Source organism: Typha latifolia, chromosome 6 (genome assembly GCF_019914945.1).
Source record: "Typha latifolia isolate L0001 chromosome 6, TyphaL0001v2, whole genome shotgun sequence".
NCBI classification, from domain to species: Eukaryota; Viridiplantae; Streptophyta; class Magnoliopsida; order Poales; family Typhaceae; genus Typha; species Typha latifolia.
The window spans coordinates 7,232,211-7,376,389 of NC_133091.1; the positions used below are offsets into that span (position 1 = coordinate 7,232,211).

Here is a 144,179-nt window from a genome sequence, read left to right on the forward strand (position 1 = left end):
CTTCAAATCAGGTGAAGGTTCTTTGAATAACGCCTTCACTGACGTCAGGCTTATCACCGGTGGTTGCTGGTGGTGGTCCTATATAATCCGCCTGCAATCAGCGATCCTTTGGTGCCTTCCTACTCCCACGAGCAATGCAAGTTCGAATATGGTCTCCGATTCACGATCCAACCTCCGTTTGGAAGTTACGTCTGCCGCAAACCTTCAAGGTTAAGACGGTCCTTGAGATTCAATAGTTGTATCAACATGATATTTTGGGGTTTGATAGATCTGGGGTGGAGAATTGAATATACTGAAATGGATTAGCGGAAGGTGGCCGATTGGTGGTGGTGGTGGTGGTAGAGCTTGGCTAGGGTTGGTGAAGGTGGGTTAATGGATGTGTGAGGTAGGTTAGGGTGCTACACAAGGTAGAGAAGATAGGGAGAAGCTCGACGAATAATGGTGGTCGGCTAGGTTGAGGGAGGTTAACGGAGAAGATAGATGAAAGATAGACAAGCTAGGGTTTTATAATCCAATCATGCCCAACTCAAGTGCACACCACAACATTAATAGGTGGCTCTTTGTGTAATGTCCCTACCCGGCACGGGCACGTGCACGCCCACGCGCCCACATGACACGCGCAATGCATGAGACAGGACGGGCGGGGCCCGTCACGCACAGATACACCTATACTCAACATAATCCATCTCAGAGATTAATCATACTAGACAGCTACATAATCTGGTAGGGCCCACACAAGCCACGACAAAATATCAAGATTCAACTAAAATTACTAATATATGAGTACACTATAATCCGACCTGTATTATATAAATCATCATCTATATAATGGAGTACAAATACCAAATAATGGTTCAACTCAATACCTAGATAAACTATTTTTATAGCATCTCACGTCTATAGCTTGCCTTATCTTTACTCTAAAATATCTCCTCAGGATATCTCAATTCGCTATCACGTACCATAATATCTGAGGGGTTAGAAAAAAAAAAGAGTTATGAGCAAAATGCTCAATGAATAGACCTTACCCCGAATCAGTGATGCCAAATAGAGTATAAATCATGTACTAGATAATATAAATCAGAAAGAGCATCATGTTATGAATGAGTATATGACTGTGTCCTCAATAATCTCAAATTTATAGTAGATGTCATGTTATAACTGATCAAGAATACAACCTCTTGACAATATATAAATAAACCTCCATGTCATACTATTATCATAACTCTCTCTCAAATATGATACATATGATGCATGCCGACCATGACCATGTTATGATACCAAATGCACTCACATATGATGCATAATGACCACTTAAAAATTATGTATATTAGATGATAATGAAATCATATGTATTTCTCAACATCACTATCATCACTGACATCTCAGTATAATATCATCATACTAGACCACTCTGCATAATCAACGTCCGGTACCCGGTCCCAACATTATGCTCGTAGGCTAAAAGCATACCTTGCCATACGCTAAGGGTATCTTAGTCATAATCATACCCTAGCATATGGTAAGGGTATATCAAAATTCATCAAGATCGGGTACCCCATCAGTTAATAGAAATTACATGAGGGTAACTCGCCACACACATGCCCTAGCGAACGACAGACGTTCGATTGTCTGTGCACATAGACTCAATTGACCTCGGACGTGGGCTATGAGATATCGCATATCAGTAACCATAATCATCACTCTAGGCACCTTTAACCTTGACACCTACTCGGATACCCATATGCTTTTTCTATTAACTTTTCTATCAATGAGATTTATGCATTTCCTTCTATATGATAGATCATGTGCATATATCCAGTACTATAATAAGTCATGCATATCAAGAATTTAGGTGATAAGGAAGTCAAGAGGAAGCATGTATCTAACACATATGTATAACACATGCATATCCCTACTAGTCTATCACATACATACTCATGCTAGGGATCATCTCGACATAAAGTCATAACAGTAAAATCATCTCCAATCATCTCTATATGTCCTCAGCATATTTATATCACAGATTAGTATAACCAAATGCATGATAAAATATGCTCGACTGAAATCATCTCTATATAATCATGCTGAAGGCCAAAATATGCATATACATAATTATATAATATATCCTAATTTGAGAAAGGCGTCTAGGGGATAAGACTACTCATATATGATTAGAAGACATAAATCACGTATTCACCACATTCATCAACAGAGTGTCAACTCATCGCTATCAAAGTCCACAGGTCGTCTTGAAAATGTTTAAATAGTATGAAGTTAGTCGTTTATCCCATTTAGAATTCATTAGTGTAAAATATAATAATTTATTAGATTTTGTTACATAACTGGGTTTATATTATATATATATATATAATTATCACAACCTTATTCTAATTATATATTATGCATATAATAATTAATCTCTTTTGATATAAAACTATAAAAGAATCAGATATAAAATAATATAATTAAAATACATTTATATAAAATAAATAAGTATAATTGAATTATTTGGCAATTACTACTTTTGCTTAACTAGTTACTAATTATACATATAATAATCATTATCCATTAATATAAAAATAATTATCCGAGTTCAGCATTTTATTGTATAGAAAATAATATATAATAATAATAAGGTGCTAGAAACACATTATATTTATATATATATATATATCAAATATATGCATGTATAAATATACATAAACATTAATAGAAACTTAAATAATTTAATTATTTTTAATAAAACTAAATATATATAAAATATAAGATCGTTATCAATATGATTACATGTATTAATCTAATAAACAATGGCTAAATTATAAATAAATTCATATGCAAGTATTTGTAATTATAATTAATAAATTATTATATTAAAAATACTTAGCTAATACTTATACTAGTGAGACAATTGTGCGTGGCATGCCATGCAACCGAGCAACATCTCTAACAAAAATTTTAGCCACTATCTTGGCAGAAAATGGATGTGATAATGTAGAAAAGTGTGTATACTTGCTCAATCTATCAATCACCACAAAAATAACGGAATAACTACATACCAGCGGAAGACCTTCTATGAAATCCATAGAAATGTCTTTTCAAACACGGTCCAGTATCGATAAAGGCTAAAGTAATTTGGCCGATTTTAATATGGTTGCCTTAGCCATTTGACAGACTTCGCAAGCACGGACAAAATTCGTCATATCCTGCCTTAGTCCTGGCCATGTGCAACTCTATGATATCCTCCAATAAGTCCTCAGGACACCCTAATGACCAGCCTCTGGAGTTTGGTGAAAGTGCTCCAACAATTTCTGTCGCAATCCATCAATTGCGAGCACCTAAATGCACCCGCGGTCTAGCAGCAAACCGTCTCAGTTCTCCAACTCTAGATGGCACTCCGGATCATCCAGTATCTCATGCAACAATCTCATAACATCTGGGTCAGATGTACATGCATACCTTAGCTCATCAAGGAAGGGAAAAATAGGAGAAGAAAAGGCTGCGAGCTTGGCGGTATCGAGTTGTCATGATAGTGCATTCGCCACTCTATTTTCCGTTCCCTTCTTATATTGAATTTCATAGTCATACCCCAGCAATTTTCTGACCCATCCCTGCTATGCCGAAGTGTGAATACGCTATCCCATAAAATATGGAAGACTCCTTTGATCGGTTCGGATAATGAATCGCCTACCGACCAAATAAGGCCTCCACTTTATCACTGCATGCAGAATTGCCAATATCTCAGCTACCATCTTGGAGATAACTTCTTTTTACACATATGGATACCGATATGGTCTCACGTTCGCCGGTCCAGCCCCGAGAACAATCTCTGCGATGGTCCATCATTCGCCTTATTGGCAACTCCTTTGGCTCCTCAAACAATCTAGCAAATTTATCTAATAAATTAGACAAAGCAATTGTAGTACCTTAACTCATTAGAGGCTCATCTCTTGCTAATCCTAACTGAAGAAGATAGGCCAAATCACTTGCACAAGGCAGCCCCACCATCGGCTGCATCGCTAGAATTGGCGGAGACCAAATGCCATCAAGTCGCACATCTTTGTTTCCTTGCTTAAATTTCATCCACGTGCTCCGGAAATCAAATGTGATGGGTCCCAAGCTCTACAACTACTGAGTACCAAGGACAATGTCTGCTCCTCACTACGCCAATGGATACAAGTCCATAATGATGTCGTGTCCTTGCACCCATATACCGACCCGGCAACACAAGCTTTCTGCTCGAAGCTTCGTGCCGTCTACAATAACAACGTCAAACCCCACGGTCGGTTCAACGTCCAAGCCCAATCTCCTCACTAACCTCTCATCTTGTGTGTACTCCTGGAATTGATGAGGATGTGCACACAATGCTTTCTAACGAGTCCGTCCACCTGCAATGTCCTCGGCGCGGAAGTACCTGAATATGCATGCATCGATATTTTCACTTAGATATCTTCCTCCGTGCCCTCCTCCATGGCCTCCTCATGGACCTCCTCTGGATACTCTCCATCACCAACAACCTCATCGTCCCCCTCGAGACTGTCGATGACATCACCCTCCTGATCAGTTTGGAACACCGATGATCGAGGGTGAAACATTTATCGCACCGAAAGGAAAGGCCCTTCGCTCTTTGCTCATCTACCTAAACAGGTGTGAGAGTTCGAACGGGGGGGGTCTTGTGCCTCCTCTAACATCAGAAGAGGGTCTCAAGGGTGGTCATGCTCAAGTACTAGCTGTTGCTACCTTTGAACCCGCAGAATTTCCAGCCGACATTCTAGGTGCAAATTGCTCATCTCGGTTGCCCCAATTTGCTTTCGCTGCCATCTTGAGAGTCTTGTGCTTTTGCTCCATCCTCATGGCCTTCTCAAAGGCCTCCTCAAGGGTGGTAGGACAGAGAGCATGAATATCTGCTTGGATCTCCTCCCGTAGCCCTAAAATAAATATCCTCATTAATGTCAGTTCGGGCCAAGGTAGCTTGCAACGACTATTAACCCTTTCAAATTCTACTTGCTACTCCAACATGGTTGTCCTCTGAATCATCTTGCTTAATGTGGCAGCAAAATCTTCATACGCCGCTATCCTAAATCTGCGTGAAATCCACCTACAAAAGTTTGCCCAGCCGATAAATCCTCCACCACGAATAGCCGATCGATACTAATGCAATGTCGTTCCTTGGAGGTGAAAGCTTGCCATCTGTACCTTTGTGTCCTCCGCTGTCCCTTGACAATCAAATTATTGGTCTAGTTGAAACACCCAATCCGTCGGATCACCGCCTTGGAATTTTGGGAAGTCCAAGCGTGCAGTTCTCCCCCGAATAGCATTGTCGAGTTCGCGAAAGATCCTTAGTTCAGATCTGAACATTTTTGCTTGTTGATCTCCTTCTCTGAATCCTCGAGCATGCCCATCACCATCTCCGAAGGGATTAACTTCATTCTCTAAGTGTCAATCCTCTTCATCGACGAAAGCACACCAGTGCCGCACGCCTCTCAGGTTCCACCACCGTTGGTCTTGGGTTGTGTATCGGAGGTGGGTGATGATGTCTAGGAATAGGTAAAAGAGGATCATTGACATTAACATGTGGTACTTGGACCTATGGGGTATCAGTTCAATGTGGTCCCACCGCTGGTCCTTCTTGAGGCACCGATCTTTGTGGAGGAGATAACGAAGTCGATCGGTTCATGACATATTCCTTTAAAGCATTATGATCATTCTGCATTGCGTCCACCCTATGCAGCAATGTTTGGAATATGCCCCTAAGTTCATCTGCTAAGCCCATGTTCATACCCATGGATGTTGGTTGACTTGGTCCTACCGTGGCCGCCCAAAGGAATCAGCCTCTCGGTTAGGGTTATCGTGGATTAAGTCTTCTCTTGTCGGTGTGCTCTCCATTGATCTTCTTGTTGATGTCATCTTCTTTATTTTCACCATTAATAGAGGTCTGAGGTTCACTGAGCTCTAATACCAATGATAGGGCTTACGATGCTCTGATACCAATGATAGGCTACAGAACAATTTCTTCAAGATCTGGATTGATTGTAGAAAGCAGTCCATGCAATCAAAAGAAAATATTCACTAAATATTCTTCCGTAGTCAGAAAATTACAAAACGAAGTTGGATCGATCCGTAACTTTTAATCTACAATTTTTGTATTTACACCCTTTGCAGATTCGAACAGAAACTGGGACAAAAACACGATAGAGTGGGGGTGAAGGTGGTGGTGATAGGTGGAGTGGAATAGGGTTATGGATGATAATGGAGATGAGAGTGGATGGTTGATGTAGTTTAAGGGATAAAGATGAAGGGGAATAAGTGGTTGAGATTGCAAAGAGGAGGGGGCCACGTGCCGGGTTAGGCTGGGCGCGCCCCAGCCCGAGGCCTGCATGCCGGGCTGGGCTGGCTACAGCCCAACTTGGGCTCTGGAGTGTTGTTGGGCTGCATGTAGCCCAGCCCATATTTGGGGTGGGTTGGCTATAGCCCAACCCATGTGTTTTTTTTTTTCTAATTTATGGTAGGCTTTGGGCCAATTCTTGGTGGGTTTATTTTGGTTTTGTGTCAACTAAATAGAGTATTTACCTGCTGATGATCTCTTTAAATTATTGTCATTATTTAATTATTTTTAATGCTGGCAACTGTGAGCAACAATGAATCAATATTTTAGTTGATAGTAATGTTCACTGCATTAATTATTTTTATAAATTAATCTTACTGAGCTAGACCATTGCTTGAAATTGTCGTTACAAATAACACATATCAGGAACTAGCTCCAATTGGATATTAACTTTTGCTGATTATAATTTTTGGACTAATTCAATTTTATCAAAGGGGTCGGTGGTCCGGGTCGGAGCAATTAATACAGATAAATGTAGGAAAAATGATATTAAGCAAGTTGCATTTTCTTTTGACGAAGATTATTAATTAAATATTGTCTATGCTGTCTCCCATAATTTTGATAATAGTGATTTGGGCGATAGTTTGAGAAGAATATTTTTATTACGCTTAATAACACATCAGACATTGGTACAGCTATGTCAGCTCTACCTGATTATTAAAGGTAGAAATTATGAGATGGACCTACCTAAGCCTGTAGTGAACGTCAGTAAGATTATTTAACTAATTAGTGATAAGAAGATTGTGCTCATGCTTTTTATTTACTTTTCTTATTGAGGTGGACTCCATACCCTATGAGGATGATCTCGTGGCGTAGTTGCAGCTAGTATCAGGAAAGCGGTTTAGGCAAGTAAAACTTCTATAATCTAGAGTAGTGCAAAGAATGAAAGATTGTACTTTATGAAATCATCACATCCATATCATGCATGTGCGTATGTTTTCTTACTATTAATATTGCACATCATGCATGGTAATTATATTTTGTGGTTCGGTAAGATTTCACATATTATGATGTCTTCGCATACTTATTGGGCATGATCATGTGTTTAGCATGCAAAACATGATAATGATAGTATGATGATGTGGAGTCGAGGGCTCAGATGATAGAATCAATGTGTGATACTGACCTTTGTGATGGACTTACGACTGAGATCCTTAGTAGACAATGGATTATGCTGTTCGATGGGTGATGGGCTGGCGATTCTACCGCTAGGGTCTACCCTCTCTTGGGGTATGTGTGTGGTTGGGTGTGAGGATTGATGTGGCCTTCGGGCGTAGCTTTGCATGAGCCTATATTGCAGACTTGGTAGTCTGAGATGATGCATATTATGTGGTGTGGTGTTAGCATGGCCTATGGGCGAAGCTCAGTGTGAGCTTGAGTTTGAGGACTTGATAGTCCGGATCGATTGTATGGTAAGTTATTGATTGCTGATGCATTGATTTAATCATGATGCACATATGCATATTTACTTATTGTTGCATTATTCATCGCACTGCTTTTAGACTATAGAAGTAGAAACTTGCTGAGCTTTATTCTCAACACCTTCTGGTGGAAATATTTTTAGATTAGTAGATGAGCCGGAGTTCATGGCGGATCTCGCGAAGACCGACTTGAGTTTTCTTTTTCTAATTCTTATTCTTATTCTTATTCTTAGTTTATTTATGTAAATTAAGCTAAATGGTTTGTAGCTCCTGCGTGGGCTTTATCATATTTTTGGTTATGGATATGTATTTTAGGCTTGTTGTGGCCTTGGTGTCATAGGCTTCTTGTCTATATTATTTGTAGAAATGTGGACTTTTCACTTATATATTGTGTTGAGACATTGACCAGCAAGTCACATAGTAATCACGTGGGATCTACCCACGTGAGGGGCACGTGTTTGGTGGCGGGTGTTACAATAGCACTCCATTCATAATATCAATCAATATCCAATGACATCAACATAGTATTAGGTAACTAATATAGTTTCAAGTATTTATTAATCCATCATACTCAATCTTTGAGAATACATAGATACAATTTAAATAAATTCACAAAGGTACTATCTATGAACTAATAAGCTACTGAGATCCATCTCCCGAGTTATTCATGCTATTATGATCTAATCTACCAAATAAAGCAACTGAAATTAATTTATTCATATGGATAACAAAACGCCCAAGAATAATAATTATCAACCTCAGTAACATATATTTTCTCTTTTATTTTAAATCAACTCACATCCTCAATTTTATAATTCATTAAAAATCAAAATTTCACAAACTATAATAGAATTATCAATTTTATAATCATCATCTCCCAATCGGATATCTTTATCTTAAAACTCATATATGCAAACTTGTAAGTCATTATAATTATTAAAATCAATCTCATCATTCCAAAAAGCTCGTTCAATAACTTTTGATAATAATTTATCACGTAAGTCAAAGGTTATAGAAATGCTAATATAATCATTTTTTATATATCACTATCTATTTATCATCTAGCAATATAATAAACATCCATTAATAGATTGAATATAATATATCCTATGAAGCAATTAGTCCAACTTCCAAATCGATCATAGTCATATCTATCATATACTCTATATATAATTCTATCTACATACCTCTCTAGTTGTATCATCAAGACAATATCATAATACCCATATTAATATCCATGTCAAAAAAATTCATCATATCTCATTTTTAATAAACAATCACCTAAACCTGGTAAGTCGTCAAAAGTTTTAATTTAATATTCTATTACATCCTCCGAACAAAGTCCACCACACATATTGAATAATTTAATCTTCTAACATTGTTCAAAATTATTCTAAAACATCATTAGTACCACATAATAATCGTAAATCAATATAAGTGTACATACTTTCGACTCAAATCAAACATCATCGAAAACACACAAACTACATGCTAAAATATTCTTATCTTCTAAATCTATGTCAAAACTAAACTGATAATGTATTTTTCCACTGTCATACAAGGTATATCAAGTGCTACCATATTAGTAATTTACTGTCACCATATATAGTTCATCTCATTATCATTCTTCCACTTAATCATATCCACATAATTAGCAGTTTCTAAACTAAAATCATTCATAATCCGTGATTTTAGTTCATGTCATATTTCCTATCTTTATTATCGACTTTGTAATGATCAAGTTAATAATGTAACAGAGACGTTAAACATCTATTTGCTAGTATAATCAGAATTCTTATAACTACTAACACAAGCATCTTGCAAAGACAATCTATCATATCAATCATTCTAAAATTTTACAATCCCTAATCATATCATATCATCTAAATATTTTCACAGTATAAGATTATCCAACTACAATCAATAATTAAAATCCACATAAATATTTAAAATGATCTTCCTGCACCTATACATTTTTACATCATCTCCTAATCCCAAGTGTATCCATAAAATAATCAAAATCCAAAATTTGCAATATCTGTTCAAAATAATCTCAAATCTACTCATAATAATCCTTCTGCACAAAATACAAATCTCCACATGTTTACAAATTTTTACACTTTATCACATCATATGAACATATCTATATCTTTAATATTATGCTCCATAGACTATAACACCTCAACATCAATAACATCAATACATGATTTAGTAACATTTCTTCCTATTCATTAGTAGCTTAGATAAATTCTCAATAAACTAATATCTAAAATTATTTCCATCAATATCGTTAAGCATCAAACTTAATAACCTCAACATTATAACTTAGGCATCTATCTCAATCAATTAATATCAAACTCATCGAGATCGACTACTAGCGCAACCCTAAACAAAATAGACAACTAGTGTACTTGATAGTTTGCCAAATCATCCTAAAACCTAGGCTCTGATACCACCTGAATTGTAACGCCCCTGCCTCGCACGGGCACGGGCACGTGCATGCCCGCGCGCCCACACGACACATGCAGTGCACGAGACAGGACGGGCAAGGCCCGTCAGACATAGATACACTTGTACTCAACATAATCCATCTTAGAGATCAATCATACTAGATAGCTATATAATTTAGTAGGGTCTACAAAGGTCACAACAAACCATCAAGATACAAATAAAATCACTAATGCATGAGTACACTATAATCTGACATGTATTATATAAATTATTGTCTATACAATGGAGTATAAATATCAAATAATGATACAACTCAATATCTAGATAAACTATTTTTTTATACCATCTCATGTCTATAGCTCACCTCATCTTTGCTCTAAAATATCTCCTTAGGATATCTCAAGTCGCTATCACGTACCATAATATCTAAGGGGTTAGAAAAGAAATAAAGAAAGTCATGAGCAAAAGGCTTAGTGAATAGACCTTATCCCGAATCAGTGATGCCAAATAGAGAGTAAATTATGTATTGGATAATATAAATAAAAAAGAGCATTATGTCATGAATGAGTATATGAATGTGTCCTCAATAATCTCAGATTTATAGTAGATGTCATGTTATAACTAATCAAGAACACAACCTCTTGACAATATATAAATAAACCTTCATGTCATCATACTAGACCATAGTGCACAATCAACACTTGGTACCTAGTCTCAACATAATGCATGTAGGCTCAAAGCATACATTGCCATATGCTAAGGGTATCTTAATCATAATCATACGCTGCCACATGCTAAGGGTATATTAGAATCCATTCAGATCGAGTACCCCATTAGTTAATATAAATCATATGAGGGTAACTCGCCATACACATGCTCTAGCGAATGGCGTGTGTCGATTGTCTATGCCAGAGAGACTCAATTGACCTCGGACATTGGCCACGAGATATCACATATCAGCGACCATAATCTTCACTCCAGGCACCCTTAACCCTAGCGTCTACTCAAGTACCCACATACTTTTTCTATTAACTTTCCTATCAATGAGATTTATACATTTCCTTCTATATGATAGATCATGTGCATATCTCCAATACTATAACAAGTCATGCATATCATGAATTTAGGTGGTAAGAAAGTCAAGACGAAAATAATGTAATGCAGTCTCCAACCATATATCTAACACATGCATATCCCTACTTGTCTATCACATGCATACTCATGCTAGGGATTATCTCGACATAAAGTCATAATAATAAAATCATCTCCAATCATCTCTATATGTCATCAGTATAATCAAATGCATGATAAAATATGGTCGACTGAAATCATCTCTAAATAAGATCATATAATCATGCTATAGGCCAAAACATATATATATATATATAATTATATAATATATCCTAATTTAATAAAGGCGTTTAGGGGATAAGACTACTCACATATGATTAGAAGACATAAACCATGTATCCACCACATCTGTCAACAAAGTGTCAACTCATCGCTAGCAAAGTCCACGGGGTCTCAAATAAAGGGGTTCAGAGTTTTGAAAATCTTTTTGCAGTATAAAGTTAGTTGTTTATCCCATTTAGAATTCATTAGTATAAAATATAATAATTTATTAGATTTTGTTACACAACTGTTTATATTATATATATATACTTATGACAACCTTATTCTAATTATATATTAGGTATATAATAATTAATCTCTTTTGATATAAAATTATAAAAGTATCATATATGCAATAATATAATTAAAATACATGTATATAAAATAACTAAGTATCATTCAATTATTTGGCAATTACTACTTTTACTTAACTAGTTACAAATAATACATATGATAATCATTATCCATTAATATAAAAATAATTATCTGAGTTCAGTATTTTATTGTATAGAAAATAATATATAATAATAATAAGGTGCTAGAAATACATTATATATTTATATATATATTAAATATATGCATGTATAAATATACATAAACATTAATAGAAACTTAAATAATTTAATTATTTTTAATAAAACGAAATATGTAAAATATAAGATTGTTATCAATATGATTACATGTATTAAATCTAATAAACAATAGCTAAACTAAAAATAAATTCATACGCAAGTATTTATAATTATAATTAATAAATTATTATACTAAAAATATTAAGCTAATACTTATACTAGTGAGCATAAATTATCAAAATAATCTACCATCTAAATAAACTAATTTACCTAAATTTTAGAAAATGAATCTTATAATTAATGTAAAAAAATTAAAACGAAGTAACCCCATGCTACAGTGCTGGGTCAAGCCCAACACTATTGTAGAAGGGGGAAAAGCTGAGGAAGAAGAAGAAGAAGAAGAAGAAGAAGAAGAAGAAAAAAGAGGACGAAGAAAGAAAGAAAAGAAGAAGAAGAAGAGAAGAGAAGAGAAGAGAAGAGAAGAAGGAGAAGGGAGGAGGGTGCGGACCCGGGCTGGTGGGGAGGGGCTCGGCCACTGTTGGCCAGCCAGCAGCTGGCCTCTCACTAGCGGCTCGGCTGTGGCGAGCCCAAGCTCAAGGCAAGAAAGAGAGAGGGAGAGAGAGGAAGAAAGGGAAAAAGAGAGGGAGTGAGGGATCTCACCGGCGGTGGTGGTTCCAAGGGAGGTGGCGGCGATGGGTTCCGACGAGGAGGACACTGGCCGACGGGGTGCGGACCCGGGCCGGCGGGGAGGGCACTGGCCGTTGTTGGCCAACTAGTGACCGGCCTCTCGCTGGCGGCATGGCTCAAGCGAGCCCGAGCCCATGGGCAAGAAAAAGAAGGGGGAGAGAGAGACAAAGAAAGGGAAGAGAGGAGAGAAGAGAGAGGAAGCTCACCGGCGCTTGGTGGAGGTGGCGGTGATGGGTTCCAGCGACAGCACATCCATGAGAGAGAGAGAGAGAAAGGGAGAGAGAGAATGAAAGAGAGAAAGATTAAGAGAGAGAGAGGGAGAGATTTAGAAAGAGAGAAGGTGGTGGGGGGGTTGGTGGCGGAGGGGCCTGTCGCGCCTGCTTGCCAAGCCGACGGCTGGGGGCACGTGTGGCGCCCACAGCGCACACCCGCAACCTGCATGGCACGAGCTTGTGCCATGCAACACAAATTTCTTTTAATTTAATTTATATATTATTATTATTATTATTATTTTTAAATCTGGGTTATTACACCTTGACTCGACTTGGTCAACCTAGCTAACTTTGGCTTAAGTCCAACTGACTCAAATCAGCTCTAATGCATCAATCAAAGATTATGCTCTAGGCCTAACCGATTATAACTCTGTTGTGTGACAATATTTGCGACAACCTATGATAGTGTTTTTGGTTGTTGAAATACCTTTTGTGATGTCTTTTTCTATTTTTTTGCAGCATTAATGAAATATCATATAATTTTAATATGATCTTATATGTATAAATGTGTGTGCGCGCGCACTCTATGTTATTATTATATTGAGTAACCGTTACCTTTATTTATGTCTTCCACACTTATGTGTATGTGGTATAGAACTTGAGATATTTCAAGTGTTGTAGATAAACATTTTACGGCTTAAGTCGCTCAACTTTTGAGCGTTCTACTGACACATTAAACACTGATCTTGCCAGCATTTTATATGTGGCGGAACATTTACTAGGTAAGTCAGTTTCGTTTATAGATAAAATGTTGAGAAGATAGGCATTTTAAAAGGAAAGACGCTAAATTATTCACCTTTTACAAATTAGTACACAATAAACAGCTAATAACAACCTTTTATTTCATTAACAAAAATATAATTAGAAGAACTGGGATCCTGCTGATAAAATGATGACAATTTTGGTGTTTTAGTCTAAGATGTAAATGTGAACTTATTGACATTTTACTTCTAAAAATAAAACACTTAAAATTTAATCATTTTACAAGTGGCTATATAGAAATTGACCCATTTTGTTATTTAGTTTAAGATATAGTCTATTTTGGTAAATAAAGTTTGGGATACAACAGACTTTGGCCAAAAACTCTAGTCAACCCTACAAACTATAATAAAGTTATATATATAAGAAAAGAGAGACATACAAGTAGCTAAAAGACAAAAACTTACTCACATAAAGTAAACCCTCACTTGATTTAGCCCAAACTTTGTCTAATTATATGCCCCTAATGATTCTCACATGGATCATTGTACTTGATCCACATCATTGAGCTCAACCTTTTTTGCATACTATTTGAAGTCTTTCTAGACAACAAGCCAAATTGTGTGCTTATATACCATACCCCAAACTAAATACCAAAAGGAGTCTATATCATTATTGTAATGTCTCTGCTATGCACGAGCACATGCATGCCTGCACATCCACATGGCACATGTGCCAAGACGAATAGAGCCATCACACATAGATAAACTTGTACTCACATAATTCATCTCAAAAATAATCCACAATAATAATGCTAGACCACTATATAATGTAGCAAAACTAATACAGGTAACATATTTATATAATCACTATAAAATTCTACTCTATCTCTATATATATCACTACAAATGATGTGATTCGAGCCCAATCTGATCACCTTACAAGGGACATTGGCTTGGTTACTACGTTATCATTGAGATTTTCTTTTAAACAATAGCATTTTTAGGCTATGACATTTGGAATGGTAGCAACCTGACATTCAAATGCCACAGACCCATTGAAGAATAAGTGCTCTTGGGTTTTGGCGTTCTAATGACTATCACCCAATTTTTTAACACTACAACCCATCGAAGAATAAGTGCTCTCGGATTTTGGTATTCAAATAGCGGTAGCCCGACATTCAAACGCCAAAACATATTGACTGCTCTCTAATTTTGGTGTTCGAAGTGCTGTTGCCCATCATTGAACCAAAGAGTGTAGTCTGTCCAATGGCGTCCAAATGCCAATCCAACGACGTTCCAATGCTCGACGTCGAGATCATTGTGTTAAGAGTTAATTTAAATTATTTTAAATTTTGGTTAGCCTCTAAATATGTATAAAGTAGCCATTTGGGATTATGGAAAAATATTGACATTTCTATCTTTTCTTACCTCATCTCCCTCAATCTTCTCCCTTGATCCAAGGCCAATGTAGTCAGGTCGACACCATTCCCTTCCTTCTCGACTGCCGATCCCCTTAGTCTAATAGAGCCGGCCATCTTCTCCCTCCTCCCTCAAGCCCTAGCCGTCGGCTTGCTCCTCCTTTCTCATCTGCCAATCTCCCTTCTATTATAGGGCTGATCATCTTCTCTCCCCTTCTTCCTTTCTAAATTATAGATATACCTCATGTCATCATCATCATCTCCATTATCCCTTCTGCTCTTATCCTATAGGTCTCACGATCTTTCGCTTAATTTCACAACCAAATCATCCCCACCATCACATCAAATAACCCATCATAGCCTGGTTCACAATAACAAAATTCTACTCTATCTCTTAAGATCTTTTCTACTCATTTTTCTCAACCTCTAATTTTGCTGGAGGTAATAAGCTAATCTGACAAGTTGTGCCGTCGCTAGATAAAAAGAATCGGACCTAGGTTGAACCATGGAGGTATACCACGGCAAAAGTACATGTATATGAGGACACTTATTGCCTTTAAGAGAGTGACCGCCATGCCTCATAGGCCATATTCTTAATTTCCTTTAATTCCATATTGCTATTAATATTGCTAGATTAATAATTATTCGTGCTACTACATTGATTGTTATTTCATTATTAATTTTAATTCATAGTTTATTTTGCATCATTCATATTAATCAAAGCGGCTATACAATAGCCTACATTTTAAATTATTCATCATAATCAAAATTTTCTATAATAGGATTAATTGTTTTCCTAACATATATCCATATTTGATTTGTTAAAATGATAATTAATATAATATGGCTATAGTTTATAGCAGCTTAGCTTTAGTAACTATTGAAGAAGAGTAGATAAGAAGTTCATGTTAAAGTAGAACAAACATCACCTTTTATTTTCTTATTTCTCTATGGTAAGAAAGATCAGTTCACATAGATTTTTTGGTATCGAAGTGTCTCTGTAAGTCATTATTGTAAATTACTGCATTTTTTTGTTAGTGATTGATTTTGATATTCGGGTTTGGATTTATAGTTTTCTTTTACCCGGCTTAGGGCTTTTCCCATAAAAATCTCACTCTACAATTACTTTGTTCTTTGTTATTCTACAATATTATTATAATAAGCAAGAGCTTGCAGAATCGTTCCTAGGAATTATATATTTTTCAATTGGCATGAAAACAGGATTGTATTGATACAGAGAGATCACTTAAGAGATATAATTTTTGAGTGAGGAAATCTATTAATAGATCTCCCATGTTAACTCGGTTTAGAGTTTTTCCATAAAAAAGTTTGTGTCTACAATTTCTTATTTGTTGTTTATTATTCCAGAATTTTTATAATAAGCAAGGGCTTGGCAAGTTGTGTCTAAGGTTTATATTTTCTTCAATTGGTATTAGAGAAAAACTCTCATAACTTAGGGAGAGACCATTTAAGAGGTGGACTTTTTTGTGAGAAAGTTGTAATGCCCTCTCCGGCTTGGCACGAGAAGTGTTTGCCCAAGAGCCAACACAATAGACGTGCGGCGCACATGACAAGGTAGACAGAGTTGTCACAATGGGAGATATGCCTGTGTTCACATAATCTATCTCAAAGATAAATCAAGCTATAATCTAAATAAGCATATCAACATACAAAAATATAAATCCACAACTATACTAAACTACTACATAATCTAGCAGGACACTTGGCCACAATAAGCTTTTAAAATACAACTAATACAACAAATACAATATTGTCTAACCTGTATAATATTTTCTATTTTATAAAATATAGTCTAATATAGTGGAATATAAAAATATATAATATTGGTACAACTTAAGTTTTACATAAGCTATCTTCTATACCATATCACGTCTAAGTCACCTCATTTTCGTTCTAAAATATCTCTTCAAAATATCTCAAGTCATTATCAGGTAGTACATATCTAGCGGGTTAGAAGAAATAAAGAGAGTCATGAGCTAAAGGCTTAATCTAGCTTGAAGGCTTAGAGCATACCCTACCAACCGTTAAGGGTATTGTAATTATAATACGATTCTGTCAATTATTGAGGGTGTCATCATCATCCAGACCTAGGTACCCAACTAACTCATAGAAATCATACGAGGATAACTAGCTAGATATGCCCTTGCAAATAGTATGTGTCGGAATATCTACTGCGCACATAGACTACTGTCCTCAGACGTAAGGCCATTAGACTGCGAATATATCAAGCGATCAATTAACTCTAGGAACGCTCTAACATTTATGCCACTCCGATATCCTCATGCTTTTTATTAATTATCCTATCAATCAGATTTCATATTTTCTTTCTAAATGGTAGATCATATACATTTATCCAATACTATAAAAGATCATGCAACTCAAAAATTTAGGTGATAATGAATGAAGAGAAATATGATGTAATATAGTCTACAATCATATACCTATCACATTCATACTCATGCTAGAGTTCAAATCGACATAAAATGTAGATAATATATTCATCTCGTATCTTCTCTATATATCTTCAACATATTCATATCTAAGATTAGTCTAATTAAATGAATGATAAAGCATGCTCCACTGAAATCATCTTTATATAAGATCATATAATCATACTGAAGGGCAAACATGCATATACATAATATATAATATAACATAATATGAGAAAGCTCTCTAAAAGGTAAGACTACTTATAATCTGATCAGAAGACATAAACTACGTATCCTTCACGTCTATCAATCAAGCATGAACTCGTCGCTAGTAGGGTCCATAGGATCTAAAAATAATATAAAGTTAGTCATTTATCCACTTAGAATTTAGTAGTATAAAATATAATGATTTATTAATTTTTATAAAATAATTGGGTCTATATTATATATATAATTATGATAATCTTAGTACGTTGTTACTATAAATTTATTTATTTATTAAAGACTCTAATTTTCTAATTATATATTAGGAATAAAATAATTAATCTCCTTTGATATAAGCTTAAAAGTAGCAAATATAAAATAATCTAATTAAAAATAAAAGTGCATACCATATCTAATTATAGTTCAATTATTTTATAGTTACTTCTCTTAACTAACTAAAATCACTTATTATACATTAGTATCATTATCCGATAATATAAATAATTATCAAAGCTTAGTATTTTATTTTATACAAAATAGTATATAACAGTAAGGTGATAAAAATACATTATATATATATATATATATATACATATAGGCATACATGAACATTAATAGAAATATATATAATTTAATTATTTTTAATAAAAATAGATATATCAATCTAGTAGTAATAAATAAGCTACAGATACCAAAATCTTATAATTACAAATAATTATAATTGTACTACTTATGTTTAGCTAATAATTATATTAGAGTAAACATTGTTGAACAATTTAACTACCCATTTGACTATAATTTACATTAATAAAATAAAACAAATAAAAGAAATTGAAAGGAATAAACCCCCACTACAACATGTTCGGCTCGACCCAACACTATCTGCTACAATGCTAGGCCGAGCCCAATACTGATGTAGTAGTGGGAAGAAAAACGAAAAAGAAGAATAGGAGGAGAATAAAAGGAAGAATAAGAAAAAGATGATGAGAAGAGGGAGAAGGGAAGGGAGGGGGAAGGGGAAGGGCGGATCCGGGCTAGCGGGGAGGGCACCAGCCACTGCTAGCCAGTCGGTGGCATGGCTGCGGCGAGCCCAAGCCCAAGGGAGAGAAAGAGAGAGGGAGAAAGAGAGAGAAGAGACAGGAGAAGAAGGGAGGGGAAATGGAGGAAGCTCACCCACACTAGGTGGAGGTGGCGTAGTGGGTTCCAAGGACGGCTGTGGCAAATCCGTGCATGCGAGAGAGAAAGAATGAGAGAGAGTGAGACCAAAAGAGAGGGATTTAGATATATATAGAGAGAGAGAGAGAGAGGTGGTGGGTATGGCAGCTATGAGGCCCACCTCAGCTAGTTGGCCAGGCTGGTTGTTGATGCGTGTGGCACACTCAAAGGTTGCCATGACAGGTGAGAAAAATTTTAAACTTGCTGGGCTTGGCTTTGGCACGAGGCCATCCACAACGTGGCTAGTTGCATCGTGCCCCATCAACTCACAATCATTATCATTGTCCTCGTTGGATTCTAAAAAAGTATGCATCCTATTTATCCAAGATAAACATCTATCTAACTCTGGAGTCTATTAGTAGACTGACTATTTTGTGCACAATGATTAAGAAATCATTTTATATTAGTCAATCATAGGAAATTTAGCCATGAACCACGCCCATAATCTACTTGTTGATAATAAAGTTCCTTTCATTATGAAAATTCCCTTCGTTACAGAAGTTGAAACACCCACTTCTAAAAATCACATGTTCCTCACGTGGATAAATTCCACGTGATTCTCACATGACCTGTCAGTGAAATAATCTCACAAAGTATCTAGATAAGTCTAGAAATACCATAATAATTCAACAAATAATTCAAAGTTATAATATCACAGGCCTCAACAAGCCTCGAGGAATACAAGTCCAACACAAGTTATAAAACATAAATACCCTCGTAGGGGCCAAGTCCAACTAGAAATAATAGAATAAACAAATACTAAAATAGATGAATAAATCTGCTACTCCTCGATATCCGCATCCTCCATAATCAGCTCTGAAATATTTCCACCAAAATAGCGATGAGCACGGGGCCCAGAAGTAAAATCTAATAGTAATATAAGAATATTACATGATAAATAGAAATGCAAACCCATGACATGTCAGGGAAAGTGTACATTATGACTTTTAATAAATTTTATCATTATAGCTCAATTTACATAGAAATCCACACAGAAACCGAGTCACAATAACATATCTCACAAAGCACCATAAAATCAAGGGGGACTAGTCATCTAGTGGTATTATCACCCATATATGCCTAGCGACGCTGCATATGACCGTCTGTGGCCATCAGACTAAGGACCCCAGTCGTAGGCCCATCAACACCGCTCTAGTAATCATCGCTCAGAGTGGAATCATCACATACGATGATTAAGAGCACACAGCTCGATAGATGCCCTGATCCTGCGTCCTCGGGTATCGCTAGAACTACAATCCCTACCTCTCAATCATCTTTTCTAATATCATACTAGACTAGTCTCCAACTAGGGTAGTGTAATCACTTGAATGCTCCAATAGCTACCGACCTCAGGTGTAGACTGCTAATATAATACTATATAATACACTCTACCCTTAACCCCGAGTTGAGTGGGTGAAAGGGGCATTGCCTAGTTGGGACTTGAGTAACAATGATATGTGCACGTGGTGCCATGATCTCTATTATTTATTTAACATAATCATCAAAATAACAGGTATTAAATACAAGCATAGAGTCTATCATACATGTGCATTAAGTGATAAATAATGCAAGTAAGAATTGACATGTAATTAAATGCAAGTATGAAATATCATGTAATTTTCACAAGTAAGAAATGATATTTAATTAATACAAGTAAGAAATGACATAAGTATGCATTTTCGTAGATTATTATAGAATTCTACTGGCCTAGGATATTTCTGGAATTCGTCTTACTCTCCTAATCAGTCGGCTCTTCTTGAATTTCAAAATCCTTCCTGCACAATAATGGATCTAATAATTTATAAATAAAATAAACATAAGATTAATGAACTTAAAGGACTACTACCTTGTGTAAAAAAAATTAAGTTTTGATTTTCTAGGTCCAAATATATTATATTGTCTTAATTTAAAAAAATGGACATTTAGAGTCATTCACATTTGTAAGTGTCGAAGATAATTAAAAAGAATAAATAATTCAAATACCTATTTTAATTATGTATTAATCCTAATTTTATTAATAACATAGTTGAGAAAAATAAAATAATTACAATTTATGTAGCTAATAGAATTAAGAAAATAAAAGATTAATAATAAATCAATCTATGGTCTAAAGGTTGGGTTGGGCTCAAGGTCCAGCAAGTTTAGGTGAGAGAGAGTGGGCTGCAGACCTACCTACAGCCCACTAGACTTGAGGCAGTGGACTGGGCTCAAGAGCCCAGTCCAATAGAGTGAGGAGGTGGGTTGCGGCGGGCCTACCGCAGCCCACCTGGTTCTAAGGCGCACTAGATTAGGCTCAAGGGCCCAGTCTAGTAAGTTGAGATAGTGGGCTAGGCTCCAGAGCCCAGCCCATCAAGGTGAGAAGGTGGGCTGCGGGCTTACCACAGCCCACCAGACCCTAAGATGGTGGACTAGGCTCCAGAGCCCAGCCCATCAAGGTGAGGAGGTGGGCTGCGGGCTTACCACAGCCCACCAGAAACTAAGGTGGTGGACTGGGCTCCAAAGCCTAGACCACCGAGGCCTTAGAAAAGGCCCGAGGGCTTGGGATGCGCCCCACACCACAGCCCAGAGAGAGAGCGGTGGGGGTTGGCCCAACCCCCACCCCTTCTCCTCGTCTCCTTGCTAGCGAAGAAAACAAAGGAGAAAAGTGGTGTTGCTGCCGGTGATCCTCGTCGTCGGCAGCCTAGCACCATCGGCTCCCGAAGTCGATGAGGTCGACTTGGATTATAGGTGAGCTTGAACCATCAGCCAGTGTGGCCGATGGTGAGAGTTTGAGAAACTCAATGGCCAGCAGTCATGGAGCTTCCAAGTATAGTGAAAAAAGGGCTCGAAGCCCTCATCTCGAGTACCCACCTCTTCCACGTGAAGAGGTGAGTCAGTCGAGGCTGTTGAGTAGGGCCACCACCACCAGTGGTGGCTGCCTGAGTCCAAATAACCCGGCGGTGGAAGGCGATATGGCAAGGGGCTAAAATAGGGAAACTCCCAGGACAGGTGGGTAGTCGATCTGAGGTCGCCGGCCGACAAATTTCTCTGGTGAAGGCAGACATAATTAAATTTCTAATTAAACATGATTAACTAGGTTATTTTCAAATTAAACTAAAGAGGGGATGGAGGCTAACCTGAGGATCGAGGTGAGGGGTTTTGGTTGGCTGCTGGTGCTCCGGTGACTCGTTGCCTGCGACGAAAGCTTCGGCGGCTCGGGAGAGAAAAGAGAGGAAGGAAGAACAAGAGAGAGAGGAATTTCAAAGAGTGAAAACAAAACCTAGAAGGTGAGGGGGACGGGAATTAGCTCCACTCCGACGCACTTCTCTCCCACCTCTCATAACTGACTGCGAGAGGTGGGGGAGGAGGAAGAAGGAGTCATGCACTGATTTTTTTTTTTTATACACGGGTGTTACAGAAGTTGTTGCCAACATGACTACATGGAAAGGTTTTCTTTCTTTTTTATTTTTGTTCTTTATTTTATTTTATATTGACTTTGTCAAAATTTGAATTTCAAATCCAGTAATCCCCCCCACAAAAGAGGTAAAAAACAACCAAATATAATAATTAATAAAAACTTTTAATAATTATTTTGACTTTTAGTAATGCATTGCTATAGCTACCTTTTGGGGTGTGAAACTACCCTTAGTTATGATTGCATTAGGTCAAGGATCCATGGGAGATTAGGCCTTAAATGATGTCTTTATCGATCTTCTATAATCACACACATAATATGAGGAGCACATTTAGTTTTCTCTATGGGTTAGCACTTTCTTGTCGTTCACTTGTCTTGATTCTCACGAGAGTTTTAAGGGCTCACCCATGCCCTATAGTTGCGGCTTTATGATTACTCTCAATTAGGTGAATCCTCAAAAGTTGTCTGTGGCGGTACACACCTTTCAAAAATTATCTATATTGAACACATTAAGAGATATACATATCATCAACCTGCCTGTCCTAATAAAGGATATATCCCAGCCTAAGGGTGGCCAAGGATCACCAATGAATCAACCTAGAGTAGCCAAATGAGGTGCTCTTGGAAGCCTGATAGTGGTGTGTGTTACGATTACCCTCAAGGTGGTTGTGATCACAATAAGACCTAGCTCTGATCAAATTTGGAACTAGAATTTTGAAGGGCAATGCTAACTAATCTAACAGTCCAAAAGGCTTGACATTCTAAGAGATTGTTTATCCAGAAGTCAGGAGTCCAACACAACCAGAATCACAACGATCAGAGTGTATAAGGTGGAAGATATCTAAGACATACTGACCAAAGGTCAACGGGTGGCAAGATGGATGTGGAAGGTGGAAGGTGGAATAATGACTAGGGTTAGGGTTATGGAAGATGGATATAGTAGCGGTAGTGGGGATAAAGTAAAAAAGCTGGATGAGAAGGGAGAAGGGTACCATACTCTCAGGGATGAGAAGGGACGATCTGACATAAGGGAAGGACGGCAACGACATTAACCACGACCGAGGATGAAGGTCGGTGAGAGAGAGAGAGAGGTCGCATGAGAGGGAGAGCAGGGGAGGAGTCTTGCGACAAAGCCAACGGCCACGGTACAATCCAGTTCAATTAACCCAACCGCATGAACTCAAATTAACTAAATCTGAAAGCAAATTAACCTAATAGAATGACTAAATTGCAAAAGCAAATGAATCCAATTAAACTAAGGGTTTTAGGTCCTTATCAGGTTAGCTCAAGATGATTGGGTTGAACTAAGTCGTATCATTTCTCCACGCTTCCGTCACCTTGAACTCAAGATGTAAAATTTAGGAGGCGATCCATAATCTCTGCTCCAATTCCCATGTTGACTCATCCGTCAGTTTGCCTAGCCATTCAACTAATACTTCTATCTCCAATTTGATCTCATGAAGTCATTGACATTTAGCCAATACCTAGACTAGCTCGTGTAGTGGTGGCGATGGCTGACTTAGTTACTCAACCCTTAAGGATCGAGACATGAAAAATTAGGTGAACCCGAGTTCCTTCTAGCTACTACATTCGTAACCTACTGGCCCAATTTGCTCCATGATCTGATACAGCTCAAAGAACCTAACATTTAACTTTTGATTTTGAACTGGCTACAAGGTGACCTGTCAGTAGGGTTGAGCTCGCACATAAACCATTCACTTCAAATTCCTTCTCATGCTAGCCTTTGTTGTATCTTTGCTTCATTCGGTTCTAGGCTACCGCTATATGGGTCTTCAACCTCATCATTACATCATCCCTATCTGCTAGTTCCAAGTCAACTTCTGTTTGATCCTAAGTCGCGGGTCGATCATATGCACGTAACACCAAAGGAGTGCGCCCATATACTGCTTCAAATTGGGTCATCTCGATACTTAAATAGTGTGCTAATATTGTAAAGTGCACATACTTGCTCAACCGATCCACCACCACTAAGATCATGGACTGTCCCTTGACTTCCGGCAGCCCTGCAATGAAGTCCCTGGATATATCTTCCCAAATTTTCTCAGGTATAGGGAGTTGCTACAGCAGCCCTACTGGTTTGGTTGTTTTGACCTTGACTCGTTGACAAGTCACGTACTCGTGTACTTATTTCTTCACATATTGCCTTCATGGATGTCCAGCAGTTGGTGCATCACGAAAGTGGGATATTAAGGTCCATCGAAGCTCTAGGTCAGTAGGTACTCAAATCAACCCGAGCTTGAGCAAGAGTCTGTCGCGGATCTCATGTTCCGAATGGCTCAACGGGTCCTTGGCTAGCTCTTCTACCAAATGTGATATCTTAGGGTCTTCCTTTGTGGCCTTCCTCGAGTTTGCAAAGAATGGAAGTGATGAAACTGAGAAGGCCTCAAGTTCACCTGGGTCTCATAGGCATAGTAGGTTTCTATATGCCGTATGATTTTGTCATCATGTTGGAGTGTGAGGCTGAAGTCTACAAATTAGAAGTTGATAGCTCCGAGGCTCTATAAACCAATAAATGCCCAACACCAAGTTCTCTCCCTTCAACACCAAAGGGTATAGTTCAAGGATGTAGTTGAAACCTTGCACCTTAGTGGCACCCCGTGGCAAACACCATCGATCGAAGAGCTGTGCCATCTCTGATCATCACATCGAACCCCACCATTTGCTCTATCTACAATCCTATCTTCCTTAGAAACCTCTTGTCTAGGAAGTTATGAATTCTTCCTGTATCCACCAAGATCTAGACCATGGCTCGTTTGATCTCACCCTTCTTCCGTAGTGATTGCGGTGCCACTTCACCTGTGTATGCATGCAATGAGATTTCTACCACCATCACTTCTTGACCTCCTCCTCTTCCACCAATAGCTCCTCCATTGACTCTCCACCACGACCGTGTCCTCATATTCAACCTTGGACCATCCAGAAATAGGATGGTGCCCCTAATACGATCTCCCCTTTAGGCTAAGGTCCGATCTCTCCCAATTCTCCGATCTAGACTAGATCTGGTACGGAACTTTATAAATAGATCCTGAAAGAGGCTGCCATCGGATTGACCTGAGATTTTGATATATTGTAGCATCAGAAAAGAGATTTCCAATGAATCTAGTTTCAGGTGAATCAGATGTAAGGATCTCGAGATATCATACGATTAGTGGACAAACGTCAGGGGTCTAATTAGGATCCGTAGATAGAGGCACGAGATCCTAGATGATAGTAGTTGGGGGTGGACCGACGTTAATGGGGTGGCACCGGCGAAAAGTGAGATTATTAAATACTAGACTACTGTACCCATATATTAAATATATATCAACTAGAATTGGACCAATTAAAGGGAGATTATATTAAATTAGGATTTAAAAGAAAATTCGTTTATAAAACTATTCATTAAGATTTAAAATAGAAATCCTTTTATGACATCGTACTTTAAACACGAGAAATTAAAAACGTACTACTTGTTGCCTCCGGATTGTGAGAAAAAGTAAATAAATCCTATTCAGATTGTATTAATTACGACGAATAATTTAAAATGTAAGCCATTGTATAGCGGCTGTGATTGATATAAATGAAAGAAAATAATATATTACCTATAATTATTAATTAAATAACAATCGATCTAATAGCTCTAATAAATATTTAATCTAGTAATATTAAATAGCAATATAAATTAAATAAAATTAACAATCTGACCTATGAGACATCTATTTTATTTTTTGATTGATAGCGATACAGCTCCATAGATCAGTTTATTATTACGTACTCTAATCAAATTGGATAGGCAAATACTTCAATGCCTCTCTAAAATTTTATAATTATAATCTATGACTATAATAGTCAGTTTTCATATTGGTAGCTGTCTCCTAATATTGATTCCAAAATAAGGGCATATTAGTCAAAAAGATTAGATTACCAAGGCCTAATTTTTTTGGTTATATATTCTTTTTTTTCTGTTATGGTAGATATGATTAGAAGTTAATTATAGAAGATATTATTTAAATTTGATTACTTACTATATGTAAATAACAAAACAATAAAGGAAGAGACAGAATTTAGTTAAACTTTGGTCAAGTTAATTATGAAAAGATATCAATACTCTTATTGTGATATATATATATATATATATATATATATATATATATATATATATATCTTTTATTTAATAAATTATTAAGATAAAATAATTGTCAAAAAAAAAAAACTTTTAGCGTAATACTTTTTAATATTTTTGCATTCCTATTATATCTTTACTGCCGGATCACTAAAAGCTCATTGGATAATGAGAAAAAGATAAAAACATCTTAAGAGATAAAGTGAAATCTTATAGTAATTATATTATATATATATTAGTTATTTAGGGAATTTAAAGATCATGATCCGGTAACCAGGTTTCTTTGGTTACAAAAGTTGTTAACAAAGTCTACGTCGGTGAGGAGGTTTTCTCTTCTTCTTTTTTCGTTTTTTTCAAATTCAACAATATATTCTTTATCGTAATCGCTTATTAATTGGTTACCTTTATTTACTATCCTTCTATGGTAAGCCTAGTTAATTAAGCCCAGGCTTGTGGAATTCTTTTGAGATTAAATTAAGTGTTCTTATGGAACTTTAGACACCTGATTCCGGTCGAGAAAAGTACCCGTACTACCACCTTACCAAAACTTATATATCACAATCCTATACGTATCAAGGCTGGCTATATATACATATACATATATATATATATATATATATATATATATATATATATATATATATATATATATATATACACGCACTTGAGGAGGAATTACTACAACCCTAAATAACAAGAAAGCCGCATGGCGTCCAGCGCTTCTTCCTCCTCTGTTACTCCGCCTGGAGACGTCGAGCCCATCCATGTTCCAGTGGGATTTCGATTCAACCCCAACGACAAAGAGGCAGTCGAGCACTATCTCATTAAGAAAGTTTTGGGTCATCCTTTTCCGGCCAATATAATCAAAGAGATCGATGTTTATAAATATGACCCTGATGATCTCCCTCGTTAGTTCTCACACAATTCTTTTCAAGTACTTAATTTACTTGTTTTTCCGGATTTCGAGTAAATATATACATATTCTATGGGCCAGTAATTATATTTACAGATATAATTGTCAACATATTTATGACAATAATGTTATGTGAAATGTTTTCAGCAGCAATTAATTACGTAATAGTCCATATTCTATTGTTTCTTTCTTTTTTCCAAAAAAATAGAAAATTTCATCCATTAGTTGTTTCATTGTCTGGTTTGGCATGCTCATGTTGCAATGCTATCGACTGATCAGTTGATATCACTAAAGACTTGGAGAGCTGGGCATACTTCTTTGTCATGAAAGAAGAAGAAGAAGACGGCCATAATATTTTCAGCACTCCGCGTGGGTATTGGAAGGTGGAAGCCTCTGAGATTACAACTATTAACGATGGAGAAGTCATTGTTGCCTTCAAGAAGTCGATGGTCTATTTAAGAGGAAAATCACCTGATGGCTTCACAACTTGTTGGACGATGACGGAGTACCGCCTCAACCAAGCGTTAACTCGACTTAAGAATCCCACTGATTCCAATGTGAGTAATAAATCCTTCATCTTAATCTTCATCTTCATCTTGATAGTATGCACGCAGCTTAATTACTTAACTACTTGTTCTCATTCCATATCATGTATACAAGTGCCGGTGCCGAACGACATTAAAAAGTTGGGATAATTATACCTAGAAACCTTGAACTACTGCTAATATTATATAGAACCTCTTATTTATATCTAATGGCAAATAACTATCTTAACTATGTAGAGTACGTCCGAAAGACCGTTCTTTTAGTTGTCTCTTTGATGTTTCCGTCAAAAAAAAAATATCATACGACTATTATGTGATCAATTTTAGGTGTTCTTGTACCATCCTTTGCATTTTCTTATATGCGCTTATGGAAGAAAATTAAACATTCCAAAGATGCATAGTATTATTATAGATTACATTCATGTTATAGCCTTTTGTCAAGAATATCTCTGTTATATTAATAATTAAATTTCTGGCTAAATGTTATCCGACTGCAAAATGTTAGAGACAAGGGATAAAAGAAGCAAAATATTTAGAAGATCTTTAGGAAAAGCAGAAAATGCTGCCAAAGACTTGATTTCATAGATCTTATTATCCACCATATTTATAGATACATATATGACTCTTAGAGTTTCTAGTGACTCTTGAGATTTATAACTCTTTCAATTTTTACATAACTTCATGCATGACCTTTAGGTTTACAAGATCTTTTGTTTACTTAATTCTTGGACTTACAAGAACAAAAATTAGTTACAAATTAACTTCATAGCCCCTTAATTTGTAAAGTTTACCAACTTTTTGAACTTTTCAAATTTCTCGGTGGTTACAACCTTTGTGAGAAAATCTACTGGTTGATCATTTGTGTTAATAAACCTTCAATACAATTTCTCCTTTATTCACCAAATCTTGAATAAAATGATGTCCAAGTTCTATATGCTTTGTTCTAGCATGATATGCTGGATTTTTTGTCAAGCAATCACAAACATATTGTGACAATGAATTATAGTTGGCTGCTATTGTAGTTCCTTTAATTTCAAAAGTATTCTTCTTAGCTAAATAGTTTCACTTGCTGTCTATTGCTGAAGATAAGGCGACAGCCTTTTGCTTCTTTGAGCTCCAAGATATTACCTTTGTGCCAAGAAAAAACAAATAGTTTGATGTGCTTTTTCGATTATCTAACGAACTAGCCCAATCCCTATCTGTAAATTCAAATAGCTTGTTATCATTTTCTTTCAAATATAAGATTCCTTGCTTTTTCGTTCCTTGAAGATATTTCAACACTCGTTTAGTTATTGTATCATAGAGCTTGCTTGGCTCATTCATAAATCTAGAAATAAGACTAACCGATTGTGTAATATTAGGTCAACTGTTAGTAAGATATATTAATGAATCAACAAGGCTCCTAAAAACCTTTGCATCTGCCTTTTTTACACTGTTATTTTGTTGCAACTTTTTATTTAAGACCATTGGAGTTGCCACTAGTTTGCACTTTTATATATGAAATTTCTACAATAAATCTTCAATATATTTTTCTTGAGAGATGAAAATCTCCCCTTTTGCTTGTTTCACTTGGATTTCGAGAAAATATTTCATAAACCTAAGTCAGTCATCTCAAATTCCATCATCATTTTCTTTTTAAAATCTTCAATCAATTTCATATTAGTGCCCAATTATATTAACTCATCAACATATAAACATATTATGAGAGGATCTTTTATACCTATCTCCTCCACATATAATGATGGTTCACTTGGGCTTCTTTGGAATCCATTTTGATAGAAGTATCGGTCAATCGTGCTATTCCATGCTCTTGGTGCTTATTTCAAGTCGTAAAGAGCCTTTCGAGGTCGGTATACTTGATCTTTCACCTTATAGCTTTGTGGTTGCTCAATGTATACTTCTTCAAGTTCTCCATTGAGAAATATAGATTTTACATCAAGTTGGTAAACATTCAACTCCCGTTGAGTTACTAAGGCAAGAACTGTGCAAATTTTTTCCATTCGCGCAACTGGGGCAAAAGTTTCAATGAAATCTACTCTAGGCTGTTAAGAATAACCCTTTGCTACCAACCTTGCCTTATATTTTTTAATAGATCCATCGTCTTTGAACTTTGTCTTGTATATCCACTTTAGCCCGATCACTTCTTTTCCTTTTGGCAAGTCTAAGTCTACAAGTCCTATATCTTATTCTTTTCAATTGTTATTATTTCTTCATTAAAATTCTCTGATTCACCAGAAAAGAAAGCAACATCACAAGATTCATAAATATCTATTAAAGAACGCACCTTTCTTAGTGGTGTTTCAGAATCTTCTTGATTTGAATAACTTAATGTTTGCAATCTTCCTAGAGTAGAGCTTGGACTTGCAATTACAATTTCTTGATGTTCTTCTTGACTAGCTAAGTTCAACTTATAAGCAACTTGTGCTTGAGAGGAGTTATCTTTCCAATTCCAAGCTATTTTTTTTATCAAATATAACATCTCTTTAAATTACAAGCTTGTTAGTTTTAGGATCATATAATCGATATCCTTTTGACTCATCACTATAGCCAAGTAACGCATCCAAGGTTTAGGATCATCTTTATTTTGATTTTTTTTATATTTTGCATCTGAAGTAGCAATCTTTTGTTTCATGATTGGACTTTCTGTTAGAGGATAAAAGAAAGAAAATATTTATAAGATCTTTAGAAAAAGTAGAAAATGCTACCATAGACTTGATTTCATATATCTCATAATCCACTCTATTTATAGATACATAGATGACTCTTAGAGTTCCTAGTGACTCTTGAGATTCATAACTCTTTCACTTTTTGCATGACTTCATGCATGACCCTTGAGCTTACAAGAACTTTTGTTTACTTGACTCTTGGACTTATAGGAATAAAAATTAATTACAAATTAACTTCAATACAATATTCAACCCCTTTTTTTTTGCTGTCTCCACATCAATTACTTTTGTTATGGTGAATCTATCTAGAGAACTTCTAACATATAGCTGAAAAATAAAACTGGACCAAATTAACATTTGCTTTTTTTGAAATATTAATCCTCTCTTTGGTTACTCAACAGTGAATAGTTTATACATGATGTAGGTAACACTATATACAAGAGATTAATCATTGTTCTTTTAAATTAACTATTTTACTTTTTGTCTTTATTTTCTTATCCAAGTATAAGTAGCTATTGAAATTGTCATATAGTTTGTGTAATGGAAAAGCATGATAACAAGTTAGCAAATAACAAGTTTATCTTTGCGGTATTTGTTATCAAAAACTTATGTTTCGCTATATACTCTAGTTCTCTTTCATCTACAAATGCATAATTTAAGAGAGAGTTGCTGGAGACAAGGGATATATATAAAAAGAGAAATAGTCCGTAGACTTTTTAGAAAGGTAGAAGATGTTACAAGGGACTTAATCCAATAAATTTCATAGTCCACCCTATTTAAGGATAAGTTGAGACTAAGTCTAGTGACAATTGAGATACAAAACTATTTTAGTTGTTTCTTGCATGACTTCAGTTTTTACATGACTTTTATGATACTTCATGCATCACCCATGGCTTTACATGACCCTTTTTTTATTTGACTCAGGCTTCTAGGAATAATAGTTAATTACAAATTAACTTCAACACCACTTTTTAATTTGTAAGTTTCAGCAACTTCTTGAACTTCTCAAATTTCTCAGTAGCCTCAGCCTTTGTGAGAAAATATGCTTGTTGGTCAATTATGTTGATGAACTTCAATACAATTTCTCCTTCATTCACCAAACCTCTAATGAAATATTGTTGAAGCTTTATTTTTGTCAAAGCAATTGCGGACATGTTGTCATAATAAATTATTCGTCCAAATATGAAAGTATTCTTCTTAGCCAAATAGCTTTATATGTTGCTTCTATTGTAGAAATATACTCTGCTCTTGCTAAAGATAAAGTAAAAATATTTTGCTTCTTTGAACTCTAAGATATTACTTTTGTACCAAGACAAAATAAAATAGCATGATGTGCTTTTTTGATTATCAAACAAACAATCCTAATCACTATCTATACATTTAAATACCTCGTTATCATTTTTCTTCAAGCATAAGATTCCATACTTTTTTGTTCCTTGAATATATCAAAGTGCTCATTTAGCTGCTATACAATGGAGCTTGCTTGACTCATTCATAAATCTAGAAATAAGACTAATAGATTGCATAATATCAGGCCAAGTATTAGTAAGATAGATTAGTGAACCAACAAGACTCCTAAAAACCTTTACATCAGTTTTTTTGCACTTGTCATTTTGTTGCAATTTTTTATTTAAGACCACTGGAGTTGTCTGGTTTGCATTTGCACATTTGAAACTTCTTCAATAAATCTTTGAGATATTTTTCTTGAGAGGTAAAAATCTCCCTTTTTGCTCATTTCACTTGGATTGCAAGAAAATATTTCATGAAATCTACGTCACTCATATGAAACTCCATCACCATTTTCTTTTTTAGATCTTCAACCATATTCATGTTAGTGCCCAAATATATTAAATCATCAACATATAAACATACCATGAGAAGATCTTTCATACATATCTTGTTTACATATAGTGATGATTTGCTTGTGCTTCTTTGGAATCCATTTTGATAGAAACATCTATTAATTTTGCTATTCTATGCTCTTAGTGCTTGTTTCAAGTCATAAAGAGCTTTCGAATTCGATATACTAACTCTTCTTGATCTTTCGCTTGGTAGCCTTGTGGTTGCTCAACATATACTTCTTCTTCAAGTTCTCCATTGAGAAATGTTGCTTTTACATTAAGTTGTCTCCATTTGCACAGCTGGGGCAAAATATTCGGTGAAGTTTACTCGAGTTGCTGAGAATAATTCTTTGCTACCGGCTGATGCTCTATATTTTGAATAGATCCATCTTCTTTGAACTTTTTTGTTTATTGACACTAACCTAATCACTTCTTTTCCTTTTGACAAGTCTACAAGCTCCTATGTTATGTTCTTTTCTATTATCATTCATTATATTTCTCCATAATTCTTTTTTTGCAGCTTCACTGAAATTCTCTAATTCATCAAAAAAGAGAAGCAACATCATAAGATTCACTAATATCTATTAAAGAATGCACCTTTCTTGGTGGTGTTTCATAATCTTTTTGGTTTAAAGAACTTGATTTTTGTAATCATGTTGGAATAGAGTTTGAACTTGCAATTGTAATTTCTGGATGTTCTTCTTGAGTAGCTAGGTTAAAGAACTCATAAGCAATTGGTGCTTGAGAGGAGTTATCTTCCCAATTCTTAGTTGTTTTTTTAGCTAATATAAGTTCTCTTGAAATTACAAGTTTGTTAGTTTTAGGATCATATAGTCGGTATCCTTTTAACTCATCACTATAACTAAGAAAGATATACTTTTCACTTTTTTTATCATATTTATCTTTGTTTGAAGAAGAATTTAAAGCATAAGCAATGCATCCAAAAATCTTTAAGTGATCAACTACTAGCTTTCTTTGCTTTTATCATTCAAATAATGTCATGTCGAGTATTGCTTTGGTAGGAGAACGATTAAGTATATATTATTATATTAACAGCTTCTGTCCAAAATATATTAGGCAAACTTTTACCTTTTTATATGCTCCAACCATCTCAGCGATTTTAATATTTTGTTACACCATTTTTTTGCAGACTTCTTTAAATAGTAGGTTGCTTTTCACTTCCATTTTCCTTGCAATACTCTATGAATGGAGTGTAGATGAATTCTCTTCTAAAATTTTGATTTTGTAGTCACTTAGTTTGAATTGAGGAAAAGCTTAAAATGCCATAGGACTTTTTTCAAGATAAAAATATCCACAACATTCTAGTATAGTCATCAATAAAAAGAATGAAATATCTTTTGCTATTAAAAGAGGGAGTCCTTGTAGGACCACAAACATGTACTAGCTCCAATGGAGACTTAGCTCTCCAAGAGGTTTTAGGAAATGAAAGCTATGCATCTTCCCATATGTACAACCTTGACAAACTTATCTTCCCTTTCAAGTGAAGGAAGCCCGATCACCATATTCTCTTGCTTTAGCAAACATAACCCGTTGTATGTTAAATGCTATAAATTTGTTCTATCAAAACTTTTCAGTAGTGAATGCAACATTTTCAATTAATGCATTGTTTTAAGATCTTCCTTCTTTTTTCCCTTGCTTAGATTTTTGTTGTCCCTTGATCTATTATGGAAATTGTTTATTGAAAAACTTGCTCAGTTGGCTAAATAGATGACTTTTTAATTCTTATTCATGTGTTTGGAGAGAACTTATTAGTTCACGCATAATATATAATGAAAAATCTTTTGATTCTTCGTTATATATACAATTGCAACAACATGATCAAATTTATGAGGAAGATTATGAAGTACCTTTTGCATATTTGTAATTGTATCTCCATCTCTTTGGATTTGGTTGATAATTTTTGCTATTTTTGGTAAGAACTCTTAAATGCTTTTGCTATTCTTCATTGAGAGATTATCAAAATTTCTCAAGAGGGATTGTAGCTTTACATGGATATTATCTTTTCATCTCCTTGGAATTCATTTCGCAAAATATCTCAAGTTTGCTTTGCTTTATTGGCACCAAATATCTGAGGATATATAGATTTACTTATCCGTTGTTGTCGTCGTGCCAATTTAAATAATTTCTTTCCTGAGGTGGCCCAGGATATGTGCTCTTAACCACCTTCCAAAAAAATCCTGGGAAATAAAGATGGTTCTAATTTTATTACTCAAATAGTCATGATGCTCTCCTTTTAAAATAAGAATCTGAGTTGTGGAATATGCGAACATTATTGACACGGGATATATGCTTGAAAAATATACAAATTTGTTGGAGACAAGGGATATTAGAAGAAATTTTTTTTAATAGATCTTTAAAAAAGTAGAAGATGTTACAAGGGACTTAATCTAAGATCTCATAGTCCATTATATTTATAGATATACAGATGACTCTAAGAATTTCTAGTGATTCTTGAGATGCATAACTCTTTCAGTTCTTTTTTTAATTTTTTTAATTTTTAATTTTTTATATATGACTTGCATGATACTTACTTCATGCATAACCCTTGGGTTCACACAAACTCTTCGTGTACTTGAATAATAATTATTTACAAATTAACTTCAACGAGAGCAACATTTTGTATTGCATCCTTATTTATTAAATTATCCATGACGACTTTGTTGTCTTTCCATACTGTCAAGTGACATAAGTTTTGAGCACTAACCTTCATTTTATTTGTTCTTTTGTTTAGATGAATCACTGTGTCCTATGCAAAGTGCACAAAAGAAGTCCTAATATAGATCAAGTTGTTGAAATGAAAAATATTCTCAAGAAGTACAGAAGAGGCAAAAATTTTGTCCAGAAGATAGCGAAAAGCACTGGAGCCGAGTGAAGAAACTAAAGATCCCACAGAGAATATCTCCTCTTATCTTTGTGCAGTAATATTAATAATTTAGAGTTATATTTAATTACTAATATAGTCCTGTGACGATGTACGTTTCATCCAGTATATGTCAATGTGCAGTTTTTATTGAAATTAATTAAGAGGTGGGTACGAAAAAATTAACCATTTCCTAGAGTATGTTTCTGATAGTAGGATTTTTGGTCAATTACATCTTAAATTAGCTACATTTACAGGATGAGAAAATGATTTCTAAGAGGGTAAATGTCATAGCTCGAAATCGGAATTATGACTGGCTTTGACATACACGAAGCTTTACTAATACATCCTAAGTGTACAACAACAAGAACAAATAAATGAAGATGATTTGCTTTATTAAATTTAAACTAATTGCAATAAAAATAAAACAATATCATTGTTACTATGTCTCTAAACGAAATTAAATTTAACAATTAATCTAAAACATAAGACTACGACCATGCACCTCAATATGCTTAAGATACACAAAGCCTTACTAATACTTCTTAAGTGTACAATGGCAAAACAAAATTAAATAAATAATTAATCTAAAATATAAGACTAAAAGAGCGGAAAGGTAAATAAGTAGCTCCTAAATGGAGGTAGAGTCCCGATGCATTTCGCGTGATAATAAAAGAGAGAAAAAGAAATCCATAAGCCAACAACTATAGCTTAGTGAGTGGAATTTACTCAAAAACCAAATAAATTATAAAATTTTATAGTGTTAAGTAAAACCCAAGTTTAACAATATAAATAACAATTTTTCAATAGTCATGCTCTTAAAATAATGACAATGATAATAATAGAGAGTCATAACTTATAGTCTTGCTCAGTTTCAACATATTAATATATTTCCAATGCTTATAATATCATTTGTCTCGATGAATCTACATCAACTAGAAGTCACCTCGAGATGACGCCTTTTTCACTAATCGTTGAGAGGGGTTAGTCACGTTAGAAAGTTTCTGATCCATCCTAGGACTATTCCCTAACCCCACCATAGTCACCTAAGAAAGTCACCATAGTAATTCTGATATAGAATTTTCTTCTCGACTTATAGATAGACTTGAGTCACCACGAAAAGCCACAAGCGAACTATACCGGACTGTTTCTCTAAGTCATACCAATACTAGTTTTATTTTTTCCACTAAAATTTATAATTTGCACAAGATATAGCGATGCACTGAGTATAATAATTAATTGCACATAGAAAAAATAATAAATAGATTTGCACACAATAATTTACATGTAACGTCCCCGCCCGGCATGGGCACGTGCATGCCCACACGGCATGCATGGCGCACGCGACAGGTTAGATAGGGCCCGTCACGTACATATACACGCCTATGCCCATATAATCATGACATCATCCAATAAAATCTGCTAATATATCCATGCTCACATAATCCATCACCAAATAAATTATACTATTAACAAAATAAACCTATTAATATATGAATATTCAAATCCACAATAATATACACTAGACCACTACATAATCTAGCAGGGCCCACACAGGCTATGACAAACTATCAAGATATAACTAAATACACTATAATCTGACATGTATTATACAAATCATCGTTTGATATAATAAAGTACAAATATAACAAATAGTGATACAACTCAATTTCTATATTAAATATTATCTATACCGTCTCGCACCTATAGCTCACCTCATCATTCTAAAATATCTTCTTAGGATATCTCAAGTCGCTATCATGTACCACATATCTGAGGGGGTTCGAAAAGAAATAAAGAGTCAGGAGCAAAATGCTCAGTGAAATAGACCTTACCCCAAGTTAGTGATGTCAAACAAAGAGTAAATTATATTCTGGATAATATGAATCACATGAGTATCATGACATGAATGAGTATATGATTGTATTCTTAATAATAAATAAATAAAATTTAGATATCATGTCATACCTATTAAAATATATATAATTCTCGACAATGTATAAATAAATCTCCATGTCATACCATCATTATAACTCTCTCTCAAATATGACACATATGATGCATGCCGACCATGCTATGATATCAAATACAACCACATATGATATATATTGACCACTCGATAATCAAGTATATCAGATGATAATGAAATTATATGTATTTCTCAATATCTCAATCATATAGCACACCCATTTTCCTATGCTGCATGTCTATTCTTGAGTATTTGTAACATCCACCTCCAAATACACATGCTCCTCATGTGGAGTAGAACCCACGTGATCTCCACATGACCTGATAGTTAATGTTTGTACATAATATATAGGAGAAATCTAATATTTTCACAAATAAAAATAAAATAAATAAACTTTAAATCTCCACAGGCCGCAACAAGCCCCAAAATTCGTATCTATACACCTCATCAAGACAATGCCCACATAGGGGTTATAGTTCATATAACTTATTTTGTAATACTAAAACAAATAAAGAAAAGTATAATTAAATCTTCACTAGCTCCTTCACAGACTCGGGGTCATCTATTGATTTGAAAAATATTTCCACCAAAAGGTGGTGAGCATGAAATCCAGCAAGTATACATCTTTACAGCCTAAAAATAGGATAACGAAGGATGTCACATAATACATATATGTGCCAACATGATTATAGTAATGCATCGATTCAATATATTCATAGCAATAGCTCACATGTTTTAAATAAATAACACATGATATGTATCATTTAAACTATCAAATCATTTATATCAACCTCACAAATTATTTATACCAATCTCACACTGAGCCATAGCCATAATTATTATAATATGCTCAAAGAGCTATCCAGTACATAATAAATATAGGCTCACACATCATCTCAAACATCGAGGAGGTATAGACAACTAGCGGTAATGCCGCCTATACATGCTTGGCGACGTTGCATATGACTAGTGTCGGTGGCTACCAAACAAAGAACTCCAGTCGTAAGCCCATCATCATTAACATCATCATCTCTCTAGTAAATTATCGCGCAGAACAGAATCATTACTTGTAGCTGAATCATCTCATAGAGCAGAATCATCGTATATAGTAGAAAAGAGCTCACAGCTCAATAGACGCCCTAACATTGCATCATCGGGTACTACTAAGTCTACGACCCTTATTTCTCAATTATTATTTCAGATCACCTAGTATCTAGTCTCAGTACTCGACAATGTTACGCTTAGTCAAACCGGCGAACGTGGTGCTTGATAGTCGCCTCTTGACATCACGACCCCAAGCATTAGCCGATATAAATATAGGTAATAAATATACACTCTGCCTCCTAACCATGGGCTGAGCGGGTAAACAGGCACTACCAAAATCAAACTTAACTATAGGGTGATACGTGTGGGTGGTGCAGTGATTAACATAATCAATCATAAGACATGCACATCGAAGATATCATAATAAAATATGGCTCCAATAATCCATGAATAACTATGAAGTAGTAAATTAAATATAATTATGCTGAATAGTGAATAAATATCTACCTATGTATGAAATGAATGCGATATACTCATAGAGTAAAACATCATTTTAATATTACACTATTTCTAGACTATAGAGAATTCACTTGCCTGACATCGTGACTTTGTTAAATGATTTCTCTTCTCTCTCGAGATTGTCATTACACAGCAGCGGATCTACCAATGAGATGATATAATTGCAAAATGAGTAGCAACCTACTTTAGAGCTTAGGAAATAAATTAAATTGCATGCCAATACTAAAGTTTTCAGGTTAGTTTATCTATTGTAATTGTCATGCTTCTTCGATAAGACAGAAAGTTGGTCCAAACCCCTTAATAGGAAGACATTAATTTATAGTTTCATAAAAAGAAGAAAACTAAGAAATAAATGATCCACATTAAGCAAATAAATTTAAAAGAAAATAAAATTAACATTAATAAAGAAAACCTTTAGCATATTCTAGCGTTACATATTTATGTGATTTAAAATACTAATAATAATACTGAAATATTAGTAATTCTGATTAATGGCCCCAAGTCAATATCTGAACACAATTTCTCTATAATTATTTAAAATAAGAAAAACTAAGGGTAGTAGTAACACCAACCAAGGAATTATCTGACAAAAGAATTTATTCAAAACAATTACAATAGCTATTTAGTGAGAATTCAAAATAACTAACAAAATTAATGATGTAAGGTTTAACAAATGAAAACTCCTTTACCTAACCAGTTTACTTTTGAAAAAAAAAGAAGTAAGATTACCATTAATGTAATATTCATGATTAATAATAGTACCAATGGTATAAATGAAATAATTAAGATAACCTAGACTACCTAAAAGGAAAGATAACCTGACTTAATGCTACTTAGTTCTTTGTATTAATTATAACAATCAATAGTTAGATAAGAACTACTAAGTCAACTCCATACTGATATAATAGTAATCGCATATTAAAACCTACTAACACAAGTAAATAGGCTGCAATAGAACTAGAACCTACATGGGTTGATGGGCCAAAGATGGTGAAACTCATTATCATTACCAAAAAAAAGGAATAAATAGTTACAATGGGTGAAGAAGAATTTAAAGGAGAGAGAAAAGACGAATTCATCTGCTAAAGGAGGTGCTCATCGCAGGTCCCACGTGGGATGTTGCTCCACAGGGTAGACAGAGAGGTGGCGAGGGAGAGAAGGTGGTGGCGACACAATGTGGTCGATGATAATGCTCGATGATGAAGCCAACAATCCGATGCTTCGGCAAAGTATAGTTGTTGACGAAATGTTTCGTACCAGGAGGGGGGAGCATATGGAGAAACTATAAAAACAAAAAAGGGATTTGTGTTGCTAGAACGAGGGAGATGAGAGAAAATCTAGAAATTAGAAATTAAGGAGAGAGAAAACAAGAGAGGGAGGGGGAAAACGTGGGGGGGAGGGAGAGAATGTGGGGAGAGTGGGGAAATGGGGCATGTGCCCCTCACTGTGAACATGCAAATTTTCTTTTTATTATTATTATTATTATTATTATTATTATTTTATTTTGGTACGGAATATTATAATACTACCACCAAAAAAAAAAATTTCGTTCTTGAAATTAGAAGATAAACCTCTACTGCAGTAAAAGTCATGGAGAAAAGAAAATTTAAGAATAAAATCTTTCATGCTAATATCCGGAACTACAACTCTAATCAGCTCATAAAAATTAACACACCGATTAGGGAAAATAAACTTCTATGACAAAGATTAGTTGCACCACGAATTTAACTTTTATTGTAATACAGATGACTACACAGATACCAAAAAAACACTCCTCGAAATACAATCCAAAACTGAATTCTACTCAACCACTCATTCTAATAGGCGCCCTAGCTTGAGATACTACCCAACAAAACATTAAACAAAACTTTAGTTATAAGGTTCAACTCGACTCTGCTAACATACATTATCACGCAAGGAAAGACAGGAAAGGATCAAAAGGATCGAGAGCCGACTAGTCGCGACAAAGAACTGCAATCACTCATTACTATCCGAAACTAATAGTTATACATCTAGCTATATATTTCTATCATAGTTCCAGGTGATCCAATGATTTGCAAACCTCAATTTCCACTTTTCTAACTTGCTTCTATAGGTCTGTCTACCAATAACATCAATTTACTAATTGCATATCCTCAATCATTTAAATCTCCTAAATAATGGTCTACTAAATTTTCTACAAAAGGAAGATTCATATTAATTACCAATGAATTAAGGGAAGACGGCACACACTAGCATTAAAATGATGACTTTATAGTAAAATCAACCAAGAAATTATCTGACGAAAGAATTTATTCATAACAATTACAGTAGTATTTGGTACGAGATATTACAGTACTAATGTTCATGTAAGGTTTATTTATATATTTACATAGCAATATAATTACTTTATATAAACTATTTTAATTTACAATATATTTCATCTTGTTATGTCTTAATACTTTATAGTCCATTTTTATATTCTTATAGAGAGTTGTGAAGATGCACAATGATAGCCTAAAATATTTTGTCATGCCTATCAAAAGATTTTTGGATGATCCCTCTTAATATAGACTTACATTGGCACCTACTTGTCGTCGACTTGAATGCGGCACAAATAATACATTACACATCGCTGGTAGGGGTTGCTTACACAAGGGAAGCGAATGATATAGTTAGTTACCAAATGAGATAGGATATCATAATAATATGACATTAACAATTCTTTCTTTCTTCTAGGCTACATGGGCAAAAGATTAATTATCTACACGGCACAAGCATATATATAATCGTGATGACACAAATGGCAAGTGGGACATAATCTCAGCAAATAGCATACCACTGCAATGAGGGGTGTGTAAGATATCTATACAAATTTATTATATATTATATCAGTTACACTAATTATAATTTTTCTATTTTTGTAGGCTTGATTATGGTGTGTTTCTATTACCGTATGAAGATTGCATACAACGAAAATCTTCATTTGATTTTGGACAACGAGATATATAAAGAATTAGAGCAAAGATTGTAGCAGAAATTACTTTAGATGGTCTAGTATGACATTGTTATACCATGAATGATGTACCTAATGTTAAATAGTAAATTGAAACTTGATATAAGTATTATAAATATTGGAACTCTTCCACAAACTCTGTGGAAAATACTATTTTGTGCTTAATGAGGAATATGAAAAGGTGTTGTTATTATTTTCATACTATTATGTTCATTAGTACTATAAAGTTGATCATTTGTACACATTTACTATTGTAGTAATATAGTTATTGTGATCATTGAGTCATTAAGGCAGTGTTGTATTTTTGTGTATATATTTGTGATAGTTAGTACTATTATGTTGTATATATTTGTGATAATTAGTACTGTCAAGTTGTATATACTTGTAATAATTGGTACTGTTAGGTTATATAAAATTGTGATAATTGGTACTGTCAAGTTAACCCTTGGTACACATATTCATAAAATTGATGTGCATTTTTTAAATAGACAATGCACGTAAATTGAATAAATGATGCACACTAAAATAGTTTTTTAATAGTGAATTAACTAACATTTTGTTTAAACGATGCACATATTCCAAAATTATATATTTTCGATAGATAATGCATACGAATTGAATAAATGATGCATATTAAAACTAGTACTTTAAAAAAGAATTTAGTAAAAATTTTCACTCGATGCATATATTTTAAAATCTAATGCACACATTTGCAACATATGATGCACATATATGAAACAAGAGATGCACAATAAAACTAATATTTTGGTTAAAATTTTTTAAGTCGATGCACATATTCAAAAAATCGATGTACACATTTTGAATAGACAATGCACATAATCACATAAACGATGCACACTAAAATGAGTACTTTAACAAAGAATTGACTGACAGTTTTTAAGTCGATGCACATATCATATTTTGAAAACAGATGCACACATTTCAAACATATAATGCACAAAAATTAGACAAACTATACACACTAAAATTAGTATTTAACAAAGAATTGACTAATAGAGAATATATTATATTTGCAACATATGATCATATTAAATAAGAGATGCACACTGTAAATAATATTTTAATTGATATTTTTCAAGTCGATACACATATTTTAAAAACTGATGCACACATTTAAACGGATAATGCACACAAATTACATAAACGATAAACACTAAAATTAATATTTGACAGAGAATCGACTAATAGAGAATTTTTAATAAATGCATATATTCTGAAAAATGATGCACATATTTGCAACATATAATGAACATGTATTAAATAAGCGATGCACACTGAAAATAATATTTTGACGGACATTTTTCAAGTCGTTACACATATTTTAGAAATTGAAGCACACATTTTAAACAAATAATGCACACAAATTGCACAAACGATGCACACTAAAACTAGTACTTTAATAGAGTATCAAGTAGCATATCTTTTCTATCGATGCATATATTTTAGAAACTAATGCACACATTTGCAACATACGGTGCACATATATGAAATACTAGATGCACATTAAAACTAATAATTTAATTTAAAATTTTTAAGTCGATGTATATATTTAAAAGAACGATGCACACATTTTAAACATATAATGCACACAAATTGCACAAACGATGTACACTAAAATTAGTACTTTAACGTAGAATTAAATAACATATTTCTCAATCGACGCATATATTTTAGAAACTGATACACCTACTTGTAACATACGACGCACATATATGAAATACTAGATGCATACTAAAACTAATATTTTAATTTAAAATTCTTACTCTATATGTGCGAACGCGATGCAAGCATTCGAACGCGGTGTTCGAACTTGCCCGACTGCATTCGAACACGCATTACGTATTCTCTGTATTTGCGAACCTAATGTAGTCGTTCACAAGGGCGTTCAAACGCGACCCCTCCTACGTTCGAATGCGACCTACAGGAATTTTATTTTAATGAAAATAAATAACTAATGCAGTAAGAAATAATCCTAACTAAATGTATCAATAAATGATTAACTTAATGCTACTTAAATATTTTCAAATCTCGAACCTCTTATTTGAGACTCCGTAGACCCTGCTAGCGATGAGTTGACTCTCGGTTGACGGATGTGAGGGATATATAGTTCATGTCTTCTAATTAGATGTGAGTAGTCTTATTCCCTGGACGTCTTTATCAAATTATAATATATTATATTATTATGTATATGCATGTTTTGACTTCTAGCATTATTATATGATCTTATCTAGAGATAATTTTAGTCGAGTATATTTTATCATTCATGTGAGTAGACTGATCTTGAATATGCGTATGTTGATGATATATAGAGATGATTAAAGATGACTATACTATTATGACTTTATGTCGAGATGATCTCTAGTATGAGTATGCATGTGATAGACTAGTATGAGTACGCATGTGATGCATGTACCATTGGAGATTTAATCACATTTTCTTTTGACTCCTCTTCCACTTAAATTCTTGATATATATGACTTGTTATAGTACTGGATAAAATGCATATGACTTGTTATTTAGAAGGAAAGCATGAAATTTGATTGATAGAATAGTTGATAGAAAGCGTAAGGATACTCGAGTGGGCGCGAGGGTTAGGACGTGCTTGGTGGATGATTGATCGCTCAACGTAATCGCGATCCTATGGCTTTACATTCAAGGTTGTTAGTCTGTGTGCGTAGTAGACATTCAAACACATGCCATTCGCTAGGGCATATGTTGTGAGTTATCATCACGTATTTCTATCAGCTAGAAGGGTGCCTAATCTGGATAGATGTTGATACCCTTAGCGGATGGTAGGGTATGATTATGATTGAGATATCCTTTGCAGATGACAGAGTATGCTTTGAGCCTTCTAGCATGTTGATGAGACCGAGTACTAGGTGTTGACTATGCATAGTGGTCTAGTATGATGATGACATTCAGGAATGACATTGATGATTAAAATGTTAAGAAATGCATATAATTTCATTATCATCTGATATACTTGATTATCAAGTGGTCATAATGCATCATATGTGTTGCATTTGATATCATAACATAGTCATGATCGACATGCATCATATGTGTTATATTTAAGAGAGTTATGATGATGGTATAATATGGAGAATTATATACTTTGATTAGTTATGATATGATATCTACCTTTTATTTATATAGTATTGAGGATACATTTATATACTCATTCATGATATAATGCTCCTATGTGATTTATATTATCTAGTACATGATTTACTCTTTATTTGGTATCACTAATTTGGGATATAGTATATTCACTGAGCCTTTTGCTCATGACTCTCTTTATTTTTTTTCTAACCTCCTCAGATTTGTGGTACGTAATAGCGACTTGAGATATTTAGAGAAGATATTTTAGATTGATGGGGTGAGCTATAGGTGTGAGACGGTATAGATGATAATTTGTATTGAGTTGTATCATTCTTTGTTATATTTGTACTTTATTATATCAGACGATGATTTATATAATACATGTTAGATTATATTGTACTCATGTATTAGTTATTTTAATTGCATCTTGTTGGTTTGTCCTGGCCTGTATGGGTCTTGCTAGATTATGTAGCTATCTAGTATGGTTATTGTGGATTTAGATATAGATATATTAACATGTTTATTTTGGTGATGTCATGATTTATTTTATGATGGATTGTGTGAGCACGGAGTATATCTGTGCTTGACGGGCCTTGCTCGACTTGTTACATGCGTCGCGCATGCCATGTGGGCGTGCACGTGCCCGTGCTGGGTGGAGGCATTACAATATGCTTTCCAATATGATATAGTGATGCCAAACTTCTTTTGAATGAAAATTTGAATAGATTTTTGTCCAAAATTTTCATTTGCAATAACTTGTTCGTGTATTTCTTGTAGAATGAAATCGCTTTTCACTTGTTTATGGCCATGTCCAATTATTGGTTTGTTACATGTATATTGATCAACAAATTTTTTAATCTAGTAAGTAGAAACTCCTCTAAATTTTCTTACTTTTATTATCCAAGAGCATTCAGGAGTGCTGCAGTGAGCTACTACCTTGTTGGGCTTACATGTCATAGGTTGATACTCAAAATGTCGCATGACTGCATATATTCTGAGTGCACATTTGAACTCATACTGCCCATGAAACCGTTGTCCAACATATAAATTTGATGTAGGCTAATCTCAATTTTTTGCTTCAGGAGTGTTAAAGTTGGCAATAAGTTTATCATTGAAGTTTTCAAAAGTTTCCTCAAAGAGTGCTTCAGATGCATCTGCAGAAGTGCCTTTATATAAGCCCATGCTGAACTCTTTTTGATCTATATGTGCATTTAGTAAATCCGAAGGTACAAAGTCTGGGACTGATGCTTGACAAACAATGTCCTCTATCATGCCACAATCATTAACAATATTTTCCCTAGGAAAAACACCAATGGACTGTGTACATTCTAACAATTGAGGACAAATATTTTGAGCAACAACATCTCTCTTACCCTGCAATCTTTATTCGGAAATATCAATTCTGAGAAAAAAAATAAGTTGTAAAGTAAAGGTGTGCATTACCAAAAAGACATAAATATGCATTATCAAATTAAATTATGCATTTGTTTAACAGTGTGCATTACTTACTAAATTTTTTTATATAGAATGATGAAAACATGCATTATTATTGTGAAATGTGTATCCTTGTAATAAAACATGTGCATCTACCTCTCATAAATGTGTATCACAAAAAAAAAAACATAGAAAGATGATTGATTACCTTAAAGACGACTTGAGGATTCTCTTTACAAATATGCGTAGCACAGGAATTGAAAGATGGCATAGAGAAAACATGATTTCCAAGTCTCTATTATCTTGAACATCAACAAATGAGTTTGAATATATTAATTGGGTAGAGATATCTCATTTTGAGATCAAAGTCATTAGGATTGCCCTGCATCAAAAGATATACCTATGCTTTAAATTGCTCACATCTTATTTCCTTAGCAATTTGCAACACTTTACAATTGCCCCCATTATATACAATTTTTCCATCTTGAGATGATACATTTCCATCATAATGGATGATGATATTCATCAAAGCCATTGATTGAGAAAGATTTACATAATAATTGAGAAGAGAAAAGAGTTTATAAAAGATTAGATGGGGTAGATTTTAGATAATTGAGATTATACTTGCTTAGGATAAGGGTTAGAGTTGATGAGAGGAATAAGGCGGGAAAGAAATGCTGTTTTGGCAGGATGATATGGGTTAGTCGGTGAGAGGAAAGATAAATGTCATTAGGGGTAAAATTGTAAAAGGAGCTCATTGTTGCCAATGCAATAACTTTCAATCCAAAGTTGCAAATAGGTAAAAAAAAGAAGTGCAATTAAATTGCAAATAAACCGAAGCTCCCATATCCCAATCAAATTGACTTCCTTTGCGTGTTGGATATGATGGATTAATATTATATGTTCAGATTGTATGCCAATGCGGATATAGCATTTACCTTACCAGCGGATTAGGTGACAATGTGTTGGCAAGATGACGATGTGCCATGCTCCTCTACCTTCAATGTTGGGCTGGTCTAGATTCAGTTGGCTAACATCTTGCCGGAGTAATGGAAACTAGAAGCCCTTATTCTAGTGTTGAATTGTGGAAACTTATAGTATGCTTAGTTTGAGAAGAATAGTCAACAGATATTCATACAACGTTCAACAAATATAAAACTAAATGGATTAGATCGGTAATATCGTAATCTATACTTTTTGTATCCATATTTTTTTCAAATTTGTACTGAAATGGTGCTATAATTTGAGGGACAGATGGAGGCTAGATAGATAGGATTAATTCTTAGTTTATTTTAATTATTTTAGGAATCTTACTTTATCTTTCTATAAGGGCGTATTTAGTTACTAAAAAGTAGAGTTTCAATGAATTGTCTCTCTTATTTTAAGAAAAGAAATAAAAAAAATAAAATGAAAGCATTTTTAGTAGGTAAGAAAATCACTTTCTTTCATTTATTTTTTGCAACCAAACATTAAAGGTAAAGAAGTTCCTAAAAGCAAATAATTTTTTTTCCGTTTAGCACCAAAAATCTCTTAAATAGGGTCTTATTGCATCTTAGATATGCATGAATGATGAATTGAGTTGGATTAATCTTCTCTTATTTCTATCGTCTTTAAGTCTCCTCCCTCCTCATCCCTCTAACTCTAACTCTAGTCATCTCTACTTCCTGCATGGTTTTCTTCCTTTCTCTAGTTTCGTTGACCTATCTCAATCGCAGGTCATCTACTACAGGGCCAACCTCTTGCCGGAGGTACAGGGCCAACCTCTTGACGGTGGGCTATCATCTAGCTATGGGTTACGCTTTTGTGAGCAATTGTGATTCCTATTAAATGCAAATGACATTTCAAATCGGTGGAAAATATTTTTCCTTGGTAAATGACTTCCATTCTTTAGCAAGAATTATAGTTGCCACTAAATACGTTTATGAGCAAATTTATTTGCTACTTTTTTCTGCACTGATTATAATTGCAGCGAATTGTATCCCAATACTAACAATTATATTAGTTATTTAATGTGCAATAACAATGATAGGATTCGACTACGAGAGTCGAGTCAATTAAGTTAAGTCTAATTAGTTATTTTTTCTTATGATTTTTAAATTTGAATTAAAATGAACAATCCACATATGTCTGCCGAGCAGATTGAGTTGGATCTAACCCTCTATATCTATATTCTTATAAATAGAAGTGGTCATTGTTCATGAAATCATAAAATGAATATTGATTTAGCTATTTTATTTTCTCGTATTTACTCTTTCAATGATAATCATTTATTTTCCAAAGAGTATATCTAATATAGACACCATTATTCTACCTTCAAATCTTAGCATCATCTACCTCTACGAACCACCCAACTCTAGAAGGGTATATATGTATATAAGAGATTTTTTTAAATAGTATAGATGTAAATATCGACTTTAGAAAGGTATATATGTAAATAAAAAAAGATATTTTCGAAGGGTATAGATGTAAAAAAAGACTTTTTGTCTGAAGTGAAATTATAATTTAGAAGTAAAGTATTCACTTATTGGACTCATTATAGCACTTAATTTTTAGTATTTTTTTATACCCTTATTAAGTAAATCAATCATTGGATCCCCCTCTTTAGCTAAAATAATAGATATGTATAAAAGTTAGGAAAGAAGAGTTCTACTTATAATCTCTCAAGTAGGCATTGCATGGCTTATTGAAATTAAGCTCTGTTCCTTAGAGTACATATTTTATTTTTCTTTTGCTTTATTATTTCCTTTTCCTTGTGGATGATGTGGTTGCCATCTCGAGATCATGTTGGATACATAGTTTGGAGTTTTGTTCGGTTCTTTACCTTAGTTTTTTATTTTACAAGTTCACATCCAAGTTTCACCTTGAAATACTACTATGTTTTACGAAGATTTTTTTATTTTTTATTTTTTATATTTTTTGCGTATATGAAGATGTAATATATTTATTTTCGAACATTGTGTTTCATGCTACATAGTTTCTCATAGATGAAGGCTCAATAATTGTCCATCATAATTGTGTGTGTGTGTAAGAGAGAGAGATAGAGAATTTAAGTCTTATTGAATTCTCCCGAGGGCATGATAAGAAAAGTACGTAATCGTCCAAAGCTGGCCATGCAAATAAAAGAGTCAGTTCAAATTGGAAGCTGCTTTCCCTCAAGGAAATTTTGTGCAAGTACGAGAGCTCGAAGTGGTTGGTAACTCGGAACCTCATGTCCGGCTCCTCTAATTGTGGCAAATGTAAGATTATCATCATATAGGATACTATATCCACCAACCTGTTCAACAATTAGAGGATAATTATCATAGAGTATCTTATAGTAGCCAATTATTATTGGTGCTTATGAAACATAAGTCATAATATTGATTGGAATAACACGATGGTTAAATTCTAACTGTGGTTAAGTTGCTAAGGATACGAAAGGATGAATAAGATTTATTTCGTACTTTCTCTAATGAGGTGTATATAAGCTTAAATTTTTTAATAGAACAGTTAATTATATTAAAGCTTAGTCACCCGGAATAGAAGTAGCTCCATTGGGTGAGAGAGCTTGAAAAGGGCCCCACCCAAGTACAGTCAAAGCCTTGATTTCTACCTAAGTGAGCAAGCAAGCCTAGCAAAAAGTGTGAGAAATTTACAATTAAGTATACTTCTTCTCAATGCATCAATGGTTTTAGTTCCCTACTTGATTGTAATCTTAATAAGGTCTATTTATTCAATAGAAGGAATAATTTTTTTTTAAGACTTTAAGATTCGAGACTCTGAATTTGTTAAGGCTTTCTTCTGAAAAAGTTAATTATGTAGTAAAGTGCACCGAAATTCACGATTTGGTATGAAGTATTTTCAACATATAAACTACGATACTCTACTTAATAGGTATGAAAAGAAACAATCTTCTTTTTTAAGCTTTCTCTAATCATACTCTTGATCCTCCTTTCTTCATACAAAAGTATCAATTTTTAACTTTCTTCTTAATCTTTGGGTTGGTGATTGGTCCATAAGTTTCTTGGAATTATAGTCCTTGAAAACTTGATTGTGAAGATATTATATCCTACAGATAGAATTTTCAAGAGTCCATCTGTATCTTGGTAGGGAAATTACTATCTTAGAAGAAGCTTCTAGTATGTTGCCTTATAAACTCAAATTTCTATTTTGATTACACCCTACTAAGATAGCAATTATTCTCATTATGGAGTCTCAAGACTACCATACAAGAAGTAGAGAGGTTTGATCGCTTTGATGGAATCAACTACAAGAGATGGAGATTAAATATCATCAACCAATTCACCATATTGAAAGTGGCTTATGTGATCTCAACACTTTTCCCACTAAAAGGAACACCTGAAGGAAAATTCAGCGACAAACAATAGAAATGGATTGATGATGACTACATTTGCTACTTTGCCATTCTCAACTTAGTGACAAATCTGCTGTTTGATGAATTTTTCAAGTACACAACAATAATACTTTTATACAAAGTACTCGAATAGAGGTATGTTATTGAAGATACTGGATCTTGTTCTTTTTTTTATTAATAAGTATGTTGATTTTAAGATGAATAATGCTAAACCAGTCCTTGAGCAAGTAAATAAACTTCAAAATCTTGCTGGTGAGATTGGAGAAAGTGAGGAGCCTATCACAAAGAATTTTTAAGTTTCAAATATCACTAGTAAACTTCCTCCTTGGAAAGATTACCGACGTATTTTGAAGCATAAAAAGAAGGCTCTAATTCTTAATGAGTTAGTAACGCATATCCAAATTAAAAGTAAAGCTCATTCTAAAGACATATATGAAAAAGAAGTAGAAGGGTTCTTGCTATGTGTGTGGTGAAGTTGGGCAATTTGTAAGGACGAACAACCAAAGGAGAAAGAGGAGGCCAACATCATCACGATGACATGATGGTTAATGTAGATGAAGGTTGGTGGCTTGACTCCAATGCCACTTGTCATGTGATTCCTTCAAGGAGTGTCTTCAAAACCTACGAGACTATGGAAGATGAAAAGACGGTGTTCATGGGTAACTCTTCTATAAGTGTTATTGCCGGCAAGCAAATCGTTCATCTTCCTCTATCTTCAAGCAAACTCCTTCAACTTTATGATATCTACCATATTCCTAGACTTAGAAAAAAAATCTTATTTCTGTTGTGAAACTAGATGATCATGGCTTCCGTATAATATTTGATTCTCATAAAGTTATTATTAGTAAAAATGGATCCTTTATGGGAATAAGCTATGCTAAAGAAAATATGTACTTACTTTCTATGAATAATAAAGTTTCTATTAACTCTTATATTTTTTTCTTTGAATGATTATGATGTTTGACATTATAAATTAGAACATGTACGGAAGAAAATTATGCATGGGATGATAGATCATGATTTAGTTCATAAATATAACTCTTCTTTTCATTTTAAATGTGAATGTTACGTGCAAGCCAAATTATGTAAGAAACCTTTTAAGAGTGTTGTTAGATCTACTATTTTATTAGAATTGATTTATACTAATGTTTGTGATAATAAGGATCATCTCACTAGAGGTGGAAAGCATTATTTTATAACTTTTATAGATGATTTTTAAAATTTACATATGTGTATTTGCTTAAACTAAAGATGAGGCTTTCGAAAATTCTAAGATTTTTAAGCCTGAAGTTGAAAATCAACTTGGTTTGAAAACTAAAAGAGTAAGATTGGATAGAGGTGGTGAATTTCGATATATTTTTGTGAATCTCATGATATTATTAGAGAATTAACCGTTCCTTATTGTCCACCTTGAACTGGGGTTGCGGAAAGGAAAAATATAATCTTATTAGAAATGGTTAGTGTAGTGCTTTGTTATCAAATTCTCATTTACCTAAAGTTTTTTTGGGTGAAACTTGTTTATGGCATGTTATATAGGTAATATAATTTTCTAGAAGAATTATGACAAGACACCTTTTGAGTTATGGTTTAATAGAAAACCAAATCTAAACTATTTCAAGTTTTGGGATTGTATAGCTTATGTCGTAGATCGTTCACAAAAGAGACCTAAGTTAAAAAGTAAAGCTATAATATCTATATTCTTAGGGTATGCTAAGAATAGTAAAGCTTGTAGATTTCTTAATCATAATCCTAATAGTGTTTTTGTAGCTATTCATACAAACTTTTTTGAGCATTTGACTATTAAAGATCTAGCTAGTTCTTTAAAATTAGAGGACTTGGATAATGATTTGAGACAATTGGAAGGAAATAGTTCAAATAATAATGCTAGTGATAAGAATGATATCATTCATTTAGAACCTGAGTTAAGAAGTAAAAGATTTAAAATTAGAAAAGATTTTGGATTCAATATTATTACATATTCAATTGATTCTAAAATTGCTAAAAATGGTGAATCTAAAACTGAAAAAGAAATTGAAGCCTTCTACTTGAAGATAATCCTAAAGATTATTATGAGGCTATGTCTTTCCTTTCTCGATTCATATCTTTGGAAGAAAGCAACGGAAGATGAAATTGAATCTATAGGAATAATGAGACTTGAATGTTAGCAAGTTTACCTTCTAATACTAAACCTATAAAATGTAAATGTGTATTTACTAAGAAATTTAAATCCAATGGAAGTATAGAAAAATATAAGGCTAAATTAGTAGCCAAGGATTATAGTCAAAGAGAAGGACTTGATTATTTTGAGACTTTTTCATTGGTAACAAGGATTTTCTATCAGAGTTACGTTTGCTATTGCTTCTATGCTAATTTAGAAGTTCATTAAATTGATGTTAAAACAACATTTTTAAATGTTGAATTAGAAGAAAAGATTTATATTGAGCAATCGAAAGGTTGTGTGATAAATAGCTTAGAAGAACAAATGTAAATCTCTTTATAATTTAAAACAAGCACCTAGACAATGGTATAAAAAATTTATTTTTCAAAAGTAATTAAGTAGAGAGTTGTGTTTTTTTATTAAAATAATCATTACATATAAGGTTATCATTACTCGGTATGTTGACGATTTACTTATTTTTTGATACTAACAAGATTAGTATAAATGAAACTAGAGAATTTCTTATTAAATCATTTGAGATAAAAGACCTTAGTCAAGTAGATGTTATTTTAGGCATCAAAGTGATTAAACAAAATATTTTGACACAGTCACATTGTATTGAGATAATATTAAGAAAATTTGATTTTTTTTAATTGTAAACTAAGTGCAATATAAATTAGTAATAATAAGTTGAAATCTAATAAAGGTAAGGAAATTAGACAAAAAGAGTAAGCAAACATTATTGGTAGTTTGATGCATATTATGAATTATAGTAGACCGAATATTGCTTATTCTTTTGGTAAGTTATGTAGATTTAGTAATCAACATTAGATAGAACTTACTCGAGTTATGAGATATCTCAAACATACAATGCATTAGGGTTTACCTTATAGATATAATAATTTTGTTCTTGAATGTTATAGTGATGCTAATTGGGCTTCCAATAAGACTGGTTCTAAATCTGTTAGTGGTTTTATATTTATTTTGGATGGAGGCTTAATTACATGATCTTCTAAGAAATAATCATTTATTGCTTTATCTTTTATGGAGGCTGAATATATTGTAATGTCACAAGCTAGTAAAGAACTAATTTGGTTGAGACAATTTTATGTGGTATTCTTTTATGAAATGCCTAACTTTCCAATTACTCTACTAGGAGTAAGCATATAGCAACGAGATATAATTACATAAGAAAAATTGTGAAGAAGGGTAAAATCACTTTAAAGATCCATTTACCAAATCAAATACTTGCATATCCACTCAACAAATCACTTAGTAGTGAGAGATTGAATAAAATTTAGAGAGATAATGGAACTACAACCACTTCAAAAATAGTTGATGAAAAGATTAAAAGTCTACTCTTTAGAGTTCGAAGGACTTAATACACCTTAATTCACAACGTAAGGATGACTATTTAGTCCTTACCAGTACTCATAGCATTGGTAGAGTGATAAAAAGCGGTTGTGGACACATTTGATGAGACTGCATTTGTAGATATGAAAGTTAGGGCTCCCTTCTATGGGTAATCTATAAAATCCAAGTGTACTCGCTAAGCCAGGATAAATGCAAGGCCTATATAGTGTGGACATTAATTTATTTGACTTTAATAATTTGATATCAATGTTTCATTCTCTCATCCACTTAAAGTATTTGAATTGTGTTCAAACCATAGGTTCAAGGGATATCCACCTACGATATTTTATTTATTTCTATTTTTGATGTTTTTATTTTACTATTATTTTGAAGATAAGTGAGAAATTATAGGGTATTTTTGTAAATAATATAAAACAAAATATGCATAAATTGAGTTGAAAATAGTGTTGCAGGAAAAATTGTTGGAAACCTGTTGGAACAAGATTGAATCGTTCGAACGAGATTGATCTGTTCAAACAAATTTTTTTTCAGAGAGCAAATTCAATCCAATGTTCGAAACCAGTTAGAATGACTTTTAGAAAATAATTATTTTTAGTTGAAAAAATGGCTCTATTTGGTCCAAAAGATGCCATACCAAATGGGATTTCTCTTACTATGAAGAGATGCCTATTTCATCATAAAAACTCTTCCAATAAAGAGGAGAAAGAACTATATAGAGAAGAAAAAATAATCATACTCTTGATCCTCATTTCTTCATACAATATCATCAATTTTCAAATTTCTTCTTGATATTTGGATTGGTAATTGGCCCCCAAGTTACTTGGAAGTGCAATTCTTGAAAACTTGATTGTGAAAGCATTATATCCTAGAGATAGAATTTTGCAGAGTCCATATGTATCTTGGTGGGGAAATTACTATTTTAAAGGAACCTTCTAGCATCTTATCTTATAAACCTAAATTTTTGTTTTGATTCCACCCTACTTTTCAAATTTCCTCAATAGAAACATGGGTACTTAATATTGTAATATTGAAGGAGATAGTGAGCTATTCTTCCTTTTGCTAAAGTATTTGATTTCAATTAAAAAAAAGCAAGGATACAATACAAAATGAAATCCCTCTCGCTCTCCCTTTTCTTTCTATTGCCCTTTATTTTGTTCTTTCTCTTTCAGGCGTTCCCCTTTTCATCCAACGTATTCTTACTAGTATTTTTTTTTTGTTTTTCGATGAGAGGTTAATATTAAATTTTGTCCAGTTTCTTCTTCTTTTACTACTCTTTGTTTCTTGGTGATGAAACTTCTCCATCTCTGTATATGGAAAGCATTTCCATCTAAAATATCCTAATGGCAATCTCATTAGAAAATATACAACAGAACTTCATTGAAAACATAAATTCTGGCGATCTGAGTCATCAGAGATATTCACATGCAAATCAGGATTGTTGTGGAAGCTCAAGGTGTGTTTGTCTAGAGATCTCTGAATAGAAATGTTACCTTACCGGCGGATTCATTAACTGTACTATTTCTCAGGGAGTTTTAGCTCCCATTGGGGAGAACTCTATGGTCGCCACGGAGTTCGCGAGAATTCTCGTTGATGAGTGCATGAATATAATATATTTTATACTCAATAGTACATTTATTACTCCTTTGTATTAGTTAATTATATTTTATTAGTGAGATTTTGGATTAAGAATAATTTAGTGAAAAGTTTGCAACAAAATGAAATAATTAGAGTTTTTTAATTTAGTTTTCTTTGGACTAATTAGATAAGTTGTGTGCAGGTGCACCCAGTCTCCTAGCTATTTAACCATTTATTTTCATCATTGTACTTAGTTATTAGAGTGCCTTAACCGTTTAGACTTTATAAGAGCTTTAATTGCTTTCAAGTCTTTTGCTTATGAGTATTAGTCAATTGGTTATGTGGATTAGCCAGACTCTCTCTCTCTCTCTCTCTCTCTCTCTCTCTCTCTCTTCCCCTTCCCTTTCCCTTTGTCCAAGCCGCCAGCCACCACCGAGGCTTCTTTTCCCCTATCATCCATTTAAACCCCTCTGTTCCTAAGGAACATACCACTTTCTCCCTTCTCTCCTCTTGTACAAAAATCAATCACCATCATTACCCTAACCGCACCATCACCATCACCCTGTCCAAGCCACCACCACCACCAACGCTGCCATCACCGAGCTTATTCACAACCCTCATTCTGATCAGAACCATAACAAGCTCAACTTAAACTCAAACCAAGTGCTCAGGGAAGCAACAACTTAAGGTGCATATTCTCCTTTATAGCCTCGTTGAGCTCAAGAGGAAGGAGGGAGAGAGAATGGAAATTAACTTTTCCATTACCCAACTAATCTTGCAACTATAGATGAGATATGTATACAGCTCTGAGAGTTTGTTACAACTAACTTGAGTCTGATCTCTAACTAACTAGATTAACTGACAGTGATTAGATGCAATATGAATGGCAGACGAGATTAGATGCAATATGAATGGCAGACGAGATTAGATGCAATATGAATGGCAGCCTAATTATCACAAAATTAAAGAGATGGTGAGGAGACTTCTACTTGAAAATCTTTAACTAGCTGTTGAAGCCAAATAATTTCACTAGTAGTGGAAGATAAGGTTCTATTTTCAGCTTTAGCTTAAGAGCAAGATATTGTTGTTTGCTTTAGGGCATTCTAGGATACCAAGGAATCTCCAATGAATATACAAAAACTAGTGACATATCTTCGAGTATCAAGATAGGAGCCACATACAGCATCAGAAAAATGCTCGAAGTTGTAATAAAGAAGAAGAGGAAAAGAAAAGCCCATGACTAGGATTGTTCTTCACATATCGAAAGAGATGATGAACTACTTGAAGATGAGGTATTATAGGCTTAGATAAGAAATGAGTTAACTTGTGAACAACAAAAGTTATATGTTACGGTCGCCTTTGGTGAAGATGATTTTCTATTTGATTTGATAATTTGGACAGAACTTAGAATGGAACTTGCAAAGGCAATTTGGATTGATCCAATTGTTGGAACGGTCTGAGATTTAGATATGTTATTCCTTTGGAATTTAGGAATCCAACACAACTAGAATCTTGTCGATCGCATTAGTAGATCGAAAGTTATATAGGAAATAATGACTGAAGGTTAGGAGGTGGCGAGATGGACGGTGGATTATTTGCTTAGGATTATGGGAGATGATGATGGGTATGGTGGATGGTTTAGTGCTTTGGACAAGATAAGTTGGGAGAAGAGAGCATCTAGGTATTGCTAGTCGCCGGAGAGAGGACGGAGAAGCAACAGATAATTAACCTCGACTGTAGACGAGAGCTCGAGTTGGATTCCGAGAGAGATGAAGGAGAAGGGAGAAGTTGGCTCAAGGTTAGATGCAAAAGAAGCTGCTTTTTCACATATTTGGAGCCTAGCCAATCATCCAAAAATTTTAAACAAATCCTATTATGACCCAACTTACTCGTTGCACATTCGAACACACCCCGATCGCGTTTGAACGCCCCAAAACATGTCTTTGGATGTGCGAACGTGAAATTAGGCGTTCGAACGCCGCGTGCCATCCATTTGAGTTTGAATGCACTTGCTAGAAATCATCTTATTTTCCTAAAATATAAATAGAAATTGATACAATTTGAAGGAGTTTTAATCATATCCACTATGCACCTAATTCAAGAACCGTAATAATCCACCACGCTTCCCTCACCTTGTCCTCAAGGTGTAAACTGAGGAAAATGATACATCAAGTCATGCTTCATCTCCCATATCAGCTCGTCGATGATCCTCCCAAGCCACTCCACTAGAACATCCTTCTTCACGTTTTGGTCGTAATTCCTTTGGCTCCTCCTCAGTCTCTCCCTCAATTAGCATCAACATACTAGTCAACCTTGTACAATGGTCCCAGGGTGAACTTCTCGTCACAATTGAAGCACACTCACTTAGCTCTTTGCTCCTCTACCTGGGTAGGTGTTAGAGTTTGCATAGGGGTCCTAGGGGCTATTTTCACATTATTAGAAATGCGAAAGGTGGCTGCTATCCCGTTGCATGCAAGTAATCTAAGCCATCAAGTGCATGCATCGGCTTTGATTGTAGCTTGCTACTCTATAGTTGCCTCAAATGTCCTCTAAGTGCTCGATATTTATTCTCCATGAGCAAGGTGTCCTCCACTGCTTGCCCTAGCTTCATGGGTCGCAAGGCACATACATTGGCTTGAATTTCTTCCCTCAATCCAGCAATAAAGGTGGCTTTGAGTTGCTAGTCCATCCAAGGTGGTACACAACAACTAGACACCCACTCGAACTCTTCTTGGTATGCCCTCACTATTTCTGGACTGTCTTCGTCAACAGAGCATCAAAATTCTCGTACCCTAATGATCCAAACCGTTTATAGATCAAACGGTAGAACTATGCCCAAGTTCCTATTCCTTTATGTATCGTTGTGGAGCGATACCACCACAATGTAGCATCCTCCAAATAAAAAGACGCAAGGAGCACCTTTTGAACTTCTTTAGTGCCATGGAAGTTGAAAGCTCGACATGGTAAAGCCAATCAAGTAGGTCACCTCCTTTAAATTTGGGGAATTCTAACCGCACCGTTCGCCCGTGGATACTGGTATCATGGTTTGGATTGAAGTGAGCTCCAGCCCTAATCGGGGGAGGATGTTCCTCAGGTCATTCCCTCTCTCTATGGCATCCTCTTGCTACAGTCATGATGTTATCTTCTTCTTCTTCCCTCTTAATCCAAAGATCATCATCTTCTTCATCGACAAACCACACTTATCGACGAGGCTCATCTTTCCTCAGTTCGGACATGGTCTCCCTCCCTAGTCCTTGGTTGACTGGTGGAACCATCATGGGGGTTTAAGAGTTGGAAGTCTTGGGTGCCTATGGTCCTTAACTTGGCCTTTCTCAGATCACCTGCAACAACCCAACTTTTTGTTGCATGATAGTTCGACTCAAGGTCCCGATGGTTTGGGCAAGGATAGTGGAGAAGGTCTGTCCCAAAGCTTCAATGAACCTTGATAGCATCTCCATGTTCGGATCTGTGAAGGAGGATGGAGGAGGTAGCGTTGCATGTGCTTGGTCCTCTTGCCTTTGGGTGCCCGTGCATGGAGGTGTAGAGTTCCTCTCTTCCGCACGCATGGATGTCTGCCCTTCTTCTCTTCTTTGAGCCACCATGGATCTAGTGGTTGACTTCATTGGAATGCATGCCAAGGAAGGCTGGCTCTGATACCAACTTGTTACGATCATCTTTGGTGAAGATGATTTTCTATCTGATTTTATAATTTGGATTAAACTTAGTATGAAACTTGCGAAGGCACCATTGGAACAATCTGAGAATCTAATAGGTTGTTCTTTTGGTAGTAGGAATCTAATGCAAATGGAATCCCGTCGATCATATAAGTAGATGAAAAGTTATGTTGGAAACAATGACTAAAGGTCAGGGGGTGGCGAGATGGACATAGATTATTTGATTAGGGTTATGGGAGATGATGGTGGATATGGTAGATGGTTTAGTGCTTTGGACGATATGAGGTGGGAGAAGAGAGCTACCAGGTATGGCCGGTCATTGGAGGGAGGAATGAGAAGCGATAGAGGATTTAACCTCCACCATAGACGAGAGCTCGGGTTGAATTCCGAGGGGGAGAAAGAAGGGAGAAGTTGGCTTAAGCCTAGATGCAAAACAATTTCCAATAATCAATAATCCAAAGAGGCTGCTTTTCCATATATTTGGAGGCTAGCCAATCATCCGAAAATCCTAAACAAATCCTTTACAACTCAACTTGCCCGTTGTGCATTCGAATGTACCCCAATCGTGTTCGAACGCCCCAAAATAGGTATCTGGATGTGCGAACGTGAAATTAGGCATTCGAATGTTGCGTTTGAACACCATCTGTTTACGTTCGAATGCACTGATAGGCTCTGATACTAATTGTTAAGCTTTGATACCAAATTGATAGGCTCTGATACCACTTTGATAGGTTCTTATACCAACAAATCGGCTATGGAACGATTCCTTCAAGATCTAAATGTATTATGGGAATCAGTCCATGCAATAGTGGGAAAATATTTGTCAGATATTCTCATGTAGTCAGCAAATTATGAAACCAATTGAGTTAGATCCATAACTTCCTGATTTACGACTTGTGTATTTATGTTCTTCGCAGATTCAAACTGTAGCAGGGTCGAAAATACGGAATAACGTGGGTGATCATGGTGGTGATGGGTGGAGTGAATGTTAGGGTCATGGGTAGATATGGAGGTGAAGGTGGATGGTGGATGTGATTAAGGGAAGTAGACGAAGAGAACGAAGTGATCAAGATCCCAAAGAAAATGGGTGGCTCGATAGTTGAGGGAGATTAAAAGTTAGGCGAAACCTTACCAATTGAAGAGATGGAAGTATCGTGAAGAGAGAGGAGGGAGAAGTCTAGAGAGAAGATATGAGGCAAGAAATCAATAATCCAATTCTATAATGAAGTTGGCTGCCATCCACATATTTATAGAGGCTAATGGGGAGGACCGGCGTTAATGGGGTGGCACCGGTGAAAAAGTGGTGATGGATGGGTTATGGTTGATGGAAAGGTTAGGGCAAGTGCTGGATAGATTGGACAAAGGGGGAGAAGAGGGCCACCTCTAAGGGACTAGGGTGATTAGCCGGACGAGGGAGGTTAGAAGCGGCGTCGCCGGGGATTGAGAGAACGGGAGCGCAGAAGACGAAGGAGGCAAGGCAAAACTCAATCTCAATAATCAATAATCAATTTGGTTGCCTACCACATCCTTTTATAGGCTAACCAACAACTCCAATTTTCATCGACCGCGTTCGAACTCGCCCGACCGCGTTCGAACGCACCGAGTTCGCTCTTCTAGATTTGCGAACGCGATGCAGGCGTTCGAACGCGCGATCGAACGCGCTTGTCGGTATTTGCAAACGCGATGCAGGCGTTCACAGTGCGTTCGAACGCACAGTACATTCTCTTCACCACGTTCAAAACCCCGTTCACAAACCGCGTTCGAACTCACTCCACCCGCGTTCGAACGCGACTTACAGAAAACTTATTTTAATGAAAATTAAACACTAAAACTTGAAACAAAAACGCTCCTAAAGTGAATCCATGCTCAAGAAGACGTCGGTGAAGTCTGAATCGTATCACCAACTCTTATGTAGCCTCATCAGATGGCTTGCCAAGCCACTCAACTAGAATCTCCATCTCCAATCTGGTACCATGTCATCGCCAGCGTCTAAAAAGTATTCGAACTAGCTCTACGATCTCTATCTCCTCCAATGGCTTCGGTAGAACTAATACAACAATTCATGATCTCCAATGCGCTCCCTTAACAATGAAACATGAAAGATAGGATGCACTCTCGACCCCTCCGGCAGCTCCAAACAATATGTAACCGGACCAATACGCTCCAACACCCAAAATGGACCAAAGTAGTGATGTGCTAAAAAGTTTCGCATCGGACATAAGGTCACCTATCGATACGGTTGCACCCTCACAAACACCCAACTGCCAATGTCAAACTCCTACTCCCTATGGCTACGATCATAAACTTGTTTCATGCGATTTTGAGCAAGTTTAAGATGAGCATCCAACCTCCTCAATGTGGCATCTCTATCCATCAATGCTAAGTCCACCTACGTTCGATCTGCTGATGTCACTGGATCATAAGCACGTAACGTCGGAGACGTGCGTCTATACACCGCCTCAAATGGAGTCATGCCAATGTTGCTATAGTAGGCGGTGTTATAAGACCACTCCGCCTATGATAAGAACTCCAACAAAGCACCTCAAGTACTGCTCAATGCCTTGATTGACCACCTCGGTTTGGCCATCCATTTGTGGATGGTAAGCCGAACAGAAGTTTAATCGAGTCCCCTACAGTCTGAAAAACTCAGTCCAAAAGTCACTCATAAATACACTATCACGATCCGAGACAATCGTGCGTGGCATGCTATGTAACCGAGCAACATCTCTAACAAAAATTTCAGCCATCGATTTGGCTGAAAACGGATGTGACAATGCCGAAAAGTGCATAATTGCTCAATCTATCAACCACCACAAAGATAACAGAATAACCATGTACCAGAGAAAGACCCTCTATGAAATCCATAAAATGTCTTCCCAAACACAGTTTGGTATAGCTAAAGGATGTAGTAATATGGCCGATTTCAATGTAGTTGCCTTATCCCTTTGACAAACTTCGCAAGTATGGATAAAACTCCTCACATCCCGTCTCATTCCTGGCCACTTGCAACTCTGAGATATCCTCCTATAAGTCCTTAATAAACCCTCATGACCAACCTCTAGAGTTTGGTGGAAGTGCTCCAATAATTTTTGCCGCAATCCTTCATTTGCGGGCAGTCAAATGCATCCGTGGTCCAGCAGCAAACCGCCTCGATTTTCCAACTCTGGATGGCACTCCGGATCATCCATCACCTCCTGCAATAATCTCAAAATATCTGGGTCAGATGTACATGCATACCTTAGTTCGTCAAGGAAGGGAAATGAAGGAGATGAATAGGCTGCAAACTCGGTGGTATCGGGTTGGCGCGATCGGGCGCTCTATTTTCCATTCCTTTCTTGTATTGAATTTCATAATCATATCCCAGCAATTTTGTGACCCATCGCTGCTGTGCCAGAGTGTGTATACGCTGTCCCATAAAGTATGGAATGCTCCTTTGATCAGTTCAGATAATGAATCGTCTATTGATCAAATAAGGCCTCAACTTTATCACCGCATGCAGAATTACCAACATCTCTCTCTCTCATAAGTCGATAATTGCTGAGATTTTTGTGACAAAGCCTTACTAAGAAAGGCTATGGGACGTCCTCCTTGCATAAGTACAACTCCTATGCCAATACCCAATGCATCATATTCCACAATGAACTCTTTGGTGAAGTCCGGTAGCACTAGAACGGGTGATGTCATCATTGCTGTTTTCAATTTTTCAAAGGCTAAAGTGGCTTCATCCATCCATCTAAAAGAGTCCTTCTTCAACAAAGAAGTGAGAGGAGCAGCGATGTTGCCATATCCGGCGATGAAGCGTCGATAATATCCGGTCAGCCCCAAAAATCCTCTCAATCCAGTGGTAGTAGTACGAATAGGCCAAGCGGTCATACATACAACCTTTTGAGGATCCGCCGCTACACCATCCGCTAAAATGATGTGGCCTAAATACTCCACTTGTGGTACTCCCTATAGGCACTTTAACTTTTTGATCTTTAATTGATTTTGCTTTAACAAATTCAGCACATCCTCCAAATGCCGCCAATGCTCCAATTCAGTCTTTCTATACACTAAAATGTCGTCAAAAAATATCAAGACATACTTTCGCAAGAGAGACCAAAATATATCCCTGGAACATTGGTGAGACCAAAAGGCATCAACCAGAACTTGTAATGCCTATCCGGAGGTTCGAAATGCGTTTTGTGCACATCCGCTGGGTGAACTCTAATTTGATGAAACCCGGCCCTCAAGTCAAGCTTACTAAATATAGTTGTTCCCACAAGCTCGTCCAGCAACTCTTTGATAACCGGAATGGGATACCGATCCTTGACGGTAATAGCGTTTAGTGCCCAATAGTCGACACAAAAATGCCATGTCCCGTCCTTTTTTTTTGCACCAATAGCACGGGGGATGAGTATGAGCTATGACTTGGTTGAATGAGACCTCGCTCCAACATCTCGGCTATCATCTTTGAGATAACTTCTTTTTCCACATGTGGATACCAATATGGCCTAACGTTTGCCGGTGCAGCCCCAAGTACAATTTCTATGCGATGGTTCGCCGCTCTCCTTGATGGCAACTCCTGCGGCCCCTCAAACAGTATAGAAAAGTTATCTAATAAATTAGACAATTCAATGGTAGTACCTGAACTCGTTTGAGGCTCAATTCCTGCTAGGACTAACTAAAGAAGATAGGCCAAATTGTACGCACAAGGCAGCCCCACCATAGGCCGCATCGCAGGAATCGGCGAAGACCAAACACCATCAAGCTGCACATCTTTGTTTCCTTGTTTAAATTTCATCCACATGCTTTGGAAATCAAATGTGACGGGTCCCAAACTCTATAACCACTGAGCACGAAGGAAAATGTCCGCTCCTTGCAGCGCCAACGGATAGAAGTCCACAATGATATCGTGTCATTGCACCTGTATACTGACCCGGCGACAAAAGCTCTCCGCTCTAAGCTTCATGCCGTCTCCAATAGCAACGTCAAATCCCGTGGTCGGCTCGGCATCCAAACCCAATCTCCTCACTAACCTCTCGTCTAGAAAGTTGTGTGTACTCCCCGAATCGATGAGGATGTTCACACAATCCTTTCTAATGAGTCCGTCTACTCGTAACGTCCTCGGCGCGAAAGTACCCGAATATGAATGTAGCGATAGTTCACCTTGGATATCTTCTCCACGCCCTCCTCAACGGTCTCGTTATGGACCTCCTATGGACTCATCAACAATGTCATCATCCTCCTCAAGACCGTCGATAAGCATCACACTCCCAATCGGTTTAGAACACCAATGACTGGGGGTGAAACGCTCATCACATCGAAAGCAAAGGCCCTTCGCTCTTTGCTCCTCCACCTAAGTAGGTGTGAGAGTTCGAACGGAGGGTCTTGTGCCTCCTCTAACATTGGAAGAAGGTCTCAAAGGTGGTCGTCGCCTGGTACTCGCAGCCGCTATTTTTGAAACCACAAAATTTCCAATCGGTGTTCTAGGTGCAACCGCCCGTCTTAGTTGCCCCAATTGGTTTTCGCTGCCATCTTTAGAGCCCTATACTTTTGTTCCATCCTCACGGCCTTCCCAAAGGCCTCCTCAAGAGTGGTAGGACATAGAGCATGAACATCCACTTGTATTTCATCCCACAGCCCTGAAATAAATGTACTCATCAATGTCCGTTCGGGCCACGGTGGCTCACAACGACTACTACTCTTTCAAACTCAGCTTCGTATTCCAATACAATCCTCTGAACCATCTTGCTTAATGTGGCAGCAAAATCTTCATATGTCGCTGTCCCAAATCTGCGTGTAATCCTCCTACAAAAATCAGCCCATCCGGTAAATCCACCACCACAAATAACCGATCTATACTAATGCAATGCCACCATTCCTTGGAGGTGAAAGCTTGCCATCTGGACTTTTGTATCTTCCTCTGTACCTTGACAATCAAAATATTGTTCAACTTGAAACACCCAATCCGTTGGATCACTGCCTTGGAATTTTGGAAAGTCCAAGCGTGCGGTTCTCCCTCGAATAGAATTGTCAGGTTCACAAAACATCCTTGGTTCAGGTATAAACCTTTGTGCAGGTTGATCACCCTCTCTAAATCCTCAAGCACATCCATCACCATCTCCATAGGGATCAACCTCATCCACATAGTGCTAATCCTCCTCATCAACGAAGCGCACCGGTGCCGCATGCCTCTCGAGTTCCACCACCACCGGTCTTGAGTTTTGCAACGAAGGTGCGGAATGATGTGTAGGCATAGATAAGAGGGGATCATTGACACTTGCATGACGCACTTGGACCTGTGGGGTATTAGTTCGATAAGGTCCCACCGTTGGTCCTTCTTGAAACTCAGATCGCCGTCTAGGAGATGATGAATCAAATCGGTTCATGACATATTCCTTGAAATCATTGTGATCCATTTGAATTGAGTCAACTCTACGCATAATGTATGGAACATGCCCCTAAGTTCATCCATATTCGCACTCATGGATGTTGGTTGACTCGGTCTTGTCGTGGTCGCTCCAAAGGAATCGATCTCATAATTAGGGTCATCATGGATTGAGTCTTTTCTAGTCGGTGTGCTCTCCATAGGTCTCCTTGTTGATGTAATCTTCCTTGTTGCTACCATTAACGGAGGTCTGAGGTTCGCTTGCTCTAATACCAAATTGATAGGCTCTGATACCAATTGTTAAGCTCTGATACCAAATTGATAGGCTTTGATATCACTTTGATAGACTTTGATACCAATTGTTAAATTCTGATACCAAATTGATAGGCTCTAATACCACTTTGATTCGTTCTTGTACCAAAAGATCGGCTATGGAACGATTCCTTCAAGATATGGATGTATTACAGGAATCAGTCCGTGCAATAGTGGGAAAATATTTGTCAGATATTCTTTGGTAGTCAGCAAATTACGAAACCAATTGAGTTAGATCCGTAACTTCCTGATTTACAACTTGCGTATTTACGTCCTTCACAAATTCGAATTGTAGCAGGGTTGAAAATACAGAATAACGTGGGTAATGATGGTGGTGACGGGTGGAGTGAATGTTAGGGTTATGGATGGATATGGAGGTGAAGGTGGATGGTGGATGTGATTAAGGGAAGTAGACGAAGGGAACAAAGTGATCGAGATCCCAAAGAAGAAGGGTGGCTCGACAGTCGAGGGAGATTAGAAGTTAGGAGAAACCTTACCAACTGAAGAGGTGGAAGGACCGTGAAGAGGGAGGAGGGAGAAGTCTAGAGAGAAGATACGAGGTAAGAAATTAATAATCCAATTCTATAATGAAGTTGGCTGCCATCCACATATTTATAAAGGCTAGCCAACAAGTCATAAAACAATATGAAACCCTAATTCTAGAGGATTCCCGTTGATCGCATTCGAACGTGCCTAATCGCATTCGAACGCACCAAAAGACGTTCACTGTATGTGCGAACACGATGCAGACGTTCGAATGCGGGCGTTCGAACTCGCCCGACTGCATTCAAACACACAATATGCATTCTCTGTATTTGCGAACTTGATGTAGGCATTCGCAAGAGCGTTCGAACGCGTTCCCTTCTACGTTCGAACGCAACCTACATGAAATTTAGTTTAATGAAAATAAACTCCTAATGGAATAAGAAAAGATCGAAACTAGGGGTATCATGCACCTACGAGAAATCATCTTATTTTCCAAAAATATAAACAAAAATTGATACAATTTGAAGCGGTTTATTCATATCCACTATGCACCTAATTTAAGAACTGCAACATTATATCTAGTCTGGACAAGGTCAAATAAAGAAGATGAACAATTAGTCTTTTGTAGTGAGATATGTCAGTGAGTGGATCACCATTTGTGGCACTAAGATGCACTTTGGGATCCATTAGAACAACAGTAGGTTTACAAACTAAGTATTTAGTATCCTCAAGTAATTGCAAAGTATAGTGGCACTGAGATAGCACAAGACCTTGTTGAGATGTTGTAATTTCAAGGCCTAAGTCCTTTAACTTGAACTTAGTGTGAAGAAATTGCCTTAGGGTAGAAATATGATACATCTTATTAGAGTATTTTCTTATTGCATTAGTTCTTTGTTTTCATTCAAATAAATTTTATGTAGGTCGCGTTCGAACACGGTTAGGGGTGCGTTCGAATGCCTGCAAACGCCTACATCAGGTTCAGAAGAACAGAGAACACAAAATGCGCGTTTGAATGTGGTCGGGGGCGTTCGAATGTCTGCATCAGGTTCACATCGACAGAGAACACTTTTTGTGCGTTCGAACGCGATCGGGTGCGTTTGAACACGATCGGCGGGAGTTCACTAGAATTAGGGTTAATAATTGTTATTTTGGCTTGTTGGCTAGCCTCTACAAAGGGGTGGATGGCAGCCAAAATCATTATGCTATTGGAATATTAGTTTCTTGCCTCTCTATCTTCTCTCTAGTCTCTCTACCCTAATCTCCCTCCTCCCTCTTCGCCAACCTACCACCTCTACTGTTGGCAAGGTCTCTCCTAACTTCTAATCTCCCTCGTCTATCGAGTCCTCCCCCTTCTTTGGGATCTCCACCTCATCTCCATTATCATCCATAACCTTAACATCCACTCCACCCGTCACCACCACCATCATCCACACTATATCATATTTTCATCCCAGTTATAATTTGAATATGCAAAGGGCAAATAAACAAATGTAGATCAGGAAGTTATAGATTGATTCCACTTCGTTTCGTAATTTTCTGACTACGTGAGAATATTTGATGAATATTTTCCCTCGGTTGCGCGAACTTAAATGAATCGTTTTGTGACCTATCAAAATAGCATAAGAATTAGGATTAGTGATGATTATATCATCCACATGTACAAGTAGAGCAATAAATGAAGAACTAATCCCTTTGGTGAAAGAGAACAGTCTGACTTGGATTGCACAAAATCAAAAGGTAGCAAAGTTTGAGAAAATTTAGAGTGCCATTGTCTTGAAGGTTGTTTAAGACCATAATTTGATTTATGAAGCTTGCAAACTAGCTTCTTTCCATATTTATAATGCTCCCTCTGACTGGTATAACAAAGAGGAAGAATCATATAAACTTCCTCAAAGAGATCACCAATGAGAAAAGCATTGTTGATATCGAGCTGAGCAAGTTGCCATTTTTGAGAACTAGCAGGAGTAAGTAAAACTTTAATAGTTACTAGTTTCGCAAGAGAAGAAAAAGTCTAATCCTCTTGTTGTGTATAGCCTTTGGCCATTAACTGAGTCTTATGTCTTTCAAGTGAACCATCAGATCTGTATTTTAGTTTATAATATCGTAACAACCTATCCTTAAAAAAAGTAAACATTTTGCATGGCATGACATGGCCGGCCTCGTGCCATGTTGGGGGTGGCGCGGGCTGGGGTGCCACACACCCCTAGTCGCCGGCCCGACCAACTAGGCTAGGCCATCTAGCTTTGGTGGGCCCGTCGGCGTCGTAGCCGCAGTGCCGATGTCCCTATCGCCTCTCTCTCTCTCTCTCATCTCTCTCTCTCTCTCTCTCTCTCTCTCTCTCTCTCTCTCTCTCTCTCTCTCTCTCTCTCTCTCTCTCTCCCTCCCTCCCTCCCTCTCTCTTTCTTGCCCTTGGGGTTGGGCTCGTTGGAGCTGAGCCGCTGGCGAGAGGCTGGCCATTGGATGGCCATCAGCGGCCAGTGCCCTCCCCGCTGGCCCGGGTCCGCAACTCCCCTCCTTCACCTCCTCTCTTTCTTCTCTTTCTCTTCTCTTCTTCTTCTTCTTCCTTCTTTCTTCCTTCTTCCTTTCTTCTTCTTCTTCCTTAGCTTCTTCGCCTTCTCTTTCTGCAAAGTGCTGGGCTTGGCCCAGCACTGTAGCAAGTAGTGCTGGGCCAAGCCTAGCACTAGTGGCAGTGTTATTTATTTATTTATTTTTAATTTATTTATGCTTTTTATTTTGGTATTTTTCTCAATTAATGCAAATAGATTATTTAGATATTAATTATTTTAATAATAATATATATTCTTCAATATGATTATTATTAATTATAATTAGTATAATTAATAGTTAATTAGGTTATAAACTATTACTCATAGATATAGGTAATACTTCTATTTATTTATTTATATCTCTATTAAATTAATAGATAGATTTGTAGATTATAATTATTAGATTTATGTACTATTCTTATGATACACTTTTTAAGTAATTCTAATAATTTATTATATACTATTATTTTGTAATAAATGAAATACTAGGCTTATTTATTTATTTATTATTTTATAAAGTAAATACTACATAGTCCCTAATTACTCAAGATAGAGTGAGAACCACAACTTAATTATAATTAACTTTTTATCTATATTTATATTTATATTTTTATTTATAATTATAAATCTAACTAGTTAGAAAGATAAGTAGAAATTCTAAAACCCAATAAATCGTCATAGTTTACTCGAATGGATTACAATCAGATAAACGACTAACTATATGTTACCTAAACATTTTCAGATCTCGAACCCTTTATATAAGACCCCATGGACCTTGTTACCTAAGTGATGAGTTGCCACTCAGTTGCTGGATCTAAGGGATACGTGGTTTGCGTCTTCTAATCTGATGTGAGTAGTTTTATCTCTTAGACGCATTTCTAAAATTATGATATATTATATAATTATATATATGCATGTTTTGGCCTCCAGCATAATTATATAACTTTATCTAGAGATAATTTCAATCAAGCATATTTTATCATGCATTTGATTTGGCTGATCTGCGATAGAGATAGTTGTAGATGATTACATTGTTATGACATTATCTCGAGATGATCTTTAGCATGAATGTGCATGTGATAGATGTATAATTCGAGATTGGATTATATTATTTTCCTCTTGACTTCCTTACCACCTAAATTCCTAATATGTATGACTTGTTATAGTACTGGATATATACACATGATCTATTGTATAGAAGGAAATGCATAAATCTCGTTACTAGGAAAGTTAATAGAAAAAGTATATGGGTACCCGAGTAGGCGCTAGGGTTAAGGGTACCTAGATTGATGATTATAGTCACTGATATGCAATATCTCATGGCCCACATCTGAGGTCAGTTGAGTATGTGCGCATAGATAATCGGACACCTGCCGTTCGCTAGGGCATATGTCTGGCGAGTTACCCTCATATGATTTCTATTAACTGGTTGGGTATCCGATCTGGATAGATTTTGATACACCCTTACCGTATGGCGAGGTATGATTATGACTGAGATACCCTTAGCGTATGGCAGGATATGCTTTGAGCCTAACGGGCAGGATGTTGAGATCGGGTACCGGGTGTTGATTATGCATAGTGGTCTAGTATGATGATGATTTTCAAAGATGATATTGATGACTGAGATGTTGAGAAATGCATATGATTTCATTATCATCTAATATACCTGATTATCGAGTGATCAATAAACATCATATGTGGTTGCATGTGATATCATAGCATAGTCATGGTCGGCATGCATCATATATGTCATATTTGAAAGAGAGTTATGATATGGTATGACATTGAGATTATTTACACATTATTGAGAATTTTATACTTTGATCAGTTATGACATGATATTTACATCTCATTTATATATTATTATTAATAATACATTCATATACTCATTCATGACATAATGCTCTTATGTGATTCATATTATCCAGTACATAATTTACTTTTTGTTTGGCATCACTGATTCGGGGTAAGGTCTATTCATTCAGCCTTTTGATCATGACTCCTTTTATTTCTTTTCTAACCCCTCAGATATGTGATACGTGATAGTGATTTGAGATATCCTGAGAAGATATTTTAGGATGATAAGGTGAGCTATAGGTGCGAGATGTCATAAATGATAATTTGTATAGAAATTGAGTTGTATTGTGGTTTATTGTATTCATACTTTATTGTATCAGAGGATGATTTATATAATATATGTCAGATTATAATGTACTTATGTATCAATTATTTTAGTTGCATCTTGATGGTTTATCGTGGCCTACGTGGGCCCTGCCAGATTATGTAGTGGTCTAGTGTATATTATTGTAGACTTAGATGTTCATATGTTAATAAGTTTATTTAGGTAATGGTATGATTTATTTGGTGATGAATTATGTGCACATGAATATGTTAGCATGTCTTATTTGATGATGTCATACTTATATGGGCACAGGAGTGTATCTCTGCATGACGGGCCCCACCCGACCTGTCGCGTGCACTACACGTGCCATGTGGGTGCATGAGCCGTGCACCGACTGTACCAAGCGGAGGCGTTACAAGTATGTTTCCTAATAGGTAAAGAAAGCTCGATCCAAGTCTTATTGGCCTCCATAGCATCCAATTCAGCCTTTATAGCAAATCTCCATTAAGGATATTTTATTACTTGATAATAAACTGTGGTTTGAATTGAGATGAAATATTCAGAACCAGATTTCGACGAGAGTTAGAAAGACCATCATATGAAACATAGTTGGAGATTGGATATTTGATACCAGAGGTAAAAGTTGCTGAGCAAGTAAGAAGATTACAATGGTAATAAAACGGTTGCTTGGTAACTCTTGTAGATTTTCGAACAAGAAATTATGGATCGATTGGCTATTTGATACCAGAAGTAAAAGTTGCTAAGCTAATAAGAAGATTACATTGGTAATCTCTTAGACAAAAAGGTGGTTTGGCAACTTTAGTAGATTTTCGAACAAGAAATTTTGGATCAATGAGATTTTGATGTTGATCATTCATAGAAGGGTCATCAATTGGAGAAGGATCTGAAAAATTAGAAGTATGTATAGTAGGAGAATCATTATTTTGAAGCACTACAAATTTTTTTAGAAGAGCCAGATTCCTAGGCTGATGTAGTACCATTAGAATTTAGAGAGAAATGCGGCAACAATAAATCTAGAAACAGATCAATAAGTTGATCTAAAGCTGGCACTATGTGAAAGGGAAAAACTTATTCATAAAAGATAACATCATGAGAGACAAATACTTATTTAGATATCCAATGAATACACAGACCTTGGCTCGAGGTTGGAATTTAGTTCTGTGTGCATTTAAGGTAGAGGCAATGGCTAGACATCCAAAAACTTGAACATGGAATAATTTGGAGAGGTATTGTATAAAAGATTGTATAGAGTATTGTTCTTGAGCAAAGGAGAAAGATTTCTATTTATCAGGTAAGTAGTTGTGAAAATGCAAACTATCCATAATTGAAATATAAGGATCTAGCCACATTGAGTAAGTGTTGATGTTTTCTTTCCACAATTGAATTTTGTTGAAGCCTTTCAACACAAGAAAGATGATGTAAAACTCCTCTTTCATTGAAGAACTCAGTGAACAATAGTTCAGGAGCATTATCAGACCTGAAGACTTTGATCTTTGCATTAAGTTGGGCGAAAATCATATTGAAAAACTTGGGTATTATAGAAGCAACATCAGACATTGTTCAAATTATTTCTCAATCTACTATATCTTTTGTCTGCTTAGTAAATTTTTCTTAGAAAGCAATTCTTACTCAATTAGTCACTATACTGTTATCCTACAAAACTATCAAAGAAATCGATTAATTCGTAACTCACTTTTCCAAACAACAATTTGTATGTAATAGTTTCTTGCTTCGGGGCGGCAAACTCGAGCACAACCATAGACGCACACACTCTCTCTCTCAATGTAAGTGATCACCTTCACTATTGGAAATTAGTTTGTTTTGTAAATTGTTATGTATAGTTGTAACTATTTTAGTTGGACTAAACCAATTGTGGTTTAGTCAGCCTGTTATCTAGCCAAGTTGTTGAGAGTTGTTAGGATATTATTTCTAACAACTCTATATGTAAGGGATCAAATTACAGATAATATATAGATATATTTTTCCACTTCTCTATTTTATTCATGGTATTAGAGTAGGAAACGAAATCCACATTCAAATTCTTGTGCATTCCTTATGGCCGACAATGATCTTCCCCTCTCATCCGGTACTTCTCAAGTCTTAGACTCTCGTAAGAATGACCTATTGAATCCCTATTTCTTACACCATTCCGATTACTCGGGATAGGTTCTTGTCTCCAAATTCCTCAATGAAGACAACTATTTCGGTTGGATGAAATTGATGATACGAGCTCTAAACACCAGAAATAAAATTGGATTCATCAATGGTTCCATCTCAGCTCCATCAGAAATAGATGATCCTAAGGGCTATGCGACTTGGTCGCGGTGCAATGATATAATCCACTCCTGGATTCTCAATACACGTTGCGCAGAAATCGCCGACAGCTTCAATTACTATTCTACTGACCGTGAGGTAATCCTACCAGTGTTTATGAAATACAGACGAATATTGCCTTCTCATCCTACTACACAAAATTGAAGACCCTATGGGATAAGTTAGGCGCTCTTTGTGATGCACCACAAACCAAAGAACAGAAGCTAATGTAGTTCTTGATGGGGTTGAATGAGACTTACATTGTTGTTCGCGAGCGAATGTTGTTGATGAAGCCTCCACCGTCAGTTCGAGAGGCATATTCCTCGATCACCCAAGAGGAGAAAAAGCGTCTCAATGGGTCGGCAAGCCTCCCCACTGATGCATCAGCTACTACCATGGTCGTCGTCCGCAGCAAGAACAACTCGCCTAGGCCAAAGTAGAAAAGCAACTCGCTGTCCATCCGAGATCCGCAGTAAGGATCCCCAAATCGGGATTCTTCTAATCCTGGCCGAGACCTAGGGCAGAAACCCAATTTTAATTTGGGTCACACCGCTTTAGGTAGATGATACATGTAGTTAGGATCTTTTCTTACTATATTAGCTGTTTATTTTCATTAAAAAAATTCTTGTAAGTCGCGTTCGAACGCAGGTGGGGTCACATTCAACTGCCCTTGCGAATGCCTGCATCAAGTTCGCAAATACAGAGAACACATATTATGTGTTCGAACGCAGTCGGGCAAGTTCGAACACCCACGTTTGAATGCCTGCATCGCGTTCACACATACAGATAACGTTTTTTGTGTGTTCAAACACAATTGGGTGCGTTAGAACGCGATCGGCAGGAATCTTCTAGAATTAGGGTTACTTATTGTTTTAGGAGTTGTTGGCTAACCTCCATATATATGTGGATGGCAGCCAAATTCATTAAGCTATTGGAATATTAATTTCTTGCCTCTCTATCATCTATCTACCTAAATCTCCCTCCTCTCTCTTCACCATACTTCCATCTCTACCATTGGCAAAGTTTCTCCTAACTTCTAATCTTCCTCGACTGTCAAGTCACTCCTCATCTTTGGGATCTCGACCACTTTCTTCCCTTCGTCTATATCCCTTAATCATATCCACCATCCACCTTCATCTCCATACCTATCCATAACCCTAATATCCACTCCACCTGTCACCACCACCATCACCCATATTATTCTGTGTTTTCGTCCTAGTTTCAATTTGAATCTGTGAGGGCTACGAAAATTGTAGATTAGGAAGTTATGAATTGAATCCACTTAGTTTCATAATTTTCTGATTACCGCAGAATATTTGACGAATATTTTTCCACGGTTGCGTGGACTGATTCCTCTAATATATCCAGATCTTGAAGGAATCGTTGCGTAGCCTATCTTTGGTTCGAGAACTTATTAAATTGATATCATTGCTTATCATTAGTACTAGAGCTTATCAGTAGACTGTGCCCATACTGCACCCATTGTAATGTAATTAGACATTGGGTCCAAGAGTGCTTTAAATTACATGGTTACCCCTCAAATCATGCAAAGGCAAGGTCTAATTCGGCCCCTAATTGACCCAACTACTCAGCTGCGCATGCTGCATACCTGGGAGCTCAGACAATGGTGGGCCCAATATTACATTAACAGAAGCCCAATTGCAACAGCTAATGGACCTTCTCAAAAACCAGATTGAAAGTAGCTCTAATCTGAAAGCCAACTCTAGAGCATCTCCAATGCTTGCTCCATATTTGTAGCCCAAAGGCTCCAAATATGGAGCCAAAAGTGGAGCAAGAGCCCGGTGCATTCCAATGCACCGGGCTCCATATATATTATAAAATAATATAATATATATTATTATATTAGCTATTTTAAATTGCTTAATAGATCATCTTAGCATTATTATTTTTTATTAAAAAATATATGGTTAGAAAACTCTCATCGAGATCTTTAAAATAAGATTAATATTCAATAGTTTTAGAAGTAATTTTAAATTACTAATTTTTTAATTAAACGCATCGAAATTACATTACACGAAATAAACATCGAAATAAGCATTACATGTCATTAACTAAAAATATCAAAATTACATTACCTAAAATAAGCGGAAATTAACCAAACATAATAAAAGCAATAGATGTTAAATATTCTGGTCATTGAAGAGCTTGAAGCCAATGATGATGAACGATTTCAACGATTCCTTGCGCGACATAGGAAGATCCAAGATAGAGAGGCTCATTTTGAGCTTCAAAATGCACTAATTGAACACTTATGGAAGAGGCACGGGAATGAAAGAATATAAATTTTAATGTAATTTTTATTTGATGTATTTCATTTTTAATGTATTTCATGTTTGATGTATTTCATATCTAATGTATTTTAATTTTTAATATTTACATTGGGGATAATTTTGAGTAATTATATTTTAGGATACATAATTTATTAGACTCATTTTTATAAATAATAAAAAAAATTAAATTTAAATTAACTTAAAAATAATTTAATATTAGACTCATTTTTATAAATAAAAAAAAATTAAAATTAAAATTAACTCAAAAGTAATTTAATATTAGACTCATTTTAAAGGTCTCGATGAGACCTTTCCAATGATATTTTTTTTGTTAAAAATCGATTAGTAAAACTAATTATATACTTAGCTTAACTAACTAAATTATTTAACAAAGGATAGAAATGGAATTAAAATTATTGAATATAACACTTATTGGGCAATTTTGGCATTTTCAAAAAGTTGATGTGACAAATGGAGCTCGGCTCCATTTTCATGGTGGGGCTCTAAATTTGGAGCCCCACTATTCATGGCTCCAAATTTGGAGCACCATATAGAACCCGATTGGAGCTCCACCGGGCTCCAAATTTAGAGATTTGGAGCCCAGTTGGAGATACTTTTTATAAAGCCAGGTTTGTCTAAATCAACTTTCTGCAAGTGGGTTATTGATAGTGGAGCCACAGATCACATCATCTCTTCTTCCAAAAATATAAGAATAAGCAAGACAGATTTATTATCCCCTATATTATTAACCAGTGGAGAAAAGGCAAAAATTATTGCTAAAGGATCTGTACTGCTAACTTCTACATATACTTTACATAATGTCCTATCAATTCCTTCAATCAAAGTGGATCTACTCTCTATTAGTTGGTTGATAAGGAATTTAAATTGTTCAGTGACTTTTTTTTTCCTCATTGGTGTATTTTGCAAGATTTGGATACGAGGAGGACGATTGGTTTGGGTAAGATGCGCAACAGACTCTACTATTTGGCAACTCTGGCGAAGAAATTATCCACCATTTCACCCTCTACCTCTAACAATCAACCCACCTGCAATCTTACCATATCCTCCATCAACCTCTAGCACAATCGCTTACGTTATGTATCTCCCTCTCGTCTAAACTTTATTGCCCAGAATTTTTAAAAATTTTCAGCTCATGCAAATAACGAAAGTTGCAATGTTTATCCATTGGTTAAGCAAAGTCGCATTCCTTTTGGCATTAGTACAATTTCTTCTATCAAACCATTTGATATTATCCACTGTGATATTTGAGATTGTTATCGACACTCTTCTTTCTCAGGATCTCACTATTTTCTTACCATTGTCAACGATCATTCACATTTTACATGGGTGTTCTTAATGAGACATAAAGATGAAGCACAATCTGCATTAAAATGCTTCTTTAGCTATGTCTCAACCCAAATTGAAACTCGCATCAAAACCATCTGAAGTGACAATAGGGAGAATTTAATTCACTTTGTTCCTTTTTTTTCCCGACAATGGTGTTATTTTCCAAATTTCTTACACCTACATCCTTCAACAAAACGCAGTTGTAGAATGCAAGAATTGCCATAGTTTGCAAGTAGCGAGGGCCCTAAAATTTCAAGCCCACATCCCTACTCAATTTTGGGGAGAGTGTGTCCTAATCTCTGTCCACATTATCAACGGGTTGCCCTCACCACTACTTTCATTCAAAACCCCATTTGAATTACTTTATTCTAAATCTCCATCTTTCTCTCACCTTCATATTTTTCATTGCTTAGCCTATGTGATAAACATGCACACTTGTCATAAATTTGATCATCGAGCTATCCCTTCCATATTCATTGGCTAGGCTTTGAGTTGTTCAACTTATCTACCAAAAAAATGTTTATTAGCCGAGATGTAAAATTCCATGAAAAACCTTTCTCTATGCCTTATCACCATTTGATCCAAGTTGTTCGGCCCAAACTAAATTCGGCCCATCAACACCTCACCCATCTTTTGATTCATCTAACCCAAACCCAACCGCTCTAATAACTCAACCCCTACTGGACTTGGATCAAACGCCTACAGATCCACTAACTCGAACTCCACTCGACCTGCTCCAACAAAATCCCTCCACTACCATCTCATCTTCCCCAAATCTCACACAATCCTCCTCTCCACTCACCATCTTAGGCGATTCCCCCACCACATCGCCATCTCCTCCTTCGATCCACCACACCTATCATCATCGGGCGAAAACTCATCCACTGCCTCCGCCCATTGTACCTGATGCGGCTTCCCCTTAGCTGACGCCCCATTCTTCGAGTGCTAGCATTGACTTATCAACATCCTCGTCGAGCTCCACCACTAATACCACCACGCCATCACCCTATGCTACTCCACGTGAGCCATCGATCCTCCACCTCTCCATCACTCTAGTCGTCAGATCGTTCTGCCCGTCAAACTCCAAAATTATCTATGCTTGACAATCAAGCCGTCTTCCTCCAAACTATCATCTTCCTCCTCTATAGGTCCAAGCACGGGCACCAAGTACCCACTGTCCAATTTTATTTCTTATCATCGATATAGATCAGACAAAAAATATTTACTTCACACCTTGATCGCCTCTGTGAACCATGTTCTTACTCTAAGGCCATCCTTCACTCGGCTTGGCGTGCAGCAATGCAATCTTAGTTAGCTGCTTTTGAACCAAATGGCACTTGGACCCTCACTCTTCTTCCAGCCGGCAAGAATTCTATTGATTGCCGCTGGGTTTATAAAATCAAGTATAACTCAGACAAATCAGTCAACCAATACAAAGCTCTCTTAGTTTCTAAAGGGTTCACACAACTAACCATTAGGGCACTTTCTCACCCACTACCAAAATAATAATTGTTCAATGCCTTCTTACCCTAGCTGCTGCACAAGGGTGATCCCTTCACTAGCTCAATGTCAATAATGCCTTTCTCCATGGTGATTTAAAGGACGAAATATACATCTCCCCACCACCAGGGCTTAGGAGACAGGAGGAGAACCTTGTATGTCGATTATACAAATCACTCTATGGCTTAAAGCAAGAGCTTCACGACAATGGTTTTCCAAATTCTCCTCTGTTATTTACTCTGCTGGTTTCACACAATCCAAGGCAGACTATTCTCTTTTCACCAAAAAGCAAGGCAAGTCTTTTACAACACTTTAATATATGTAAATGACATGTTGGTTACTAGAAATGACTTGAGTAGTATCATAGCTATTAAAGATTTCCTTCACAGTAATTTTAATCTTAAGGATCTTGAAAAAATAAAATATTTCCTTGGAATTGAGATAGATGTCTCTAGAAATGGGATCTTTATGTCACAACGCAAATATGCGCTAGAAAGGGCTAAAACTTTTAAATAAAAGAGAATTGCTTAAAGATCCGGGTAACTATAGGAGACTAGTTGGTCACTTGATATATTTAACCATTTCAAGGCCAGATATTTCATATTTAGTTCATGTATTAAGTTGATTCATGCACCAACCAAGGAAGCAGCATATGAAAGCGGCTCTTCGAGTGGTTCGATACCTTAAGGGTGCATCAAGCTAAGGACTATTCTTTTCTTGTCACAATGACTTAAAATTACGTGCTTATTGTGACTCGGATTGGGTAGGGTATCCACTTACTAGACACTCCACTACCGGGTATTTCATCTTTCTTGGAACCTCTTTGACATCATGGAGATCAAAGCAATAGAAAATGGTGTCTTTATCATTAGATGAAGCAGAATATTGAGCCATGATCGGAGCTTGCTGTGAACTAACATGGCTGCGATGTTTGTTGAAGGACTTGGGCCTTTTACACCCTGAACTTGCTTTCTTATATTGTGATAACAAAGCAGGTTTGCATATTTCAGCTAATCCATTTTTCCATGAGCGTACCAAGCATATTGAGATGGATTGTCACTTCATTCAGAACAAAATTCAAGATGGCTCAATAGGCTAGACATATTGGTTCAACAGATCAAATAGTTAGGAGCAATTTCAAGCAAGTGACTTCTCTATAATCTAAGAATATTATAAACATGATGTGATGATGCTAGTATTTTGATTCTATAGTAACATTATGACATCCATGTTCATGTGCTATTTATTCACATTTATGTATTATTATTTCATGAGCACTGTATACGTGTTTTACATATTGTATGTGCTTTAGCTATGATAATCATGCTACGTGTATTAGATATTGCACCACATACACGTATCGCCAAATAGTTAGATTCTATCTTGGTAGTACCCTCGTACTCACTCAGTTAGGGTTAGGGGCAGAGTGTATATTATATATATATATATTGTATATATTGGTTTGTGCCTAAGATCATTAGTCCTAGGAGGACAATCATGTTAACTATACGTTGAGTTTGAGCCGTCGTGAATACTGCCGATTATGAAGGTCAGACACTTGTTGATCTTCAAAATGATGATTGTGAGGGAGGGTTTATAACTCTAGCGGTACCCGATGATGCATGGTTAGAGTATCTTTCCAAGCCGAAGGCTCGTGATTTCCCCACGAGGTGCGGTGATAAGTGTGAGGATAGGCTTAGGCATGTATGAGCGATATTAGCGCTAGATGTCTATTCCTCCTCATTAATTGAGGCTCTAAGAGAGCTTGTAATGTTATTATTTATTATGATATAGAGGCTTTGGGACAGCATATGATATTGGTAATGCCATGAACTTATGACTCTCTGAGAATATATTGCCATGAGTAATGATCTTGTTTTATCGATGAATCTTCATTATTAAATTTATGAGCTTAATACATTTTTATTTAAGAATGATTTATATTATTACATTTTGTATTATACTATTATTATATTATATAGGCGCTAGGCTCTATGCTCACCACCCTTTGGTGGAATATTTTAAAAGATTAATAAATGTAATCGAGGTCGTGGAGAAGCAGGCAAGGAATAGCTAAATTTGTTACTTAACTTTTTGTATTAGTTATGTTGCCCTTGCGTGGGTATTTATTTTCAATCAGATATATTATGGACATGTATTTTAGAGGCTCGTTGCAGCTTGTGATAAATTTGAATTCTTGTTGGATTAATTTTAGTATATTTTGGTTTACTATTTTGGATATCTTGTTGAAATGTTTGACTAACGGATCACGTGAGTACTATCTTGGTTCTATCCACGTGAGAAATGTGTGTTCGGTGGTGGGTATTTCAGTTTGAGACTGAAATGAGAACTTTCATATTTTATAATCCGATATAAATGTTTCATATTCTAATTGAAAGTGTTTTATATACAAAATAATATATTATTTAATTATACGTATATCTCTGTTCAAGAGAGTGGTTTAGATTAAATTAGTATCTCGGAAGGCAATTCCTATAAATCACTTTCGAGGAGAGTGATTTAGTTATTGCATTCCCTGATAGTTTGCTAACATATTGTGATGCAAACCAGGTCGGATAGGATCACATCAATTGGACATTGGACTCGATTGATCGAGTCGATTTGTCTTATCTACTTATATAATTTAGTTAGAGTTTTAGTAGGTTAGAATTTATTTAATTAACTAAATTCAACTTGTATAGTTTTGAAAAAAATATTTATAAGATATTTATCTAATGTGCAAATGTTATAAAACCAATTGGATAAGGTTGATGACGTCATGTTCTAGAACTTTCATATTTAACGTTCTCTAGATTCGTACTCTATCTGTGGTGGAACGAAGAAATAATCTGAGAAAGATAAATAAGACTGGTTTAGCTAAATTTATTAGTTTGTTTAGGACTTTTTTGTTTTACTTTCTACAAATAGAGCCTTATGGCTTGCATCTTAGGCATGCATGAAGGATTAATTGGCTTTTGCCTTGCTGCTCCCTAGTATCTCCCTTCTCAACTTAGCCACTGACCTCAATCTCTCTCCCCTATCTTTGTCAACTGGCACCACCTCTCTGTAGAGCCGATCAACTTCTCTCCACTTTTCACCTCTAAAGTATCAATCTTCCTATTCATTATCATCATCATCAACATTCACGCTATCTCCATCACTATCTACAAGCCGACCACACTTGCCACAAACTCCACCATCGGCTTTCCATCCAGATCATATCCAGATCTTGTCTGAATCTGACAAGGGTGTGAGTATGAAAGACATAGATTAGAAAGCTACGAAGTTATTCCAACCAATTTTATAATTTTTAGTATTAGAAGAAGATTTAGCGAATATTCTTATCTGACTGCATAGATTTCGCTCAACAATTCATATCATATTGGTGTACTGATAAATTGAGTAAGAATCACTATTTGGGACAGCTATTCGTTGAGCCGGCAAAAGTTGTGGTATACTTGGAAATAATTTGGACAGTCTAGGAAAAGTATTTTTTTCCTGTAGCATTACTTTGGTCAAACACTCACAATACGAGTGCTTTATTGATGAGTTGGTTTATGGAAAAACAAACCCAATCATTGATGAGTCACCGAGAATGTCATTAGGGCATTTTGTTCCTAATGTCGGCTCTATCATTTTTTCATTTTTTTTCGAGTTTATAATTATGTTCTAACCACATGTACTTTAGTTGTTTCAGATGTCTTTCCCTTGTTTTGAAAACTCTTTTATGGAGTAGCCTTGGGATCCCAAAGAGTTTGTCGTCGCAACTCGAATCTAGGGATTACCCATGCTTTGAATGAGTCATGCTTGTACAACCTTGGGCTAGTGCAAATTTATGTAATGGCAAGCTCGCAGGCAGAAATCAATTTAAAATATGATGTAAAATCTAGATTTAATGCTGGGTTAAATATATTTTATTACTCTGTAGTTATTCTCAAAATTATTTTACCTTTCTATATTTTAAAAAGTCTCAGTCAGTCCGTTAGAAGTTTGTTAATTAAGTTTGTATTGTTGTAACAATTTTGGTTGGACAAAACTAATTGTAGTTTAGCTTTCCTACACTTTAGGAGGTTGTTTAGGAGATTGTTAAAGGTTGTTGAGATAATTATCCTATATATGTATATGGTGATGTATCAATAAAAATTGCATCAATCCATTTTTGCTTTTCTATTTTTTTACATGGTATCAGAGCTAGAAACAAAATCCACCTTCTAAGATCTATTCCTAGCCTCTTCTTATGGCCGGAAATAATCTTCTTCTCTCATCCGGCACGCCCTCTTCTCAAGTCTTAGATTCTCCTAAGAATAATATATCAAACCCTATTTCCTACACCATTCCAATCACTCGGGATTGGTTCTTGTCTCCAAATCTCTCAATGGAGACAACAATTTCGGTTGGAGGAAATTGATGATACAAGCTCTAAACACCAGAAACAAACTCGGATTCATTGATGTTTCCATCTCAGCCCCATCACAAATCAATGATATAATTCACTCCTGGATCCTCAATACAATACATGTAGCCCAGAAATCACAGAGTATCAAGTACTATTCCACTGCCCGTGAAGTCTGGGAAGATCTACACGATAGATTGTTGCAAGGCAATCCTACCCGTGTCTTTGAAATGCAGGAGGATATTTCTCTTCTTAAACAGGAACAACTAGCTATCTCTTCTTACTACACCAAATTGAAGACATTGTGGGATGAGTTAGGCACTCACTATGGCACCCCCCAAATCGGACAATAGAAGCTAATGCAGTTCTTGATGGGGTTGAACGAGACTTATAGAGTTGTTCATGGAGAAATCCTGTTGATGAAGACTTCATCGTCGGTCTGAGAGGCATACTCCTCGATTGCCCAAGAAGAGAAGCAATGTCTCATCGGGTCATTATTGGTTCCCAGTGATGCATCTGCCCACCGCGATGGCGTAGTTTGCAGCAAGAACAACTCACCAGCACCGAAGAAGAAGACAAACTTGTTGGTCGTCCGAGATTCGCAGCAGGAATCCCCAATTCGGGATTCTTTTAATTTGGGCCGAGACCTAGGATAGAAACTCAATTCCAACTCGGGTCACACCGCTTTAGGCAGACCACGCCCAATTGCACCTATTGTGATTAGGTGGGACACTATAACACCCATGAAAAAAAAAATTTAGCACGCGCCATGCGCGTGCACTCTAACCGTAGCACACGCGCTTGGCGCGTGCGCTAACTTGTTCTTCTTCTTCCCCCACCTCTCGTAGTTAGTTGCGAGAGGTAGGAGAGAAGTGCGCCAGAGTGGAGTTGAACTCCACTCCGCTCCCCTCTTCACCTCGTCCCTATTTAAATCCCTCCTCCTCTGGCTTTTCTATGCTTTGCAATCTCTCTCTCACTCTTCCACCCCCTTTTCTCGCTTTTCTCCTCCGAGCCGCCGAAGCCTTCGTCGCGGATAGCGAGTCATTGAAACGTCGGCGGCCAACCAAAACCCCCTCACCTCAATCCTCACGTTAGCCTTCATCTCCCCTTTAATTTAATTTGAATATTGCTTAGTAAATCATGATTAATTATAGTTTATCCATTACTACCTTCGTCGGAGAAATTCACCGACCGACGACTTCGGGTCGACTACCCACTAGTCTGGGTAGTTTCCCTACATCAGCCCCTTGTCGTGGGTACGCAATTTGGGTACCCACGGGGTGCGTGGGAGGCGATGCCATGTCACCTCCCACCACCGAGTTACTTGGACACTAGCGGCCACGATTGGCGGTGGTGGCCTCACTCGTTAGCCTCGATTGACTCACCCCTTCACATGAAAGAGGAGGGTACTCGAGATAAGGGCTTCGAGCCCATCTTTCACTGAATTAGGAAGCTTCATGGCCGTCGGCCATGGAGTTCCTCATTCCTCACCATCGGCCACGTTGGCTGATAGTTTAAACTGACCTGCAACCCAAGTCGACCTTGTCGACTTTGGGAAGCCGGTGGAGCTTGGCTGCCGGTGACGGGATCGCCGACAGCAGCAGTAGCAGCAGCTCCATCTCTTTATCCCTTAGAGAAGAAGATTAGCCAACTTGTGTTGGCTATGGGAGTGGGCTGTAGCCCACGCCCGTAGCCATTGGTGGACTGGGCTCATGAGCTCAGTCCACCCAACCCTGTGGACTACTGGGTTGGCCTATTTAGCATTGTTTATTCTTTTATTCCTAGTTGGACTTAGCCCCTACGAGGATTTTTATGTTTAAAATTTGTGTATGGACTTGTATTCCTAGAGGCTTGTTGAGGCCTGTGATAATTGTAACTTTAAATTATTTATTGGATTATTATGGTATTTCTAGACTTATCCAGATAATTTGTGAGATTATTTTACTAACAGGTCACGTGAGAATCATGTGGAACTCTCCATATGAGGAACACGTAATTTTTGAAAGTTAGTGTTTTAGACACTGGATTCAAAAATGCTTCAAATTACATGGCTACCCATCAAATAATGCAAAGGAAAAATTTAATTCGAGCCCTAATCAGCCCAACTCCTCCACTACCCATGCTTCAAACTTGGCAGGCTCAGGCAATGGTGGTACACCTTGTTAGAGTCTTTTCTTATTTTACTAGTTGTTTATTTCCGAAAAAAATAAGATTTCTATATGTCGCGTTCGAATACAGAAGGGGGAGCATTTGAATGCCCTTGCGAATGCCTGCCAGCATTCACATGGACAAATAATGCAAATTGTGTGTCTAAACGCATTCGGCCATGTTCGAACGCCCGCGTGCAAACACCTACATATGTTCGCATCGAAAAGAATGCAATTTGTGCGTTCAAACACAGTCAACCCCATTCGAATGCGATTATCGAGAATCCACTATTTCTAGGGTTAATAGTTGTCATTTTTTGTTTGTTTGGTTAGCCTCTTAAGGTGTGGATGACAACCAATTATATTATGATGAATGAATTTTGATTTCTATCTCATTCTATCCTCTCTACCCTAATCTCCCTTCCCCTTCTTTCAAGTCCTACCCACGCACCATCTCGACATCGATGTTCTCTAACCGCCCTTGTCTGTTGAGTCCTCCCTCCTCCTTGGGATCTCGATCACTTCTCCCGCTTCATCCTTATCCCCTAAACTCCACAAACTATCCACCCTCATCTCCATTATCATCCCTAACCTTATTATCACCTCCACCCGTCACCACCACCATCACCCCCAGTATTGTGTATTTTTATCACAAAAACATAGATCAGGAAGTTACGGATCGACCACCCATGGTTTCATAATTTTCTAGCTACGGTAGAATATTTGGTAAATATTTTTCCTTGGCTGCATGGGCTGAATTCCTACAATCAATCTAGATATTGAAGAGGACGTTACGTTCTTATCACTGGTATTAGAGCCCAATGGACCTCGGACCTCCATTAATGGTGGAGACAAGGAAGATGACATCATCAAGGAGATGAATGGAGGGCTCACCGATAGTGAAAGACTCGACTCACGAAAGTCCTAACCGAGATGCCGATTCCCTTGGTGTGGCCGCAGTAGGACCGAGTCAACCGACGCCTGTGGGTGTGAGCATGGGCTTGGCGGATGAACTTAGGGGCATGTTCCAAACGTTGCTGCAGCGGGTGGATGCAATGTAGAATGATCATAATGCCTTGAAGGAATACGTGATGAACCGGTCAGCTTCATCATCTCCTCGATGAAGATCGGTGCCGCAAGAAGGACCAGCGGTGGAAACACACCGAACCAACACCCCACAGGTCCAGGTATGATATGTTAATGTCAATGAGCCGCTTTCACCTATTCCTACACAACATCCCCCACCTTCGATACACCAACCGAGGCTAGCGGTGCACTTCATCGATGAAAAAGATTGGAACTTTCATGAATATGTCAATCCTTTTGGAGATGGTGTGGGACGTGTTCGAGGATTCCAAGAAGGAGAGCAACAACCACAGTAGTTCAGACCTGAACCAAGGATCTTTTGCAAGCCCAACAATGCTATCCGGGGGATCTGACATATTGGTTGTTTCAAGTGGAGTAATATTTTGATAGTCAAAAAATAGCGGAGGATGCAAAGGTGATGATGGCAAGCTTTCACCTCCAAGGAATGACTTTGCATTGATACCGATCGGCCATTCAAGGTGGAGGATTTACTAGTTGGGCAAAATTTTATATGAGGATTACATGCATATTTGGGATAGTGGTGTATGAAGATTTTGCTACCACATTAAGCAAAATGGTTCAGAGGACAACCCTGTTGGAGTACCAAATAGAATTTGAAAGAGTTAGTAGTCGGTACGAGCCACCTTAGCCCGAACCTACATTGCAGAGCACTTTTATTTTAGGGTTGCAGGAGGAGATCCAGGCGAATGTTCGTTCTCTCTATCCTACCACTCTTGAGGAGGCCTTTGAGAAGGCCGTGAGGATGGAACAAAAGCACAAGACTCTGAAAATGGCAGCGAAGGCAAGTTGGGGCAGCCGAGAAACCCAGTTGGAAATTCTGCGGGTTCAAAGGTAGCGATTGCTAGTACAGGGGCATGACCACCCTTGAGACCATCTTCCGATGTTAGAGGAAGCACAAGACCCCCGTTCGAACTCTCACACTTGCCCAAGTGGAGGAGCGAAGAGCGAAAGGGGCTTTCGATGAGATGAACGTTTCACCCCTGATCATCGGTGTTCCAAACCAATCGGGAGTGTGATGCTCATCGACAATCTCAAGGGGGACGATGAGATTGTTGGTGATGGAGAGTATGCAAAGGAGGTCCATGGAGAGGATGTGGAAGAGGGCGTGGAGGAAGATATCCAAGCTGAGATATTGATGCATGCATATTTTGGTACCTTCGCGCCGAGGACATTGCGGATGGATGAACTCGTTAGCAAGTATTGTGTGCACATCCTTATCGATTCTGGAATTACACAACTTTATAGACGAGAGGTTGGTGAGGAAGATGGGCTTGGACACTGAACCGACCGCGGGGTTTGAGGTTGCTATTGGAGACGACACGAAGCTTCGAGCGGAGAGCTTGTGCCGCCGGGTCGGTATACGGGTGCAAGGACACAACATCATTGTGGACTTGTATCCGTTGGCACTATGAGGAGCGAACATTGTCCTTGGCACTCAGTGGTTATAGAGCTTCGGACTTGTCACATTTGATTTTCGGAGTATATGGATAAAATTTTAGCAAGGAAAGAAAGAAGTGAAGCTTGATGGTGTTCGGTCCCTGCCGATTCCAGCAATGCAGCCGATGGTGGGGCTGCCTTGTGCGAGTGATCAAGCCTATCTTCTTCAGTTAGGACCAACAGGAGATGAGCCTCAAATGAGTCTAGGTACTACAATTTATTTGTCTAATTTATTGGATAAATTTGTTGGACTATTTCAGGAACCAAAGGAGTTGCCGCCGACGCGAACGACAGACCATCGCATAGAGATTTTGCCCGGGGCTGCATCGACGAACATGAGACCATATTGGTATCCACGTGCAGAAGGAGGTTATTTCCAAAATGGTAGTCGAGATGTTGGAGCAATGTCTCATACAACCAAGTCATAGCTCTTACTCATCACCCATGTTATTGGTGCAGAAGAAGGACGGCTCAGGGCATTTTTGTGTCGACTATCGGGCACTAAACGCTATTACCGTCAAGGACCAGTATCCCATTCCGGTCATAGAGGAACTGCTAAATGAGCTTGCAGGGGCGACCATATTTAGCAAACTTGGCTTGAGGACCCAGTATCATCAAATTAGAGTTCATCCAGCAGATATGTACAAAATTGCATTTGGGACTCCAGATGGTCACTATGAGTTTTGGGTGATGCTGCTCGGCCTCACCAATGCTCCAGCAACTTTCCAAAGCCTCATGAATGATATTTTTGTCCTCTTGCTGCGATGGTATGTCTTAGTATTCTTTGACGATATTTTGGTGTACAGCAGGATTGAAATGGAGCATTTGCGGCATTTAGAGGATGTGCTGAATTTGTTGAAGCAAAACCAGCTGAAGGTTAAAAAGTCTAAGTGCCTATTGATACGATTCAGACTTCACCGACGTCGTCTCGAGCATGGGTTCACTTTAGGAGTATTTTTTATTTAATGTTTTAGTGTTTAATTTCCATTAAAATAAGTTTTCTGTAAGTTGCGTTCGAACGCAGGTGGAGTGAGTTCGAACGCGGTTTGTGAACGGGGTTGTGAACGTGGTGAAGAGAATGTACTGTGCGTTCGAACGCGGTGCGTTCGAACGCACTGTGAACGCCTGCATCGCGTTCGCAAATACCGACAGGTGCGTTCGATCACGCGTTCGAAAGTCCAGAAGAGCTAATTCGGTGCGTTCGAACGCGGTCGGGCGAGTTCGAACGCGATCGGCGAAAATTGTGTTTTAGGGTTAATGTGAGTTGTTGGTTAGCCTATAAAAGGATGTGTAGGGCAACCAAAATTATCATTGATTATTGAGATTGAGTTTTGCTTTCCCTCCTTCGTCTTCTTCGCCCCGTTCTCTCAATCCCCGGCGACGCCGCTTCTAACCTCCCTCGTCCGGCTAATCACCCTAGTCCCTTAGGGGTGGCCCTCTTCTCCCCCTTCGTCCAATCTATCCCACACTTGCCCTAATCCTTCCATCAACCACAACCCTTCCACCATCACTTTTCACCGGTGCCACCATATTAACGCCAGTCCAACACCATCCACCATTACCTAGGATCTCGTGCCTCCATCCACGAATCCAAAATAGACCATCCTGATGTTCGGTCACTAAACGAACGATATCTCGAGATCCCCAACTCCGATTCGCCTGTAACTAGATTTGTTGGAAAGCTGTTTTACGAGGCTACAACATATCAAAATATCACGTCGATCCGACGACAGAATATTTTGGGATCTAATTTCAAAGTTCCGTGCCAGATCGTATCAAGCTGGTATCAGAGCCTTAGCCCCAAAGAGAAGATCGTATCAAGCTGGTATCAGAGCCACCTTTCCTCGGACAAGCGCTTCCAATGACGACAACCAGATCCATGTCTGCACAGCGAGATGATGAAGAAGAGATTCTCCCAATAGAGGAGGGAGAAACGATTGCAAGGACTTCCACCCATGGAACCGCCCGATTTAATCAGAATACGGAAGAACCTAGCGTTCAAGCCATGTTGGGGTCTATTTCAGAGCAATTGTCCATCAACAACCAGATGATGATGGAGATGATGCGGGAACAACGGGCGAACGGGAAAGCATCATCAACCCCACGACGCGAGTCCACCCCCTTGAACCCACCGCCACCGGTTCAGCCTTTGCAACCACAAGAGCCGCTGCTACCACCACCCTATGGGCAGAGGCAAGCAAGGATGGTTACACCAGGTCCAGTTGCAGGTGAACCCATCCGACAGGTGAACCACTATGGAGACCGCCTTGGAGATCAAGATCTGTGGGCGGGTCAATACGATCCGGAACCACAAGTTAATCAAAACCGAAGGAGGGATCATCAACCCTTCATGGTGCATCCTCCCCCGGTTAGACAAGGACATGATCCGGAACGAGACAATGGCATTCGTGGACAAGTCGTGCATCTCGAATTCCCCAAGTTCAAAGGTGGCGACCCGATCGATTGGTTGTATAGGGCGGAGCAATTCTTTGCATACCAAGGAACGGCGGAAGAGTACAAGGTGACGCTTGCGAGCTTCCACCTTGAGGATGCGGCGCTTCATTGGTTTCGAGCAGCCAATGCCACTAAGGCTATCGAAACTTGGGCTGAATTTTGCGCCGATATCTCACGGCGATTTGGAGCATCGGGATATGAAGACTTTGATGCTCTCCTCTCAAAGACGGTGCAAAAGACCACGGTTGGGTCATACCAAGAAGAATTTGAGAGGATTAGTAGCCGATGTCATCCACCATGGACGGATCAGCAACTTCGCAAAGACCTTCATCTCCGGGCTGCGGGGTGACATACAAGCCGATGTGAGGGCTTTAAGGCCTAGAACCTTAAAGGAGGCCTTCGAAGATGAGGTGCTTATGGAAGACAAACATAGGGCCATGAAGATACACTTGAAACAGAGTTGGATGAGCCAAGGAAGCCGCAATCAAGCTCAACCAAACATAGCGGCGGGAAATACTATCGGAGTACCAAGGGTTGCTGCTATAGTGGTACCTCCTCGAGCACCCTTGAAGCCATCCCAAGATGTGAAGTATGCACCTAGAGGTCCGGGACGAGCACTCACACCAGCCCAAGTAGAAGAAAGAAGAGCCAAGGGCCTATGCTTCCGTTGTGATGAGAAGTTTGTACCGGGCATCGCTGCGCGCTAAACCGATGGGATCGGTGATGCTAATCGATGGATTGGAGGAAGCGGAGGATGAGTTTGCAGCTGAAGGTACAGATGTGGCTGGACATCAAGGAGAAGAAACTGAGGAGCAACCCGTGGAGGACATGATAGCCGAAATCTCCCTCCACGCCTATTCGGGGACAGCTGCGCCAAAAACATTGCGGGTAAACGGGGTAGTCAAGAAAGCCACAGTGAGAATCTTGATTGACACCGGGTCCACCCACAACTTCATTGACAAGAGGCTCCTTAGGAAGATTGGGCTCGAGTCGGAACCCATGGAAGGGTTCGATGTGACAATCGGAGACGGCACCACATTGCGAGCAGATTTTATTTGTGGAGGTGTGGAATTGAAGGTGCAAGGCCAAACTTTTACATTGGACCTTTATCCGTTGGCCTTACAAGGTGCCGATATTGTTTTGGGGACTCAATAGCTTCAAAGCTTGGGGCCCGTAACATTTGATTTCCCAAACCTCACACTGACATTTCGGAGGAATGGAAGAAGGGTGCTGCTAGATGGAAATCAACCACGGCAAGGGCCGACATTGCAACCACTTGTGGGTTTTCCTTATGCAGGGGACCGAGCTCTACTATTGCAAATGGCTGTTGTTCAACCAGAACATCCACCACCAAAGGAAGTAGCCTCTGACATGGAAGAGCTGCTGCAGGAGTTTCAGGATCTCTTCAAGGAACCCCGAGGACTACCGCCGAACCGTCGTCATGACCATCGCATCCAAATCATTCCAGGGCGGAACTCGCGAATGTCCGACCCTATCGGTACCCGCATGTCCAGAAGGAAGAGATCAATAAATTGGTGGAGGAAATGCTCGAGCAAGGGATTATTCAACCGAGTAGAAGTGCCTACTCATCGCCAAAGGTCTTCTGGTTCGGAAAAAAAGACCGGAGTTGGCGGTTTTGCGTCGACTACCGAGCCTTGAATGCAATTATCGTCAAGGACCGGTATCCAATACCGGTGATCGAGGAGTTGATAGATGAGCTCACGGGGTCGGCCTACTTCAGCAAACTTGACTTAAGAGCGGGATACCATCAAATCCGAGTCGACCCCGAAGATGTACACAAAAACGGCGTTCCGAACTCACGATGGCCACTATGAGTTCCGAGTCATGCCGTTTGGGCTCACCAATGCACCGGCCACCTTCCAAGGGCTGATGAATGACCTCTTCCGCCCACTCTTGCGTCGGTATGTGCTCGTCTTCTTTGATGATATTCTAGTATACAGCAGGAATTGGAGTGAGCACTTGCGGCACGTGCAGGAGGTATTAAATATCTTGCGACAAAACCAGCTAAAAGTTAAGATGAGCAAGTGTCTTTGGGGAGAGTCAAAAGTGGAGTACTTGGGGCATATAATCTCTATAAAAGGAGTGGAAGCCGACCCAAGCAAGATCAAGAATATGGTGGATTGGCCGATTCCTACTAATCAGAGGGAATTGAGGGGATTCCTTGGATTGACAGGGTACTACCGGCGATTTGTTGCCAACTATGGCAAAATTGCTGCCCCGCTGACCTCCTTACTCAGAAAAGGTGGGTTTCAATGGACGGGCAAAGCAACGGAGGCCTTCGAAGCCTTGAAGACAGCTATGTCTACAGCTCCGCTTCTAGCACTACCGCATTTCGGCAAGCACTTTGTGGTGGAGTGCGACGCTTCAGTGAGGGCATTGGAGCAGTTTTGATGCAAGAGGGCAGACCCGTGGCATATATGACCAAAGCATTGTCAAGTCAGATCGCGACAGCCTATCTACCTACGAGTGCGAAATGCTAGCGATTCTACACGCCGTCACCAAATGGCGACCCTACTTGATTGGCCAACGATTTACTATCCGCACGGACCAGCGTAGCTTACCCTACTTCATGGAGCAACGTGTGCACACCCCAGCCCAACAACGGTGGGTCACGAAACTCCTTGGGTATGACTACAAATTAGTCTACAAAAAGGGGATTGAAAATCGAGCCGCCGATGCTCTTTCGCGCCAACCGGACATAAGTGAGCTTGCCGCTCTTTCAGCACCAAGATTTCCTATATCTTCGAGATATGTGGGGAACCAATGCAGAAGATCATACCATGGAGGAACTTAAGCCAGAGTTCAAAGATCGCTTTACAAACTTCAAACCTTGAGGACAAGGTTGCGGAAGCGTGGTGGATTGATACGATTCGGACTTCACCGACGTCGTCTCGAGCATGGGTTCACTTTAGGAGTGTTTTTTATTTCATGTTTTAGTGTTTAATTTCCATTAAAATAAGTTTTCTGTAAGTCGCGTTCGAATGCGGGTGGAGTGAGTTCGAACGCGGTTTGTGAACGGGGTTGTGAACGTGGTGAAGAGAATGTATTGTGCGTTCGAACGCGATGCGTTCGAATGCACTGTGAACGCCTGCATCGCGATCACAGTGCATTCAAATACCGACAGGCGCGTTCGATCACGCGTTCGAACGCCTGCATCGCGTTCGCAAGTCCAGAAGAGTTAATTCGGTGCGTTCGAACGCGGTCGGGCGAGTTCGAACGCGATCGGCGAAAATTATGTTTTAGGGTTAATGTGAGTTGTTGGTTAGCCTATAAAAGGATGTGTAGGGCAACCAAAATTATCATTGATTATTGAGATTGAGTTTTGCCTTGCCTCCTTCGTCTTCTTCGCTCCCGTTCTCTCAATCCCCGGCGACGCCGCTTCTAACCTCCCTCGTCCGGCTAATCACCCTAGTCCCTTAGGGGTGGCCCTCTTCTCCCCCTTCGTCCAATCTATCCCACACTTGCCCTAATCCTTCCATCAACCACAACCCTTCCACCATCACTTTTCACCGGTGCCACCACATTAACGCCGGTCCACCACCATCCACCATTACCTAGGATCTCGTGCCTCCATCCACGAATCCAAAATAGAGCATCCTGATGTTCGGCCACTAAACGAACGATATCTCGAGATCCCCAACTCCGATTCGCCTGTAACTAGATTTGTTGGAAAGCTCTTTTACGAGGCTACAACATATCAAAATCTCACGTCGATCCGACGACAGCATATTTTGGGATCTAATTTCAAAGTTCTGTGCCAGATCGTATCAAGCTGGTATCAGAGCCTTAGCCCCAAAGAGAAGATCGTATCACCTATGCGGAGTACCACAAGTGGAGTATTTAGGCCACATCATAACAATGGAAGGAGTGGCAGTGAATCCTCAAAAGGTGGTGTGCATGACAGCTTGGCCAATCCCTACTTCCACTACAGGATTGCGTAGCTTCTTGGGGCTGACCGGGTATTATCACCGCTTCATCGTATGGCAAGATTACTGCTCCTCTTACTTCATTGCTGGAAAAGGACTCTTTTAAATGGACGAAGGAAGTCACTGCAACATTTGAAGAATTAAAAACAGCAATGACAATGGCACCCGTTCTAGCTCTATCGGACTTTACTAAAGAGTTTGTTGTGGAATGCGATGCATCGGGGGTTGGCATAGGAGCTGTAATAATGCAAGGAGGACATCCCGTAGCCTTTCTCAGCAAGGCTTTATCACAAAAATCCCAGCAATTTGTCGACTTACAAGAGGGAGATGTTGGCAATCCTCCACGCGGTGGGCAATTTATTATTCATACTGATCAAAGGAGTCTTCTATGCTTTATGGGAAAGCATATTCACACTTCACCACAGCAGAGGTGGGTCACAAAATTATTGGGGTATGATTATGAAATTCAGTTCAAGAAGAGGACGAAAAATAGAGCGGCGATACACTATCACGCTAACCCGATACCGCCGAGCTCGTAGCCTTTTCTTCTCCCACTTTTTCTTTTTTTGACGAGCTAAGGTATGCATGTACAACTGAGCCAGATGTTAGGAGGTTGTTACAGGAGGTGTTGGATGATCCGGAGTGCCATTCGGAGTTAGAGAACCGAGGCAGTTTGCTACTAGACCACGAGAGCATCCGGGTGCCAGCGAATGATAGATTGCGGTAGAAATTGTTAGAGCACTTCCACCAAACTCCAAAGGCCAGTCATGAGGGTGTTTTGAGGACTTATAGGAGGCTATCATAAAGCTGCACGTGCCCGGGACTGAGGTGAGACGTGAGGATTTTTGTTCGTGCTTGCGAAGTTTATCAAAGGGCGAAAGCAACTAAATTGAAACCGGCCGGATTACTTCAGCCTTTACTGATACCGGACCATGTTTGGGAAGACATTTCTATAGATTTTATAGAAGGTCTTCTTCTGGTACGTGGCTACTCAGTTATTTTTATGGTGGTTGACAATTTAAGCAAGTATGCACACTTTTTTGCATTGTCGCATCCATTTTTAGCCAAGTGAGTGGCTATAATTTTTATGAGAGATGTTGCTAAGTTGCTTGGCATGCCACGCACGATTGTATCCGATCATGATCGTGTATTTGTAAGTGACTTTTTGATACGATCTCCCCTTAGCTAAGGTTTGATCTATCTCATTTTTCAGATCTGGACAGAATCTGGCACAAAACTTTGAAAATGTATCTCAGAAGATGTAGCAGTCGGATCAATGTAAAATTTTGATATGTTGTAGCCCTGGAAAAGAACTTTCCAAAAACTCTAATTTCAGGAAAATTGGATAGTAGGATCACGAGATATTTTCCAAGAAGTAGACAAGCATCAGGGAGTCTATCTATGGATCCGTGGATGGAGGCACGAGATCTAAGGTGATGTGGATGGTGGTAGACCGACGGTAATGGGGTGGCACCGGTGAGTAAGTGATAGTGGAAGGATTATAGATGATTGAAGGGGTTAGGGCAAGGTAATAGAGATATTGGAAGAAGGGGGAGGAGTGGGCCACCCCTAAGGAACTAGAGTGAGTGGCCGGTCGAGGGAGGCTAGAAGCGGCGGAGCTGGGGAATGAGAGAACGAGAGAGAAGAAGAAGAAGAAGACTAAGGCAAAACTCAATTCATTTAATAATGACTCCTTGGTTGCCATCCACACCTTTAGAGGCTAACCAAATAATTCAAAAATGGCAATTATTAACCCTAAAAATAGTGGATTTTCGTCGACCGTGTTAGAATGGGCCCTATCGCGTTCGAACACACATTTTGCGTTGTCTATTTGTGCAAACTTGATGCAGGCGTTTGCAAGTGCATTCGAATTCACCCCACCCACGTTTGAATGCGACATACAGAAAACTTATTTTTCTCTGAGTTAAACACTACAACAAGAATAAAAGACACCCTTAAAGTGTATCCATGCTCGAGACGTCACTGGTGAAATCCGAATCGTATCAATCCACTACGCTTTCGCAATCTTGTCCTCAAGGTGTGAAATTGGGGAAGCGATCATTTTTACTCTGACTCAAGCTCCTCCATGACTCGATCCTCTACACTGGTTTCCCACAGACCTAAAAATAGAGGAAGGGTTGGTGCTAAAAAGGAAGTTAGCTCTCTTGTGTCTAGTTGGCGTGAAAGGGCATCGGTAGCTCGATTCTCGATTCTCTTTTTATAGACTGGCTCGTAGTCATACCCAAGGAGTTTCGTGACCCACCATTGTTGTGCCGGGGTGTGCACACGTTGCTCCATGAAGTAGGGTAAGCTACGCTGGTCCGTGCTGATAGAAAACTATTGGCCAATCAAGTAGGGTCGCCATTTGGTGAAGGCGTACAAAATTGCTAGCATTTCGTGCTCGTAAGTGGATAGTTGTCGCAATTGGTTTGATAATGCCTTGCTCATATATGCCAAAGGCCTGCCCTCTTGCATCAAAACAGCTCCAATGCCCTCACCCGAGGCGTCGCATTCCACCACGAAGGGCTTGCTGAAATTTGATAGAGCCAAAACCGGTGTGGTAGACACGGCTGTCTTCAATGCTTCGAAAGCCTCCGTTGCCTTGCTCGTCCATTGAAACCTTTCTTTTCTGAGTAAGGAGGTCAGCAGGGCAGCAATCTTGTCATAGTTGGCAACGAATCGCCGATAGTACCCCATCAACCCAAGGATTCCCCTCAATTCCCACTGATTAGTGGGAATCAGCCAATCCACCATGTTTTTGATCTTGCTTGGACCGACTTCCACTCCTCTCGCTGAGATTATGTGACCCAAGTACTCCACTCATGGCTCACCCAAAAGGCACTTGCTCATCTTGACTTTTAACTAGTTTTGTTGCAAGATATTCAACACCTCACACACATGCCGCAAGTGTTCGCTCCAATTCCTACTATACACTAGAATATCGTCAAAGAAGATGAGCACATACCGACGCAAGAGCGGGCGAAAAAGGTCATTCATCAGCCCTTGGAAGGTAGCCGGTGCATTGGTGAGGCCAAACAGCATGACTCGGAGCTCATAGTGGCCATCGTGAGTCCGAAACGCCGTTTTGTGCATATCTTCCGGGTCGACGTGGATTTGATGGTACCCCGTTCTTATGTCAAGTTTGCTGAAGTAAGCTGACTTTGTAAGTTTGTCCAGCAGCTCCTCGATCACCGGTATTGGGTACCGGTCTTTGACGGTGATTGCATTCAAGGCTCGGTAGTCAATGTAAAACTGCCAACTCCCGTCTCTCTTTCGAACCAGCAGCACCGGCGATGAGTAGGCACTCCTACTCAGTTGAAAAATCCCTTGCTCTAGCATTTCCACCACCAATTTGCTAATCTCCTCCTTCTAGACATATGGGTACCGATATGGCCAAACATTTGCTGGTTCAGCCCCTGGAATGATCTGAATGCGGTGGCCGTGCCGATAGGTCAGTGGTAGTCCTCGGGGCTCCTCGAAGAGGTCCCTGAATTCCTACAGTAGCTCCTTCAAGTCAGCGGGTATTTCACTTGATGGGAGTTCGACATCGGCAGTTGCATGTTCATGAGGGTGCAAACTAATAGGTGTCCTTGCATCTGATACGAAACTAGACGTTAGCACATCGCAACTTCGGTCCATTTCGGGTGTTAGAGCATATCGATCTGGTTGCATATCGCTTGGAGTTGCCCGAGGGATCGAGAGTACATTCGGTCTTTCAAGTTTCATTTTTAGGGGAGCAAATTGGAGATCACCAAGTCGTGGGATCGGTTCTACCTGAGCCATTGGAGGAGACAGCGATTGTGGAGCCAGTTTGTGTACTTGCGAGGCACCGACGATGTCATGGTGTACCAAATTGGAGATGGAGGTCCTAGTCGAGTGGCCTGGCAGACCATCGGACGAGGCGACATGGTGGAGACGTTGGTGCGTTTCCCCGACTTTGCAAAAACTCAATTCATCAATAATGACTCCATGGTTGCCATCCACACCTTTAGAGGCTAACCAAACAATTCAAAAATAATCCTAAACAGTACATTTTTGCCGATGCGTTCAAACGCGCCCGATCACGTTTGAACGCACATTTTTTGCACTTCTCTAGATTTGCAAATGCGATGCAAGCGTTCGCAGGTTCGTTCGAACGCGACGTTCGAACGCACAATTCGCATTCTCTAGATGTGCGAACCTGATGTAGGCGTTCACAATCGCGTTCGAACATACTCCACCTGCGTTCGAACGCGACATACAGAAAACTTATTTTTTTAAGAATTAAATACTAAAACAAGAAACAAAAATGCTCCTAAAGTGTACCCATGCTCGAGACGACATCGGTGAAGTCTAAATCGTATCATTATCCTATATATGTATATGGTGATGTATTAATAAAAATTGCATTGATCCATTTTTGCTTTTCTATTCTTTTACACAGTCCTTATACTTATGACTAGAGTGAGATTGTTAGTTTTTTTTTGTCAAATTTAACTAAGTTGGATAGCTATCTTGGTAATTAAACGACATTATCCCATAAACCTACATATCTTATCTAACAAATATGATGGGATTATTTTGATCATTTTGGCCCCATTTAGTTAAGTTTAACGAAAAACTAATAGTTTCACTTTAATCATAAGTATAGAAACTAGTTTGAGACTTTTTAAAATACATGAGATAAAATAAATTTAGACATAATTATAGTGTGGTAAAATATATTTAACCTTTTAATATTAGATCAACATTACAAATAACTTATGAAAAAATGCTCGTGCGAAGAAGATCATAAAGTAGAAGTGAATTCAAATTAAAATAGCATGGTTTAGTCTCTATAGGCTAGGTGCGCACCCTAGCAAGGAGTTTTCCTATGAATTTGTATGTAATTTTAATTTAGAGTTGGGTGTGCACCCAATAAGTCAACTGCGCACCCTAGCGGGAGATAAAAAATAGAAAGTTCTAAAATAGGTTCAAACTTGATGTTTTCTTTTAGGATTCTCTTATAAATATTCCTCCACACTAATTTGAAAGATCCTTGGGTAGAGCAAAGTATCCATCTATCCAAGGGTCCATCAACTAATGGGGCTTCAACTCTTTCTCGTTGTGTGAGAAATAATTTGAATCCTTGTGCTGGTCAAAGATCATCTACAACTTGTAGCACTTCGGAGGTGCTAAACTAGAGTTTGAAGGAGGATTCATGCAAAGAGAATTTGAGGAGTTTTAAGTTCATCATCTATAAGTTCCTAATTCCCTCATGGAGCTTATTTTCTACTAAAGTATGAGGAGAGCTACTACATATGTCTGTGTGCTAAGCTACATCAAAATTTAATCATCGAGCACCAGAGAAGCTAAATTGAGTTGTCTACATCGAGATATACTCTGATTCGAGGAATTCAAGAGTTTAATCCACGTCGACTTGTGAATAGTCACTGAGGAGCAATTTAATTTACTAAGTAGTTCGTTGCTAGAAGTTTGAGAAAAAAAAATATTTCAATTGAAGAGACTGTCCCGAGCAAGATGAGAGTTGTTGTAAGTGAATATTGTATCTATATTTGAGTGTAAAATATATTAATCAAAGAGATTAATTGAATCTGAGATTTTTTTTCTCTCGACGTAGTGAGAGATGTTTTATATTAAAAAAAGCATGCTCGTGTATTTATTGTGTTTTTATATTTTCTATTCGTTCTCTGTGACTAGCCATAGCCAAAGAATAATTTTTATGCTAAAATGAAAAAGGCTACGAATCTTAGTGCAAGAAAGTTAATATCAAATATATGTTTTTGATGTACTGCTAAATTTATGAGAAAGATATGGAATTTGAATCACCTCGTTATTTATAGACCACGGCTTCCATGGAGACTTCACTAGAAGTCTTAGTTGATTCAGAGAGTATCTTGTTGAAGTCACGGGGATTCTACCGTCAATATCACCGCTGCAATATTATCCACAGAAAGGGAACTTCTCACTCACATCTTTATTATATAGTAAACAGACAAATATACCAATAACTATGAAAATGAATAATATAGAAAGAATCACCTGTAGACCCAAACTTGTATTTTATTGGACAATAATTCTTTGATGAGTGGTAAGACCGTCGAAGGGCTGTCATTCCAATTTGATATAACTTCGCTGCACGGTATATTTAAGGTTATAAACAAAATTCATGAAGTGAATAATGATTATTGTCCTGATGGAAAACCCTGCGTCAATAAACTAGCCAACAAACTTGGTCTATTTGGATGAAATGTTTTGCTGAAATTTCTACTACTCTCTTAGAGCGGATGCTCCATATTTGGAGCCAGTTTAGAGCCAAGAGGCCGGTGCACTGCAATGCACCGGGCTCCATATTTATTAAAATAATATATATATATATATATATATAATTTATTTTAAATTATTTAATAGGTCTTCTTAGTGCTATTATTTTTTAATAAAAAATATATTGTTAGAAAACTCTCATCGAGATCTTTAAAATAAGACTAATACCTAATAGTTTAAAAAGTAATTTTAAATTACTAATTTTTTAATTTAAAATATTAAAATTATATTACACAAAATAAACATTGAAATAAGCATTACACATCATTACTAAAAATATCAAAATTGCATTACACAAAATAAGAAGAAATTAATATTTAATAATAGAAAAAAGAAATATTTAATAGTTTGGTAAGTCATCTCCATAGCCACCAGTTCCATAGCCACCTCCTCTATATTGATCTTCCAACGAACCTCCGACTTGAAAATGAATATTGCTGCTTCTTCCACTTATTTTATGTCTTTTTCTTTAGAAAAAAGCATGTTCATCCGGATCTTCAATCATATTTAAATCAATTGACAAGATTTTTCTTTCATTGCGATCACGATCAATATTTAATTGCATAGCTCGTAACTCTAACTTTTTTTGTCATTTTCAAATTTAGTCATCATTATTTGTTGCATATTATCACTACAAAAAGCATGTTTGTTCTGTTGTTCTTTTATATTATCAAGAATTTCTCTTATTTCATGTCTAATGTATTTTTTTTTTTGAATTAGAGCTGGAAACCAGCTTAAGAGTTACAAGGGAAAAGAAGTCGGTTCATTAACGGATCCTGCCATAGGATGACCTCAAAATCCTCTGGCAACGAGGAATCCTTTCCCCACCTTACAATCTGCGCAACTTGACGACCTATTCTACTCAGCCAATCAGTTGCTCTATTACACTCTCTCTATGAAAAGTAATCTTTACTTCACTGAATTCTATTATCGCCATTTGACACTCTTCTATAATGACGACCCTTAGCTTCCAAGGGACCGGGATCTCCCCTTGTAGAATCCGAGCAAGCACAATGGCATCTATTTCAATAATCACCCTACCACCAATACCTCGACCTTCTTGGAGTCTCAGCAAGATCGCCCGAGCTTCACTATGCAAAGGAGAGTCCTTGGACATGTATGTCGCAACTACTTTGAGTAGCTACCCATCAGCATCTCTGAAGATAGTGCCCACTCCCCCTTGGTACTCCTAGTCCACGAAGCTTCCATCTGTATTTACCTTGACCCATCCCTCTGGAGTGGACACCATTGTCCAGATCTAGGCATTATGCTATGTTTAGCCCGCTTGGGGCTCTTTTTGTAGTACTCCATGGCCATTTGGATTGCCCTTTTCAGCTGCAATGTGGGGGCTGACCATGACATCCTCAAAAATCCTCTCATTGCGCACTTTCCAAATGATCCACATGGTCATCACAATAATGGACTTGAGGCACGTGTCATCCGCCTTACTGTCAAACCATTTGGTATTTATCCACTCCTCATTTAGCTCCTCTCATATATTACACTTCACGTTGAGGAGGGCCACCACCCTCCCCCAAACCGTCTTCGAAAATCTACAGCATAAAAAAGATGTCCAACAGTTTCATTGAAAAGCCCACATAGCCTGCAATACTCCTCAGGCCAATAGTTGATTCCCTTCAAGAATGCCCTAGTTAGGATTTTGCCCCAAAAAGCTTTCCATAGGAAGAAGGTCACCCTTGAGGCTACTAGTAGGGCCCATAGTTTAGCCCACCCTGGCCAAACCTGATCTTTAGACTTTTTGATGAACCTATAAACAGTGGTGGCCTTTGCTTCTCCACTGGGTGCCGCAGCCCACACCCAATTATCCTCCAGTTGGACTGGTCCTTTACACGTGGAGGAGATATGAAACGCCATATTGGCATGGAAGCTATTAAGGAGCAAATCCATATTCCACTCTCTGTCACATAGCAGCTCATGCACTTTGGTCTCCTCCGAGAAGTTGGTAACATCCATTATACATGAAAGTCAGGCCAAAGGCACTCCAAATATCCACGAGTTCATCAATATTGAAGTGGTAATCCCATTGCCAAGCTGCAGCGGAAGCCCTCCCTTAATACTCTCGCTGTTTGCACCAGCACCCTCCAAGTCCATGAGACTTTGGCACCTATCCTTCCTTCCCATAGGTCAAGGGAGCCATAATTTGCCATATTAATGTCAATCCAAGGAGTATCCTAGCGCCGCAAGATGCTGAGGACGTGCTTGTAGAATATGGCCCTCCTCGCTGTATGGAGGCATCTCACCCCACTGCCTCCATCCCTCTTAGGTTTGGTGATAGTCTCCCATCCTATTAGATGCAAACCTTTGCAGGTGGGGCCCTCTTTCCTAAATAAATTTTCACGCTATCTTCATTAAGCTATCCAGGACATAATCTAATAGCCAAGTTGAGCCCATCTAGTAGTATGGCATGGAGGTTAGAACCGACTGGACTAGAGTTATCCTACCAGCCAACAATAAGGTATTCCATTTCCATCCAGCCAGTTTCCTCTTGACTCTCTTGACCAGCTCTTAGTGCCCACGAACAGAGATCTGATTGCCCGATATCTTGATCCCTAGGTACGTGAACGTCATTTCCGCATGCCGCAGTTGGAGGAGCTCACTTAGCTTCGTCTTCTCACTTTTCTCTAGCGAGGGAGGAAAGAAGACTTCCAACTTCTCCATATTCACCTTTTGGTTAGTAAGTTTGGCATAGAAGTCCATCGTATCCACAATGGTTTTGACATTGTCTTCATTAGCCTTGGCCACAATAAGGAGGTTGTCGATGTAGAGCCAATGGGTTAGCTAAACCTCACTAGCACAAAAGCCTTCCAAGCTGCTCTTCCTCACCTAATCGTTGAACAACAAGGTGAGTAGCTGAGCGTAGAGGATAAACAAATATGGTGAGAGGGGGTCACCTTGCCACAACCCCCTATGCGGGGAGATCCATTCCTTTGACGACCCATTCACAAGAATGCCAAAATAGGCGAGCAGATACAGGCATTAACCGACTTCCTCCATTGTTTTGAGAAGCCCATGAGCTCCAGCGTTTGGTTGACGGCCTCCCACAAAAGCCTATCATAAGTCTTCTCCATGTCTAGCTTCACCAGCATCATCAGAGGACTACTCCTATCATTAAATTAAGGAGTGAGCAAGCTCTTGGGCTACCAAGGTGTTATCATGAATGGACCTCCCGGCAAGGAAGGTAGCTTGCTCCTTCCCCACCATTCTCGGCAAAAGTGGCTTAAGCCGGTTGACAAGTATCTTTGCTATTACCTTGTAGGCCGCATTACATAAAGCTATTCGTCGGTAGTGTTAAATTCATAATTGTAATATTTGTTATGCCCAAATTATTAAATGTTAATATTTTATTTTAACTAATTAATGTATTTTAGTTATTTGTAGACCTCTGATCAATTGAATCTCATTTAATCACTAAAAATGGTCAAATTTGGGCTCAAACCAGAATTAGGCTTAGCCACTACTAACCAACTAAATCTACCTCTCATATTTCAAGTCATGCATAAGTCAAACCATGATCCACTAATCATTCTTCCTTATCTAAATCAGAATGAGTCAAAATTCCTTCTTTTTTTTTATCAAGCAATAGATTTTCAGCAATTTGATACACTTAGTTAGGATCTTTTCTTATTGCATTAGCTGTTTATTTTTATTAAAATAAAATTCCTGTAGGTCGTGCTCGAATGCAGGTGGAGTCGCATTCGAACGCCCGTTTGAACGCGTGTGAACGCCTTGTGAACGCTCGCGTTCGAATGCTTGTGTCACGTTCGCAAATCTAGAGAAGGGCTTTTTCAGTGCATTCAAACGCGATCGACGGGAATCCTCTAGAATTAGGGTTTCATATTATTTTAGGACTTGTTGGCTAGCCTCATCTCCATATCCTTCCATAACCCTAATATCCACTTCACCCGTCGCCACCACCATTACCCATGTTATTCCATATTTTCGTCCCTGCTATAATTCGAATCTGCGAAGGGCATAAATACAAAAATTGTAGATTAGGTTGTTGCGGATCCAATCCAATTTGTTTTGTAATTTCTGACTACCAGAGAATATCTGACGAATATTTTTCTATGATTGCACGGACTACTTCCTACAACAAATTCAGATCTTAAGGAATTGTTCCGTAGCCGATCTTTTGGTTCTAGATCCCATCAATTTGGTATCAGAGCCTATTATTTGGTATTAGAGCCTATCATTTTGTATCAGAGCCTAACCATTTAGTATCGGAGCCTTAATCAATTGGTATTATAGCCTATCATTGGTATTAGAGCCTTAACAGTTGATATCAGAGCAGGCGAACCTCAAACCTCCATTAATGGTTGCAACAAGGAAGATGACATCAATAAGGAGACCTATGGAGAGCACACCGATAAGGGAGGACTCAATGCACGATGATCCTAATTGAGAGGCCGGTTTCTTTGGAGCGACCACGGCAGGACCAAGTCAATGATCGTCCATAGGTTCGAATATGGATGAACTAAGGGGCATGTTCCAAACATTGTTGGATAGAGTTGACAACATATAAAAGAATCACAATGAATTCAAGGAATATGTCGTGAATCGATTGGGTTCATCATCTCCTTGACGACGAACAAAGTTTCAAGAAGGACTAGTGGTGGGACCTCATAGAACCGATACCCCACATGTCCAGGTGCGTCATATGAGTGTCAATGATCCCCTCCTACCTATGCCTTCACATCATCCCCCACCTCCGTTACAAAACCCAAGACCGGCGGTGGTGGAACCCAAGAGGTGTGCGATACCGGTGCGCTTCGTTGATGAGGAGGATTTGACACTATGATAATGAGGTTGATCCCTATGGAGTTGGTGATGAACGTGCTTGAGGATTTAGAGAAGGTGATCAACATGCACAAAGGTTTAGACCTGAACCAAGGATCTTTCGTGAACCCGACAACACTATTCGGGGGAGAACCGCATGCTTGGACTTTCCAAAATTCCAAGGCAGTGATCCAACGGATTGGGTGTTTCAAGTTGAACAATATTTTGATTGTCAAGGTACAACAGAGAATGCAAAAGTCAGGATGGCAAGCTTCCACCTCCAAGGAACGGCATTGCATTGATATAGGTCGGTTATTCATAGTGGTGAATTTACTGGATGGGCTGATTTTTGTAGGACGATTACACACAAATTTGGGATAGCGGCATATAAAGATTTTGCTACCACATTAAGCAAGATAGTTCAAAGGGCTACCGTATTGGAGTACCAAGCTGAGTTGAAAGAGTTAGTAGTCGTTGTGAGCCACCGTGGCCCGAACGTACATTGATGAGTACATTTATTTCAGGGCTGCGAGATGAGATACAAGCAGAGTCCTACTACTCTTGAGGAGGCCTTTGAGAAGGCCATGAGGATAGAACAAAAGCATAAGGCTTTAAGGATGGCACATTTGATTTTCGGAGCATGTGGATGAAATATAAATAAGGAAACAAAGATGTGTAACTTGATAGTGTTCGTACTTCGCCAATTCCTACGATGCAACCTATGGTGGGGCTGCTTGGTGCGTATGATTTGGCCTATCTTCTTCAGTTAGGACCACTAGGAGATGAGCCTCAAACGAGTTTAGGTATTACAATTGAATTGTCTAATTTATTAGATAACTTTTCTGGACTGTTTGAGGAGCCGCAGGAGTTGCCACCGAGGAGAGCGGCGAACCATCGCATAGAGATTATACCCGACGCTACACTGACAAACGTGAGGTCATATTAGTATCCACATGTGCAAAAAGAAGTTATCTCAAAGATGGTAGCCGAGATGTTGGAGCAAGGCCTCATACAACCAAGTCATAGTTCCTACTCATCCCCCGTGCTATTGGTGCGAAAAAAGAATGGAACATGGTATTTTTGTGTCGACTATCAAGCACTAAATGCTATTACTGTCAAGGATCGGTATCCCATTCTAGTTATCGAGGAGTTGTTGGACGAGTTTGCAAGGGTGACTATATTTAGTAATCTTGACTTGAGGGCCGGATATCATCAAATTAGAGTTCACCCGGCGGATGTGCACAAAACTATATTTCGAACTCCGGACGGGCATTACGAGTTTCGAGTGATGCCTTTTGATCTCACCAATGCTCCAGCTACATTCCAAGGCCTCACGAATGATATATTTCGACCTCTCTTGCAAAGGTAAGTCTTGGTATTTTTTGATGATATTTTGATATATAGCATGACTGAATTGGAGCATTAGCGACATTTGGAGGACGTGCTGAATTTGTTGGAGCAAAACCAATTGAAGATCAAGAAGGTGAAGTGTCTATTGGGAGTACCAAAGGTGGAGTATTTAGGCCACATCATTTCAGCGAATGATGTAGCGGCAGATCCATAAAAGGTTGCATGTATGACCGCTTGGCCTATTCCTACTACTACTACCAGATTGAGAGGATTTTTGGGGCTGACTAGTTATTATCGTCAATTCATCGTCGAATATGGCAAGATCCTTGCTCCGATGAATGTGATGCATCGGGTGTTGTCATAGGAGCTGAACTAATGTAAGAAGGACGTCGCATTACCTATCTTAGCAAGGCTTTATCGCAAAAATCTCAGCAATTATAGACTTATGAGAGAGAGATGTTGGCAATTCTGCATGCGGTGACAAAGTGGAGGCCTTATTTGATCGGTAGACTATTCATTATCCGAACCGATCAAAGGAGCCTTTCATACTTTATGGGACAGCGCATACACACTTCAGCACAGCAGCGATGGGTCACAAAATTGCTAGGGTATGATTATGAAATTCAATACAAGAAGGGAACGGAAAATAGAGTGATGGATGCACTATTGCGCCAACCCAATACCACCGAGCTTGCAGCCTATTCATCTCCTACCTTTCCCTTCCTTGATGAGCTGAGGTATGCATGTACATTTGACCCAAATCTTTTGAGATTGTTGTAGGAGGTGATGCATGATCTGGGGCACCATCTCAGTTAGAGAATCGAGGTGGTTTGCTGCTAGACCGCGGATGCATTCGGGTGTTGGAGTGTATTAGTCTGATTGCATATTCATTGGAGCTACCGGAAGGGTCGAGAGTGCATCCTGTCTTCCATGTTTCATTATTGAGGGAGCGGATTGGAGATCACGAGGTCATTGGAACGGTTCTACTGGAGCCATTGGAGGAGATATAGATTGTAGAGCTAATTCGAGTACTTGCTAGATGCAAACGACAACATGGTACCAGATTGGAGATGGAGATTCTAGTTGAGTGGCTTGGCAAGCCATCTGATGAGGCGACATGGGAGTTGGAGACTGATATCTTGGAGCGTTTCCTTGACTTTTCACCTTGAGGGCAAGGTGGGGGAAGCGTGGTGCGCTGATATACTTAATTAGAATCTTTTCTTATTGCATTAGGTGTTTATTTTCATTAAAATAAAATTCTTGTAGGTCGCGTTCGAACGTAGGTGGAGTCGCATTCGAACGCCCTTGTGAACGCATGTGAACGCCTTGTGAATGCCCGTGTTCGAACGCCTGTGTCGCGTTCGCAAATCCAGAGAAGGGGCTTTTTGAGTGCGTTCGAACGCGATCAGGCGCGTTCGAACGCGATTGATGGGAATCCTCTAGAATTAGGATTTTATATTGTTTAAGGACTTGTTGGCTAGCCTTTATAAATATGTTTATGGCAACCAACTTCATAATGCTATTGGATTCTTGATTTCTTGCCTCCTATCTTCTCTCTTGACTCCTCCCTCCTCCCTTTTCACCATCCTTCCACATCTATCGTTGGCAAGGTTTCTCCTCGCTTCTAATCTCCCTCAACTATCGAGCCACCCTTCTTCTTTGGGATCTTGACCACTTCGTTCCCTTCGTCTACTTCCCTTAATCACTTCCACAATCCACCCTCATCTCCATATCCATCCATAACCCTAACATCCACTTTACCTGTCACTACCACCATCATCCATGTTATTCCGTATTTTTGTCCCTCCTACATTTCGAATCTGCAAAGGGAAAAAATATGAAAGTTGTAGATTAGGACATTATGGATCGAATCCAATTAGTTTCGTAATTTTCTGACTACCGGAGAATATCTGAAAAATATTTTTCCATAGTTGCACAAACTACTTCCTATAATAAATTCAGATCTTAAGGAATTGTTTTGTAGCCGATTTTTTGATTCCATATCCTATCAATTTGGTATCAGAGCCTATCATTTGGTATTAGAGCCTCACAATTTGGTATGAGAGCCTTAATCAATTGGTATCAGAGTATGAGGCTAACATATAATTCTCAACGCTTGGATTCAATGGATGATTAAACAAATGAGGTCAACCCCTCCTATATATAGAGGTCAGTTATAATGCGTCTTACATGACATGTTTCAAACTAGGATTTATCTTAAAGGCTTACATAACTTAACTAGGATTACTATGACCCGGCTTGTGGGTCTAGTTATCTTGTTTAGATTGTAGTTGTTTGCTGAAAATAAAGTCCTCGGGCTAAGGCATTCAAACACCTATTCATGGCATTCGAATGCCCGAGCTAGTCAAGGAAATTCCTATCTCGGCTAAGGCATTCAAATGCCCTAGCCAGGCATTCGAATGCCCCAGTCCAAGAGCCAAAGAAGAGTCTTGGCGTTCGAACACCTAAAGAGGTCATTCGAATGCCCGACGTCAAGATCATTCCATGTTAGGAAAAATTTGAATGTTTTTAATTCTGGCTAGCTTCTAGATATGTGGAAAGCAGCTATTGTTGATATACTATTTTAACTTTCCCTACCTTTCTATCTCTCTCCCTCTCGATCTCCCTCTTTCTCTTCTTCCGCTAGCTAATGGCTAGAGCTCTCTCTCCTTGACTGTCTGAACCCCATACTCCTCCAGGAACAGACCACCTTCTCCCTCCCCGTCCTTCTCACAACTCGTGCTACCCATCCACCATCTGCACCGTGCCTTAATGTCACCCGGCCACCCTAATTCCACCAACCCACACCACCATATAACCCCAATGATATGACTTGGGCCAACCCCATCATCTTGGGCTGACCTAATAAGGGTTGAAACCCCTTAGTTTAATTAATTTATTTACTTTCACAATTTAGTCCTTGTATTAGATTCATCTGCTTTCAACTTTAGTTGATTTGAGTTGATTCAATAAGGCTAGCCGAACTGATTTGTATTGTGGCCACCTAGAAATACATAGGCGCTGACTACATTTAGATTATTAAATGAATTAGAATTTGGCTTAATCCCTATCTCCCTCACTCTTGACCTCTTATGCAACCTCCCTCTCTCTCGCCGAGCATCAACTTTGATCATGGTCACCACCACTATCGCCTTTCCCTTACATCCAACCGCCTTCTCTCATCACTGAGAGTCAGTCCACTTCTCCCTCCTTAGTAGCTTTACACTTTATCCCACTTACCATAGCCATCTACCATCTTTATAATCATAACCCTTACCATATCACCATTTTCTACCATCCACATCCATCTCGCCACCACCGACCTTTGGTCATTCTATCCATAATAACTTTCTATCTACACATCCAATCGATGAGATTTTAGCTGCATTGTATCCTTAACTTCCAAAGAAACAATATATTTGAATCTTAGGTCTTTTGGGCAATTAGATCGATCAACATTGCTCTTGACAATTCCATGTCCAAATCTATTTAGAACTACACCGTGTTATGATCTCATCTACCCCAACCATGATTGTAACAACTTGATATCAAAGCTAATCAATATTTGGACCACATGCAGAGATGATGACCACCAGATCCATGGCATCGAGGCATGTGATGGAGGAGGAAGAGGTACTAGAGGCGTCAACGCGCGACGAAGAGCGAGAGGGAGTTACCCTCTATTGCATTTCTTGATTTACATACATAATGGACATGATTAAATTGTTTCAAATTGTATCATTTTTTATTTATATTTTAGGGAAATAAGATGACTTCCGGTAGGTGCATTCGAACACAAGTAGAAGGCGTTCGAACGCCTGATTTGCATTCACACATACACAGCATAATTTTTGGTCGTTCGAATGCTTGATGTTAGGTTTTAATTGTTGGCAATTGTGTACAAAATATTCTAAGTGTATTTTTTATATGTATATGAGTTTTACACAAGTCTAGAAAATATCTGGTTTGAAGAATTGCAAAATTATTGGAGCAAAGTTGATGAGATCAAGTCATGCCGAACGCACCCGGGCCGCGTTCGAATGCACCAACGAAGTTTGAAAATCTTGGACTTTCGTGAGTACAGATAAGATTTGGATTTGGCTCTATCTTGTACTTTCGCGAGTACGGATAAGATTAGGATTTGGCTCTATCTTGTACTTTCGTGAGTACGGATAAGATTTGGATTTGGCTCTATCTTGTACTTTCGTGAGTACGGATAAGACTTGGATTTGGCTCTATCTTGGAGATCATATATAAGGATTGTGAAACCCTATCTCTAGGGTGGTTGAAGAAGCATTATTGAAGGAGACTTCTTGAGGCTACATCAGTTCTTCAACTATCAAGGTTCCACTCATCTACAAAACTTAATCTTTCGCCTTAAGGGTTATCTAGACGAAAGATCAATCTCGAGGGTTACTGAGGTTGGACTTCAATCACGAGAAGCAGTGAATCGTGGGTTCTAGCGAGCAAGACTGAGAAGAACAAAGTCGTTTGGATCGACGGGTTGTTTTGTAGGTCAGTCTTGTAACTGCTACTATTCTAGTGATTGGTTTTGATCCGAGTTTGGATCCGTGGTTTTTTCCCGTTTGAGTTTTTCCACGTTAAAATCTTGGCGTTCATCTCTGCTTTTATTCTTAATATTTCTACGGACTTTTACTTAAGCGAACGAGTGATATCATTGCCTAGTATTTAGATACATACTTGTGTCTAGGGATTTTTTCACTTGATTTGCATTCGCAAATACAGAGCACAATTTTTGGTCGTTCAACGTCTGATTCCCGTTCACATATCTAGAGCCTTGTTTTGGAGCGTTCCAACATGCGACGGATAAGTTGAGTCGTAATAGGATTTGTTTAGGATTTTTAGATAATTGGCTAGCCTCTAAATATGTGGAAAAGCAGCCTCTTTGGATAACTGATTCTTGGGACTTGTTTTGCATTTTGGCTTGAGCCAACTTCTCCCTCCTTCCTCCCCCTCGGAATCCAGCCCGAGCTCTCATTTACGATCGAGGTTAATTATTCGTCGCTTCTCCCTTCTCACTCAAGTGACCAGCTATACCTAGAAGCTCCCTTCTCCTACCTCATCTTGTTGAAGGCACTAACCCATCGACCATAGCCATCATCTTCTCCTATAACCCTAACCACATAATCCACGTCCATCCTGCCACCTCCTAATCTTTGATCATTGTTTCCTTCATAACTTTTGATCTACCAGCCCGATCAACGAGATTCTAGTTGTGTTGGATTTGTAACTTCTAGAAAAAAAATATAGCCAAATCTAAAATCTCTCCAATGGTTGAATTTATCCCTATTTCCTTCGCAAGTTCCATATTGATTTATATCCAGATTAACAAATTGGATAGACGATCATCTTCCTTGAGGATGACCATAACAAGTTGGTATCACAGCCAACTTTCCTTGGCACACATCCGCAATGACGCCAACCACTAGATCTATAGCGACATGATGGATGAAGGAGAGAAGAAGAAGGGGAGACATCCTCGCTCACGAGAGAGGGTAACTCTACACCTCCACGCACGGGCACCCAAGGGGAAGAGGGCTACGCACACACAATGCTGCCTGCTCCACCCTCCTTCACATATCCAAATATAGAGATGCTTCCAAAGTCCATTGAAGCTTTGGGATAGACTTTCTCCACTATCCTCATCTAAACCATCGAAACCTTGAGTCAAATGATCACACAATAAAATGCTAGTTTGTTGCGGGCGATTCGAGAAGGGCCGATCCGAGGATATGAGGTACTTAGATCTTCCACCCCCTATGATGGTTCCACTAGTCGGCTAAGGACAAGAGAGAGAGAGAGAGAGAGACCACGCCCGAGCTAAGGCATGGTGGGCCTCATCGACGAGCGAGATTTGTAGGCAAAGATGATGATCCCTAGATTGAGAGGGATGAAGAGGAAGATCGAGAAGCTAATGGAGGATGTCGAAGAAATCATGTATGCCTAGAGTAGCATCCACCTCCAACTAGAGATGGAGCAAGATTTGATCCCAACCACGATACCGACATCCGTGAGCACACTATTCGGTTGGAGTTTTCAATTTTTTGATGTGGAGACCCAGTTGATTGGCTCTACCATATAGAATAATTCTTCATCTTCCAAGGCATGGAGGAGGATCAAAAGGTTCTCCTTGCATCTTACCACCTTGAGGATGCGGCACTACGGTGGTTTCGATCGGCTACCACTCATAGGCCAATCGAAACGTGGGTGGAGTTTCACCTTTTGTTCTACAAATGGTTTAGATTGTTGAGCTATGAAGACTTTCATGCTATCTTGATGAAAACGGTCCAGAAGATGACTGTGAGAGCCTACCAAGAGGAATTTGAATGAGTGTCTAGCTTACATTTACCACTATGGTTGAACATTTAGTTCAAATCCACATTCATCACCGGTTCAAGCCGATGTACGAGCGCTATGACCTACAGATCTAGGGCAAGCCATAGAGGATGCTCTGCTTATGGAAGACAAACATAGAGCACTTAGAGGACACTCGAGGCAACCATGGAGTAGCAAGCTACAACCAATGCCGACGCTTGCACTTGATGGCTTCGATTACATGTATGTAGTTGGACATTGATCACCTTTTAACATTTTTAGTGATGTGAAAATAACCCTAGGACCCCTATACATACTCTAACACCTACCTAGGTGAAGGAGCGAAGAGCCAATGGGTTGTGCTTAAGGTGTGACGAGAAGTTCACCCTAGGACACCGTTATGCATGGCCAATCGGTACAGTGACACTGATTGATGGAGAGACCGAGGAGAAGCCGAAGGGATTACCACCTAAGTGTGAAGAAGGAGGTTCTAGTGGAGTGGCTTGGATGGATCACCGACGAGGTGACGTGGGAGATGAAGGACAAATTGATGGATCGTTTTCCTCACTTTGCACCTTGAGGACAAGATGAGGGAAGCGTGGTGGATTATTACTATTCTTGATTTAGATACATATTGGATACGATTAAATTGCTTCAAAACTATATTATTTTTATTTATGGTTTAGGGAAATAAGATAACTTTTGGTAGGTGCATTCGAATGCAAGTGGAGGGCGTTCGAACGCAAGTGGAGGGCGTTCAAACGCCTAATTTGCATTCGCACATACATAGCACAATTTTTTGTAGTTCGAACACTTGATTTGTGTTCGCACATCTAGAGCCTTGTTTTAGACGTTCAAATGCTTGATCCATGTTCCACACATCCAGAGCATTATTTTGGGCGTCCGAATGCGATTAGGAGGCATTCAAATGCCCGACGGATAAGTTGAGTCATAATAAGATTTGTTTAGAGTTTTTGGATGATTGGCTAGACTCCAAATATGTGAAAAAATAGTCTTTTTGGATTATTGATTTTTAAGACTTGTTTTACATCTAGGTTTGAGTCAACTTCTCCCTTCTCCTTCCTCCCCCATAGAATGCAACCCGAGCTCCCGGCTACGAGCAAGATTTAATCCTCCGCTGCTTCTCCCTCCTAACTCAAGCGACCAGCCATACCTAGAAGCTCTCTTCTCCCACCTCATCTTATTCAAGGAACTAACCCATCCACCATAGCCATCATCATCTCCCATAACCCTAACTACATAATCCATGTCCATCTCGCCACTTGCTACTTTCTCAAAATTACTCCCTTTTAACTCTAAGCTATAGAGAGCAATTACAAAGATGGGTGAATTTAAGGACTAGCAGTAAGAAGAAGACATGATTTTTTTAAAAACAAACATGAAACCACAAGAATTGATTATATAAAATTACAAACCACATAAATCACATTTAAAAAAAAAATCACTAGGGCCTATTTCTAAAATAAATTAATGCTAATTTTCTTCTTGGTCTTATAACTTATAGCATTTTAACATCTTTTGATAGCAGGTCATAATAACTTGTAGAGTTGCATCCTCTCCCGCCTGGCGTTATCTCAGCTACAATTTGGCAGAGACTTGTCCTCCCCTCCCACAGAGTGCTTCCTTCTCACCCTCCCTCCTCCTAGCCCAAATGGCTAAAAGAGGGGAGTTATCTTATTCTCCCCTCCTCCCCTCCTCCCCTTCTCCCCTTTGCTACTATAGGCCACAGTGCCATGAGGTGTGTCCTCTCATCTATCTCCTCTATGTTCCCTCACTCCATTCATTACTCTCCACCATCCACTTGCTCAATCCGTTGGTACTTGTTGTTTACTATCAGGCTAGTCTTTCTCTTTGTCTATCTCCACTCACCTTCTTCCTTGTGCTCCACTCCAGAGATGTCGGATGTTGAGTTTGGTGTCAGTTGGATCACCTGTTTTCTTTGGTTAGATTTTATTTTTTACTTTTCTATAGGATTATTGTACCTACACCGCTTCAAAATTTGATCGAGATCAAGAGAAAGCTAAAGTTAGGTGGCCCACTTGATGTATGTGTCCTACTAATGTTGTTTCATTCCTCCACCCTCAAGGCTTGATGCTTATCTTTCATGTAGTGCTAGTAGATAGGTTTTTTTTAAATATCTCCCCTTATTTGCCAATTGGCTTTTCACAAAAGAAAAAGGGAAAGAAAAGAAATCATCTCTTGATAGCGCAATACATATATATTAATTTGTTAATCAAAATTTGACCGCGATCTTAATTTTCAATAGAATGCTATCATGCATATTGGTACAGTGAAGTATTCTCTTTCGTCTTAATTTGAGTGCGATTGAAACTCCGTCCAATCGCTGGCATGGAAGCATCGTGACTCTTAGTCCGATGCTAACTCCGACAAAAATTGATGGTAGGGGGGCCATCTCCGCTAATGAGGAGGATTTTTGCGCATACTATATATTCTGTTATTAAATATTGTTAATACTGAAGTTTTCGCTTTCGTCTTTGAGTGGGATCCAAACTCCGTCCAATCAATCGTTGGCATATTAGCATCATGACTCTTCTTCGAAACGATGCTATCTCCAGTTGTCCATGTTAACTCCAAACTACACTTAGGTGTTAGTGGGGCCATCTCCAGTAATTAGGAGGATTGGTGCGCTACACTCTAGCTTGTTTGTTGACCCACCAATCCTCACAAGAAGAAAAACTTAGAAAGGAGACGCACAAGGACACGTAAATGATTCCCCTTACCCTACCATGTTATTCTTTTTCTTCTACTCAAAGACCCATCTTTCATCATATGCCGCCCAAATAATGCTGTGCTCTCCTAGTAACAATTACAAGTTGGGTATCTGCCCTATTTGCATGTGCACAATACTTACCAATTGAATTGGTTTGAAATCTTTTCCCACATCCCATTGTTGGGCCATTGGGAATCAACAAATTACGCAATTCCTTGGTGTAGTTGCTTGCACTCACTGGTTTTTCCAGGTTGTGCACCATACAACGTGGCCTTGGTGTTCGCTTTGCTGATGAGAAAGTGATTTTAGTGGTTTAGCAAAAGCCGAAATTTTTCAGCCTACTATAAACTATCATCAACAACAGCAGACTACCTATGGAGGAATCAGATGCTGTTTACATGTTTAATTATATAAGAATGAGTTGTGATGTTAGAGTTAAATAGATAATTCCATGGTATCGATTGTTAATAACTATAATTATACATATATATGCTGAAGGGTGACATGGGTGCATATACCTGCAAGAAGACCACGGGTACTTGAGCTTGGTGACATTAGCATGTAGGGCTTCTTGAACCATAGGATCATTCAGATAAACATTAACGTAGGCATCACTGCACGGATCAAAATTCTTCACCTGCAAACAAAAGTAAAATTCCTTCAGAGGCCATAAGAGCTAAAAAGGTGAATTGAGTTCGAAAGACATTAACCGAAGGGTTTTTGGGTGTAGATGTGGTGTCGGTTGAGAGGCACAGAGAAGCATAAATGTTGTAGATGTCGAGATTTCCTAGTTGAGTGCTTTCAATGGCTTGTTGGCACTGTTCGTGTTGGTCGCCGCTGTCATCTGAGAAATTGCAGTATTCATGGATGGCCTCTATGGTGTCATCCGATATTAGTGCATGCGTCCAGAAATAGTCGTACATTCCTCTGGCGTCTGTTTCATCATTTATAACCGCATTCCCAATCTTGCGATTCAAATTAAAAAGAGGACAGCTTCTCAGAATTAATTGGAGAAAGATGTGGTGGAGAACAACCATGTGAAAGTACAAGGTTGATATATACCATGATGCCTTTTAGATTTATGGCACCTCTGTTTGCAGCTTGTTTATTGCGTTGCAGAATGGTATGAGCTAATTGAGGAACATAGTGGCCAGCGTAACTCTCACCAGCTATGTAGAAATTTCTGCCTTTGTACTCCGGGTATCTTTCCATCCAATTCACCAAGAAGACATAGGCATCCTCGGCAGTCTTGCTGTCTCCGCTGAGATTGTAGTCCGCGGTGGTATTTGAGTAGGAGAAGCCTACTCCGGCTGGGCTCTCCAAAAATAACACATTAGCCACTGCAACACACAATAATATCATCAAGAACTTAAAACAGGAATTAATTGAAGAGCATTATAGACTAAACGTAGGAGAAGAAAACCTTCATGTTACCTCTATTCCATGCAAATCGGTTTAGATAAAGCGTTTTTCCATCGCTCATAACACGAAATGGCCCGAGCTCTTCCATCGCACCATACCCGAGGGAGGAACAGCCCGGTCCTTCAGTTCAAATGAAGAATTCCAAGTTGTGAATTGCATCAGCACTTTCTCATGAAATACCTTATAGTGAACTAAGACGACAGAGTTGTTTCTTACGCACCTCCATTGAGCCAGAGAAGGAGAGGCTTTGAGGAAGGATCACCTCCAATGGCCTCAACAAAGTAATAAAAGAGAGCTCTTCCTTTCTCTGCATCAACAGTGACATAGCCTCCATATTGATCAAAGTCGACGCTTTTCGGTTGGCCAGGCAAGTAGGAGATCCTGTCGCTCTCCTTCAGACCATCCTGTGAATAAGATCTTGAAGAAAGATCCGCAGCGGCCACCATAGAGGGTGCAGTGCTGACCGCCCATCTTCGTAACATGTTCCCATCAAAGATGAGCTTGTTGAGAGCTTCACCCTGCCGTATGGCAGCACTTGCTGCGGCCCCTGCAAGAAGGCAGAGCAAAACGCACAAAGGTCCTTTGCTCATTATGTTTTACTCTATTCCATTAACTCTCTCCGGCCTCTTAAATAATTTAGCACAAAAGAAGTTTGATGGGAAAATGTTACGAACCAAGTTTATAAATTAACTTTCTGTTCACCTAAAGCGATATAATCTGATGTCTAGTGATCTTTTTCTTTTTTCAAGAACCAAGTTGTTCTCAATAAAGTTCAGGTCATTCTTGGGCACATCTATAGTAGTGAATTTAATAGGGAGTCCCAAAAGATACTCTCTCATCGGAGAGTTGAAATTTTCGTTAAGAAACTCTAGCACCGCTTAGCGCCTTCTAGGTTTTCCCCTGGCCAAGGCCAGCCTTCCGCAAGCGTTGCTTCCGCTAGCCCAATCTCATTTTCCTCGCCCTCTCTCGTCCGACCACTCTTCTACTCCAGATTCCTACCCTATAGATATTCCCTCCTTTTCCCACAGCCTTATTTCCCTATACCGCCCCTTGTTGTCTTGTCGCCATTAATCAATTGCCACTTCCCCACCATTCCCCCATCACCCCTATTTCCCACTGCCTCTCAATTTCTACATGTCACTTTTACTCTATCCCCTATTTTGCATGTCTCGGATTGTGTGACGTGAACCCATTTATCCTCTTCCTAGTGTTTCTTCCTAAGCTTTCCTTTCCTATGGAAGACTTAGAGGAAGTATTCAAAAGGTTTGCGTCTTTGCTCCTGCCCCAGATTCTCCTCCTGAGATCTATCTTCCGGCCGACTACATTGTTCTCGATAGAAATCTGAAAACCTATCTTGTGGGCAAACTCATTTCGGTTAAATCGACCAACCTTCAAGATTTGAAACTAGCATTATCCAAGGCTTGGGGACTTGAAGATAGAGTTTCTTTTGAGGAGATGGACTAACATTTTTCTCATCACCTTCCCATCGGAAGATGATCAATGGCGAGTTTGGGCCAGCTGTCCTTGGTGCTTCTCCCACGACCTCTTTGTGTTAGCGCACCTCCTCCCTTAGTCGAAGGTGGAGTCATGGGATTTCTCCACTTGCACTTTCTGGGTTTAAATTCATGGGCTTCCTCCTAATTACATATCGATCTCCTCGGCTAAGATCATTGCTGCTCAGATTGGCCTTTGGACCAAGGATAATCCTAATGATCTTTCTTCCTGGACAAAGTTCATAAGGGCTCGCATTGTGGTTGATATTACCAAACCTCTTGTTGGATCTATGTTAACCAAGCTGATTAATGGTGTCGAGACCACTATTTCTCTACGATATGAGCGGCTATCGCATTTATGTACTTTTTGTGGACATATTGGACATGCCTTTGCAAACTGCAACTCCAGGCTATCACTTGCGATGAAGATAAGGCTTGAATATCCTCCTCCGTTGCAGGAACGATTACTCGCCATATTGCAACCCAACTTTCTTGACCTCTCGGCTTCACCGTAGGCAGGCAACTCCTTCCGTTTCGCTCGATCAAACAAGGGAGGTTCCTTCTCTGGCTGACGAGATCTAGAAAGTCCTGCAGCCTCTTACTCATCCACGGGTTCCCCATGCTGATGTTCTTCTTTTCAAGCTTCAAGCCCTATTAAAGCGATGGGGTCATTACCGGAGCTCTCTTCATGTTGATTTTGTGGCTTGTCACATCTCGTTTGCTCCGAAGGTCACTACTTCTTCTCTAGATAAAATGGATAATACATCATTACTTTTACAGCCGGTGTCTGTTTTCGATCTCAAAGTATCTTAGATTGTTGCCAAGGAACTATTTGACCCGAAACCGATCAATCTAGCCATGAGCACGTTGAAGAGAGCTCTAACAGGCAAAGAGCCCATGCCGATATTTCCTTTACCAGCTCCTCCACCATCAGATATGTAGCTTTCATGTCCACTTCGGGTTATGCCAAACATATCTTCCAATTCTAAAGGCAAACGAAAAGTTCCCCCTTGGCATGAGAGATGTTGTTCCTCCCCTATCAATTCATTGAAAATCATCATGAAGCACAATCGAGTTAGAAGTGCGGCAAGGCGTTGCCTGCCGCACGATCAAAGATGAAAGCTATTGCATGGAATTAATTGTAGGGGTAGCGGAGGAGCCTCTACAATTCATAACTTGTGTCAAATCCTTCACAATAGTATACTTTCTTCTCTTGCCTTCATCTCCGAGACTCGTTGTGATGCCTCAAGGTCCTCTTCTATTATCTTTTCACTTCACCTCTCTTGCTCATTTGTTGTTTTGGCTAACAACAGGGCTGGTGGCTTATGTATGCTTTGGAATTACTTTATTATTGTCACTGTTAAAGGCTCTTCTCAACATTTTATTGCTGTGGAAGTGTTAGAACCTGGTGCTACATCTCCGAGACTCGTTGTGATGCCTCAAGGTCCTCTTCTATTATCTTTTCACTTCACCTCTCTTGCTCATTTGTTGTTTTGGCTAACAACAGGGCTGGTGGCTTATGTATGCTTTGGAATTACTTTATTATTGTCACTGTTAAAGGCTCTTCTCAACATTTTATTGCTGTGGAAGTGTTAGAACCTGGTGCTACATCTCCGAGACTCGTTGTGATGCCTCAAGGTCCTCTTCTATTATCTTTTCACTTCACCTCTCTTGCTCATTTGTTGTTTTGGCTAACAACAGGGCTGGTGGCTTATGTATGCTTTGGAATTACTTTATTATTGTCACTGTTAAAGGCTCTTCTCAACATTTTATTGCTATGGAAGTGTTAGAACCTGGTGCTACACTCCCGTAGCTCTTCATAGGGTTTTATGGAGATCCAACGCACTAGCGCACGACTTTTATTTGGTTTCTTATAACAAATATCATTCAGGACTCTCCCACTTCACCGGTTGTTTGCATGGGAGATTTCAATGAAATAGCATGCGCTACTGAAAAGCTTGGAGGCCTTGCTCCTAACCATCCCAAATACCAAGCTTTTGCAGATTGGATTCATAGTGTTGGTTTAGTCGATCTTGGCTTTGATGGTCCATGTTATACTTGGTCAAACTGCTAGGAAGCTCCTAGATTAATCAAGGAAAGGTTGGATCGGAGTCTTGCAGATCCTGCTTGGTATACCTTCTTTCCTAAAGCAAAAGTCTTTCACTTACCAGCTATATCAAGTGATCACAACCCCCTCCTCCTTGATACATCTCCCGTGAACCCTCCTAGACGCCGGTTTCCGGTTAAAAATTGGTGGCACAGAATTCCTGATTTTTCTGAATCTTGTTCTAACCTCTGGCACACTTCCATTCAGTTTGGTTGTTGTTTTTCAGCGAATATACATCGTTTTAACTCTAAGTTGAAGTCTTGGGCTCGCAACCATTCTCCTAATCCATCTTCTGATTTTAAGAAGATAGAACAGCAAATCATTACTTTGCAAGCCATCCCTAACCTATCCGCTGTTGACTTAGCCCATGAGAACGCTCTTCAATCAGTGCATGAAGAACTTATTTGCTAGAAAGAAATATATTGGCATCAAAGAGTCCATCAGTTGTGGCTTGCTGCTAGAGATAGAAATACAACTGGCTTTCATACCTCAGCCTCGGTCAGTACTGTAGCTACAGTGCATAGCCATCAATTTTTTTTATATTTTTAATTTTTGTGGATGTTACAATTACAATTTTGCTTTTTAGGTTATTTTTATATTTCTTTGGAGACTGAATAAAATTATTAGAGCTTCATTTCCCATTATTCTTTGTATTCTTTCAAATCAACAACTTTGATGCATGGTTCTTAGTATTTTCATTAAGAAATCAATAAGATTGAGGAATGTGCTCTCGCTCCAACTTGTCAGAGTTCATTTGATTCAATTCTTACATGTTCCCTACATCACCAACTCAATACCTCTCACCTATATCTCTTCTTCCTCAATAAATATGGAGATAAATGGCAAAGCTAGTGGTTATTTCAAGCTTAGCCGTGGACTCAGCCAGGGATAGTTGCTTTTACCCTACCTTTTTATCTTAAGAAACCAAGCTTAAATATATCAGAGGCATCAAGCCAGCTTGCGGACCTTTGAAAATCAGTCACCTAATGTCTGTAGATGATTTGCTATTTTTCGGTAGAGCTACCATGAGTAATGTCATCAACCTAAAGGTTGCTATCGATCTCCATCGTAGAATCTCAAGGCAAGTGTTGAACCTAGATAAATCTGCTAGATACCTCAGCAAATTAACATTTCTTGTTAAGCATACTTAGATTATCTCCACTCTGAGAGTTAAGCCTCTCATCTATTAGTGAGAGTATCTTGATTATTCCCCTGTTGCTCCATAGATCTAGATTTGAAGTGTTCATTTCTTTTATTGATAAATTCCAAGCTAAACTTGCAAGCCAGAAGGCCAGGTCTTTAATTATCCCATGTGGCTGCCTTGTTCTTCTCAAGTGAGTTCTCATCGCAATCCCTGTCTATTATATGACAACTATTATCTTCCATAGGGTGACACTAAACAAGATCATGATAAGTATATTGCCCTAACAATTCTTTTATCACCTGATGCATATGACACTCATTCAGTAGGCGAAACATCAGAAAGTGAGTATGATGAGGACATCGGCTTAGATCTTCAAACCGCATGCAATAATTTGTTCCATGAATCATACAAAATTATTAAAGCACCAAGAGATTGGCTGAGAACTTGAAAGTGGCAAATGACCAAAGGATGTTCCTCAAAGCGAAGCTTGAAATGATTCAAGAAGAGAAGAAAATTTTGCTTGAAAAATTGGAGAGGTCTAATTTTATTTCTTCTTCTCTCAAATATGAAAATACATCTATTTACAACAAAATTCGACCACTAGAATTTAATATCCATGAAACATCAAAATCTAAAAATGGACACTCACAAACATGCTTTTGAGTTGGGAGGCTTCTTGGTATGCCTTTACTGTAGTCTTTTGGGTTAGCTTGGTGAGGGTGGCTTGAAAGTCTGATACGATCACGCCTCTGGCTATGGAGCTCTGATACCAGCTTGATACGATCACGCCTTTTTGGTAAAAGGTCGATCTCTTCCAATTCTTGATCTGGACTAGATCTGGACTAGATCTGGCATGGAACTTTGAAATAAGATCCTGAAATATTTCGCCGTTGGATCGATGTGAAAGTTTGATATGTTGTCTCCCTAGAAAATTCCAAAAAATCAAGTTTCAGGCGAATCGGAGTTGGGGATCTCGAGATATCGTTCGTTTAGTGGACGAACGTCAGGATGCTTTGTTTTGAATCCGTGGATGGAGGCACGAGATCCTAGGTAATGGTGGATGGTGGAGGACCGGCGTTAATGGGGTGGCACCGGTGAAAAGTGATGGTGGAAGGGTTGTGGTTGATGGAAGGATTAGGGCAAGTGTTGGATAGATTGGACGAAGGGGGAGAAGAGGGCCACCCCTAAGGGACTAGGGTGATTAGCCGGACGAGGGAGGTTAGAAGCGGCGTCGCCGGGGATTGAGAGAACGGGAGCGAAGAAGACGAAGGAGGCAAGGCAAAACTCAATCTCAAAAATCAATAATCAATTTGGTTGCCTACCACATCCTTTTATAGGCTAACCAACAACTCAAATTAACCCTAAAAACTAATTTTCGTCGACCGCGTTCGAACTCGCCCGACCGTGTTCGAACGCACCAAGTTCGCTCTTTTGGATTTGCGAACGCGATGCAGGCGTTCGAACGCGCGATCGAACGCGCTTGTCGGTATTTGCGAACGCGATGCTGGCGTTCACAGTGCGTTCGAACGCGGTGCGTTCGAACGCACAGTACATTCTCTTCACCACGTTCACAAACCGCGTTCAAACTCACTCCACCCGCGTTCGAACGCGACTTATAGAAAACTTATTTTAATGGAAAGTAAACACTAAAACATGAAATAAAAACACTCCTAAAGTGAATCCATGCTCGAGACGACGTCGGTGAAGTCCGAATCGTATCAATCCACCACGCTTCCGCAACCTTGTCCTCAAGGTTTGAAATTTGGAAAGCGATCCATGATATCTGACTCTAGCTCCTCCATGGTATGATCTTCCGCATTGGTTCCCCACATATCTGAAGATATAGGAAATGTTGGTGCTGAGAAAGAGGCAAGCTCACTCGTGTCAGGTTGGCGCGAAAGGGCATCAGCCGCTCGATTCTCGATCAGCAAGTTCCAAGTCAAGCTCGGTCCTATCCGTCGCCGCGAGTCTTTTGTAGGCACGCAAGATAGGGGTAGTGCGACCATAACCGCCTCAAAGGGGTTCATCCTCAGTCGAGCTTGGATACTTGTACTCCAACTAACCCAAGGTGGAATTCGGGTCCATCTACATTGAGTCCACTTGGTCTCAGGTGGTCGAACCAATTGACTCAATGTCAGTTCAGCAATAGAAATCTGGTGCATCCGATTGCGCTTGGGAGGTTGAGTTAGATGCAGTTGGTGGATCCAGATTAGGTTCTCCCAGTGACTCAAGTTAGATTCAGCTAGCCAAACTGATTGTTGGTTGTGCTCATAATCATTCTGCCCACTCCATGGATTAGGATCCGAGTCAAATGTATCCTAGTATAAGCAAACTGGTCTTAAGTCAAGTAAAGGGTTTCTGATCGTCCCTTATTTGACTTAACTGAGTCCCGAAGTCCAGAGATGACTCCCACTTGACTTGACCCCTTTGGCTCTTAGGGCCAAACCCAACTAATGTCTAGCAATTCCACCTGGTCAAGCCCAACAATGTAGCCTTCTTGAAATTCTAACCATTTAGAGTCTTCAAAAAAATTTGAAATCCCTAATCTTTCTCTCTTAGTTCCATCTCCATTAGCCATTTCCATAGGAGTTGCCTTAGCTCGTGGCAGCCTTGGCTGAGTAGTGACCACCTCCAGTAGTTGCTTAAGTAGGGTTCCCGACGGTGTGGCGGTAGTCGGCGGCGATGGAAGGCCGAAGTTGGCCCAAAAAATAAAATCTTCAGGTCCTTCTCTGTCCATTGCAGCCATGGCAAGGAGCCTTTGATCATCCGGAATACTACAATAGTTGTTGGTGAGGCCCCTCTTGGGGTGGCGACGGTTGACTGCTGTGGAAGGCTGAGGTTGACAAAAAAAAAATCTTCATCTCCTTCTTCATTTTGTCGTAGCCATGGCAGGGAGCTTTCGATCGTTTGGGTGAGAAAATCATTAGCCCACAAGGTCTTTACGAGGCTGTTAGAGGCTGGTGCTGCCGTGGTTGGAAGATTGCGGCCTTCTCCTTCGAGTTGTAGCTCGGCGGGGAGCTGCAACGTCATCGCCGGTGATGGCACTATCGCAGTCGACTGTCGATTGACCGAGGAGAATGGTGGAAGGTCACTAGAGGCCATACATGATTTCTTCATAGTTGCCGACTCGCCGTGGTTGCAAATGAAGGTGGTGTTAGGCGGCCCAAGTGCCGGAACTTGCGGTTACGGATCATCTCCTCACCACCGATGAGGATTCCTGATGAGGAATATCCAGCGGCCACGTGTGGTCTTCCTCCATTCAACAGTGGTTCTCACGGTTGTCGACTCGTCGAAGAACTCCGTTCTGACGTCAAAAGAACATTTCCAACCGTTGAGCTTGCCGAAGGAAACTGCTGCCTTGAAGCTAGACTCCTCGCCATTTCTGCAGGGATCAGGAATGGTGTAGCCAGCCCTTCACAGTTTGTTGACGAGGTCTCCGGTGCATGGGAAGATGTGGAGGTTCCGAGGGCTGCTACAATGGTTGAGGATCCCATTGTAGCGGACAGCCGTTCGTTGCGGCTAACCATGGGTCAAGGTGTAGAAGCTCGATCTTGCCTGATAGCCAAACTCTCCCCTACTTTTGTGATGAACGGGGAGATCGTGGAGGATGTTGGGTATGTTGCAGAGGGTTCCCCATGCTGCCTTGTGATTGCCCTGCTTGTTGAAGAAGGTTTCGGCCACGCCCGAATTTCCCGCAGCATCTCCATCATCATTTGATTATTGATGGCCATCTGCTTGGAAAGAGACCCCAACATGGCTTGAATGCCAAGTTCTTCCGTATTCCGATTAGATCGGGCGGTTCCGTGGGTGGAAGTCCCCGCAACCGTTTCTCTCTCCTCTATTGGGATAATCACTTCTTCATCATCTCGCCGTGCAGCCATGGATCTGGTTGTCGTCATTGGAAGCGCTTGTCCGAGGAACGGTGGCTCTGATACCAGCTTGATATGATCACGCCTCTGGCTATGGAGCTCTGATACCAGCTTGATACGATCACGCCTTTTTGGTAAAGGGTCGATCTCTTCCAATTCTTGATCTGGACTAGATCTGGCACGGAACTTTGAAATAAGATCCCGAAATATTCCGCCGTTGGATCGATGTGAAACTTTGTTATGTTGTAGCCCCAGAAAAGATCTTTCCAACAAATCAAGTTTCAGGTGAATCGGAGTTGGGGATCTCGAGATAACGTTCGTTTAGTGCACGAACGTCAGGATGCTCTGTTTTGGATCCGTGGATGGAGGCACGAGATCCTAGGTAATGGTGGATTGTGGACCGGCGTTAATGTGGTGGCACCGGTGAAAAGTGATGGTGGAAGGGTTGTGGTTGATGGAAGGATTAGGGCAAGTGTTGGATAGATTGGACGAAGGGGGAGAAGAGGGCCACCCCTAAGTGACTAGGGTGATTAGCCGGATGAGGGAGGTTAGAAGCGGCGTCGCCGGGGATTGAGAGAACGGGAGCGAAGAAGACGAAGGAGGCAAGGCAAAACTCAATCTCCATAATCAATAATCAATTTGGTTTCCTACCACATCTTTTTATAGGCTAACCAACAACTCAAATTAACCCTAAAAACCAATTTTCGTCGACCACGTTCGAACTCGCCCGACCGCGTTCGAACGCATCGAGTTCGCTCTTCTGGATTTGCGAACGCATGATCGAACGCGCCTGTCGGTATTTGCGAACGTGATGCAGGCATTCACAGTGCGTTTGAACGCACCGCGTTCGAATGCATAGTACATTCTCTTCACCACGTTCACAAACTGCGTTCAAACTCACTCCACCCGCGTTCGAATGCGACTTATAGAAAACTTATTTTAATGGAAATTAAACACTAAAACATGAAATAAAAACACTCCTAAAGTGAATCCATGCTCGAGACAACGTCGGTGAAGTCCGAATCGTATCAAAGTCTTCATAGCTGGAGGGCCCAAACCGAACATGAATAGCGTCGACAAACTCCTCCCATGATAGTAGGGCTAAGCTCGGTTCATGGCCTGGTACTACCGAATGCCGATGTCTTCAAGGTGGAAGAATGGTAACAACATTTTTTGTGCATTTGGTGTTTGTCAGTACTCAAATAATTGCTCCGCTTGATAGACCCAATTGAGCAGATCGCCTCCATTGAATAGTGGAAAGTTGAGGCGAACAGTCTCCGCACAAATATCACCTTCTTCTTTATGTCAATTGGGCCTCCTTTCTCTTGGGTTTAGTCTAGCAACCCTTGGATGATATAGAGGGGTAACTAGTTCCTCATAGTCCGCTCATTCATCATCATCTTTGTGGCAAGACAGAAATCGGTGCTCGATTGAGGGGAATTGTCAGCGGCGATTTTGTTCACCTTTCATGAGGCATATGTAGCAAAGGGCTTCTAGTTTAGCCACCCACATAGCCCTCATATTCATCTTCATATGCTGCATGAGATGGTGGTGGAGGAGCTACTGACTAGACAAATAGGGACAAAAATCTTTTCATGATAATATTGATTAGCCCTATTATTAGGCCTTAGATCAAAATTGCCCATTGAACGTGATCTCGCCCTTAGTTCTTCTTGGTGTCTTTGGGTCAAGACTGCAAGATTTCTACGTGTGTCAAGCAATGCCTCTTGCATAATGGCAAATATGCTGGCCATGCCCCCACATTGGGTTGAGGATTTGACATCGATTGAGGAATCAATTGCGGTGGATCTAATACCACTTGTTATGACTTGATCAATCTCGGGTGCTGAAATGCAGTCCGCATAGTTGAAGAAAAATATTCGCTAGATATTCTATCGTAGCTAGAAAATTAAGAAATTAGATAGGTTCAATTCATACTTCTTGATCTATATTTTTGATATTTACGCCCTTAGGAGAATCAGACTGTAGCTAGGGTGAAAGACGGCGGAGTTATGGTGGTGGTGTTGCTGTGTGATAATGGTTGACATGGAGTGGACGTGGATTTTGGTTAAGGTTTGCATAAGGTGTAGCATGATTAAGGAAGAGGGGGTAGAAGATAGTCGGTATCCAAAAAGGAAGAGTTTGACAGTCGAAGGAGGCTAGGGGTAACCGGTGATGAGGTGGCGCACGACTAGAATTTGAACAAGAGGGGAGAAGCTTCATATTAGAGGGCAGAAGATGGGTTAACTCGATGGTTCCTTCAATAAAAATCTAATGAGGCAACTTCCTACATATCTAGAGGCTAGTCTAGCAACCAAACAACTAAGAAAAATAACTCTAATACGATCATTCTTGTCGTGGGGGATTTGAATAGCTTTGCGAGGCGTTTGAACGGCCAAAGCAGGGTCTCTAACTTTGTGAATACGATGCAGGCATTCAAGCGCCCCTTCTTTGCGTTCAAACGCCCTTGCTAGAAAAATGTATTCATCAAAACATTATTAATTTAAGTTGCACTCCACTTTATATCTTAGAGGCTAACTAGTTATCCAAATAAATAAGGCCAATGTTAAACCGACTCAACTAACTTAAACTGGAAATAACTTAAACTAAATACTGAAATTATCTAAATAAGTGACTCAAGCCATGAGCCTAATATATATGAGGTGGTCCAGTCTGACTCGAAGCACATCAAAACTCTAGGAATTTTCTACTCTCATCAAAGAAATGTTCTCTATTCCTCATAGATCTATATGTTTATCTAACATGAGGAGAGCTACATCATATGTCGGATTACTTGGGCCAAAGTTGAGGATTATCCATATGCATAGAAGAGCTAAATTGTTCCTTGAGATCCATCACCATCTAAGCGTTGCCCTTGAGGTTTGATTTGTTGCTCCTCTACCAAAAGAAGACAATTTTCTTCAATTAGATAGTTAATTATGTGGTTCATGTTAAAGATGTTACTTAAGCACTACGACATTGGAGTACTGGGAGAGATTGTAAGTAACTCTTGCTTCTATTTTTTGGTGAGATAAGATTGATCAGCTTTGGGCTAGTCCATGATTTTTTCTCTCTGTATGTGAGGTAGGTTTTCCATATTAAAAAAAATATGTCGTGGTGTGTTAGCTATTTTTCCTTTTCTTAATCTTGACTTTTGATTTTCTACTCTCACTTGGATTTTCACTCACCCACTTGAGTTCGATTTTCGTAGTTAGAGTAGTATTCGGATTTCCTTCTATTATTTGGTTTTTATTTTCTAAAAACAATCCTTAATCGGTTTTCTAAACCTAGTAGTATTTGATTTTCCTAAACTAATTCGGATTTGGTTTGACTTTGACTTTGACCCTTGACTTGGACATTTATTTTTCAGATCTCTAAACCTAGTCGGTCTAGGAACCTTATTCCCTCTGAAATTTTTTTAATTGGTATTAGAGCAGTTTTTTTCTTATCTTAGAGTGATCTTTTGAGATTTGCATTTTTGGGATTTCTCTTTTTTTTTCTCTTCTTCATCATACGTTTTATTTGATTATGAGTTTAATTGGATATCAAATTATATTATTTGGTGATGATGATAAATGTGATTTGTTAGATAAAGATGAATCCTATTCGGATTGGGATAAATGTCTTTTTTAGATAGACAGGGTAAAGTGACAATGATGAGGATGATGATATGGATTTCAAGCTGCCCACGTCACTTTATTTGAATAATTTACTTCTACTTCTTCGCCGAGAAGGCAAAATTCTAAGTGGCAGAAAAAATTAATTAGAGCTCAATAGAAGGTAAAAATAAAGCAATTTTTCTGCACCAGAAATGCTTCCTTGGATATGTCATCTACATCATGAAAACAAGGTGATATCTATCCTATCTTTATGTTTGTCATATCTTTGCATGATAATGTGATGCATGTTATGAATAGGAAGGAGGGAAATTTAAAAATTTAACGTGAAAGTTCAATCCATTTGGGTGAGAAAAAATAATCTCACCACACCCCTTCGCGGTGTGACTCTAAGTAATCCCATCTGGTTGCATGTAGGGGGAGTTGTTTAGAAAATATTTATCCTAGCTATGTGTTTTGGGGTTTTTCACTCTTTCTCATTATGGACCTATTATTGATTTTCAGGTATACATATTGTGATTTGGATTGGATTTTATTTTGGTTTTGAACTTAGTGATTCAAGGTGGATTCTAGTGTTTCCACATTTTGGCCCTTGTATCAAATTTCATGGATTTATCGTATGGTTTTGATGGATCTTTTGGTCGGGTTTTATTGCCACATGCTTTGGACTTCATTAGGTTTCATGTGTCTAAAGGATGTAGTAATTTTGGGCGATTTTAAGCATATTTATATTTTAGCCTTCATATAAATATTTAGAGTATCACCTTGTCAAGTTGGGGTTTATTGATTTTTTTTTTAATCTTGACATACATGACATGCTAAAATTTGATAAGTTGATCATAATCTCTGTCCAAAATCTAAAATTTTGGCTGCTGAAATTTGAATTTAACAATTGCTAAAAATCTGACTTTGATGTGTTTTAGACCTGAAGGGCAAAACAAGAGGTGATGGGCAATGGTGGTGGAGTAAGCAGTTTGGCGTGGCTGATAGTAGAAAGGTGGTGGTGGCCGACAGCTTGGGTGTGGCAGTTTAGTGGAGATGGTGTGACATGGTGGTTGTGGCTGGTCGGATCTTAGTAGAGATGAGGCGAAGGAGATGGTCAGCCCTAAGGGTTTAGGAGGATCAATGGAGGAGGGGGCAGGCTACCGTCAGCCTTAGGGTGGGCGACGACTATAGTGTGAGGGAGTTAGCGCTAGAGAGTGAGATATATATAGGGAGACTGAATCAATTCAATAATAATCCCTAATTTGTTTCATTCAATCAATTCATCAATAATCTCTAATCTGTTTGCACTCGACATATTTAAAGGAGGCTAATTGATCGACCAAACTAGCTAATCAAATGACTTAATTAATAGCAAGCTAAAATAGTAAATGGGTCAACTAAAATGTAAATGACCTAGATTAAGATAACTAACTCAACCTAAAGAGTCCAATTTCCTGTGAAGTGATCCTATCTAACCCATATTAACATCAATCCACCATGCTTTCACTTGTTTTATCCTCAACTTAATTGTAACGCCCCAGTCCGGAATGGGCACATGCACGCTCACGCGCCCACACGATACGCGCGACGCACGTGATAGGTTGAGCGGAGCCTATCACGCATAGATACACCTGTACTCAACATAATCCATCTCAAAGATAAATCATAATATCAACCAAATAAACCTGTTAACAAATGAATATCCAAGTCCACAACAACCATACTAGACAGCTACATAATCTGGCAGGGCCCACACATGCCACGACAAACCATCAAGATACAACTAAAATCACTGATATATGAGTACCCTATAATCTGACATGTATTATACAAATCATCGTCTATACAATGAAGTACAAATATCAAATAATGGTACAACTCAATATAGCTTCCATACCATCTCACTTCTATAGCTCACTTCATCTTTACTCTAAAATATCTTCTTAGGATATCTCAAGTCGCTATCACATACCACATGTCTTAGGGTGTTAGAAAAAAAATAAAGAGAATTATGAGCTAAAGGTTAAGTGAATAAACTTTACACCGAATCAGTGATGCCAAATAGAGAGTAAATCATGTACTGGATAATATGAATCAGAAAGAAGCATGATATCATGTATGAGCATGTATATATGTATTCTCAACAACATATATATAAAAAAAATTAATTCTCATGAATGAGCATATTATATCATCAACCAAAATATATCTCATGATGAAATTATAATATAACAACATATGAAGTATAACAATCATGATCTAGTGATAATAGTCATATCAGTATCGATGCATAATGCATGCCAACTACTCGATATCATATATGTCAAAGTCAAATACAATTCACATATTTTTCACTATCATAGTCATCCGTTTCAACTCTAAATATCATCCAACATGTTGGACTATGGTACCCGACCCCAAACTCAATACACATCATGCCACAAGCCCAAAGTATACTCTCTCATATGCTAAGAGTATCTCTAGAGATAAATCATACCCTGCCAAACACTAAGGGTATCTTAATAAATAATCATATCCTGCTATATGCTAAGGGTATATCAATGATAGTTGTACCCTGTCATACGCTAAGAGTACAACCATTAGCCATCACCATACTCTGCCATATGCTAAGAGTATGTCCAGTACTAGTCCGGACTAGATACCATTCCAGCCATTACATCACATACACAAGTATTTTTATAATTTTCTAATACATGATAGATCATATGCAACTCAAGAATTTAGGTGATAAAGAAGTCAAGAGAAAGATGATGCAATGTAGACTCCAACCATGTATCTAACACATGCATACTCCTGCTAGTTTATCACATGCACACTTATGATAGAGATCATCTTAACATAAAATTATAATAGTATAGTCATCTCTAATCATCTCTAAATATCACCACTGTCTCATATCCCAGATCAGCTTGATCAAATGCATGATAAAATATGTTCGACTAAAATCATCTCTAGATAAAGTCATATAATTATGCTGGAGGCCAAAACATGTATATACATAAATATATAATATATCCTAATTTGATAAAGGTGTCTAGGAGATAAGACTACTCATAGTCTGTTTAGAAGACATAAATCACATGTCCCTCACAACCGTCAACTGGGTCCATGGGGTCTTAAATAAGGGGTTCAGAATTTAAAAATATTTAAGTAGCATGAAGTTAGTCGTTTATCCAATTAAAATCTGTTCGTGTAAAATATGATGGTTTATTAGACTTTATTAATTAACTGGGTATATATTATAAATATATAGTTATGATAACCTTAACATGCTAACACTATAATTTATATGCATTTACCAGAGACTCTACTTTCTAATTATATATATTATGCATACAATAATTATTCTTTTTTGATATAAAACATAAAAGGATCAAATATACAATAATATAATTAAAAATAAAATTATATATATTATATTTAATTACAATTCAATTAGTTTACAATTACTACTTTTATTTAACTAATTACTAATTATACATATAATAATCATAACCCATTAATATAAAAATAATTATGAGAGGTTAGCATTTTATTTTATAGAAAATAATATATATAATAATAAGGTGCTAGAAATGCATTATATATATATACATGAACATTAATGAAACTTATATAATTTGATTATTTTAATAAAACTAAATATATTAATCTAATAATGATAATTAAGCTATAAATATCAAAATACTTATAATTACAATTAATTATATTTGTTCTACTTCTGCTTTATATTACTGAGTATATACACATATTCTTAAACTAATTAATTGATCATTTAAATTTCATGTAAATAAAATAAATAATTTGAAAGAAAGTAAAAGAGAGTCTCTCTACAATGCTGGGCCGAGCCCAGCACTATCATTGCTATAGTGTTGGGATCAGCCCAACACTATAACTAGCAGGAAGGAGAAAGAGGAGAATGAAGAGAGAGGGGAGGAAAGAAGAAGAGGAAGAAGAAAGAAAGAGGAAAAGAAGAAGAAGAAGGTGAAGAAGAAAGAAGGGAGAAGGGAGAGGGGTTGCGGACTCGTGCCGGCGGGGAGGGTATCAGCTGCTGCTATCCAGCAGTGGCAGGCCTCTCGCCGGCAGCTCAGCTCCCATTTACTTGAGATAGATCCCAAGGGTAAGAAAGAGAGAGGGAAAGAGAGAGGGAAAGAGAGAGGGCGAACGAGAGAGAGAGAGAGAGAGAGAGAGAGAGAGAGAGAGAGAGAGAAGAAAGAAGAGCGTCGGCAAGTGGCAGAGAAAAAGAGAGAGCTCAAGAGGGAGAAAAGTGAGAGAGAGAGGAGAAGAAAGAGGAGGGAGGAGAGAAGATAGGAAAAGAGGCTCACCTTGGCCACCGTGGCGATATCAGTGGTGGGTCAGCTCGGTACAAGAGAGAAAGAAGAGAGAGGCGGTGCTAGGGGAGGCGGCTGCGGTGGCGCTGGAGGACTTTATCATCTTCGAGAAGAAGATAGCCTTCGAGCTAAAATTGAGAGTCTAACAAAAGAGATAGAAGCCCTCAAAACAAACGAGGTAATGGTCACTTGTGCTATTCCGCACATTGAAGTGCACCCTCCTTGTTTTATTTCTTAGGGGGTAACCCACCCAGCTAAGGATTGTCCAACATTTTCTGAAAGGAGGAATATATGTTGAAGAGCAATGTAATACATTGGGGGTTTACAAAAAACCTTACTCTCCTTATTTAGACACTTACAACCCAAGTTGGAAGAACCATCCCAACTTTAGTTAGAGAAATGAGCAATAAACTCAATAGTAACCTATATCTCAACCGCCACAACAATATCGTCCTTATTCTGCACCCTACCAGCCTCAAACCTCTTCAAGGAATCCATTAGAAGGAACTACGCTTTCATTCATAGAGGTACAAAATAAAACGAATCAGCGACTTGAATCATTAATCACAGAGGTTGCTAATAAACAAAAAGACTTCGAGAGTCACTTGTCTACATTGACAAACTCTTTGAATGTTCATGAGAGGGGTAAATTTCCATCCCAAGCTCAAAACAACCCTCAGGGTCAAAATATGGCCCACACTTCTGATCCAGACTTGAAAAACCTAAAAGAAGTAAATGTAGCACTTACCCAAAGTGGTAAAACTTTACAAGTTCCTAAGGTATCAAACACATCTGAGGACATTGTAGAAGGTCCTAATGAGCTCTTGATGATATGTTGTGGCCTGTGTGAGACCCAAGTAGGGTTATCCGTGTACTGTTGACAGTTAAACTTGTGTTATTCTTTGTTTAGATATTGTGGATAAATTATGATATTTATACAGGTTTATTTGATTGTTAGTACCTAACTAAATAGTTAGGTGCCACGCACGTGCCATGTGGGCTCGTGCCATGCACGTGTTTAGGGTTGTGGGTGTTACATTTTACAATGGTATCAGAGCCTAGGTTTGTTAAGTATCCGGCATATCATCAAGAGCTTTTGTACATTGTCACCTTAAGTCTAGGGAAATGCTGCGGTCTTAGGGTTACGCAAGAGAGAAATTTTAGAATTTTACTTGATCACTAATCAGTTGATGAATTTGACTATTTTCGCAGAAAGATGCCACCGTCGCAGTCATCACTTGGGAGTTATTTCTTGGGAAACCATAGAGAGACTAATAAAATTAAGTATAGGGGATGTAGTCATCACTTGGGAGTTATTTCTTGATGCCTTTGATCAAAAGCATTTTCGGTCCTAGAGGAAAGAAAAGATGGAAGAAGAGTTTCTACATTTACGTCAGGGTTCTATGACAATGGCAGAATACGAGGTTAAATTCAATGCTTGTGCTCATTTCGTACCCCATCAAGTTCCAAATGAAGGAGCCAGAACTTGACCCTTCAAGCATGGGCTGAATTATGATATACGTTAGAGTTTAGAGGCAGCAGGCCTCATCCCTTATGCTGATACAGTGGAGAGGGCTATGGAAGCTCGGCGATCTGGGACACTGTTTGGATGAGGCGGGAGTTCTAGGGTTCCTTCTGCAAGGCAGAGCCTACCGCCTTCGCAGTCACAACGTCATCTTTCCTACCATCCTTATAAGGGAAGTTCAAGGACTAGTTCATCTGCTAACCGATCTGATTCGCGGGGATCTGGAGGACTTAGCCAAGTAGTGTCTCGGGTTAGTGTGACTGGACCACTGTCCGAGGGCAAAGGAAGTAGATTTGTTGGTGGATCACTAGTGCAGAGTCGTAGCTGTTTCGGGTGTGGAAAGTTTGGGCATCATCTCCGAGATTGCCCCAACCCATGTTTATGCTACCAGTATGGGCAGCATGGACATATCCGTCGTGATTGTGCACGCGCCGCCACCGGACCAATTTTTGCTGCTCCTGCATCTTCTAGAACTGCGCCTATTGGGATTTCTACCACAGCTGGCCGAGGCAGAGGAGTTGGTCGGGTAGGTTCCTCTCAACCTGGACGAAAGTCTAGAGGTGGCCGGATCTTCACGATGACGGAGCACGATGCTTTGGCATCTAATGATGTGGCCACAGGTACTCTGAATTTATTTTCTCATACAACAAGAGTTTTATTTGATCCGGGTGCCACACATTCCTTTATTTCAAGTTCTTTTGTTTGCCATGCCGATATACTAATGGAACCTTTAGAGGATATTCTGTTGATCGCCACACTAGTACGAGAGATAGTTGTTATTGATTCTGCTTATAAATCTTGCACAGTTAGTTTTGGGGATAGGGAGTTCAAAGTAGATCTTTTGCCACTAGAGCTGATAGATTTTGATGTTATCTTAGGGATGGATTGGTTAGCTGCATATCATGCCAAGATAGATTGCTATAGAAAGGAAATTGTGATGAATTTAGCTGATGGGGCAGAATATAGAATTAAGGGCAATAAATCCAGCAACCCTATGGAGATAATCTCTGCATTTGAAGCTTGTAGGTTATTAAAGAAAGGATGTGCAGGTGTTTTAGCTAGCCTGTCAGGAGATACTGATAAACAGATCAAATTATATGTCCGAGTTGATAGACCTGATGTTTTCCCAAATGATCTCCCGGATTACCCCCGGATAGGGAATTAACTTTTCAATTGATTTAGCACCTAATACTTCACCTATTTCTAAAGCCCCCTACAGAATGGCACCAATAGAATCGAAAGAAATTAAGGTACAATTGGAAGAACTACTACATAAAGGCTTTATAAGACCTAGTGTCTCTCCCTAGGGAGTGCCTATTCTTTTTGTTAAGAAGAAGGATGGGACACTCAGGCTGTGTATAGACTATAGACAGCTGAACCAAGTGACAATAAAAAATAAATATCCTCTACCTCGCATTGATGATTTGTTTGATCAGTTAAGGGGAACTAGAGTGTTCTCAAAAATAGACTTGAGGACTGGTTACCATCAGTTAAAAGTTGATACGATTCGGACTTCACCGACGTCGTCTCGAGCATGGATTCACTTTAGGAGTGTTTTTATTTTATGTTTTAGTGTTTAATTTCCATTAAAATAAGTTTTCTGTAAGTCGCGTTCGAACGCGGGTGGAGTGAGTTCGAACGCGGTTTGTGAACGGGGTTGTGAACGTGGTGAAGAGAATGTACTGTGCGTTCGAACGCGGTGCGTTCGAACGCATTGTGAATGCCTGCATCACGTTCGCAAATACCGACAGGCGCGTTTGATCGCGCGTTCGAACGCCTGCATCGCGTTCGCAAATCCAGAAGAGCGAACTCGGTGCGTTCGAACACGGTCGACGAAAATTGTGTTTTTAGGGTTAATTTGAGTTGTTGGTTAGCCTATAAAAGGATGTGGTAGGCAACCAAAATTATTATGGATTATTGAGATTGAGTTTTGCCTTGCCTCCTTCGTCTTCTTCGCTCCCGTTCTCTCAATCCCCGGCGACGCCGCTTCTAACCTCCCTCGTCCGGCTAATCACCCTAGTCCCTTAGGGGTGGCCTAATTCTCCCCCTTCGTCCAATCTATCCAACACTTGCCCTAATCCTTCCATCAACCACAACCCTTCCACCATCACTTTTCACCGGTGCCACCACATTAACGCCGGTCCATCATCCACCATTACCTAGGATCTCGTGCCTCCATCCACGGATCCAAAACAGAGCATCCTGATGTTCGTCCACTAAACGAATGATATCTCGAGATCCCCAACTCCGATTCGCCTGAAACTTGATTTGTTGGAAAGCTCTTTTCTAGGGCGACAAAATATAAAACTTTCACATCGATCCAACGGCGGAATATTTTGGGATCTTATTTCAAAGTTCCGTGCCAGATCTAGTCTAGATCAAGAATTGGAAGAGAACGACCCTTTACCAAAAGGCGTGATCGTACCAAGTTGGTATCAGAGCTCCATAGCCAGAGGCGTGATCGTATCAAAAGTCCGTGAGGAGGATATTTCAAAAACTGTTTTTCGTACTAGATATGGACATTATGAGTTTTTGGTTATGCCATTTGGATTGACTAATGCTCCAACTATTTTTATGGATCTAATGAATAGCCAATCTTATTTGGATCAGTTTGTAATAGTATTTATTGATGATATACTAATATATTCAGCTAGTGAGGAAGAACATGAGCATCACTTGAGGGTAATTCTCCAGATCTTGAGATAGAAGAAATTAGTTGCCAAATTCTCAAAATGTGAGTTCTGGCTAGATCAAGTGGTCTTTCTAGGACATGTAATATCATAGGAAGGGACCAGTGTGGATGAGTCCAAAATAGAGGTTGTATTAAAATGGAGTCAACCAACTAATATCACAGAAGTGCGTAGTTTTACTGGTCTGGCCGGGTATTATAGAAGGTTTGTAGAAGGATATGCAAAAATAGCTATGCCTCTTACCAGGTTGATGATACGATTCAGAATTCACCGATGTCGTCTCGAGCATGGATTCATGTTAGGAGTGTCTTTGTTTCTTGTTTTAATGTTTAATTTTCAAGAAAATAAGTTTTCTGTAAGTCGTGTTAGAACGCGAATGGAGTGAGTTTGAATGTGGTTGTGAATGGGTTGTGAGAGTGTGCATTGTGCGTTCGAACGGGGTGTTCGAACGCACTATGAACGCTTGCATTGCATTCGCAAATCCAGAGAAGTGGGAAACAAGCGCGTTCAATCACGTGTTCGAACGCCTGCATCGCGTTCGCAAATCTAGAGAAGAGCGGACTCGGTGCGTTCGAACGCGGTCGGGCGCGTTCGAACATGGTCGGCGAAATTGGATTGTTTAGGGTTGATTTTGAGTTGTTTGGTTAGCCTCTAAAAGGGATGTGGATGGCAACCAAAAGATTATTATTGAAGAATTGAGTTTTTCCTTGCCTCCTTCCTCTTCTTCGCTCTTGTTCTCTCGATCCCCGGCGATGCCGCTTCTTACCTCCCTCGACCGTCCTATCACCCTAGAACCTTAGCGGCGGCCCTCTCCTTCCCCTTCTTCCAATCTATCCAACACTTGCCCTAACTCTTCCATGGATCCTAAACAAAGCACTCTGATGTTCATCCACTAATCGGATGATATCTTGAGATCCCTACATCCGATTTCACTTGAAACTTAATTTGTTGGAAATTTCTTTTCTGGAGCTACAATATATAAAATTTCACGTCGATCCGATCGCAGCATCTTTTAGGATCTTATTTCAAATTTCTATACCAGATCCAGTCCAGATTAGAGAATTGGAAGAGATCGAACCTTAGCCTAAGGGGAGATTGTATCAAGTTTGGTATCAGAGCCACTATTCCTCGGACAAGCGCTTCTTATGACGACCACCAGAGCCATGGCTGCATGGCGAGATGATGAAGAAGAGATTCTCCCAATAGAGGAGGGGGAAACGATTGCGGGGACTTCCACTCGAGGAACCGCCTGAACTAATCGGAATATGGAAGAACCTATTGTTCAAGCCATGTTGGGGTCTCTTTCCGAACAAATGGCCATCTACAATTAGATGATGATGGAGATGATGCAGGAATTACAGGCGACAAGGGAAGCAATGGCGAACAGGAACGCACCATCGACCCCACGACGCGAGTCCACCCCCATAAACCCACCGCCATCGGTTCAGCCTTTGCAACCACAAGAGCCGCTGCTGCCACCACCCTATGGGCAGAGACAAGCAAGGATGGTTACACCAATCCCAGTTACAGGTGAACCCATCCAACGAGCAAACCACTATGGAGACCACCTTGGAGATCAAGATCCGTGGGCAGATCAATACGATCCAAAACCACGACGAGTTAATCAAAACTGAAGGAGGGAACATCAACACTTCATGGTGCATCCTCCTTTGGTTAGAAAGGACTTGGATATGATCCAGAATGAGACAACGGCATCAGTGGACAAATCGTGCGTCTCGAATTCCCCAAGTTCAAGGGTGGCGATCCGATCGATTGGGTTTATAGGGCGGAGCAATTTTTTGTATACCAAGGTACGGCAGAAGAATACAAGGTGATGCTTGCGAGCTTCTAACTTGAGGACGCGGCGCTTCATTGGTTTCGAGCAGCCAATGCCAATGAGGCTATTGATACTTGGACTAAATTTTGTGCTGATATCACACGGCGATTTGGAGCGTCGGGGTATGAAGACTTTGATGCTCTCCTCTCAAAGACAGTGCAAAAGACCACGATTGGGGCATACCAAGAAGAATTTGAGAGGATAAGTAGCCGATGCCATCCACCATGGACGGATCAGCAACTTCGCAGCACCTTCATCTCTGGGCTGCGGGGAGACATACAAGCCGATGTGAAGGCTTTAAGGCCTAGAAATTTAAAGGAGGCCTTCGAAGATGCAATGCTTATGGAAGAAAAATACAGGGCCATGAAGTTACACCTGAAATAGAGTTGGACGAGCCAAGAAAGACGCAATAAAGCTCAACCAACCATAGCGGCAGGAAATATCACCGGAGTACCAAGAATTGTTGTTGCAGTGGTACCTTCTCGAGCGCCCTTGAAGCCATCCCAAGATGTGAAGTACGCACCTAGAGGTCTGGGACGAGCACTCACACCTGCTCAAGTGGAGGAACGAAGGGCCAAAGGCCTATGCTTTCGTTGTGATGAGAAGTTTGTACCCGGGCATTGCTACGCTGAACCAACGGGATCGGTGATGCTAAACGACGGATTGGAGGAGGCTGAGGATGATATTGTAGATGAAGGCCTTGGCAGAAAGGAGGAGTCGCTGAGGAGCGACCTATGGACGACATGATGGCCGAGATCTCCCTCCACGCCTATTCCGGGATAGCCGCACCAAGGACGTTGAGGGTGAACGGTGTAATCAAGACATCTATAGTGAGAATCTTGATCGACACCCGGTCCACCCACAACTTCATTGATAAGAAGCTCCTTAAGAATATTGGGCTTGAATCGAAACCCACGGAAGGGTTCGACGTGACAACTGGAGACAGCACCACATTGCGAGCAAATTTTATTTGTGGAGGTGTGGAGTTGAAGGTGCAAGGCCAATTCTTCACATTGGACCTTTATCCGTTGGCCTTGCCAGGTGCCGATATTATTTTAGGGACTCAATAGCTTCGAAGCTTGGGGCCCGTGACATTTGATTTTACAAGCCTCACATTGATGTTTTGGAGGAATGACCAGAGAGTGCTGTTGGATGGAAGTCAACCGCTGCTTGAACTTCCAAATGAAGGGGATGCAAGGGAGCTCGCTTCTTTCTCAGCACCCACCTTTCCTTTCTTCTCAAATCTGTAGAGAGCTAGGGCAAAGGATAGTGATCTGGTCCGACTCATGGAGGAGCTAAGGGAGAACCCCTCAAGCCACCCCGAGCATGAGGAGCGCGATGGGTTAGTACTAGAGCACGGGCAAATCAAGGTACCTCGGAATGAAGAGCTACAAAGACTATTGATAGCACATTTCCATGATAATCCTATAGCACGTCATGAAGGGGTATTATGTACCTATAAGCGGCTGGCCGAAAACTGTACATGGACAGCGATGAAGACGGACGTGAAGAAGTATGTGCGTGAATGTCAAATCTGCCAACGAGTCAAATCAGAGGCACTCAAGCCCAGTGGGCTGCAGCAACAACTGCCTATACCGGAGCGTATTTAGGAGGACATCTCCGTGGACTTCATCGAGGGGCTGCCAGAGGTTCGAGAACAATCACTGGTGTTCGTTGTGGTGGATAGATTGAGCAAATATGCTCATTTCATAGCATTGACGCACCCGTTTTTAGCGAAAAAGGTTGCTGAAATTTTTGTTCGGGAAGTGGCGCGCTTGCATGGGATGCCTTGGACAATCGTGTCAGACCTGGATCGCATCTTCATCAGCGAGTTTTGGTTCGAGTTCTTCAGATTGCAAGGGACTCAAATCAACCTTAGTTCAGCGTATCACCTCGAGACGGATGGCCAAACCGAGGTAGTGAATCGCGGACTAGAGCAATACTTGCGATACTTTGTGGTGGATCGACCAAAGGATTGGGTCTAATTCCTTCCATGGGCCAAGTGGTCATACAATACCGCTCATTAGTCTAGCATCGGCATGACCCCCTTTTGAGGCGGTTTATGGGCGCACTCCCTCTGTCTTGCGTGCCTACGATAGATTCGCGGCGGAGGATAGGACAGAGCTTGACTTGGAACTTGCTGATCAAGATGAAACCTTGAGACGGCTCAAGATGCACCTAGCAGCAGCCCAAAATTGCATGAAGCATACTCATGACAAAGGCAGGCGTGAGCGAGAGTTTGAGGTGGATCAATTGGTGTTTGTTCGAGCTCAACCGTACCGACAATCCATATTGAGGCCAATTTTGAACCAGAAGTTGGGTCACAAGTACTTTGGTCTGTACCAAGTGCTACAACGAATTGGTCCAATAGCTTACCGGTTGGACCTACGTGAAGGAACCAGGATACATCCGGTCTTCCATGTATCGACATTGAAGGCCCAGATCGGGCCTAACCATGTGGTTGGTTCGACCTTACCCAAACCAATGGAGGAAGAGAGGGCCCTACTAAATCGGTCCGAGTCATAGGCTGCAGGAGAAGATGCCATGGATCCAGATTGGAGTGTGAAGTGCTGATTGAGTGGCTGGGCAAACCTACTAACGAGTCCACATGGGAGCTAGAGTTAGATATCCTAAATCGCTTCCCAAATTTCAAACCTTGAGGACAAGGTTGCGGAAGCGTAGTGGATTGATACGATTCAGATTTCACCGATGTCGTCTCGAGCATGGATCCATGTTAGGAGTGTCTTTGTTTCTTATTTTAATGTTTAATTTCCAAGAAAATAAGTTTTCTGTAAGTCACGTTCGAACCCGGATGGAGTGAGTTCGAACGCAGTTCTGAACGGGTTGTGAGAATGTGCATTGTTCGTTCGCAAATCTAGAGAAGTTGGAAACAGGCGCGTTTGATCATGCGTTTGAACGCCTGCATCGCGTTCGCAAATCCAGAGAAGGGCGAACTCGGTGCGTTCGAACGTAGTCGGGCGCGTTCGAACGCGATCGGCGAAATTGGATTATTTAGGGTTAATTTTGAGTTGTTTGGTTAGCCTCTAAAAGGGATGTGGATGGCAACCAAAAGATTATTATTGAAGAATTGAGTTTTGCCTTGCCTCCTTCGTCTTCTTCGCTCTCGTTCTCTCAATCCCCGGCGATGCCGCTTCTAACCTCCATCGACCGGCCAATCACCCTAGACCCTTAGCGGTGGCCCTCTCCTTCCCCTTCTTCCAATCTATCCAACACTTGCCCTAACCCTTCCATTATCAATAACCTTTCCATCACCACTTTTCACGGGTGTTACCCCCACAAATGCCGGTCCACCTCCAACCACCATCATCCTAGGATCTCATGCCTCTATCCATGGATCCTAAATAGACCACCCTGATGTTTGTCCACTAATCGGACGATATCTCGAGATTCCCACATCCGATTCCTGAAACTTGATTTGTTAGAAAGTTCTTTTCTGGGGCTACAATATATCCAAATTTCACGTCGATCCGATGGCCACATCTTTCGGGATCTTATTTCAAAGTTCTGTGCCAGATCCAGTCCAGATCAGAGAATTGGAAGAGATCGAACCTTAGCCTAAGGGGAGATCGTATGAGTTTACTCGGAAGAATCAAAGGTTTGAGTGGAATGAAGAATGTGAAAATAGTTTTCAAGAATTAAAAAGAAGATTAACTTGTGCACCAATTCTGATTATTCCTTGTAGTGGAATAGGATTCCAAGTGTATTGTGATGCCTCACGCAAGGGATTGGGTTGTGTCTTAATGCAGAATGGTAATGTAGTGGCATATGCATCTAGACAGTTGAAAGATTATGAACATAATTATCCTACTCATGATTTGGAGTTGGCTACTATAGTGTTTGCTCTAAAAATTTGGCGACACTATCTATATGGGGAAAACTGTGAAATTTTTACAGATCATAAAAGTCTTAAATATTTGTTTACTTAGAAAGAATTTAATTTGTGACAAAATAGATAGTTGGAATTAGTGAAGGATTATGATTGTACCATAAATTATCATCTAGGTAAAGCAAATGTTGTTGCAGATGCCTTAAGTAGG

The 144,179-nt window shown here is 39.0% G+C and overlaps 1 protein-coding gene across 4 annotated transcripts; it reads right to left on the reverse strand.

The window, feature by feature from the left end:
- Nucleotides 1-19,618: 19,618 nt before the first annotated feature.
- Nucleotides 19,619-118,172, reverse strand: LOC140791511 (serine carboxypeptidase II-3-like). 4 transcript variants are annotated; one of them, XM_073142121.1, is made up of 9 exons: nt 117,723-118,151; nt 117,515-117,622; nt 117,143-117,420; nt 116,791-117,045; nt 116,599-116,717; nt 100,564-100,656; nt 100,351-100,456; nt 39,139-39,204; nt 19,619-19,984 (listed from the first exon to the last, which is right to left on the reverse strand). In XM_073142121.1, exons 1-9 carry the CDS (start codon nt 118,090-118,092, stop codon nt 19,979-19,981), a joined length of 1,401 nt encoding a protein of 466 aa, XP_072998222.1. In that variant the 5' UTR covers nt 118,093-118,151; the 3' UTR covers nt 19,619-19,978. The 4 variants fall into 4 exon arrangements, with proteins under 4 accessions (XP_072998222.1, XP_072998220.1, XP_072998221.1 ...); XM_073142119.1 differs by lacking the exon at nt 19,619-19,984 and adding an exon at nt 38,303-38,534; XM_073142120.1 differs by lacking the exons at nt 19,619-19,984; nt 39,139-39,204 and adding an exon at nt 49,653-49,888 and having other exon boundaries at nt 117,723-118,172.
- Nucleotides 118,173-144,179: the final 26,007 nt, after the last annotated feature.

Coding starts and splice junctions, on each gene's coding strand:
- LOC140791511 (XM_073142119.1), bottom strand. CDS start 118,092: ATGAGCAAAGGACCTTTGTGCGTTTTGCTCTGCCTTCTTGCAGGGGCC. Junction 100,657..116,598: donor TACCCGTGGTCTTCTTGCAG/GTATATGCACCC, acceptor TATACCGTGCAG/CGAAGTTATATCAAATTGGA. Junction 100,457..100,563: donor ATACAAGTTTGGGTCTACAG/GTGATTCTTTCT, acceptor ATAATATTGCAG/CGGTGATATTGACGGTAGAA.